General features: G+C 35.6%; 3 protein-coding genes across 6 annotated transcripts in view; 2 read left to right on the top strand and 1 right to left on the bottom strand.

Moving 5' to 3' along the window:
* The first annotated feature begins 7,856 nt into the window (after positions 1–7,856).
* On the top strand, positions 7,857–9,215 carry LOC136032408 (uncharacterized). Its single transcript, XM_065712717.1, has one exon. The coding sequence runs from the start codon at positions 7,857–7,859 to the stop codon at positions 9,213–9,215; it is 1,359 nt and encodes a 452-aa protein (XP_065568789.1).
* Positions 9,216–30,920: 21,705 nt separating this feature from the next.
* Positions 30,921–90,424, bottom strand: LOC136031870 (signal transducing adapter molecule 1-like). 4 transcript variants are annotated; one of them, XM_065711804.1, is made up of 9 exons: positions 90,328–90,424; positions 70,532–70,762; positions 65,236–65,415; positions 60,016–60,137; positions 50,456–50,659; positions 42,697–42,981; positions 36,145–36,362; positions 33,986–34,133; positions 30,921–31,851 (listed from the first exon to the last, which is right to left on the bottom strand). In XM_065711804.1, exons 5-9 carry the CDS (start codon positions 50,568–50,570, stop codon positions 31,733–31,735), a joined length of 885 nt encoding a protein of 294 aa, XP_065567876.1. In that variant the 5' UTR covers positions 50,571–50,659; positions 60,016–60,137; positions 65,236–65,415; positions 70,532–70,762; positions 90,328–90,424; the 3' UTR covers positions 30,921–31,732. The 4 variants fall into 4 exon arrangements, with proteins under 4 accessions (XP_065567876.1, XP_065567877.1, XP_065567878.1 ...); XM_065711805.1 differs by having other exon boundaries at positions 90,311–90,390; XM_065711806.1 differs by lacking the exon at positions 90,328–90,424 and adding an exon at positions 90,232–90,247.
* A 52,995-nt stretch (positions 90,425–143,419) lies between these two features.
* The window catches only part of LOC136032406 (uncharacterized), a 1,203-nt gene continuing 443 nt past the window's right edge, over positions 143,420–144,179 (top strand). Inside the window, exon 1 of the mRNA XM_065712716.1 lies at positions 143,420–144,179. This exon is cut by the window's right edge and continues 443 nt beyond it. Coding sequence (XP_065568788.1) covers positions 143,420–144,179 — 760 coding nt within the window.

Here is a 144,179-nt window from a genome sequence, read left to right as displayed (position 1 = left end):
TTTTCGAGGGTAATGGCTAGGTCTGTTGAAAAAATGAAGATATTAGACTATTTTATGATATCAAATGGTAAAGAATGTGATTAAAGGCTCTTTTCCTATGTCAAAAGTTTTAGTTTTCGAGGGTAATAGCTACGTATGTTGAGAAAATGAAGATATTAGACTATTTTATGATTGCAAATGGTAAAGAATGTGACTAAAGGCTCTTTTCCTATTTCAAAAGATTTAGTTTTCGAGGGTAATAACTAGGTCTGTGGAAAAAATGAAGATATTAGACTATTTTATGATTTCAAATGGTAAAGAATGTGAATAAAGGCTCTTTTTCTATTTCAAAAGTTTTAGTTTTCGAGGGTAATAGCTACGTATGTTGAAAAAATAAAGATATTAGACAATTTTATGATTTTACATGGTAAAGAATGTGATTAAAGGCTCTTTTCCTATTTCAAAAGTTTTAGTTTTCGAGGGTAATAGCTACGTATGTTGAAAAATGAAGATATTAGACTATTTTATGATTGCAATGGTAAAGAATGTGATTAAAGGCTCTTTTCTTATGTCAAAAGTTTTAGTTTTCGAGGGTAATAGCTACGTATGTTGAAAAAATGAAGATATTAGACTATTTTATGATTGTACATGGTAAAGAATGTGATTAAAGGCTCTTTTCCTATTTCAAAAATTTTAGTTTTCGAGGGTAATAGCTACGTATGTTGAAAAAATGAAGATATTAGACTATTTTATGATTGTAAATGGTAAAGAATGTGATTAAAGGCTCTTTTCCTATTTCAAAAGTTTTAGTTTTCGAGGGTAATAGCTACGTATGTTGAAAAAATGAAGATATTAGACTATTTTATGATTGCAAATGGTAAAGAATGTGATTAAAGGCTCTTTTCCTATTCAAAAGATTTAGTTTTCGAGGGTAATAACTAGGTCTGTGGAAAAAATGAAGATATTAGACTATTTTATGATTTCAAATGGTAAAGAATGTGATTAAAGGCTCTTTTCCTGTGTCAAAAGTTTTAGTTTTCGAGGGTTATAGCTACGTATGTTGAAAAAAATGAAGATATTAGACTATTTTATGATTGCAAATGGTAAAGAATGTGATTAAAGGCTCTTTTCCTATTTAAAAACTTTTACTTTTCGAGGGTAAGAGCTTTGTCTGTGGAAAAAAATGAAGATTTTAGACAATTTTATGATTGCACATGGTAAAGAATGTTATTAAAGGCTCTTTTCCTATTTCAAAAGTTTTAGTTTTCGAGGGTAACAGCTACGTATGTTGAAAAAATGAAGATATTAGACTATTTTATGATTGCAAATGGTAAAGAATGTGATTAAAGGCTCTTTTCCTATTTCAAAAGTTTTAGTTTTCGAGGGTAATAGCTACGTATGTTGAAAAAATGAAGATATTAGACTATTTTATGATTGCAAATGGTAAAGAATGTGATTAAAGGCTCTTTTCCTATTCAAAAGATTTAGTTTTCAAGGGTAATAACTAGGTCTGTGGAAAAAAATGAAGATATTAGACTATTTTATGATTTCAAATGGTAAAGAATGTGATTAAAGGCTCTTTTCCTATGTCAAAAGTTTTATTTTTCGAGGGTAATAGCTACGTATGTTGAAAAAATAAAGATATTAGACAATTTTATGATTATACATGGTAAAGAATGTGATTAAAGGCTCTTTTCCTATTTCAAAAGTTTTAGTTTTCGAGGGTTATAGCTACGTATGTTGAAAAAATGAAGATATTAGACTATTTTATGATTGCAAATGGTAAAGAATGTGATTAAAGGCTCTTTTCCTATGTCAAAAGTTTTAGTTTTCGAGGTTAATAGCTACGTATGTTGAAAAAATGAAGATATTAGACTATTTTATGATTGTACATGGTAAAGAATGTGATTAAAGGCTCTTTTCCTATTTCAAAAGTTTTAGTTTTCGAGGGTAATAGCTACGTATGTTGAAAAAATGAAAATATTAGACTATTTTATGATTGCACATGGTAAAGAATGTGATTAAAGGCTCTTTTCCTATCTCAAAAATTTTAGTTTTCGAGGGTAATAGCTACGTATGTTGAAAAAATGAAGATATTAGACTATTTTATGATTGCAAATGGTAAAGAATGTGATTAAAGGCTCTTTTCCTATTTCAAAAGTTTTAGTTTTCGGGGGTAAGAGCTTTGTCTGTGGAAAAAATGAAGATATTAGACAATTTTATGATTGCACATGGTAAAGAATGTGATTAAAGGCTCTTTTCCTATTTCAAAAGTTTTAGTTTTCGAGGGTAATAGCTACGTATGTTGAAAAAATGAAGATATTAGACTATTTTATGATTGCAAATGGTAAAGAATGTGATTAAAGGCTCTTTTCCTATTTCAAAAGTTTTAGTTTTCGAGGGTAATAGCTACGTATGTTGAAAAAATGAAGATATTAGACTATTTTATGATTGCAAATGGTAAAGAATGTGATTAAAGGCTCTTTTGCTATGTCAAAAGTTTTAGTTTTCGAGGGTAATAGCTACGTATGTTGAAAAAATAAAGATATTAGACTATTTTATGATTGCATTCTTTAATCACATTCTTTACCATTTGCAATCATAAAATAGTCTAATATCTTCATTTTTTCAACATACGTAGCTATTACCCTCGAAAACTAAAACTTTTGAAATAGGAAAAGAGCCTTTAATCACATTCTTTACCATCTGCAATCATAAAATTGTTTAATATCTTCATTTTTTTCCACAGACAAGGCTCTTACCCCCGAAAACTAAAACTTTTGAAATAGAAAAAGAGCCTTTGATCACATTCTTTACCATTTGCAATCATAAAATAGTCTAATATCTTCATTTTTTCAACATACGTGGCTATTACCCTCGAAAACTAAAACTTTTGACATAGGAAAAGAGCCTTTGATCACATTCTTTACCATTTGCAACCATAAAATAGTCTAATATCTTCTAGCTCTAACAAAATAAAATAATAATAAATGTCTAATAAAATAAGAGCTCTGAGTCACGATGTCCTTCGAAATATCAAGATTCATTAAGATCCGATCACCCACTCGTAAGTTATAAATACCTAATTTTTTCTAATTTTTCCTCTCCCTTTAGCCTCTCAGATGGTCGAATCTGGGAAAACGACTTTATCAGGTCAAATTGTGCAGCTCCCTGACATGCCTATCAATTTTCATCGTCCTAGGACGTCCAGAAGCAGCAAATTCACCAAATCACTGAACCCCTCCCCCCAGCTCCCCCAAAACGAGCGAATCCAGTACGATTCTGTCAATCACGTATCAAGGACATTTGTTTATTCTATCCACCAAGCTTCATCTCGATTCCTACACTGCAAGTGTTTTTCCAAGATTTCCCCCTCCAACTCCCCTCAATGTCAAACGATCTGGTCGGGATGTAAAATAAAAGCTCTGAGACATGAATTATTTCTAAAAAAAAATTTCATTAAGATCCGATCATCCATTCGTAAGATAAAAATACCCCAATTTTCACGTTTTCCAAGAATTCCGGTTTCTCCCTCCAACTCCCCCCAACGTTACAGGATCTGGTCAAAATTTATAATAAGAACTTCAAAGCACATGATCCTTCTAAATATCAAATTTCATTAATATTTGGTCACCCTTTCGTAAGTTACAAATACCTCAATTTTCAAAATTACCCCCACCCTCCAATTCCACGAAAGAGAGCAGATCCGGTCTGGTTATGTCAGTCAAGTATCTTAGACAGGTTTTTATTCTTCCCATCCAGTTTCATCCTGATCTCACTGCTTTAAGTATTTTCTAAGATTTCCGCCCCCCTCCCCAACTGCCCCACCCCCCAATTACGCTAAATCTGGTTGAGATTTAAAATAAGAGACCTGAGTTACGAGATCTCTCTTAAATATGAAGTTTCATTAAGATCCAATCACTCCTTTGTAAGTTAAAAATACGTCATTTTTTCTTATTTTTCAGAATTAATTCCCCCCCAATAGATCGGATCCGTTCCAATTATGTAAATCACGTATGTAAGACTTCTGCTTATTTTTCCCACTAAGTTTCATCCCGGTACCTCCAATCTAACCGTTTTCCATGATTTTAGGTTCCCCCACCCCAAACTTCCCCCAACGTCACCAGATCCCGCAGGATTTGAAATAAGAGCTTTGAGACACGATATCCTTCTAAATATCAAATTTCATTGAGATCCGATAACCCGTTCGTAAGTTAAAAATACCTTATTTTTTCTAATTTTTCAGAATTAACTCCTTCCCCAAGTACCCCAAAGAGAGCAGATCTGTTCCAGTTATGTCAATCATGTATCTAGGACTCATGATTATTTTTTCTACCAAGTTTCATCCCGATTCCTCCACTCTAAGTGTTTTTCAAGCTTTAGGTTCCCCCTCCCAACTCCCTCCTCCCAATGTCACCAAATCTGGTCGGGCTTAAAATAAGAGCTCTGAGCCACGATATCCTTCTAAATATCAAATTTCATTGAGATCCGATCCCCTGTTCGAAAGTTAAAAATACCTAATTTTTTCTAATTTTTCAGAAATACCCCCCCCCCCCAACTCCCACAAAGAGAGCGGATCCGTTCTGTTTATGTCAATCATGTATCTAGCACTTGTGTTTATTTTTCCCACCAAGTTTCATCCCGATCCCTCCACTCTAAGTGTTTTCCAAGTTTTGGGTTTAACCCTCCCAACCCCCCCCCCCCAATGTCACCAGATCCGGTCGAAACTTAAAATAAGAGCTCTAAGACACGATATCTTTCTAAAATTTAAATATCATTGAGATCCGATCACCCGTTCGTAAGTTAAAAATACCTCATTTTTTCTAATTTTTCAGAATTTTATGTCAATCATGTATCTGGGACTTGTGCTTATTTTTCCCATCAACTTTCATCCCGATTCCTTCACTCTAAGTGTTTTCCAAGATTTTAGGTTCCCCCCTCCAACTCCCCCCAATGTCATCAGATCCGGTCGAGATTCAAAATAAGAGCTTTGAGACACAATATCATTCCAAACATCAAATTTTATTAAGATCCCGTCACCCATTCATAAGTTAAAAATAATTCATTTTTTCTAATTTTTCAAAATTAACCGACCATCCACTCCCCCCAAATGGTCAAATTGGGAAAACAACTATTTCTAATATAAGCTGGACCCGTCCCTGATACGCCCGGCAAATTTCATCGTCGTAGCTTACCTGGAAGTGCCTAAAGTAGCAAACCGGGACCGACAGACAGACCAAAAGACCGACAGAATTGGCGATTTCTTTATGTCACTTGGTTAAAACCAAGTGCCATAAAAACAATATATGCCACCAGGGCATAGTAAAATGGCTCATATCAAATTAAGGCTATGTTTTATATAAAAACCTTACATGCCCTGAGGGTATAACTTACAACCTTTGTCGTGAGGGCAGTGGGGAGGGATTTCATCCTCAAGGACATAATTTCTAGAGCTTTCAACTACTTTAAACACAAATGCTATAACAAAATGTTGATAGGAAGTGCTTGGGGAAATTATGGACGTGGGGAGGGGGGAGGTTGGCCCCTCTGATCTCCTTCAAGTATTTTTAAGGGAACTAGCCCTCTCAGTCTCCAATCAAATGAGCCTTTTTGAAGTTTTAATAAGGACCTTATATACCCTAGGGCATAACTCACAGCCCTTGCCCTGAGGGTTGGGGGGGGTCCTCATCCTCATAGACACAATTCCCAGATTTTTCAACTATGTTGAACAAAGTGGCTACCTCAAAGTTTTGATTTATGTGTTTTTTGGAAAATACTGGGTGTAGGAGGGGGGTTAGTTGCCCTCCAATCACTTTTGTCTATTAAAAAGGGCACTAGCTATTTCAATTTTCAATGGAATGAGCTGTTTTTGAAATTTTTACGTCAACTCATTCGATACGAAGAGCTGGTCTAAACAATAAAAAGAAATGCTTCATTGTGCCAACATTGTTCTTTAAATAGGTAGCACTGGAACAAATTTCTTAGTTTTATAGATTTTAATAAATTTTTGGTTAGTAAGAAAATATAGATTAAAAAATCACTTAATTAGTAATTATCAATTTGAATTAATTTCTAGGGTGGAAGCTCCTCATTTCATTTTATTCATTTTTTATTTGGTTATTTTGAATTAATTGAGAGTTCTATTTTTTGTTACGATACGGGGAATTGAAGAGCAATTTTTTATTCCAGTATTTAAAGATAGTATTATTTATTTATTGTTTAGTGTATAAATCCATGCACATACCATACGGGGAGTTGAAGAGCAATCTTTTTATTCCATTATTTGGAGATAGTATTATATATTTATTGTTTAGTGTATAAGCCCATGCATGTTTCCATACGGAGAGTTGAAGAGCAATCTTTTTATTCTAGTATTTGGAGATAGTATTATTTATCTATTGTTTAGTGTATAAACCCACGCGCGAGTTGTTCTCACGGTAGGTCATTAATTTGATAGTTAGAAATGGTAATATTTCTTATTGATTAATAAAGAGCTTGAACTTGAAGTAAACAACAGTGACAGCGTTGCAAAGAAAACACTTGGAATCAACGACCAAGTCAGAAAAAACGTTGTATCCTTGTCCACAACTAGAAGAAGTGGCAAATGTTTTACTGAACTAAGCTCTCTGTATAAATGATAACTTTTTCTTTATTGGGTCTTTTCCAGCCTTGGTTCATGTATATAGGCTATAGCTTATTTAGTTTTGGTTTATTTATTATAGTTTTAATTAAATAGCTGATGTTCAAGCAAACAGTTCAATTAATAGGTAAGTAGTTACGTGGACTTTTGCGTGACCGCAAACCCTCATAGGTTTCTTTTAAACCGTGATAAAGCATAGCATTTAAGTTAGTATGAAAAGGGGATAAAATCAATTTACTGTAATTATCATTGGATATTTGCCTCATAATATCTTGTGAATTAAGGTTAGAGGAAGGACTAGGGATTAGCATGGATGCCTTTGCTGCTAGAGAATCAGCCATTTCATCATACTTGATGCCTTTATGACTTGGACCATGCTGGAAATAAATCTGATTGTCTTTGGTCTTAAGATTAAGAATTTGTCTTGTAATATTATATAAATCCTTGTCATTGGCAATTCTATTAATATTTCGGGGCAATAGTAATGCTGATCTTGAGTCAGAGAGACAGAGTATGTTTTCAAATTCTATGTTATAATTTATAAAAGCATCCACAGTCAGGTGAATGGCACATAATTCAGCAGACAAACTGAAGATCCCAACGGGAGAGGAGAAAAGATGTTCAAATTCAGAGATAGGATACATGCTCTTGCTCCAGCTCTGTCCCTCTGAACAGATCCATTTTTATATATTTTTCCGTTATTAGGGTAGGCATTTTTAGATCTGTTCAGCAAAAATAGTCTGGATCTCATAATAAGGAATCATAATAAAATAATAATTAAGATAAGTTCTACTCAATAACTATCTTTTTAAATGCTACTTTCTTTTAATGAGGCTCATTAGAGAACGTTTGACATATTAAATCTATATTTTTCTTCTGCATACATTATGGCAGTTACCTAAAGTACCGTCATGATGTGTCACAGTATCCTAGTAGCGTAATTACAGAAAAATGATATTTTCTCATGACATCACAGATGGGCAAAAAGCAAGAAGTCAAATTCATAATATTAGTTGCGATTGGGGGCACATAAACCATTTAATAAGAAGTAGCGAATATGTTAAGTCTGAAAAAAATATTTATTGGAACTGCAGTTGTGGGTGTCACAGTATCCGTTTGTGTTGTGGGTATTAGAAGATTTATTAATAAGAGAAGAATAATGACCTAAAAACAGCCAACCAGGCTATGGAACGCACAGCAGAGACAAAAGTATTTCAGTCAAAGCTATTTGTTGATAATGGAAAAATTTGAGAAGAAGACGAAAGAAGGAAACGAAGAAATCAGACAAGAATATCTTGTCAATAACAAGGAGTCACAGAAAGAATCAGAGGAGGTAACAAGGCAATCTAACGCAAAAGAGGCTGCTGACCCTGCTGTAGAAACGCGAGCTGCCAAAAGCAAGAAGAGGCAAGAGGCAACTGCAGTAGAACAAGATGCTCAACGAATAACAGGACTGGGGATGGATGTAAAGAAAGAAGAAAATCTCTCTGAAAAATACGTCAAAGCAAAATTAACGAAAAGTGCTAAAAGAGCTGCTGCAAAGTCAGGTACTTCTAAAAAAGGGAAACAAGTGGAAGAGACACCAATAGCTGAAGATTGTAATAAGGAAGGATTCGGTGAAGATTGTCAAAAAATTGGGCCTAAGAAATTGGACATCAACCTACCGAAGCTATCGCGCAAGGATAAAAAGAAATTAAAAAAACAAAAGGAAAATGATCGAAAGAAAAGTGCAGCATCTAAAATGGAAGGTACAGGCCCTAGTACATTTGAAGAGACGTTTTCACCCATAAGCATGAAGGGGCAGGAGGCAGCTGCACTAGGTGCCGGCCCTATTGCATGTGAAGAAACCTTTTCATTGTCTCTAGAAAAACATTATGCTAATACCCGAGGTGCACTTGAATGCGTCGTTAATATTAAGGTTGAGATTTGCTCAAATAAAGCAAAGGAAAAAGTTGGCAAAAATAAGATGAAAGAAGGGAACGAAGAAATCAGGAAAGAATTCCTTGTCAATAACAGAGAGTTGCAGAAAATATCAGAGGATATGAAAACTCAATCTAAAGCAAAGGAGGTTGCCGAACCCGCAGTAGAAACCTTAGCTGCCAAAACCATGAAGAGGCAGGAGAGAACTGCAGTAGAAGAAGATGCCCAAAGAATAGAAGAACTGGGGATAGATGCAAAGAAAGAAGCAAATCTCCCTGAAAAATACGTCAAAGCAAAATCAAAGAAAAGTGCTAAAAGAGCTGCTGCAAAGTCAGGCACTTCCCAAAACGGGAAAAAAGTGGAAGAGAAACCAATTGCCGAAGATTGTAATAAAGAAGGATTCCGTGAAGATTTTCAAGAAGTTGGGCCTAAAAAATTGGACGCCACCCTTCCAAAGCTCTCGCGCATGGATAAAAAGAAATTAAAAAAACAGAAGGAAAACGATCAAACCAAAAGTGCAGCATCTAAAACGGAAGGTGCCGGACCTAGTACATGTGAAAATACCTTTTCCCTGTCTCTAGAACAACAATCTGCTAAAGGCCAAGGTGCACTTGAAAGTGCCGTTGATATAAAGGTTGAGAATTGCTCAAATGAAGCAAGTAAGATTTTGCGTTAATATTCTCAAACAAGAGACAATCCAGTCAACGAAAGTAGAAACGTCAGTCAAAGCTACTGGTTAATGATGGAAAAAATTAACAAAAATAAGACGAAAGAAGGGAACAAAGAATTCAGACAAGAATTCTTTGTCAATAGCAAGGAGTCGCAAAAAGAATCAGCGGAAATGACAATTCAATCTAACGCAAAGGAGCTTGCTGAACCTGCTGTAGAAACCCTAGCTGCCAAAACCATGAAGAGGCAGGAGGCAACTGCAGTAGAAGAAGATGCCCAAATAATAACAGGACTTGAGATAGATGCAAAGAAAGAAGAAAATCTCCCTGAAAAATACGTCAAAGCAAAATCAAAGAAAAGTGCTAAAAGAGCTGCTGCAAAGTCAGGTACTTCCCAAAAAGGGAAACAAGTGGAAGAGAAACCAATTGCCGAGGATTGTAATAAAGAAGGATTCCGTGAAGATTTTCAAAAAGTTGGGCCTAAAAAATTGGACGCCACCCTTCCGAAGCTCTCGCGCAAGGATAAAAAGAAATTAAAAAAACAAAAGGAAAACGATCAAACCAAAAGTGCACCATCTAAAACGGATGGTGCTGGACCTAGTACATGTGAAGATACCTTTTCACTGTCTCTAGAACAACAATCTGCTAAAGGCCAAGGTGCACTTGAAAGTGCCGTTAATGTAAAGGTTGATAATTGCTCAAATGAATTAGGTAAGATTTTGCGTGAATATTCTCAAACAAGAGAAGATCCATTCAATGAAAGTAGAAACGTCAGTCAAAGTTACTGGTTAATGATGGAAAAAATTGGCAAAAATAAGACGAAAGAATGGAACGAAGAAATCAGACAAAAATTCTTTCTCAATAGCAAGGAGTCGCAGAAAGAATTAACGGAAATTACAAGTCAATCAAACGCGAAGGAGCTTTCTTAACCTGCTGTACAAACCCTAGCTGCCAAAACCATGAAGAGGCAGGAGGCAACTGCAGTAGAAGAAGATGCCCAAAGAATAACGGGACTTGAGATAGATGCAAAGAAAGAAGAAAATCTCACATAAAATACGTAAAAGCTAAACCAACTAAAATTGCAAAAAGAGCTGCTGCAAAATCAGGTACTACTAAAAAAGGGAAACAAGTGGAAGTGGAAGAGACATCAATTGCCGAAGATTGTAATGACGAAGGACTCGGTGAAGATTGTCAAAAAATTGGGCCTAAGAAATTGGACGCCAACCTACCAAAGCTCTCGTGCAAGGATAAAAGGAAATCACAAAACAAAAGGAAAGTGATCCAAACAAAAGTGCAGCATCTAAAATAGAAGGTACCGGCCCTAGTGCTTGTGAAGAGACCTTTTCACTGTCTCTAAGACAACATTCTGCTAAAAACCAAGGGCACTTGAAAATGCCGTTGATATCAAGGTTGAAAATTGTTCAAATAAAGCAGGTGAGATTTTGTGTAAATGTTCTTGCAAAAGAGAAGATCCTCTCAGCAAAAATAGAAATGTCAGTCAAAGCTGCTGGTTAATGTTGGAAAAAGTTGGTAAAAATAAAACGAAAGAAGGGAAAGAAGAAATAAGACAAGAATTTCTTGTCAATAACAATGAGTCGCAGAAAGAATCAGAGGAAATGACAAGTTAATCTATCACGACGGAGGTTGCTGAACCTGCTCTAGAAACCCTAGCTGCCAAAAGTATGAAGAGGTAGGAGGCAACTGCAGCAGAAGAACATGCCTAAGGAAAAACAGGATTTGGGATAGATGCAAAGAAAGAAGAAAATATTCCTGAAAAATACATCAAAGCAAAATCAAAGGAAAGTGCTAAAAGAGCTGCTGCAAAGTCAGGTTCTTCTAAAAAAGGGAAACAAGAGGAAGATATAGGGAGAATTCAGTGAAGATTTTCAAAAAGTTGGGTCTAAGAGACCGGACACCAGCCTACCAAAACTCTCGCGCAAGGATAAAAAGAACTTGAAAAAAAAGGGAAAACAATCAAAACAAAGTGCAGCATCTAAAATGGAAGGTGCAGGCCCTAGTGCACGTGAAGAGACCTTTTCACTAACTCTAGAACAACATTCCACTAAAGGCCTAAATACACTTGAAAATGCCGTTGATATAAAGGTTGAGAATTGCTCAAATGAAGCAGGTGAGATTTTGTGTGAATAGTCTCACACAAGATAAGATCCAGTCAATGGAAGAAGAAATGTCAGTCAAACCTACTGGTAAATGATGGAGAAAGTTGGCAAAAATAAGACGAAAGAAGAGAACGAAGAAATCAGACAATAATTTCTTGTCAATAACAAGGAGTTCGCAGAAAGAATCAGAGGAAATGACAAGTCAATCTAAGCCAAAAAAGGTTGCTGAACCTGCTATTGAAACCCAAGCTGCCAAAAGCATGAAGAGGCAGGAGGCAACTGCAGTAAAATAAGATGTCCACAGAGTAACAGGACTAAGGATAGATGCAAAGAAAGAAGAAAATCCCGCTGAAAAATACATTAAAGCAAAATGAAAGAAAAGTGCTAAAAGAGCTGCTGCTTAGTTAGGTACTTCTAAAAAAGAGAAATAAGTTGAAGAGACACCAATTACCGAAGATTATAATAAGGAAGGGTTCGATGAAGATTTTCAAAAAGTTAGGCCTAGGAAATTGGTCCTAGACTGTGGCGAGAGAGCTCATTCTAGAGAAAATTTCAAAGTTCTAGTTCACTTTTTAAGTGGAAACTTGGAGGAGCCTGTGCCCCCTTCTACGCTCGTTAATTTCCCAAAGTCAACGAATAAAAATTTTGAGATAGCAACTTTGTTTAGCATAGTCGAAAAACATACAACCATGTTTTTAGGATGACTTACTTCCCCACAGTCTTTGAGGGGGCTCCAAGTTACAAACTTTGATTAGTGTTTATATGCATTAATGGTTATTTGGAAGTGTACGGACATTTTCCAAGGGATTTTTTTCGTTTGAGGTGGGGGGGTTTAGGAGAGGGAGCTACGTAGTAGAATCTTTCCTTGAAGGAATTTGTCATGGGGAAAGAAAAATTCCATGAAGGGGGCCAAGAACTTTCTAAAATTATTTAAAAAATAAAAAAAATAACATGAAATAGTTTTTCAACTGAAAGTAAGGAGCTTTATTAAAAGTTAAAAAGAACAGAAATTATTACACATATGACGATTTCATCTCCTTCTAGATACCCCGCTCTTTATGCTGAAGTACTTTTAGTAATTTCAGCTATTTCTGACGAACGGGAGACGAGCCTTGGTAACGAGTGGCCCGGCTCAATGGTAACCAAAACTCTAAAAAGCAGAGTTTTGATACTAATCGTTACAACTAAAGAATTATATTTTTATGCTGATTTTAGATATGTAATTTCCATCAAGTTTAGTCTCACGTATCAAAAGTTAAGAGCCTGAGAAAATTTGCCTTATTTTAGAAAATAGGGGGGAACATCTCCTAAAAGTACTAGAATCATAAACAATCGTACCATCAGATTCAACGCATCAAAAAACCCTACTGTAGAAGTTTCAAGCTCTCATTTACAAAAATGTGGAATTTTGTGGTTTTTGCTAGAAGACAAATCACGGATGCGTGTTTTTTTTAGGACCCAATGGTCCTAGAACGTCGCGAGAGCGTGGAGGAATAAGGTTATAACAGAGTGGAGACTCCAAACCATCCCACAGTACTGGAACAGCTCCAGCATAACCTCGTCAGGGTAAATGCTTTAGCTAAAAAATAAATATCTCAGATAAAACAAATCGTTATTCAAGAACAACATTACGCAAACATAGCCTGTAATTAATTAACGCTTTATAAAGATTCGAATCTCCTGACCATTGTTGCGACTTTTGTTTTTGCAAGGGGTTTGAATTAATTTATAGTACATTACTGACAGGATATGATTGTGCTTTTCTGTTCATTGCACCAGGAAAGGTTTCTTACCAGGCTATTTAATAACCTGGAATAATTAAAATTTCCAGCTTCACCTCCTCGGTAACATTGGCATTAGTATGGTGAAGTTTGACAAGTTGGGCTACTTAGCTGTTAATTCTAATACCAGTAGAGCAAAAGATCGATTCCACTAGCAGTAATAATAATGCAACCATTTTTGCCATTTAACTTTCTAGTGTGTTTCTATGGCTCCTTTGCATTATGTGGTACCAATTCAGATATTCATTCTACGAGTTTAAATAATGTAAGAGCGGGACTGCTGAATAATTTTCTGTTAGGCGCACCTCAACCTTCGATGCACTGACTTCCCATAATCATGGGAATCATGGTTTAATTGTTCGGGACTTCTTTTGGCTCGAACGTAGTAGCTCATTGTAAGCCCCTTAACTAGTAGACGGTCTGTTAGCTAAATGATATTCATGGTGTTTTTTTATTGATCGTAGTTAACCGAGTGTAACGAATTCTGTCTTTAGTTATTCAAGCGAAGTAAAGTCTTGAAGTTGAGTGACGTTATAGAAATCAAAAGTAATTCCCTAAACGTTGTTCCTAGTTGCTCCTATAAAAGTAAAGAAGCCTAAAGAGAAATTAAAAATACACCTTAACTGTATTTGCATTGTACGTAAAGCAAAAAAGGAGATTTTCTTCCACTATAAGAAAGTATACCATATAAAAGCATTCGTAAAGGGTAGTAGTTGTTTAGTTGAGTGATGCTAGTCATAATCTCGAGCATCACACATATTTCCCGAAACGCACTTTCGGTTGCTCCTGTGAAATTGAAGAGGCCTCATAAACAGTTACAAATTCAATTAAGCCAACCCAAAAAATGGTTTTCATAATAGAAAATTCTTTGTTTTTACCATATGCAAAGTATTTGCGAAGTCTAGTTTTTCAGTCGGGTGAGGCTAGTGTAATTTCGATTGAGTAAAGAATTTCCTTAAATCTAATGACATGAAACACATTCTATAAAATCGAAGGACTTTCATAAAAAATAAATACAATTAAATTTATTTACAATAAAACAGTTGTCACCAAAGAAAAAGTAGTAGCTACAGTTTTAAGTTATAATTCTTTGTTCTTTTCGGAAAACTCCGTTCTCGATTCATAGTTTCCAAGATCATCTAATCCTGCTTGCATGTTAATAGCTGTACCTGGTTTTGCATTTCTCGAAGCTTCTGATCCTGCATTTATTCCATGTTACATCCAGCTCGGAAGTTTGACATCAGTTGTCGGCCTCTCTTCAGCCTGAAAGTTTAATCGTTCATTTTCCAAGCAGAAATGCAATTTCAGGGAAAGTTCTACTCTACCCCTTATGAATAAAACAATTATATCAGAAAAAAGTTTCCTTTTGAAAAAGTTAACAGGTTTTTTTTTCACAATAGCAGTCTCCAAAGAAAATTTTAAGTATTTGCTGCCTTTGAACAAAAACAATGTGGTGAACGGGGTCCACAGGTCTTATTTGCATGTGACCCAATGATCACTATTTGTGACCAGTGCGCTCGTGTGCTATCAATGTGTATCCGAATGTATTGCTGGTAATATAAACTGTACCACAAACGTAGAATTCGAACCAAAAGGATCGTAAATTTTTTTCTTTTACTCGACAAAGAGTGATATCAATCGGTTGTCAGTAAGGGTTTGACTATAGAAGTAAAATACAACATTGTCTTTCAATAACTGAACGTCAGTGGAAAAGGCCTAAAATTAGATGAAAGTGATGCCATTTCAGGATGCTTCTAGTTCGAACTTGGCACTTCTAGTACAGCTTCTAATACCCACCGTACATGCACATGCGCACCTAACACTATACACGCGGATTGATCCAAAATAGTGATACTTGACTGCAAGGTCCTGTTGGGAGGGGTGGGGGTCGGGATAGTTATTTTGAGCCCCCACACCTGAAATGTTTGTCCGACTTGTAAAAACGGAACAAAAATGCATATAAACAAATTTTTGGTGCATTAAAAAAAATTGTAAATTGTAACCCTCCCCCCCTGAAGAAAAATACTGGATACGGATCTAATTGAGAGATGTATTTTTAAAAGGATCGTGATAATTATGGACAATGTTCGTCACCCTGAAAAAAAAATCTGGAATGATGTTTTCATTTCGCGGTCATTTATATGCTTAAATTAAATGAAAAAAAAAAGCGACATTACTGAATGTCGACTTACTGAAAGTAAGAAGCGACATTAAAACTTAAAACGAACAGAAATTACTCCGTATATGAAAGGGGCAGTTCCCTCCTCAACGCCCCGCTCTTTGCGCTAAAGTTTGACCCTTTCTCTCAAATTTACTTTTTAAAACAGTTCTCAGGCTCGTAACTTTTGATAAGTAAGACTAAATTTGAAGAAACTTATATATTTTATATCAGCATAAAAATCCGATTCTTTTGATGTATCTATTAGTATCAAAATCATATTTTTTAAAGTTTCGTTTACTATTGAGCCGGATTGTTCCCTACTACAGATCGTTACCACGAACTGTTTGATCAGTGCCGGATTATATTAAATAATTGAATAACAACCATCCCAAAAATTGTTGTTCTTAATTGAGGGGTAAAATAGGGGTTGGGCCAACGGTGCCAGAAAAGTTTTTCTCTATATTAGTAGTAACTCCAAAATCTCAACTGCAAAATCATTTGGGGTAACTAACTGTAAGTAAAGAGCAACTCGTTCTAACAGTAAAAGCAACTGTAAAAAGGAATTTTTATGATAGTTAATTGCTTTTTTCTTCGTTTTCAAACATGTAAATTTTAAAGTTTCCTACAAGCAATCATGAGCCTGAGAAAAATCACACCATTGTAAATATACAAAGTTCATTAATTTCAAGCGTGCGCATAAAAACTTCAGGCTGAAAACATTTGTAAAAATTTTGTGAAAGAAGTGACAAAACCTTTAACAGGGGGGGGGGGGATTCGGGGAAAATTACACGACTAAATTCAAAAATGTGACTGTGAATGAAACTATTATATACCAAAATATGAAATTGGAGTTTTTCTGAGATGAATTATGACACGTGGGTTCTTTTTTCTTTTTATAAGGGGCTATTGTATCGAAATTGTGATCCTAGATTATCGAAAGAGGGCTCATTGAAAAAAGATCTGAAGTTATCTCTATCTCTCTTTTTTCTCTATATCTCTGTTTTTTCAATAACACAAGAAATCAAGCTGCAGCAGTTTTATGCCGATTTCTTGTATTTTTTCTTGTGAACCAACTATTTTAGCCTGAGTATGGCCAAAATGATATAAAATACATATTATGAGATTTCCTATTGGCTTGGAGCTATTGAAAAAAAAAATTTACCTTCCAGTTTCAGGGGCTATGTTGGCGCACGGTATATCAATGTAATTGCAAACCAATTTGAAATTATTGAAATTACCTTTGAAATTACCTGAATTATTGAACTTACCTGAAATTAATTATTGATATTGAAATTATTGGAATTAATAATTTCATTAATGAAATTTTTGAAATTATTGAATTATTGAAATAGATTGAAATTACCAACTGGCTCTATTTACTGCACCAAAACTGGCTACTAGTGGAACCAAAAATGCTGATTAGGCCAGGTATGAAACAAAACTGATGTATGATAAATAATAGTAAAACAAAATGTGAACGTTTGTGTTTTATGATAAAAGCATTTCCAAATTATTCGTAAATTGCGTATTATTTCCGCAAATCTTGTAATTGCTGTAGATTTCGGTTTTGAAAACAGAGCAATAATAATTCTACAAAGGGTTTTTTTTACCTAGAGATGAGGTAAACCATCCGAATACCCTCGTTCACCAAGTCTACTATAACAGACCTTATTTAAGATACTAATCGGAAACCCTCGTATGGTTGTAGCTGGCCGCTATCAGGGGTTTGAATTTTTCTTGTACCTAGAAAACAAAGTTCCCCCTTGAAAAATCTTCAAGACCTATTATAAAGCTGTTTCACAAAAGCCAATGAAACTTGCCCTCACTAGCTTGGTGATTGCCTCTTTCCGAAGAGAAGTCACTGACTGCACCAATACACCCCTGTACGAAGAGGAAATGGCAGCTTAGCAAATATTACAACATTTTTCGCACTCATCAAATTGACTTTTGTTGGAATAAATTTAAAAAAAATCAATGAGAAGTGGGTATATTGTTATTCACTGTTTTAGTTTCTTTTAGTTGAAGTGGGCAATAAACGATTTATCTTATAGATATATGACAAAAACTCGTCTATTCTATTCTTAATGATGAGAACTTCAATCAAGGAAATCCCCAGAAACTTCACAAAACAATTTTTCGGAATTTAATTAAAGCTCTCACGATTACTTGCATTTCTTTTGTTTTCTTCACACTGCACATGTATTTTGCAATGCTCACATTTTTGCACTGGCAAAATAAAGCTTGTTAATTCTTGGTTATTCATCAAATAATTCCTTCCAAAGTTTCTGATGAATGGCTGTAATTGCAGTGCACATCTTAAGAAGCTGTATTAATGAAAGTATCTCACAAAATTGTTCCAGAAGACATTTTTAGCAGAATAGAATCGGACTAAAAACAAAATTATAAATTAATAAAATAAAGAGGTCGGCTGCTACTGAAGACGAAAGTCACAGGGTGGGAAAAAAATTAGACTTAGTTACTCAAAAAGTAACCTGTCTGTATGAACATAGGCCCAACAAATTAGCTGGAGGCCAGGGGTGCTAATTGGGAGAGGGACCATTACCTCCTTCATTTGAAAATGGTCTCTTTTGGTATTTTCATTGAAAGGGGAACCAAAAAACAAAAAATTCCCTCGCTAGATTTTGAAAAATATTTTTTGAGCCGTGTCTTCATTTTTTTTGTAAAAAAAAAATTATTGTCACGTCCCCTAAATTTCCGTGTATTGGCGCCACTGGTGGGGGCGTATATGGAAGAGATGGTCGTAAAAGAGTCGGAGAGGAAATCTTTTGATAATAAAACTGGAAGTTCTGGTGCTCTTTTCAAGATTCAAAGGCGATTAGAAGACAACCAGCTCCCCTCTTACCCCCTCCCCCTGTTTAGACGCCATTCCCCCAAGCAAACCCAATAAAAACTTTTAAAGAGCTATTTATTTTAAATAGTCGATGGTAAATAATTATGCCCCCTAGGATGAGCTGACCCAATACAGACGTTGTGGCAAGGGTTGTAAATTATGCAAGTTGCTTAGTGTATACTCATAAGATCTGGGAAAAGGGGGTTTGTTTGATCGTGGCTCTCCAAAAAAAAGCTTAGGATACTATGGTGAAGCTTTGAGCAAATGTTAAGGTGGACGCCAAACAAAATCAAAACCCACTGTGTGCAATCCCAAAGACGTTAAAAAATTAAAATAAATAAAAATGTACAAATAGATTTTACACAATATTTTACTCTATACGTTCTGACTATATTTTGGAATCTAGGTACAATACTCCAAAACTTCTTTTTTCATTATTTTTGTCGGTCATACTTAGTTTTGGCTGCTCAACTTTGTATATGGGGAGGGTTTTCCAAAAGAATAATTTTGCAGAGGATTTTTCTGGGGACTAACAACGTTTGTTTTAATTATTTTTAGAATAATCAAACGAAACAGAGATAAAATTGCCGGCATAAAAGGACTGGAAGTGATGGGTGTGCCCCACTCTCCAGTGCCCGTTCCCACGTTGATCTGGATAAGCTCCCTAGAAAAATCTAACAAGTTCGACCCATGTACCTACTTTCGTAGTAGTTTACTTGTACCTCCCCAGTCTTGTAGTTTTTTTTTCACCACCCGTTAAAAAGTTATATACATATATAATTCGCTTTCGTTTTTGAATTAATACATGTTTTGATTTTAACCCGTTCGTAAGTTAAAAATACCTCATTTTTTCTAATTTTTCAGAATTAACCCCTTCCCCAACTACCCCAAAGAGAGCAGATCCGTTCCAGTTATGTCAATCATGTATTTAGGACTCATGATTATTTTTTCCACGAAGTTTCATCCCGATCCCTCCACTCTAAGTGTTTTTCAAGTTTTAGGTTTCCCCCTCCCAACTCCCCCTCCCAATTTCACCAAATCTGGTCGGCTTAAAATAAAAGCTCTGAGCCACGATATCCTTCTAAATATCAAATTTCATTGAGATCCGATCACTTGTTCGTAAGTTAAAAATACCTCACTTTTTCTAATTTTTCAGAAATATCCCCCCCCCCAACTATCACAAAGAGAGCGGATCCTTTCCGTTTATGTCAATCATGTATCTAGCACTTGTGTTTATTTTTCCCACCAAGTTTCATCCCGATCCCTCCACTCCAAGTGTTTTCCAAGTTTTTGGTTTAACCCACCCAATCCCCCCCCAATGTCCCCAGATCCGGTCGAAATTTAAAATAAGAGCTCTAAGACACGATATCATTCTAAAAGTCAAATTTCATTGAGATCCGATCACCCGTTCGTAAGTTAAAAATACCTCATTTTTTCTAATTTTTCAGAATTAGCCCCACCCCAACTACCCCAAAGAGAGCGGATCCGTTCTGATTATGTCAATCATGTATCTGGGACTTGTGCTTATTTTTCCCATCAAGTTTCATCCCGATTCCTCCACTCTAAGTGATTTCCAAAATTTTAGGTTCCCCCCTCCAACTCCCCCCAATGTCATCAGGCCCGGTCGGAATTTAAAATAAGAGCTCTGAGACACAGTATCATTCCAAACATCAAATTTCATTAAGATCCCGTCACCCATTCATAAGTTAAAAATATTTCATTTTTTCTAATTTTTCAAAATTAACCGACCCTCCACTCCCCCCAAATGATCAAATTGGGAAAAGAGCTATTTCTAATTTAGGCTGGTCCCGTCCCTGATACGCCCGGCGATATTCATCGTCCTAGCTTACCTGGAAGTGCCTAAAGTAGCAAAACCGGGACTGACAGACAGACAGACAGACCAACAGACCGAAGGAAGTTGCGATTGCTATATGTCACTTGGTTAATACCAAGTGCCATAAAAACCTTATATGCCACCAGGGCATAGCAACATGGCTCATTTCAAATTATGGCTATGCTTTATATAAAAACCTTACATGCCATAAGGGTATAACCTACAACCTTGAGGTTGTCGTGAGGGCAGTGGGGAGGGATTTTATCCTCAAGGACATAATTTCTAGAGCTTTCAACTACTTTAAACACAAATGCTATAACAAAATGTAGATAGGAAGTGCTTGGGGAAATGATGGACGTGGGGAGGGGGGAGGTTGGCCCTCTGATCTCCTTCGACTATTTTTAAGGGCACTAACCCTCTCAGTCTCCAATCAAATGAGCCCTTTTTGAAGTTTCTATAAGAACCTTATATACCCTAGGGCATAACTCACAGCCCTTGCCCTGAGGGTTGGGGGGGGGGGGTCCTCGTTGACAAAATTCCCAGATTTTCCAACTGTAAATTGGACGCCACCCTTCCAAAGCTCTCGCACAAGTATAAAAAGAAACTAAAAAACAAAAGGAAAACGATCAAACCAAAAGTGCAGCATCTAAAACAGAAGGTGCTGGACCTAGTACATGTGAAGATACTTTTTCGCTGTCTCTAGAACAACAATCTGCTAAAGGCCAAGGTGCACTTGAAAGTGCCGTTGATATAAAGGTCGAGAATTGCTCAAATGAATTAGATAAGATTTTGCGTGAATATTCTCAAACAAGAGAAGATCCAGTCAACGAAAGTAGAAACAACAGTCAAAGTTACTGGTTAATGATGGAAAAAATTGGCAAAAATAAGACGAAAGAAGGGAACGCAGAAATCAGACAAGAATTCTTTGTCAATAGCAAGGAGTCACAGAAAGAATCAGGGGAAATGACAAGTCAATCTAACGCGAAGGAGCTTGCTGAACCTGCTGTAGAAACCCTAGCTGCCACAACCATGAAGAGGCAGGAGGCAACTGCAGTAGAAGAAGATGCCCAAAGAATAACAGGACTTGAGATAGATGCAAAGAAAGAAGAAAATCTCCCGTAAAAATACGTAAAAGCAAAACCAAAAAAAATTGCTAAAAGAGCTGCTGCAAAATCAGGTATTTCTAAAAAAGGGAAACAAGTGGAAGAGACACCAATTCCCGAGGATTGTAATAAGGAAGGACTCGGTGAAGATTGTCAAAAAGTTGGGCCTAAGAAATTGGACACCAACCTACCGAAGATCTCGCGCAAGTATAAAAAAAAATTAAAAAAAAAAAAACAAAAGTAAAACGATCAAAACAAAAGTGCAGCATTTAAAATGGAAGGTACAGGCCGTAGTACATGTGAAGAGACCTTTTCACTGTCCCTTGAACAACAATCTGCTAAAAGCCGAGGTGCACTTGAAAGTGCCGTTGGTATAAAGTTTGAGAATTGCTCAAATAAAGCAGATGAGATTTTGTGTGAATATTCTCACACAAGAGAAGATCCAATCAACGAAAGTAGAAATTTCAGTCAAAGCTACTAGCTAACGATGGATAAAGTTGGAAAGACAAAAGAAATTAACGAAGGAATCAGAAAAGAATTCATTTTCAAAAGCAATGAGTCGCAGAAAGAATCAGAGGAAATGACAAGTCAATCTAAAGTGGAACAGGTTGCTGAACCTACTATTGGAACCCTAGCTGGCAAAAGCCTAAAGGGGCAGGAGGTAACTGCAGTAAAAGAAGATTCCAAAGAGCATAAGGACTGGGTATAGATTCAAAGAAAAAAGAAAATCTCACTGGAAAATACTTCAAAGCAAAATCAACAAAAAGTCCTAAAAGAGTTGCAGCAAAGTCAGGTACTTCAAAAAAAGAGAAACAATTAGAAGGGTCAGTAATTGCCGAGGATTGTAATAAGGAAGGATTCGGCGAAGATTTTCAAAGAGTTGGGGCTAGGAAATTGGAAACCAACCTACCAAAGCTCTCGCGCAAGGATAAAAAGAAATTGAAAAAACAAAAGGAAAACGATCAAAACAAAAGTGCAGCATCTAAAATTGAAGGTTCTGGCCCTAGTGCATTTGAAGAGACCTTTTCACTGTCTCTAGAACAATATTCTGCTAAAACCTGAGGTGCACGTGAAAGACCCGTTGATATTAAGGTTGAGAATTGCTAAAATAAAGCAGGTGAGATTTTGTGAAAATATTCAAATACAAGAGAAGATCCAGTAAACGAAAAAGGAAATATCAGTCAAAGCTACTGGAATGAAAGAAAAGTCGGAAAAATAAGGCAAAACATGGCAATGAGGCAATCAGACAAGAAAGGCTTGACAATAACAAGGATTTGCAGAAAGAATCAGAGGAAATAACAAGTCAATCTAACACGATGAATGTTGCTGAACTTGCTCTAGAAACCCTAGCTGTCAAAAACATGAAGAGGCTAGAGACAACTGCAGTAGAACAAGATGCCCAAAGACTAAAAGGACTAGGGATAGACTCAAAGAAAGAAGAAAATCTCCCTTAAAAATATGTCAAAGCAAAATCAACGAAAAGTAGTAAAAGAGCTGATACAAAGTCAGGCACTTCTAAAAAAAGGGAATCAAGTGGAAGAGACGCCAATTTCCGAAGATTGTAATAAGGAAGGATTCCGTGAAGATTTTCAAAAAGTTGGGCCTTACAAAATTGGACGCCGCCCTTCCAAAGCAACCGGTCCCACCTCTTCCCTTCAAGGTTTCAAGGCTCCCTTGAAGGAGTTTCAAGGTTTTATAGACTGTGAAACCTTCTAAGAGAGGGTTAATAAAATGCTCCCTCCCCTTGTACATAGCTGACAGAGATCATAGTGGCCCCTGTGAAACTTTTGGCTTACTGACTTTTATGACGTGAAAAAAACGATTTAGATTGTTCATGAATTTTAGAAAACTTTTCTCTGCCTCCAAGCGACCTTAATATATTTTGTTATTTCTTTATGGTATTAGAGAACCAAAACTCGGGCAGAAAATACCAAACTTGAGTTGGATAGTCGGACAAGGGCAAGTGAGTATTAATCCCGTCGATACTATTCTTGAAGGCTCCAACATGAGTTAATTTTGGACTGTCTTTTTGCGCAGTCAAAGCTACTGGTTAACGATCGAAAAAGTTTGCAAGACGAAAGAAGGGTAAGAAGGAATCAGAAAAGAATTCCCTGTCAATAACAACGAGTCGCAGAAAGAATCGGAGGAAATGACAAGTCAATCTAAAGCAAAAGAGGTTGCTGAATCTGCTATTAAAACCCTAGCTACCAAAAACAAGAAGAGGCAGGAGGCAATTGCAGTAGAAGAAGATGCCCAAAAAATAAAAGGACTTGGGATGGATGTAAAGAAATAAGAAAATGTCCCTGAAAAATGCGTAAAAGCAAAACCAACAAAAAGTGCTAAGAGAGCTGCTGCAAAATCAGGTACTTCTAAAAAAGGGACACAAGTGGAAGATACACCAATTGCAGAAGATTGTAATAACGAAGGACTCGGTGAAGATTGTCAAAAAATTGGGCCTAAGAAATATGACGCCAACCTACCAAAGCTCTCGAACAAGGATAAAAGGAAATCAAAAAACAAAAGGAAAATTATCCAAGCAAAAGTGCAGCATCTAAAATGGAAGGTACCGGCCCTAGTGCTTGTGAAGAGACCTTTTCACTGTCTCTAAGACAACATTCTGCTAAAAACCAAGGTGCACTTGAAAATGCGGTTGATATCAAGGTTAAGAATTGTTCAAGCAGGTGAGATGTTGTGTAAATATTCTTGCAAAAGAGAAGATCCTCTCAGCGAAAGTAGAAATGTCAGTCAAAGCTACTGGTTAATGGTGGAAAAAGTTGGTAAAAATAAGACGAAAGAAGGGAAAGAAGAAATAAAACAGGAATTCCTTGTCAATAACAATGAGTCGCAGAAAGAAGCAGAGGAAATGACAAGTGAATCTAACACGAAGGAGGTTGCTGAACCTGCTTTAGAAACCCTATCTGCCAAAAGTATGAAGAGGCAGGAGGCAAATGCAGCAGAAGAACATGCCTAAGGAATAACAGGATTGGGGATAGATGCAAAGAAAGAAGAAAATATTCCTGAAAAGTACGTCAAATCAAAATCAACGGAAATTGCTAAAAGAGCTGCTGCAATGTCAGGTTCTTCTAAAAAAGGGAAACAAGAGGAAGATATAGGGAGAATTCGGTGAAGATTTTCAAAAAGTTGGGTCTAAGAAATCGGACACCAACCTACCAAAACTCTTGCGCAAGGATAAAAACAAATTGCTAATAATTGCTAATAAATAAAAAAAAAAGTGCTAAGAGAGCTGCTGCAAAATCAGGTATTTCTAAAAAAAGGGAATCAAGTTGAAGAGACACCAATTGTCGAAGATTGTAATAATGAAGGACTCGTTGAAGATTGTCAAAAAATTGGGCCTAAGAAATTGGACACCAACCTACCAAAGTTCTCGTGCAAGGATAAAAGGAAATCAAAAAACAAAAGGAAAATGATCCAAACAAAGTGCAGCATCCAAAATGGAAGGTGCAAGCCCTAGTGCATGTGAAGAGACCTTTTCACTAACTCTAGAATAACATTCTGCTAAAGGCCAAAATACACTTGAAAATGCCGTTGAGATAAAGGTTGAGAATTGCTCAAATGAAGCAGGTGATATTTTGTGTGAATAGTCTCACACAAGATAAGATCCAGTCAACGGAAGTAGAAATGTTAGTCAAACCTACTGGTGTATTTTTCGAAATAGTTCTTATAAGCAACATTATTTAGCTCGGCAAATTTTTTCTGAATAAAAGAAATGGGGTTAAGTTCTTTGGTCCACTTTGAGAAGTCAGTCTTTATTATGGGGGTTGACCAACTCCAAGGGGGGGTTTGGGGGAATGTGGGTGCAATAGATTTTACTGGCACTGGGAACTTCTTCTGGATATTTGCATATTCATTTGAAACGCCTCTAAACACAGATGAATTTCTTAACCAGTTATGCAGGGTATGAGAATCATTGGCTTGAATTTTTGTAAGGTAATTAATTAGTAGAGATCTTCTTCTTTCGTTTATTGGTGATTGTCCACTCTCAGTAAGCAGAAACTTACTTTTTGTTGGTTTCCTAAGACCAAATATAAGACGAATTATATCATTTTGCGTCGTTTCGATTTTTTGCATGTGGGTCTTAGCACAAGCACCATAAACTATGAGGCATAATCAATATTGGGTCTTATATATGATTTATAAAATTAGAGTAGTGTTTTCTCATTAAAGCCCCAAGGTGTGGCTAGTAGCCTTTTAATTATTCTTATTTCACTCCAGATACGCTGGTTTCATATGCTATTGCACTGTTGTTAAGCCGATGGTAAATCATTTCGTCAGTTTCTTCCTAAAATGTTACAGTTTCTTGTTACGGCTAGCTCATACGGTATGAGTTTTTTTGACGTTCATTTGGAGAGATTCCACATCCAAACAAAAGCTGTTGGCTAGCATATATATCCAGCAATTATATTTCCTCCGTCCAAACAAAAACTAATAGAAAACACTGTTAGAAAATTGTTTTAGTAAATTGAATGGTTTTTGGAGAATCTGAAGTATAACGTTCAAATACTAAATAACGCTACCAATGAAACGTCTAAGAAGAAGCAGGATGGTTACTTTTTATAATTGTAACGGTAATTAGAGAGTAGAAAGCTACTAATATTTCTTATCTTTAGCATATTCTTAGCGCAGATTTTCCCTGTTTTAAAGTTCACTTTGCCCAAGGGTAATATTAACAATCCTAAACTCTCTATTAATGTTATAAGCATAAAAGCTAACCATCCTTCTTCTTTTTAGACGTTGCGTTGGTTGCGCTATTTAATTTTTGATTGTTGCCCTTGGAATTCTTGAGCAATGTTTCGACTTGTTAGACCAATTCTCTAATAATTTCTTTTAACAATTTTTGCTTGGATTGGAAAAGAAAGCTTCATATCTCTCTGAGAAGGAACACATAGCTATACCTTGAATCCCATTTTAGGTACCGAAATTTTTTTGGCGGGGGGAACTTAAAATGGTTTTTGGCACCTAAATAGGAGGATTAGTCGGAAAATGGCTTGTTTCCCCCCAATGTTTACAAATGAACAAAATTATTTAGGGTACACTCTTCCCAAAATAGATTCCTTGCCTAAAATCCTGTTAGTAAATTGATTTTGTTTATAGAAAATTGTACTTCTATTTCTATGTACTGATTTGTTTCTCAGAAAATTTTCAATAAAAATGAAACTACTTAGCAAGGTCTTGGTACGAATATTGAAAAATGAAAAGTGGGGGGGGATGCTAGCTCACCTACTCATGAAGTACCTTGATTTTATGTGTTTTTTTTATAATATCAAATATTGCCTATAAAATTTATCCATTATCTTCCCTTTTTTACTTTTACCTCCTGGAAAATGGATTCTTAATATGTTCTTGGTATGCTTGGATTTTTGATGATACTCTAAAATGTTCGTCTCTACAATATCACTTTGTATTGCTCACTTCATGGTCCTTCATATAACAATTTCTTTATAATGAAAACAACAACTTCAAATAGGATAATCCAATGTTCCTATTCGCTAAGACTGGAAATAAGCAAAGGTGAAGAGGTGATAGTGGGTAACAAGAATACGGTTATAGTGGACAGCTTAAGTTAAGGAAAAATTAATATTAGTAAAGACTGTGGGTGCAGCGAAGATATTAACAGCCAAGGCTTAGGGTGTGTTTCCACAGTTTGAAAAAAAAATCTGGAGGAACAACAGGATGTCTGCAAAACAAGATGAGAGTATTGGAAGCTGCAGTTATGACAGTGGTAAGATATAGCTGTGAACCGTGGGTCTTCTAAAAACGAAGGAGGATTTGCTAGATATTTTCTATAGAAACGTCTACGGATTGTTTGGGTACCCGTCCAACTGAATGTATTTCAAACAGTAAACTGTACTGAGAAAAAGATAGAGATGACTAGGACCCATTCTACAGATAACAGATTGGCAAAGATTGTTTTTGTCAGCTAATCATCTAGGGCCAAACAAAAACAGGTCGTCCATGAATGGGATGTGAGGATGTTGCAAGGAAAAATTTAAGCGAAATTTGAACTTCTTAGGAGGGTGTAAAGAGGGAGGATTTGGATATATTGAAGGGAAGAGGAGTGTGCGTAGCTGTATTGGCCTCAGGCGGCTTAGTGCTGTATTGAGTTGCTAGCAGTAGTAGTATAGCACTAATAAATTGAATACACTCATGTGATATGTAGTACAAGGATAGGAACTTTACTAACGCTATTCTATCAGCCAAATCAAAATGGTTGTTCATGATGCATAAAACTGAGAACTAAAAGGGTATGATAATTCAAATGTATCCCTACCATTGACCTATTTGGTCAACATACCCTCTTCCCTTCTCAATACTACCCTTTTTTCTAAAATATTGTATCTACTAAAATTTTTCTCTAAAAATTATATTTTAGTCTGACAAGTAATACTGTGCTAACAACTTTGTTTCTTACAGAGGTCAAGGCAATGCCTCTGTAATTGCCAAACTCCCTTTACTCCAAACTCCCAAGTCCCTTTTCCCCAAACTCCAAACTCCCAAACACCTTTACTGTAAAGTGGTTTAAATCATTAGGTACTTACCCTTTATCAAAACTCAGATTGGCAAAGATCGATTTTGTCAGCCAATCATCTAAGGCCAAACAAACAGCAGGTCGTCCATGGAAGGGATGTCAGGATGTTGCAGGGAAAAATTTAATCGAAATTCTTGGGAACTTCTTGGGAGGGTGTAAAGAGGAAGGATTTGGATATGTTGAAAGGGAGGAGGAGTTTGCATAGTTGTATTAACCTCAGGCAGCTTAGTGCTGCGGTGAGTTGTTAGCAGTAGTAGTATAGCACTTATAACTTAAATACGCTCATGTGATATACAGTACAAGGATAGGAACTTTACTAGCGCTATTCCATCAGCCAAATCAAATGGTTGTTCATCATGTATAAAACTGAGAACTAAAAGAGTATGATAATTCAAATGCTTCCCTATCATTAACCTATTTGGTCGACATACCCTCTTCCTTTCTCAATACTAAGCTTTTTTTCTAAAATACTATATCTACTAAAATTTATCTCTAAAAATTATATTTTAGTCTGATAAGTAACACTCTGCTAAGCACGTTGTTTCTTACAGAGGTCAAGGCAATGCCTCTGTAATTACCAAACTCCCTTTACTCCAAACTCCCAAGTCCCCTTTCCCCAAACACCTTCACTGTAAAGTGGTCTAATTCATTAGGTACCTACCCTTTAACAAAACCCAGATTCAGAATCTTCAGTAATTTAGCTTCAACTTTGCAAACACCACATTTTTGAAACTTATGTACCACGCTATTAATAAATGAGAAATTAAAAGTTTTCAGTGCTTTAGTCCTGTTTCTAATTCGTTTTCCTGAAACAAATCTTCCTTGACTTCCAAAAAGAAGAAAAGTTTTCATTTCTTCTTTATCATTTCCTACAGCTTTATCACGGATTGAAACAGCTTTCTAAGTGTTCCGTCACTCTCTAACACTTATTTTATCACTAATTGATGCACCGTTCTTATATTTTCCTAGGTCAAGTCCAGACTATCAACTTCCTCTCAGTTTCTTAACTTGCTAATATAATATCGGCTGCAATCTGGCTGCATCTTCTAGATCTTTGTCAATTTTATCCACGGTCTCCATTCGAAATCTCCTTAGTTTGTATTTGTATTTCTCCTCTACTTCCCTTTTATTCTGATTAAACCTATCACTGAGAAACGAGTACGAAGCACTTCTCTCTTCTCGATCTACTAATTGAGGCACCGTCCATATATTTTACAAGGTCAAGTCCAGACTGTCAACTTCCTCTATTTCTTAACATGCTAATATAATATGTTACTATAGTGCCCTTTGGCTGCATCTTCTAAATCTTTGTCAATTTTATCCACGGTCTCCATTCGAAATCCCCTTAATTTGTGCTTGTATCTCTCCTCTACTTCCCTTTTATTCTGATAAAACCTATCATTAAGAAACGAGTACGAAGTGCTTCAATATTCTACCAAGTTTAAAGCTTTTCTGCTAAGATCCCCGGCTACATTTTAAAATGCCCTCCCTAAGACATCTTTTGGTCTTAAACTAATTTTCTAATATCATTTCGTCCAGTTTCTATATTGTCAAATTCTAAAATCTCCAGCTTCATATCCAGCTGTTCTTAAAAACTTCCTCTCAAATTCTCATCGTGGAGTACATCAATTTCATAGCTACCTGAAAAGTAGTTATCGTTCCTAAGGTTTAACTTCAAATTAGCTCTCGACACTACTAGAACGTGATTTTTATTTTTAACAAAATAAAAGTACTCCATTCAACCCTAGTGTCCTGTTTCGACCCTTCCAGTCTGTCATACCATTATGTAAGTACAATTTCAACTTTTGGTCTATTTTATGTTGACAGTTTTCTGTGCCATCAATATGCAAATTAAGTACAGGAAAGATACTTTATTTGAAGCCATCTTACTTTTTCGAACTTGGTGACTTTTAATTCTCTGACGAAGCCACCAGATGCTGCTACCGTCCCTTTTTTTAGATATCAGCACTGTTCACAGTAGCCGCCTCCCATCCTAAGACCTGTTACTTTCAACGCTCGTCGTGGCCTTCGTAACTTCCTTGTTTGCAACACTAGATCGCTGTGCAACTAAACAGAAGATTTTGAAGCTGTTATTCGCCACTGTTATTTTCTTCTTTTTTTTTTTGTGTTAGTTTGTTATTTAGCATAGTGAAGCAACGCAAATTAGCTGTTAGCTACGATGTTGTTTAAATAAACCTATCTCTCTCTCTCTAACCAAAATGTAAAGCAGCCTCTTATTCATACCTAGTTGCCTTTATTTACTTAAGTGTTTTCACTTATTTCTAAAATACTCCTTTTGAGAAAAAACAGCAAAAAAACTCCCAGTTTTAAGTGCGTAGATATGGAGACTATTTAGCACCGTATACTAATATTAGGAAATACTTTGTGCATGTATTAGCACCCTACATTTGGTGCTATTAGGAGACTAACAGCACTAAAGGTTTCTACAACTACAAACTATTCTAGTTCAAGCGTCTAAATTCGTCATGCAAAATCAAGCTTATCCCCTCATTTGAGGACTTTCTTTTTTTCGCTACTTGCAAAAAAGAGCAGCATTTGGTAGCCTAATGTCTATTTGTAATGCGTCCTAATCATCTTTAGTGTCTCATTCTTCATGGACTTATACACAGCGATTAAATCACATTTAGTAGGATCGATAAATTTACAGATAATCCGTGATTTCTTTTTCCGTAGTGATGCACGACAACTGATATATCAGACGAGACATCCATATATGTGATACCGAGTGATAGAAGATTTCTTTACACAGAATATAATGTCAAGAAATGAGGAGTTCCAATTCAGATAGTGAAAGCAAAACCAACATATACGCCTGACCTGATTATGTAACCAAGAGAAAGAAGCAAATTAAAACGATAGCAATAACTCATAATTAAAAACAGGACTCAAATTAAAGGAACATTCATACAGTTACTCAAAGCATTATCTGATCTTCCTTGGAGTTAAGAAACTATGATTCTTACATCTTAATTCCCATTTTTCTTCGTTATTTCTACCGTTTTTATTCTTTGGAGGAGACAGCCATTGGCTATATAGCCTAAACATTCATGTAGCCTATATTAGTTTGCTTTTCTTAAAAAGCAAACTAAGTCTTTGTTTAAAAAACACCTCTTGTTTCGGAATTGATTGGCTCTTGCAAAATGGCAGGGTGGTATTCCTAATCAATTTTTTGACACAACACTGTTGTGTGACAGTGACAGTTTCTATTACAAGGAATAAAAGAAAAAAACAAAGAAAAAAGAAAGAATAAAAGTAGATAGTATACTATCAAATTTTTGAATTAAAAACATGTGAACTATTTAAAACAGATACGGATTTATTCAGCAAACAAAACAAAAAAATTGATCTCATGCACTATTATATACTCACACGAACACTACGAAAAACAAATGCTCAATAATGAGGAATAAATGGAAATGGAATAAGGGCACATAAAAATAGCGAATTGCAATTGTATTATTCTCGTAAAAAGAGAAGTTTTGAAGTCAAATGAACCAAAATCCTTTCGTCTGAAGTCCTGTAAACATTAAGGTAAAGTTTCACAACAACGAAATATGTGTGTAAACCACGCCACAGTATGCATACTCGTAGATTTAAGCCTCAAAAGCTGGGGAGAATAGCTGAATTCATCAAAGAGGGAAGTAATATATACAGAAAAAGTACATTTTTAACCTATAGGTTTCCGATTATTTTTCCTGGGGTTGGGGTAAGGGCTGTTTTTAAGGAATTGGGTTGATCCCCCTTTCACCAAGCGACATTTTCTCTGCGTGCAAGTATCAGACGATGATTTTTTTTTTATACCCGTACCCATTAAAAAAGGGAGACAAAACGATCTCTAAATATATACAAAACTACTTCGCCACTTCATATAATTTTTCCGTTTCAAATGAAAGCTAATGGCTGTGAAATGGAGAAAGAACATTGTTATGGTTTGAACAAACCAACTTATCAAACAAAACAAACACGGCTTAACTCGGGTATCTTAAGCGACTAAAACCCCTAAATAAAAAATAAATGAAAGAAGGAAACAGCTCGACAAAGGAAATATATAATAATAAACAGTCAGCTAGAGCGCCATCTCCTTAAAACGAATCAAAAACGGGCACAAAATTAACTCCAATCAATGAAAAACAACAAAAATCTATTGAGGCTGAGGGAATGATGCTTGAGGCCATTGGTGAGGTGGCAGCATGGGTCCTTCAATGCTCCTTGGCATGCCAGCATGGTGTCTACAACAAAAGAAAATAGATCAGGTCCGCTTGACAATATAAGTAGAAAGAGTGAGAAATATTGATTTGAAAATTAATAATACTTTTATTCGTTTTTTAACAGTAAGATTAACTGACGTTCAGTTGAGCACATCACTTCCCATACATGTCAAATTCATAAAATATTGATACAGAGAATTGTGGATCAAGGTACATTTTGAGAGAGCCGTTGCTTTGAGTGTTATTATAAATTTGTATGCCCTTTTTAATTAGTGTGATTACTCAACGATCAAATGAGCTATTCACTTACTATATTAGTCATCTCTACAAATAAATCAGCAGCGAACATTGAGAATTGACGTACTTTGTTCGATTGATTATACTGCAACACTAATCTGCTGAATAAGAAAGGGTTACACAGCTAAGTGTAGTTCTACGTCATTATTTTTCCATTTTTCAAGGAAAAGGTAAAGAATACGGCATTAGACTTTACAGTCCCTACCGGCGGTACTGATCACCGTTTCTTGGCCCTTCAGCCAGGAAGTGTACCCATTCTAGGTACCCATTTTAAGCTGGGTTGATTCTGGCTGAGCTTACTGAGTCACGCTACTGAACCCCGTCCCGAACTAAATAATTGGGTATACTAGGATTCGAACCCTTGCCATCTCAGACAAAGGATCCTGAATCCAGCTCACAAATCCACTCGGCCAGGACGGCTCATAAAGATATCTACTAAAATTCTTCAAGGAAAGACATCTACCAAACTTTGCCTTTTTTTTTCTCTAGCACAAATAAACTCATAGCAGCTTTTGCTGAAGAATAGAAGACATGTTGGTTTTTAAACAGTTATTTGATTTTCCTAAATTTCTGGGATGACTTAATTGGAGACAATGGACCTTTTTGGCCTGAGCCTCGACTCAGTTTGGTTAGCCCTCAAACATATTTCATTCTATTTCATATTTCTTATCAAGGTGATTGATAACTAAGGCACTTCTCAATTATTCACCTAAGAGTGAAAATTTGATCGACACGTCCACAACCCTTCCTTAAACCGCACTGCTCTTCTCTTAAAGCTTTATTTACGACATGTCTAAGTTTAAAGAATATCATCATACTAAGTAAGTTGCTATTTATAGAAACCAGGCTATTGCCATTATAATTATCACACTCACTCCTATCACCTTTCCGTTACAGGGGTATATTTAGGGTTTTCTTAAAATCGCTACATACTTCCCCTTTAAAAAAAAAAAAAAAAAAAAACAATTATAATCTTCAGTAACTTGTTTCTAACCTCATCAGGTGATATATCTTTGGAAATGTTATTCCAATTATTACATCGATTTCCCTTCTTCATAGAAATTAGGGTTCCCCTTTAATAAAATCTCGATAGAGTTTTTCTTTTTTATTCCCTCTAGGTTAATGAATTAGACATAGATTTTCATATTTTCGGTGTTTTCTCTTTTCGAATTCTCAGTGCCTATGTGTCTTTGTTCCTCCACACGATCCTGGCTTCTGGAGCATCATGCCCTGGATCTCTCCTGTGTTTGTACATGTTGAGCAGATAACTAAAAATCAGGGGTCTTTTCTTCGAAATGACCATAATTTTTTTTCGCAATAAACGTTTACTTTTAAGACGAACCGAAATAAAAGTTACCATTCCTGAATCAGTGTCTGATGGCGATTTTTTTGAACAACGTATTTTTTTCTAAGCACGTTTTTTAACTTTTAATTGCTATGGGTTTTGATTCGCTCTTTACTAGGTTGCGGTTACCGCTGCAACCATGATGTCCTAGAGCAGTAAAAAGTGGCGGCAATTCACGAAAATATAGACAAGAGGGGGACAAAATTTATTTATTTAAAATCCAAGGGTGGCGGTGGTAATTTTTTTTTCTTAATTTTTCAACAAAATATCATAATTGGCTTATTAAGTGAAAATACCGAATAAGCGTATTTTCAAAACCAGAAGGGGGGGGGGGAGTCTAGAGCCAGGGTGTTTGGGTTGTTCTTTGGGATTTTCTTAGTAAATTTACAACTGTGACAATTTTGTGTGTTTTTTATATTGAATGTTACAATCTGCAAATTATAGGAAATTATATCCAAAAAAGTAAGAAACATAACGAAAGCTGTGTTGATGAAAGCCTGAACCAATACTTACGGATAGGGGTTTCATTCCCCATAGAATGCATCCCATACGCTGGGTGAGACATCTCAGAACCAGGTGGGAAAGCAGTGCCTAATAAAGCGGGCCCGTATCCCGGATGGTGATGGTTACCATATGTGACTCCTGGTGGTGGCAAGGTTGGCTAGAATAGTAGTTGCTTTAAAATTTGACGATTGAAAGATGATACTAACTACGTTCAAACAGTTCATTCTGCACATTTCCTGTAGTTTAACTTTATTTTACAACCCTGGTATAAAGCAGTAAAATATAATGCTTAAGTTTTATTCTCCCAATACATCAGGCCTTGTTATACAAGCACCTGACCATGTTTCCTAATCCAGAGTCATTTGTTTCGGTGCATACTAGGTTTTGTAAAGTAGCAGATATACCAAATCCTTAAGATTTTGAAAGTTTCATTGACCTAGTTCAACTACATACTTAATTTTAGCCCACGCGCTCAAACTGTATTTAAAGTTTTTTCGATTCCTTTTACAATTTTTTAAAAATTCCTTCTTTATTACCATTTTATGTTTGATCCAACCCTTCGCCTCAAAACAAATTCATGCGTATGAGCCCGGTCTAAGCACCCCTTTTTATGGGCGTGTCAGACCAAGGTTTTATTCTTAAAACCTTCAAATTTTAATTATTTAAATTTAGACAAATCCACAAATTTTTAGTAGCTTCATTTAGAAAATAAGAATAGAATACATTTAAGACAAGATAGCAGAAGATATTTTTTCTAATTATAAATAATGTCCCAAACTAGAAAATCGTGCAACATAAAGTACTTTCCTAATACCTAGAACACCTAATACTTTTCTAGAGCACTTAGATGTAACATTATTTTCAATCCTTGTTGTTACATTTTTTAGATTGCATTTTTAATAATAATAATAAAAAAAAAAATAATACATAAAAGAGCACTTGTTCATAAATTTTCTGAAATCTGGCGTATTATCTCAAACCATAGTAAGCTTAGGCCAATTTTTTTTTTTTTTTTTATGAAACATCTTTTGTGCTTTAGACCCACAACAATTACATATTTTATGCTCTAACCTTAACCCCAGTTTCGGCAATTGACAAAAATCCAAGCCATTTTTAAAAGAGAATATAGTCTCTTTTTTCAGTAAAAACAAAATCTTTTCTTTAAACTGTACTGTATCTTTGACGGTATTAAGACATAGAAGTGATTCACAAGTCAAGAAGAAGCCCAAAATGATGTCTGTTATAAATAGACCCGAATTTTTATGCAATACTTTATGAGATATTCTGAGTCAACATGAGATTTGTAGTAAACCGACCTCACCCAGGGTTGCCAACTTGCGACGTCTAAAAAGAGTGCAAGTCAAAATATTTACGCGTATCCCCTTCTGACCTAAAAAACTGCATTTCACAATAAAAGAGCGCAAGTTGACAACCCTGTATCCTTCGGTTAATTGCCCTTATGACGAAGTTGCCAACTACGGACGTTTAAAACGAATGAAAACTAACACCCGAAAAGAGTGATTTTCCTGATATTTACTTAGAAAAGGTCCGCAGTTTTGATTGATTGATTTATTATTATTGTCTCAGCTATCAGTTTATTGCTGAGTCGTTTTCCAGAAATCGAATAGTCGATATTTTGTTTATGCGATTTTTTTGTTTTTTGTGTTATTTTAGATGTGTTATACATTTACGTTTTTGGTTGTTGCTTAGCTGATTATTCATTAAAAACAAATAAGAAATTAATTTCATTGAAAACTTGAATGTAGTATGCTATAGAGCTGGGTACATTTAGATCAAAATAGAATAAGTTTATTCACCTCAATGGCAGCTATGTGCCAACAAGAAGACTTCCGTCAGTAAAATAACAACAAATGATAATAAAAAACAAAGTAGTGACTGCTACTTACTTTATTTTACCTTCTTACTGCTACTTATTTTATATGTGTTATATATTTACTTTTTTTTTGTTGCTTAGCTGATTATTTGCTAAAAACGGAAGTAACTCCGTACGTAAGTAACTGTTTTTTTTTATCTTATCTTTTTTTGGGGTGGCTATTAGTAGTTTAGTTGCCATGTTTTCCTGTTTTTACTTAAACTACGTAAGTTATATTTCATAAAAACTAGATGGACGAGAATCAAATAATGAAAAGAAATAGAACACACAGTACCTGTTCCGGAGGATAATAGGACGGCTGAAGTGATCCCACAGACCCAATCGGCTTCTGGTAAGGAGAATATTTTGAATTAAAAGGAGATTCTCTCATTAAGTTATGGTACATATTTAATGATTCGACTAGCTCGCTGTTTAATTTGGTCAAAGCAAAGTGTTTTCTGTCGATTCGATCCAATTCTGCGTCTATTAAAGGAGCCATACTGTTCACTTGAACTAAAACATAAAAGAGAAATTAATTACTGAATCCTGCAAAATAAAAAAAGCATATTTCATGAACGCGAATTTTAAGTCAATGAAGCTAAAACTAGACAAATGTAAAAACTGGATTTCAGCTACATAATGACCATCTTGAGAGCAGGTTAAAAAAAAAAAAGAAAGCCTTGGGTCATTTTTACAAGTCTTTCTTTTGACTCCTTGCGTCTAATCAAGGTTCATATTAAGAAATCGCCCTGTTGAAATTTAAACATATTGACGCAAAAATACAATTTGACTGGTTTTGATGCTGTTTGTTTATATGTTTCTTTTTTATTATGTGTATTATGTGCATAATGATCATCTTGTGCATTATATGTATTATATGTGTTTAGTATTATATGTATTTTGCATTATAGTGCATTATATGTATTATGTGCACAATGACCATCTTGAGAACATGTTTAAAAAAAAAGCCTTAGGTCATTTTTATTAGTCTTTCTTTTGACTCCTTACGACTAATCAAGGCTCATATTAAGAAATCGCCCAGTTGAAATTTACACATATTGACGCAAAAATACAGAATTTTGACTGGTTTTGATGCTGTTTGTTTATATATATTTTTTTTATTATATTTTCTTTTTTATTATATGTATTATTATATGTATATGTTTCTAAGACTAAATGATACTTCATGCGACATAAAAAAAAGACAGGCAAATTTGCTCTCCAAAGGAAACTAGAACAAAATATCCCCGAAATTGACGACGAAACTTCAAATATCATCACAATTACACGCTTATTTACATTTGCTCATTATTACATTATTATTGTTTGCTCATTATTACGATATTATTTGGTCACTATTATTATTTTTATTATTTGCTCATTATTATATAATTACATTTGTTCATTATTACATTATTATTTGCTCACTATTATTACCTTTTAATCATTATTACCTTATTATTTGCTCGATATTATTATTGTTATTACCATTTGCTCATTATTACATTATTCTTCAAATTTTGAAACTAATTTTGGACTAAAACTATGTTTCTCGCAATGTTTATCAGTCGTCAGGCTTTTCGGCTACTTCTTCTTTGGATTTCATCGACATTCCACCTTTGAATACCTACTCTTTGATGAATCTGATCTGAGGACCTTTTTAGATATTGTTATTTACGCTGGGGTGACGTTACTGAAAGAATTCTTAACTTATTTGAATACTCCTGATTCTGATCTCCAATTCGCTTTAGAACTAGAAGGTAATCCTAAGTGACATTTTTCGGATAAGTCCAAGCTTGGCGGTTTTTTTCTTTATAGTAAACACACCCCCAATGACACAAACTCGTATTTTTCCTCATACTGTCCTCCTTTGTTAAAAAGAAGAGCGGTAATCACTCCAATTGGCCGAGTCCAGCTGGCTGGTTGGCCAGTTGCAAGTTGCCCGGGTCCTACGAGTAAGCTCGGAAGATTATGCAGCTGAAAATAATTATGAAAACTGAACTATCTTAACGATATTTTGTTCTCCAATGGTTATTCCATCGCACTGATTAACGATATTACAGGATAGACGGAAAAAGGTGCTTCATCATCTCAGTCTTCACCTGCTACTATATGGAAGAAAAAGAAATTTTTCACCATCTTACCTTACATTCTGAAACTGAAAGAACAAATTATGGATAACTTTAACAATGACAGTGAAAATTACATTGAATTGATTTAATTGTTAAATAGAAACTTACAAGAAAAATGGAGAATAAAATTTTTCCTGAAAAAACCCTTCGTATGTATCTATGAGGTTTCTGATAGCAGCAGGCGACAAATTAAAAAAAGAAACGTCAATGAAACGTCAACAAAAGAATAAGCCAAAATCGTATGGCACCAAACAACTTGAGAATTGATAATGTTTGAATTTTAATCGAAAAGTATTATCAATTTTAACCAATTACTTTTGCTTATTCATTTTCACGGTCGAATGTCGCAACGTGCCTATTGCTGCTAGAAAAGGTGCCTATTGTAACAGAGCAAAAATTATTTTGAAAAAAAACTCATAATTATGGCAATACATGCCTGAGTTTGGCATAAATTCTCTTAGACATGTGCAATCCGAAGAAGGGAGGTTAGTGAGGGCAAACAAACTTGTAAGATTTCTCACCAGAAGACAAATTCCAAATTAGGCCCAAAAACACTTTCCCTAGCAAAAATCAAACAAAATGCTTATACTTTTTTCAAAGAAGGGACAGACCTAAAACGAGAAGAGTAGTATCCCTTTCAATAGCCACTGTCTGCAGGTAAGCACCCTAAAATCTCCAAAGGAATTTCGAAAGAGCTTGAAATCCCTCAAAATGTTTTCGAATCAAAATTGAAAATATATCACTGGAATCGTCATGGGTAAAAACTTTCTTAAGAAAATCTTTTCACTTTCAAAAATCAGCTATGATTAGAAGTGTGACATATACCAGTTTTGTAACTTTTCAGAAAGCCGAAAAATTAGGAAAATGTTTGTCGGCTGTATAAGCTCTGAAGGATGAAGCTAGCGGAGATAAAGAATTGTTAAGACTTAGCAAAATAGAATAGAATGACGACATAACTGAGGAAAGATATGTGGAATGTAGTTGAATTTTTTCAAATCAAGTCCTCTTGGAGGGAAAAAAATCTATTGGCATGACGAGGGGAATGAAAAAAAATCTGGGCTTGCAATAAACATGTGAAATGCAACTGTTACAATCATTTCATAAATTTCCTAAGCGTCAAAATAAGTTGCCCAATGTGACCTGAAATATTGTTTGTGCTTATGAAGAAGGTATTGCCTCTGATTCCAAAGCTTACCCTAAGGAGTTATTCATGTGTCCCTAAGAAAAAATGGAACTTGTATGATATACTCACTACCAAATTTTCTCATTCTAAGTAGAGCCTGTTTCTTTGACACTCAATCCCAATGAAATATACCTAGGTACGATAAAAACATAATACTTAAAGTGGCTCTGGATACCTAATGTGTTAGGTACAATTATTCTGCACATTTTGTAGTAAAAACTGTTTTCTAACTTCACATTGTCCAAATACTTTACCCCCCCCCCCCTCTCCAACCCAAATTATATATTGAAAATCATTTCTATCACTTCCCTTTGTCTTTTCTTACGCATACTGTCTTGTCTCAACATATTCTAAACCAATTTTTTATGTTCTTTTCAGCGTTATAAATTCAATTTAAATACTCCGAGTGAATCCAGAATTATTCTTTTTATAGCATATATCTCCCTTTTACTATGGATAAGATAATCCTCTTCTGTCAAATGTATTTTGAATGAATTCAAAATTATTCAATTTTTTGGCATATGTCTCCTTTTCCTTGACAAAAAAGGAGACAAATGTCAGATCACATGTTACGGCACTTGCCCCAAGGCAAGTGCGACATGCCATTTTTGTAACTTTTCAGGAGAGTCAAAATACGGGAAAACTTTATCGACTGTGGTCGCTCTGAAGGATGAGGCTAATGGGGATAAAGGGAACATATATTAATCCAGCTTTTTATTATCTTTTCATTGGTATGAACTAAATTCAAGTATTCCGAGCGAATTTTATGGCGTATGTCTTCTTTTTCCTTGACAAAAAAGGACACAAATGCCAGGTCCCCATGTTATAGCTTGATAAGATAATTCTCTTTTTTCACAACTGGCGTATATCTCTTTTTTATCTTCGTAAGGGTACAGCATAGTGGCTGTGATAATCAAAAGTGTCACATCCGCCATTTTTGTAACTTTTCAGGAGAGCCAAGATAAGGAAAAACTTTATCGACTGTGGTCACTCTGAAGGATGAGGCTAATGGGGATAAAGGGAACATATATTAATCCAGCTTTTTATGATCTTTTCATTGGTATGAACTAAATTCAAGTATTCCGAGCGAATTTTATGGCGTATGTCTTCTTCTTCCTTGACAATTTTAAAAATGTAAAAATGTTAATGTTACTTTTAATTGTTTTAAAAAGTAGAATTGTGGCAAAGAGTCAAACTTTAGCGTAAAGAGCGAGGGATTGCGGAGGAGACAACCCATTTCATATACGGAGTAATTTCTGTTTGTTGTAAGTTTTTTGTCGCTCCTTACTTTCAGCTAAAAAAATTAGTTTTTTTTATTTAATTTCTGAACGTTTTTGAATTAATGCATGTTTGGTTTTGGCTCTCCGCACATAAATTATTAAAATGAAATTTGAATATTAATTCTTTTTTTGGCTAAATGGCTTTATCTTAGTTTTGATCAGACTATTTTGAGAAATAAGGGGTGGAGAAGGAGGCCTAGTTGCCCTCCAATTTTTCGGTTATTAAAAAAGCAACTAGAACTTTTAATTTTTAACGAACGTTTTTATTAGTAAAAAATATACGTAACTTAAGAATTAAATTACTTAACAAACTTTCATAACCTTATATTTTTATTATGTATACGAGGGGGTTTGAACCCTCGTTAATACCTCGCTCTTTACACTAAATCGTAAGATTTGTCCCAATTCTTTAAGAATGACCCCTGATCAGAAAGGCCGTAGAATAAATAGTTGAAATTACTAAAAATACTTTAGCATAAAGAGCAAGGTATTTATCTCCTCCTAAATACCTCGCTCTTTATGCTAAAGTATTTTTAGAACCCATCATATGCGTAATAATCTCTGTTCGTTTTAAGTTTCAATGCTACTTCTTCCTTCCATTTGAAATAACATTTTCATGTTTATTTTTCATTGTTTTCTTATAGTAATGCTAGAGAATCCTGCGCCCTTTTCATTGAATTTTTCTTCCCCCATGACAGATTCCTCCAAGGAAAGAGCCTGCAACATAGCCCCCTCTCGTCAGCCCAACCCCCAAACAAAATAAAATACCCTTGAAAACGTCTGTACACTTCCCAATAACCATTACTATATGTAAACACTGGTCAAAGTTTGTAACTTGCAGCCCCTCCCCCAGGGATTGTGGGGGAGTAAGTCATCCCCAAAGACATAGTTGTTACGGTTTTCGACTATGCTGAACAAAATGGCTATCTCAAAATTTTGATCCGTTGACTTTGGGGAAAAAATGAGCGTGGGAGGGGGCCTAGATGCCCTCCAATTTTTTTGGTCACTTAAAAAGGGCACTAGAACTTTTCGTTTCCGTTAGAATGAGCCCTCTTGCGACATTCTAGGACCACTTGGTCAATACGATGACCCGTGGGAAAAAACAACAAATAAACACGCACCCGTGATTTGTCTTCTGGCAAAAAATACAAAATTCCATATTTTTGTAGATAAGAGCTTGAAACTTCTACAGTAGGGTTCTCTGATACGCTGAATCTGATGGTGTCATTTTCGTTAAGATCCTACGACTTTTAGGGGGTGTATCCCCCTATTTTCCTAAATGAGGCAAATTTTCTCAGGCTCGTAACTTTTGATGGGTACGACTAAACTTGACGAAACTTATATATTTAAAATCAGCATTAAGATGCGATTCTTTTGATGTAGCTATTGATATCAAAATTCAATTTTTTAGAGTTCTGGTTACTATTGAGACGGGTCGCTCCTTACTACAGTTCGTTACCACGAACTGTTTGAAAAAAAAAAACAAACAAATGACCGTGGATTGTCAGTTAAATTGACATATAATGACATTTCTTCGTTAAGGTTTTGATAATTTTTCATTTATGAAAGTAAGGAGGGTGAAAGCATTTCAAACATATTTTGTTTTTGTATTGGATGTGTTTGGAAAAAATTATGGGTGTGGAACGGAGGGGGGGCGTTAGTTGCCCCCCAATCACTCGACTATTAAAGAGGGCACTAGCCCTTTCAATTTCCAATTCCTTCGGTGCGAATTCTCCTTCAATACGAAGTCCCCTGGTCTAAAACCAAAAAGCCAAACAACCAAAAAAAAAAAAAAAAATCCATTGTGCCCACATAGCTCTTTTCTTAGGCAGCATTATTGCGCTGCCTATGATAGGTACATCACCTAGGCAGGATTATTTAATGATTAAATCGAAACAGTTTTGAGCAATAAAACGATATTGAGCAGTCAGGAGAATAATTCCTCCATAAGGGGATTTGAAAATAGAAAATTTCTGCATTATTTACATTATTAATACAGATATAACAAGCTGACCAACAGACGTTAATTCCCAAAAACTTCAACAAAAACACATGAAGACCTAGACTCCTAAAAAAAATAGGATATTTTTTTGGGAAATATCCTAAAGAAAAGAAGAAAACAAAGAAATACAAAAAATAACTCAAATAATAATAAACACGTTACAAAAAATGTAATAAAAATAATAATAAATACAAATAATATATATAAACATTCCATAACACAAAAAAACAACAACAAAGAAACATAATACCTTCAAGATTAGGAAGTTGAGGAGGATCTGGCACTTCTCCTTGAGGATCAGCATCGTGTAACAGCCTAAGAAGCGTATCTGTCTTTTCTTCGTCAATGCCCACAGGCTGAATTTCCTCTTGAGTCAGTTGAACTTCCCCTTGCTCAACAGATGTAGTGCCAACTGTCGGTGTCTCTTCTTGTTCTTCATCAAGATTAGTTGTAACAAAATTAGCAGGGAACAAACCTTCACCGCGATGATTCGTACCTTTCCACCAGTTTGGATCACTGTCGTCAATTATGTTTACTGAAATATAACAGCAAAATAGGCTTAAAATATACAGGCCAGTGACGTTATACTACTATTTAATTTTTAAAGCCATTCTTGAAGAAAATAGGGTAAACTTTTTTTCCCTAGAAAAAAAAGGAGAAGGAAAACTTAAAAGTTGTGATGTGTTTTTAATATTTGAAAAGAAGCAGAGCAAACTTCATAAATAATAGATAAAGATAAATAAAGCTGAGTAATAGATAAAGATAAATAAAGCTGAATAACAAATAAATATAAATAATAGATAAAGCGGTAGATAGGTAAAGCTGGATCTCATCTATCAAATGATATTAGAATTGAATATTAAAGCTATAGGACTGCAGAAAAATATCACACACAGATGGTATGTAAGCCTAAATACACAATCGACAGAAGTAGGCATTTACGAAGAGTGGGATGGATCTTCACCCCATGTCTAAAGTTTGTCATTATAACTCACATCTTGCTTTCTATTTGACATATCACGCAAAAGTTTCCTGTGTTTTCAGATTTACCCCCCCCCAGAAATAAATTTCTTCATAAGTGACTTTACAGCAGATTAGAAATCCCATTGGGAACCGTTAGCAAGGGTTGGCCAAAACGTTCATGAAGCTTACTTGCTAAAATCTTCACTTTTAATTCCCACCTATGTAGTTCCAAATTCCTACATACAGAAAGACACAGTATTTGTCCTTCAGACGATTAGATTTATTTATATAACATTTTCTTCTATTTTTAAGCTGTTTCGGCACGGTGATCTTTAATAAATCAGCAAATTTACAAGAATTTTTTTCCAGTTAAATAAAATTTCATAGATTTATTGCAACTAGATAAAAAGTTAGGGTTATTTCAGAAGCAAAATGGAGTGTAATATACACGAAAATTTACTTACCCCTCATTTCCATCTTTCCGGGGCTAAACGAACCTTTCTAGGGAAGTCCTCGAGTGGCATAGAAAGAGGATATCAGAAAAATGTAAAAGAGACTGGAACTATATGGGAAGGAATAAGAAGTGAACCCTTCAATAGATTAGGATGGGACATAGGCATGTGCAGCTAGGTTGGCCCTAGGCAGTTTGGGGTCGCTATGAGTCCTTTGCACTTACTTTGATAAAAATACTTTTCCCTTTTAGATACTTGAATAAAGTTCTGAAGTGTCAATGTCATTTATTTTTTGTCTTGGTGAATATTTCTTTAGAATTTTAGAATAAAAATAATAAAATCACCTATTAGGGACATACACATAGCCCGAAATATAGCGAAAACGTACTGTCGCGTCTCAGTTATCAGAAGGGAACATAATTACCACTCATAAAAACTACTTTATATAGGAACTACTCACTTGGTACGCTATACACAACACAACTCGACCACAAAAGTTTTGTTTTACAAGCATATACAGACGTTCAAATCTTGGCATATCAGTGGTTGGTAAGGAAATCCCTCTGATGTTACTGACGCAACAAGCTGAAGAGTTGTCTAACCCTGCAGACATTTTCCAAGGATGTCTCCTCTTACCAACTCTGTTTTGACTATTCCTGAATGCTATGCCAGCACTTATCCTTAATGATACAAGTAGTTTTAATTCCCCAGACCGTTTCCACCCGTTTGAAAACACTGATGATGATATCAACTGTCTAAATGATAAAATAGAAAGGCCCCAGGGCAAGAATTATCGGCAAAACGGCTAGCACCTTTGAAATGAAGATAAACGGCAGCGACAACGGAAAACGGTCATGGATAAGGTCAACGGTCATGAATTAGTGCGCAGTGTCAAGCCACTAAACGACAAATGGTATTTAAACATTGAGAAATCAGCTAGTGAGGATTTTTGCGCTTCTCTGCATGAAAATATGACTGGTACTGCTAATAAAGTGCTTTCTAAGCGTTTTATGGAATAATAAGAGGTGTACCAACCGGAGTGGACACTGATATACTCTCTATTCAAATCGCATAAAAAATGCAAAGAGACTTGGCTCATCTCTGTCCGTAAAACTCGAGTCCGAAGACTCTTATTCTCACCCAACTTTTTTAAAGGAAGGAGTGAAGCTTGGCTACGAATCCTTTCGGGGTCTACCAATACAAAGAACTGCCAAAATGCTGTTTTAAATGTTGCTTCCCCGACCACTTTCAACACGCTTGTCCGGTTGATAGTCCCAAATGTGGCCGTTGTGCTGGAACACACATTTCTACGAACCATTAATCATGCATTGCACCCCAAGATGTGCTAATTGCGATAAAAATCACCCATCTAACAGCTTAGTTTCTCTTGTTACGCAAGAGAGTCAAAAAAAGGACCCTAATCCACATCAATGACTTTTCAGTTTTTGTGATATCCTACAATATTAATGGAACTATGGACAAAGACTTTTTCATTCATGAATTATGCAGCCAATACGATCTAGTTTGTTCGCAAGAGCATTTTTTCACTTCGGCTAGCCTTAATTTTCAGCATCGAAGTCGAAATCACATAGCATTTTCGACCTCCACTAGGGTAACTGGTGGTCGTCCATCAGTGGGTCTGGCATGCATCGTTAAGCGTTATACACATTTTCCCACCCCTATCCTTTATCATGATGATGAATTCTTCTTAGCAGTCCGTGTTGGATCAACTATTCTGATCTACTCATATTTTCCGCATGATAATAGATCTAATCGCTCAATTACAATTTTTGCGAAGGCTTTTGGTTCTCTGAGAAAATCAATTAAAGGCTTAGTCTCTCAATCTCTAAATTACATAGTGATCGGTGATCTGAATACAAATATCTATACTGACTGTATTGGAAAGGATTATGTTCTTGATTGTCTCCCGCTATACCGCATTATTCTTAAATCTCTACCTTTCACCTATATCCATCACTCTGGAAGTACTACTGACGTTGACGATGTTGTGTGCTCTTCATCTATTTATTCTTCAATTGTAACTGTCCATGATGATGATCATGATATTGACCACCTACCACTATCTGTGATTTTTTCGCTTCACTGTGTTCCAACAGTTTTGAAGTTCAAACAGAAATCAAAATGGTTTTCAAAGTATAATTGAAAAAAAAAAAAAAAAAAAACAACAAACAAACAAACAGATATCTCGTTATATATATCAACGCTTACATCCCTTCTATCTCTTATACGTATACCTTATCATTTATTGCAGTTTAAATATGTCGGGTCTGACATAGTTTCTGAGTTAAATTTATATTATAAAGAAATAGAATCTTGTTTGAAAGAAACTGAGTGTATAGCTGTTCCGTTAGAACGCATCCGTATTGGTACTCAAAAATCAATCTGGTCAGCAGATCCCAATTTAAAGACTGTGAAAAATAAAGCTGAATTCTGGCATCAAGTTTGGAACGATTGTGGCAGCCCACGATCAGGGTGTGCGGATTTAAAACAAACAAGAGCTAAGAGCTCATATGGCACTTGTGACGAGGCAAGAACAGCTAGGAGCCAAGAGCTCATATAGTATGAGCTCTGACAAAATTCTAAGAATCAATTGATTGATTTAAAAGGAAAATCAGAGGCTTAATGCCGGTCAGGATTTAAAATAAGAGCTCTGAGTCACGATGTCCTTCTAAATATCAAAATTCATTGAGATCCGATCACCCACTCGTAAGTTATAAATACCTAATTTTTCATCTCCCTTTAGCCCCCCCCCCAGATGGCCGAATCTCGGAAAACGACTTTATCAAGTCAATTTGTGCAGCTCCCTGACACGCCAACCAGTTTTCATCGTCCTAGCATATCCAGAAGGATCAAACTCGCCAAATCACTGAACCCCTCCCCCCAACTCCCCCAAAGAGAGCGAATCCGGTACGGTTAAGTCAATCACGTATCAAGGACATTTGCTTATTCTATTCACCAAGCTTCATCCCGACTCCACCACTCCAAGTGTTTTCCAAGATCCGATCACCTATTCGTAAGATAAAAATACCCCAATTTTCACGTTTTCCAAGAATTCCAGTTTACCCCTCCAACTCCCCCCAATGTCAAAGGATCTGGTCGGAATTTAAAATTAGAGCTTTAAAGCACAAGATCCTTGTAAATATCAAATTTCATTAAGATCTGGTCACCCTTTCGTAAGTTACAAATACCTCATTTTTCCAAATTACCCCCCCCCCCAAACTCCACCAAAGAGAGCAGATCCGGTCCGGTTATATCAATTACGTATCTTAGACCGGTTTTTATTCTTCCCATCCAGTTTCATCCTGATCTCTCCGCTTTAAGTATTTTCTAAGATTTCCGGTCCCCCCCAACTACTCCCCCCAAAAAAAAGACGCTGGATCCGGTTGAGATTTAAACTAAGAGATCTAAGTTACGAGGTCCTTCTAAATATGAAGTTTCATGAAGATCCGACCACCCCACCGTACGTTAATTATACGTCATTTTTTCTAATTTTTCAGAATTAACCCCCCCCCCCTAGTGCGGATCCGTTCCAATTATGTAAATTACGTATCTAAGACTTCTGCTTATTTTTTCCACCAAGTTTCATCCCGATCCCTCCAATCTAAGCGTTTTCCATGATTTTAGGTACCCCCACCCCAAACTCCCCCCAATGTCACCAGATCCGGTCAGGATTTAAAACAAGAGCTTTGAGACACGATATCCTTCTAAATATCAAATTTCATTGAGATCCGATCACCCGTTCGTAAGTTAAAAATACCTCATTTTTTTCTAATTTTTCAGAATTGCCACCCCCCCCCAACTACCCCAAAGAGAGTGGATCCGTTCAGGTTATGTCAATCATGTATCTAAGACTTGTGCTTATTTTTCCCACTAAGTTTCATCCCGATCCCTCTACAATAAGTTTTTTCTAAGATTTTAGGTTTCCCCCTCCCAACTCCCCCCTAATGTCACCGGATCCGGTCGGGATTTGAAATAACAGCTCTGAGACACGATATTCTTCCAAACATCAAATTTCATTAAGATCTGATCAACCGTTCGTAAGTTAAAAATACTTCATTTTTTCTATTGTTTCCGAATTAACGGGCCCCAACACCCCCCCCCCCCCCCCGATGGTCAAATCGGGAAAACGACTATTTCTTATTTAATCTGGTCCGGTCCCTGATCGTCCTAGCTTGCCTGGAAGTGCTTAAAGTAGCAAAACCGGGACCGACAAACAGACCGACAGAATTTGCGATTGCTATATGTCACTTGGTTAATACCAAGTGCCATAAAAACTAAAGCGGTTTACAAGAGGTATCTTAGGTCGGTAAGGTACCGTAATATGGATTTCCCCGTGAATCACCGTGAATGGCGTAGTGTTTAATTCTGAAAGGCTTGAAAATGATTATTCTTGCAGTGATGCCGTACCACACTCTATCTGGCAAAGGCATTATTCTTCAATTTTTGGCAAAATATCTAGCAAAGTCTATGCCGTGTATTCTCGTCTCATTGCACCTTTTTTTCTATCCGTATTTTACAGCGAGAATTCCCATTACATGCTCTGCTGCATATAGTGGTATTAAGAATTTAAAATATGATTCTAGCCACATAGATGGGATATCTAAAGTTCATCTTTCGCAAAGTTGCCCTGCAATTCCTTGCATTTACAGTTACTTTTTCAGATGTGTATATGCACATCCAGTGCTGCAGAGAGCTTCCTGTGTGGCATTAAAAGTTCAATATTAAAACAGGGAAAATCTCCTACTGATAGTTCTTCATACCGGCACATTGCTGTTTCTTTTAATATAAGTAAATTACTTAAATATATAATTCTTCCCCATCTAATTAATAGGACTAATGAAGGAGAGAACCACGTTGTTGGCCTGGAGTGGGTTGTCAGCATCCTTATCGTATTTTAGCATCTCTTCTTCTGGATAATAATTCTAAGAGTAAAGGAATTTCTATTTGTGCCTTAGATCTTTCCAAAGCATTTGACAGTGTAACCCATTCCCAGCTTTTTGTATTCCCTTCATATTCCGGGTGTTAATTTTTCAGTTGTTCTGCTTCTGCAGTCTTGGTATTCTAACTCTTTCCTTAGTTTGAAATCTTCTCCAACTACTACTATTAAAGTTAAAAGAGGCGTAAGACAAAGTGGCGTTTTGTTACCTACACTTTTAAAAATTTGTATTTCTGGCGAGCTTGCAAAAACATCCTCTACGTATTTATCTGATTTCTCAGATATTTCTTATCTGGCTTATGCTGATGATTTGCTCCTAAGTAGTCGGACTAGGACTGGTCTCTCCAAAATGGTATCTTTTGTTTCCAATGCTTTTTCTGGGATTGACCTTTCGTTAAATAAAGAGAAGTGTAATTTTTTATCTTTCGCTTCAACTTCTTCATCTCCTCTTAATTGTGACACTTTCTCTATTCCGTCTGTTGATTCTTTGCGGCGGTTGGGCATAAGCCTTACTATTAATCTTTCCAGTTTTCGTCAGCGTACTGTTTACGACATTTTTAAAAGCATGCAATTTGGATATGGGGAAATTGTTCCAAATCAAGGGAAATATAATAGATGGGCATTGGCAAAACTCTACTCTACATACAGCAATCAATCGGTCCTGTATGCGGCAGGGATTTACACCATCCTGAACGATTGATTTAAAAAGGAACCGGAGTAGTTATTTCAGGTACTGTAAGTTTCTCCTAGTCATTCCTCCTTGGACGCATAACCGGATTCTAATTGGTAAATATGGTGTACCTGATATAGCACTAAAGTTGAAAAAGCTACATAGGAAGCTCCAGGCACTGCTCTTGATGGGCTTTCTCCAGATAATCATCTTGTAAAAAATTTTCTATAGTTATCATTCGTTGGTTGAGTTTTTCTTTTTTAGTGAATTTCATTTCTTGTTTGTATTTAATCTTGTTTTTTTCTCTATAATTCGTTTTTTTGTGTGTGTGTTTATTTTAATGTAAAAAAAAACCTATAGTAATTATTTTTTGTTTTGTATGTTTTGCATTTTTGCGTGTATTTCAGTATTTTTACTCTACATTTTAATTCTTTTAAAGTGTTTTTGTAGGTAAGAAACAAATTATTATTATTATTGAAACCAATATAATGAAAATAGCTCAGTACGTAGAAAGGGGTCCGCGTCAAAGTAAAATATATATACAGGTTAAGGGAATCGAGTGGGTCGATCAGTTCGTTGGCTTAGGAAGAGAGCTGACTCCCACAAATGATTCTTCAGAAGATATCTAATACACCTGACTCTTGATTCTGCAAGTTTGAAGCAACTTCAACTTCATTTGGAAAAACCAACCATCATCAATTAATTTGAAGATACTACTTATCATTCTTTAGTAATTCTGGTATCTAGAAGGAAGAATTGATACATTTCACCCAAAAGAACAACGAACTGAAAGGAAAACAACTTCCGACCACCCCCTCGCAGCACTGTTAAGAACTGCGAGAAACAGGGATACATTCCCTAATTACTGTCATGATGACGCCCCAGGAGAAGCCCAGACTCAGCCAACCAAACCAGTTGGGAGCAAGGAGAAGAGAGTTCCGTTAACTTCAAAAAAAAAAAAAAATACCAATTTCACCAGCCAAAAAAGTAAGCTCGTTGTCTTCAGCCGCTTCAAAGTCGTACAAAGCTCTGGCTTGTTTTTTCACAATTGGCTGAGCCGCCTGGGTCTCAGAGGACAACATACTAGTCAAAGGGTATAGTGATGAACTGGTGGTTGAAATACCCCGCGTGCTTGAAGACTTTTGGGACTCTTTCAATGATAGCTCAATAGCTAAAATATAAAATAGATGTCTGGCTTAAAATTGAGCTAGCAACGTAACAAATAATACCAACACAAACTTACAAAACACAAACAAAGAAACATAAAATAACAAAGTAACATAAAATTAACAGTAAAATAAGTAATTAACAGTAACATTAACAAAGAAACATAAAAAATAACAAAAAAACAAACATAAAATTAAAAAAACACTAACAAAGAATCATAAAAAATATTAGTACATCGTTTTTTTACATATCAAAGCCCAGGCAAGCAAAAATAGACAGTATAATCTAGTTAAAGCACCAAGGCCGGTGAAAGTAAAATCTAATTGTTCGAATTAGTTCCAAGAAAATTTACACAACCAAATGTAGCTTAAAAAATAAGGACCAGAATCTTCTATTGGGATCCATAGTCTTGTTAAATTAAGAACCAAGTGATGATCTTATTAAAATGTTAAAGCAAAAGGTCGGTGAAAATGAAATCTAATTGTTCGAATTAGATCAAAAGAAACTTATACAACTAAATATAGTTTGAAAATTAGGGTCAGAACCTTCTGCTGGGACGATGAAAGAAGTTCTAGAAACTAAAACGCCCCTTTCGTTTTTTTAGTAACAATTTTAGACGGTTCTAGCAACAATTTAAAACAATTCCAAAAAAATTCTTCCAAGAAATAGCTATTCCTTTCTATGGAGGTAAACATACGAGTGTAATCTTCCATTTAAGATTTTAAAAATGGATTTTTACACTACCTAAAAAGTAGCACAAAAAAAGACAGGAGATTACTATTAACAATGTTGTGCCTCAAGAACTTTTGATCTTTTTACTTGCTTAAAATAAAAAAGGACGTCAAAATAAAAAACTGCCTATTCCCCTCGCTCCATCTTAGACTCATACCAGAAAACCGCGATTTGTCTTTTGGTTGTTTAAATATGAAGATTACGTATATAGAGCATATAGGAATAAGTTAAATTTGATTGTTAGATATGCACAGAGAACATATTATAAAGATAAGTTAATTTTAGAAACAATGTAGAATTTAAACGGTTTCTCGTTGATTTCCCGAGACTTTCAGGATTGAATATCACTATATATAATATGAAAAAAAACTTCGTTTTCTTAAAGAGTTAAAGGCTGCGTCCCAAAGTCGAACCTTAAAACATACAGGAATTAGGAGAGGCAGTTGGGGGGCTGCCGCCCCCAAAAAACCCCCCGCTTTTAAAGACTCTTTTGTACAGGTTTTTGTTGTGGGGGGACTTCCTCTTGTCCTCTTGTGTTTAACATTTTTCGAAGTTATTCCATTATTCATTCAATTCAATTTTTTGTTAATTAAAAGAGGGCCTTTCCGAAGCCAAGAGTGGGGGCGGCAGCCGCCCACAACAAAAAGCTGTACAAAAGAGTCTTTAAAAGCGGGGGGTTTGGGGGGAGGCAGCCCCCCAACTGCCTCTCCTAATTCCTGTACGTTTTAAGGTTCAACTTTGGGACGCAGCCTCTTTAACTCTTTAAGAAAACGAAGTTTTTTTCATATTATTTCTGTACGTTTTTCTACAATCCATGGTGGATGTAATTTAATAATAATTTTCCATGTTTATTTTCTCGCTATCTGTATCGGTTTAGTAAAATATTTTGTTACATAATTTTTAATTAAATTTGAGTATAAAGAATTTAGTGAGTATTCCCCTAAGTCCCTGTTCAAAGAAATATTATTATTTATTTTGTGATTAATTTCGATTGATTCTCGAACCACCTGTTTTATTCCCAAATCATTACTGATGAGTGAAGAGTTTTCAAAAAGTATCATATGGGACGGATTATTCAATATATGCCAACCTAAAGCAGAATCAAAGGAGTTGTTGGAACTATTTGAAATTAAGGCCTTGTCTATGTCATTTTTATACTGTTGTAACCGTTTGTCTAGATTCTGATGGGTCCTGCCGACATAGTATTTTCCGTAATCACAAGGTATTTGATAGACCCCTCTTTGGCGAGTAACTGGGGTCTTATCTTTACCCGAATTTAAGAAATTGATGATTTTAAAATTATTAGTAAAAACTACGTACAGATTATTTTTTGTGCAAATATTTTTTTAATTTTGTTGTGATCTTTGGGATATACGGAAGATAGACAATATTTGAGGGCGTATCAGTAGCCTCACATTGTGAAGTATCTTCTTCGATTTTACAAGAATGTCTTTATTCTACGGTTAATTATTTTATTGACAAAATGGGGTATTCATTACCAAAAAGAATATCTCTGATAAAGTTTATTTCTGCATTTATATATGAATTGGAGCAAATATTCAGGGCACGATCAATGAGGGAAGTTACAACTGCTCTTTTAACTTGTGGGGGGGGGGTGATTTGAATTAAAGTGAAGTTATCTATTGTTTTGTGTTGGCTTTCGATATAAAGTAAAATCCAGTTTATCAGCATTACGAATAATTAATACATCTAAAAACGGTAGTTTATTTTCAATTTCAACTTCTAGGGTGAACTGCAAATTTCGGTTATAAGTGTTAAGATGATCTAAGAAGCCCCGAAGCTGAGCTTCCCCATAATTCCAAAGTGTATTTATAATAGTACTGAACCAACTACAAAAAGGCCTTTGAGACAGGCTGCTAAACAAGCAAGATTAGCTTTAAGAAATTGCATCTAATCATTTTATTCTCCTTAGTTTGAATGAGCTTATATTCTCATTTCGTTCTTTTCGCCAGTCCTGGTTGAACTTCGTTGAAGTAAGGATGGTAGGGCTATTTATTTTTTATTTTAAAAAAGTGTTTTTAATTATTCAGTTTTAATCCTCACAATTTGATGCAAGTTCATATATATATATATATATATATATATATATATATATATATATATATATATATATATATATATATATATATATATATATAGTTTCTCTCTTATTCTTGTATTGTGCTGAAGACGGCCCTTGGACATAGGGCCGAAATATCTACAGAAATAATTTCCACTGTCTTGAAAAAATTTTCCCTATTGTCTGTACTTTGTATTTGTTTATTATGGAAAGGCAGTGTGATCTTCGTCGCTATTTTCGTCTAGCTTATGGGGAGCAGTTGACCTATGATATCTTTTATTTTATTAGTCTAGGTTAAAAAACATGCTAATATTATCATTCAACGAAAATTTTTAGAATCCTGTAGAAATGAAAACCTTATTCCCAAGTCTTTAAGATGTAAATTACATTTAAATACCTGGAAAGAAGCGCAATTTGCCCATACACTACAGTTAAAAACCTTAGTCCATATTATTAAGGAAAAAAACAGAAACGACATATTATTTCTTCAGAGAGAAAATCATTGGAAACTTTTTTGCTGGAAAACCTGTCCACCATTGATTTTGCTCAAGTTGTTAGATTAGAAAGGAATTCGTTTAACCCCTATTTTCGCTTGTCCAAGGAACGCCTCTATAAAAAATTGGAAGGCTTACGAAATGAATCTTCGATGAGAAACCGTATTTATTCTCCAAGATTCACTCCTGGACCTGCTATCGTTAACCTCTCTTCTAAAACATTGGAACCCCAGGAAATCGAAACACTAGAAAAAGGTCCAAAATTCTCTTTTCTACCGAAACAGGCTCCTGTGGCAGATATAGTTTCCTCTCTAGAGTCCGCTTTGCATAAACACTATCCTTCTGTCTCTAACCCGGATGAAGTTAGATCTGGTCTTATAAATATCCTCTATAACAGCCAAAAAAAGTTAAAGCCTCCTACCAATTCCACGCCAGAAAATTTGCATGACATAAAAATACTTTATAATCTCCGAAAAGATCCTTCTATTATAATAACTAAAGCAGACAAAAGCAATTCACTTGTTGTCATGAATACGACAGACTATGACAATAAAATTCTTTCGCATTTAAATGACACAATTACATATAAAACAATAACTCATGATCCTACTGATCAGTTCACTAATAATATTATAAATGAATTAAAGCAGCTAAAACAAAATGGTAAAATCACCCCACAACTATAAAATAAATTTTTTCGCCGTGGTAGTTCCTGTCCTAAACTCTACGGTTTACCAAAAATACATAAACAGGTGATTTTTTATAATTGCACAATAATTATAGCTTACACATTTTACATGCAGTCTTGCTCTACTTTAACCCCAACCCTCCTAATATAGAAATATGTTGCTGAAGTTACATGTTTCCCATTGATTCTGTCAATCTATCCCTCAACCTTAATTCCCTGTTAATAGAAGCAACTGTGACAAAGCAAGAATGGGAAAAAGGTAACAGGTGACAGAACAAATTGGAACTATATAATTTGGGCTATTTATTTGCACATTAGACAGGTTGGAGGTAACTTATAGTATAGAGATGCATGCTTTTCCCTTTGGTATGTAGGCTAAGTAGAAGGTCACTTGTACCTGATGCTGTCCCTGTTGTTTTTAGTTGGATGGGAACAATGCAAAGAAAGTTCCCTTTGAAAATTAAAGGTGAGATTGCCCAAAAGTGAGATTGAATTTGTCAAAGCTTGGAGGTTTGCCCCTTCAGTCTGTTTATAGGAAACAGATTCATAATTGAAGCTTTGTTCATTTCAATCTTAAGAGTGACCTATATTTGTGACAATTCATTAAATGGTTGTAAAGGGATACTTTTGTTTATTCATTTGTCTTGTTTGTTTTCTACAAGACTTTTTTTAATCTTTAAACTGATATACATTCCTTACAAATTATTGATTCATATCAGAGGTCCATTTGCAAGTTCTTCACCTACTTTGTAATCCCTGTTCTCACAATTGCATTTAAAACTAATAAAGTTAGGAAACATAGTACTCCTATCTATATAAAGAAAATCGATGGATATAAGTAGGTTTTATTGCATCAAGCCCTAGGGCCATGGCAATTAAAAACAAAATAAAGGAGATTAACTTTAAAATACTAGGATATTTTTATTATTATTATATATATATATATATATATATATATATATATATATATATATATATATATATATATATATATATATATATATATATATATATATATATATATATATATATATATATATATATATATATATATATATATATATATATATATATATATATATATATATATATATATATATATATATATATATATATATATATATATATATATATATATATATATATATATATATATATATATATATATATATATATATATATATATATATATATATATATATATGCATTAGGAACATAACTAAATATCCCAAAATTTTATAGCCAAGTGTTTTCTTGTTTTGGCTAGGATTTAAATGAAATCTCTCAAGGAGATAAATAGTTTAGTGTACTAAAAAAAAATTTATACCAAAAAAAAAAATTTAATCTGTTGACAAAACAAAACAACGCTAACATGTCGGAAATCAAACCCTTATGACTCAATATAATACCCTCAGCCCATCTTGTGCCATAAGTTTTGGCATAGCTACAATTATTTCCCAAAGTGCATACCTAGAAAGCTGTGAAAAGAATTTTCATCCTTGAGATATAGTTACTAGACCTTATAACCTTATTATTTAATAACAATCCCTCCGTTATAAAACGTTAACATTTTAAGCTTTAGACTATATTAAGCCATCTATAGTTGGATTTTAACTAAATTCCAATTTGAACCATAAAATAAAATTTTGATAATAAAATAGGCTAATAAATTTCAGCTGGCAGGAACACCAATGACAGTTTAATGGTTAACCCTTCTCTTACTCCTCCATAATAAATTAGTAATTTTGAGCTTTAGGCCATAATAAACAAATAATTTATTTCACACTTTTATCTGATATTTTTAGAAAAAAAAACTAAAAAAAATTGCTACTTTTAACTAAAATACAAAATTATTAAGTAGTATACCACTAATGGCAATTACCAATGTTCTACCTCATATTTTTTTTATTTATTATTTCATTGAACAGTTAAATAATTTTCTTTAAACAATTGCTAATGCCTATTCAGCTCGCCCTAAGCCCTCTTGTATTAGCGAGGAATGAACGTCTTTTGAGCGTTTTATTAGCGAGGAATAGGTCTTGAATTAACCCCATACCAGGCCTAAAACAAAAAATTTCAAGAAAGTCACTAATAAATTATTAGTAAGTCTCAAGCTGGTTCTTTAATTTGTTGACAGTATACCTATTAAGATATCGAATGCTACACCTTTAAAATATTATTGTTTTGTTTTCTAATTTTTTCTTGATTTTTCGAAAAGACGGTCACATCCTTTCTCAGCTTTAATTGATATTTGTAAATTAACTATTTTTAAACTATAAGGTTATTAGCCCTTTAGATTAATCTATAATGAGCAGGCCTATCATAGGGCTCATTATTCACGTAAATCATAATCTGTGTTCACAGCTTTTACACGTAAGATCGCATTAAAACATGTACTTATGCTCGGCAATTCAAATGGTATTTAATCAATCTCATTGTTACGTAATTCATTTTTTACCATATTTATCCAAAGTTATATATAAGAAATGATGATCTTAACATTTTTACGACCATGTGTATACATGCCTATACACAAGACGTCGTAAAATATGGAATAATATTCAAACATGAAAATTGAATTCTAACTAGTCACAACGCATGGAAAATATTTATGAAGCTCGACTCTAAACCATTCGAAACGTTGTTCCCACAAGTTATATGACTGGAGAAAAATACATACGACCTGAAAGAATCAATTTTCCAATTCCTAAGATCGGACAAGGGGGTACAAGCAAGCGAAAGCTCCCATAAGGAAAAAAAGATACACCATCCCTTGCTTATCCCAAATTCAAAACGAAGAGAATAGTTGATGATTTCGATGCAAAAATGGCCGAAATTGATAAAGCTATAGGACTCGGAAAAGCCATAGAAAAAAGAAAAAAGATCAATTAATGAAAACCAAGATACCAATAAACAGACCCAAGATATAATTAAACCAATTAAGACCCAACTTAGATAAAGAAAACTTTATGATGGACAATATGCATTATTAAACGAATTGCCCACAGTGTGGAATTTCTTCAAAGAACAATGGAATAAGCCAAAATCAGCTAACACGGCTGAGAAGAAACCAATACAAGAAAAGATAAATTTCTCTGAAATAAAGACAACAGAAGTTGAAACGAAAGATGTAAAAGACATTCCCCTAAGCAAACAAGAAACCGCTCCAACTGAAACCCAAACAACTAAAATTGTATCTGACCTTGTAACACGAACAAATAAAATACCAGAAACAATAAGGGGTATAGAAAACATAGAAGTAACATCAAATTCTACTAATGGTACTAGCAAACCGAAATACAAGTTCAAGTGTCAATACTTCTGTAAAATAATAAACGTCACAACAGAAACAACAAAACCCAACACAACCTCCCGTATTCCATATCTTGTTACTAAAAATATTATCGAGGCAACTACTAACAAAGTACTGGAAGCCTCAAAATGTAATATGAAACAACAACCGTCCGGCAATCCAATACTCAAAACGAAGAAACAACGGCCGAAACTGAATATACCCCAATTACAGAAGTGTAAGAAACCTTCCCCACGTCGATCCCCACGACTACTGACCCACAACCAATAGAATTAGACACCTCAATATCAGAAATTACTACAGAAACTATCCCTAGCGTATTGATACCAAATAACAACGATGAAATTTTAATAACAGTAAGGCAACCATACAGATCCACTAGTTGGATATGGACTTCTACAAAGAGAGGAAGAATACAAGTTAGATGGCAAATCTCTTTTGTCGACACCAACTACGGTAGAACTCAATGTATGGATGGAGACAAATATGCCACGCCGATAATCACTGGAGGGAATGTTGGACTATAGACGGTAAAAAAACTTGCGCACGACTGGCCATGGTTGACGAACCAACTAAGAATGAATTAGAACCCCTCCCAGAATTAACAATTGAAAATGCTCTTAAAATATCAACTCATCAGGTATTCCTTATATTATATAGACAAATGTTGGAAGCGTTATTTGAACTATTCAATACAGAAATACAAAAGCTTAAACAAAGCACAACGCGTATATTTGAAGTATTTTTCCAAAGAAGTAAGTATAAAAGATCGACAAGTTTAATCCCAATAGTTGGGGAACTTCCTTCTCGCCAGTTCGGTTTGTCCACTGAAGAAGATTTAAATATCTTAAGAGATAATGTTAAGAGGCTAAACACAGCCATGAATAAAACACTACATGTACAAAAAATACAAGCAAGTATCGACAACTATCAAAAAGATAAAATTGAGGCCATATCCAAAAAAATCTCAAGAACGGTCAACACAATGAATTATTTAAAAAATGAAGTAGATAGAGTAATCTCTGATTCCAGCCTAACAATGGTATCACTCGACATTGTTATTATCTCATTGTTGAACTTAGCTACTAATGTCAGTAAATTTGAATTCGCATTATTTGAATTAACAGGAGGATCCCTTTCTTACGACTTAGTAGATCCCTCGGACCTAAAGAACATTCTAAACGAGATAAAAAACTCACTTAACACTTGGTGTCCATTTGTCAGTAGAACCAGAAGAAGCTAACTTGTTTTTATATTATACCAAACTAAAGGTGCATATCACCGAAATTAATGAACAGCTCTTTGCAGTAGTCACAATTCCATTAATTAATCAACAATCCATATATGACCTATACAAAATATCTACTTTCCCCATTCACATAAAAGAGACAAACTCCTTCATGAGCATCATCCCAGAAGCAGAATATATGTTAATAGATCAAGACAGGAGAAAATACGCACTAGCAAATTCCCAAGAATTAAAGGAATGTGTGTCATTTAAAAATTTGGTCTGCCAACTAACATTACCTATATATAACGTAAAAATAGGATCACGCATGCTAGATCTGTTCCTGAAGGAATCACAGCAACAAAATATTCCCGACTCTTGTGAAGCCCCAATAGGAAGCACCAAAGAGAAACTTTCATTACTTTACGTAAAGATTTATGGTTATTTACAGTACCTAAAAAGACGGTAGAAAACCCTATCCTGCTACAACAATACAGAAAAAATTGACCTCAGTTATCGAACCGAAATATTGTTATAGGACGTTGGAACTATTACAATCAAACAAGGTTGCAGACTTGTAACTAAAGAAACAACTGTGCAAACACCTCTAATCACAACCAGCACTAACGTCATGAGCCCAAAAATAATAAACTTTCAAGGAATAAACTTGTCTTTCACAATTTTAAACATAAACAACAAGGAATCTAAAACATCCATATGGCCAAAAATAGAAAAGATTAAAGGTACTAAAAGAACTAAAAGACTAAAGAAACTAAAAGAATAAAGTTTAAGTTGAAACACAAGGAATACTATGAGTCTGCATACCTGAAGCAGTTCTGCCAAGGCATGAAGTCCTCCCAAATGAGCAATGGCACTTCGATGCTCCTCTTCGAAGTTGAATTTCAACAAAGAAGCAGCTACTCCTCCAGGATGATTCTGCATATCAGCTATAAAAACAAGCTCGTTACAGTGTGATACATGCACGATATCACGCATTTTCGGACATCTATTAGTTAACGATTCAAACAGTGCATTCAGATAATATAAAAGTAGCAGAATTAACTGGAATATCAAAAGAACTCTAAAGTTATTTCACATTATTATTTTATGGCATAGCAAGACAAGTCACACCCAAATACAAGGCCTTTGACTGCCTGATCGCCCTGTCCCTCTTGCAGCAAAAGGAGTAGGCAACTTCATAATTATATCATCGAAATCAGTTTCAGCAGAATCAGGCCATTCTGGGAAGATGAACTTTTCACTTGATTTGCGGAGGTAGCTTATTTTAGCTAATCTGCCACTCACTTCTTCAATCTCACTAACATAGTGTTGCAATCTTTGATGTTTAAAATTTGATGTTTTTGATGTTTTGATGTTCAAAAATTTGATGTTTATCAGAGTTTTTTTTCGCCATAAGCCTCACAAGCACAAATTTCCAGGAGAAAATTCTTCGTCAGTCTGAAGTTCACTAACACTTCCAATGTCTCCCTGATGGCATGTTTGAATGGTGCATAAACCGAAACATCAAGGGGGTGAATGCGATGAGAGCAATGGAGAGGAAAGGTCAGAAGATCAATGCCATTATCTTATGCTCAAGGAAACTACTTCAATTGAAATATATCTTTCATGATTGTCGAACAAGAGCAAAACAGGATTCTCTTTGCTAGGTTTAACTTCTTTCTGGAAGTGCTACAATGAACAAACGAAATTTTCCGAGGTCATCCATCCACTGTGATGGGCTAAGCCAATGCATCCTGGTGGTCCATCTTGATACATTCTCTCAGGAGCCTTGACTCTTGGAAAAACAAACACTGATGGAATAGTCTGACCACTTACAGACACAAAGCACAGCATTGTGGTATTTTCCCCTCTTTCTGCCGACACGGTCTGTGCCACCTGTTTTGCCCCCTTTTTAGCAATCACCTTTGGAGCCTGAAAAACTGTGGGTACTCCTGTTTCATCGCAGTTCCAAATCCTACCAGGACGAAATTGTAACTTGCTATACAGTCCTTGAAGATTACAAAAGAAGGCACCAATTACAGTGGCATTGAAGCCGGCAGCACAAGCCTGGCTTGTATTTTCTGGTTTTCTAATGGACAAAGTGGCATTACGCTTCATAAATACTTTAAACCAGTCAAATCCTGCTCCTTCATTCAGCTCCCAGCTTGGTGGGAATTTGAGCTTCAGAGTTGTTGCCCATTGGTAGGCTAACTTTCTCGTTGCATTTGGATTTAGTCCGTGTTTCAATATTGAGCAGTTTTCGAGGTATATTGCAAGATCTCTCTCTTGTTTGGGAGTAAAAACGAACTTGGAACTCTCCCGAACACTATCATTATCATTGTTTGCACTTGGGCTACCCTTCTCAAGATCTTGTATTCTACTCTTGTAGCGTTTCACGGCATCCACAAGGGTAGACTTCTTCAAAGAAAATTCTTCCCTGGCTGATCAGAAAGATGAATTCTCATTTAAGACTTGTCTCACAGCACGCTTCAATAATTCTGGATCTGGGGGGCCACCCCCTTTTCGAATATAGGTGCTAACCATCTGTAAAATCAAATTCTAAAATGTCAAGCACGGAGAGAGAAATGTCCCAAAGTTTTGTGAGCTGATTTTCTTTGAGAAAACATACTTCAAAAATAGTTCTTTGCCTGGGTGTCTGGATTGATGAATAATAGATTTTAATATATATTTTGTTGTGGGATTCTCGTGCTGGGGTGACCTCCTCTGCTAACTTGTATCTTGTATGTTTTTTTATGACAAGATGTTGTGTTTTTTCTATGCATTTATACTGTCCCAGCCTTACGAGCTCTACTCTCTGTTGGGGCATAATATTGTTTTTGTTTTTTGAAAGTTGAATTTAATAAGTTCTTATTCCTAGTCTATAATAAAATTGAAATATTTGGTAGTTTCCTAGCCCTAGCTACTTCAATTCCAGACTCGGAGATACTTCCATCAGCAAAGGGTGAAACCGGACACCACGAAATGTGTCCGGAGTCGCCCCCAAAAAACTGTCCGGAGTCACCCCTTATTGACGCCATTTTGAAAATTTACCTTTTTTTGGAAACCGCCAGACATTTCTTGATGAAAATTACGAGGAAAATACCGGAAATATACCTCTTATGATCCATCTAACTTACGAACCACTAGCTAAAATAGCTTGGAAAATATTTGACGAGGACTATGGTGTCAAAATTTCCAGAGAGTATATAAAAACTTCTTTACCTCTTATCTCAGTTGTCTTTGGCATCAAATATTCAAAACTTCTGCCTAATGTGCGCTACGTGAATGGCATCTAGCAGCGATTTTCTGAATGTATTAGTTCAAAGACTTTGGACGGGAGGTCCAACGGACGGTTTCGCCCCCGTACGGTTTCGCCCCCCTCTCCCCTACCCTAAAAATGAGGAAAAGTCAGAAATTCACACTTTCATACAAAAGAATAATAGCTCCATATGCAGTTGGACATTTTTTATGGCACTTGATATTTAAAAGTGACATATAGCGATCGCAAATTTTGTCAGTCTGTCTGTCCCGGTTTTGCTAGTTTAGGCATTTCCAGATAAGCTAGGGCGATAAAATTTGGCAGGCGTATCAGGGACCAGACCAGATTAAATTAGAAATAGTCGTTTCTTCAATTCGACCATCTGGGGCGAGTGGGGGAACGGATAATTCGGCAAAATTAGAAAAAATTAGGTATTTTTAACTTACGAACAGGTGATCGGATCTTAACGACATTTGATATTTAGAAGGATATCGTGTCTCAGAGCTCTTATTTTAAATCCCAACCAAAGTCGGTGAAATTGGGGGGAGTTGGAGGGGGAAACCTAAAATCTTGGAAAACGCTTAAGAGTGGAGGGATCTGGATGAAATTTGGTGGGAAAAATAAGCACAAGTCCTAGATAAGCGATAAACATAACCGGAACGGATCCGCTCTCTTTGGGGGAGTTGGTAGGGAGGGTTAATTCTGAACAATTAGAAAAAATGAGGTATTTTTAACTTACAAAGGAGTGATCGGATCTAAATAAAATTCCATGTTTAAAAGAATCTCGTAACTCAGATCTCTTATTTTGAATCCCGACAGTATCCAGTGTCATTGGGTTTTTTTTTGAGGGGGGGACGGGAAATCTTGGAAAACACTTAGAGTGGCCAGATTGGGATGAAACTTGGTGGGAAGGATAAACACAAGTCCTAGATACGTGATTCACATAACCGGACTGAATTCGCTCTCTGTGGGGGAGTTAAGGGGGTCCAGTGCTTTGGCGAGTTCTATGCTACCGTACGCGCTAGGACGATGGAAATTGCTAGGCGTGTCATGGATCTGCAGAAATTGATTTGATAAAGTCGTTTTCCCCGATTCGACCATCTGGGGGACTGGAGGGAGAGGAAAAATTAGAAAAAATGAGGCATTTTATCTTACGAGTGGGTGATCGGATCTTTATGAATTCTGATATTTAGAAGGACCTCGTGTCTCATAGCTCTTATTTTAAATCCCCACCGGCATTAAACCTCTGATGTTCCTTTTAAATCAATCTATTGATTCTTAGAATTTAGCCAAAGCTCATACAATATGAGATCTTGGCTTTTCCGACCTCGTCACAAGTGCCATATGAGCTCTTAGCTCTTGTTGGTAGTAGCAGGCGCCGAAAAAAGACAAATAAATATGAATGGATGAAAAAATCACCGAAGAATAAGCCTTTTAAATCGAGTTTGGGGGGAGGCGTTAATTAGGGAAAACTTAAAAAAATTGAGGTATTTTTAACTCAAGAACGGGGGAGCGGATCTAAATGAAATTTGATATTTAGAAAGAACTCATGTCTCACAGGTCTTGTTTTAAATCCTTACCAGATCTGGTGACTTAGCGGAAAGTTGGAGGGCGAAACCGGAAATCTTGGAAAACGCTTAGAGTGGAGAGATCGGGATGAAACTTGGTGGGTAGAATAAGCAAATGTCGTAGATATGTGATTGACGTAACTGGACTGGATCCGCTCTCTTTGGAGGAGTTAGGGGGGTCCAGTGCTTTGGCGAGTTCGGTGCTGCCAGACGCGCTAGGACGATGAAAATTGGTAGGCGTGTCAGGGACCTGCAGAAATTGACTTGATAAAGTCGTTTGTCAAATAAAATTTAAAAAAAAATAAAAAATGAGGTATTTTTAACTTACGAGTGGGTAATCGGATCTAACTGAATTCTGATATTTAGAAGAACCACGTGTCTCAGAGCTCTTATTTTAAATCCCGACCGGCATTAGGCCTCTGATGTTCCTTTTAAATCAATCTATTGATTCTTAGAATTTTTCTAGAGCTCATACCATATGAGCTCTTGGCTCTTCCGACCACGTCGTAAGTGCCATATGAGCTCTTACTTCTTGTTGGTAGTAGAAGGCGCCAAAAAAAAGAAAAATATATATGAATGGATGAAAAAATCAGCAAAGAATAAGCTAAAAACACATGGGACCGGCTTAAGAAGGTGTAGCTTGCCGTTGAAGCTGTACTTTTGGTTGTCTTTGGGAACCAATAGATCCATTAATTTTTTAATTTTCATGGCCGAAAAGCATTACAAAATTTAAGACATTAATTTTGCTTATTTATTTTCACTATTCAGCATGGCAACGCTGACGAAAATGTAATAAAGCCCTAAAAAGTTTATAATTTAGAAACAACCAAAAGAAAAATCCTTAGCTATCACTATTATCAAGTATAAATAAACTTGAGGTAGGCCCAAGGGGTTAAAAAATGGGGTTTTGACTTCATTGGTACTTCAAGCAACGAACAAGAAAATCCATCACTAAATCAGCAAACTTGAAAACAGCATTAAAAGAGAGCATAATATATTTGCCACAGGTAATATCTTCAAATCCAATTCGGTCGGAAAACGAAGTCATATTCTTCTACAATAGTTTACAGCAGGGTTTTTCAAACCAGAGCACAGAACCATGAAAGAAACCTATGAATAATTTATCATTTAATATCTTCCTTTGAGACGAAATCAAAGAAATTAAAAATATAGTTGAGTAAATAAGCGTCTAAAGATAAATTCGGTAGTAAAACTTACATGCAAGCCTACTCTGTCATCTGTTATATTGTTACTGGACATACTAGCCCATAAACCGTTGGCTTCAAGCCAGTTTGGATCAAGTAGATAAGGGAAACTCATCTTTTCTTCGGGCGGGGCAAACTGTGGATGTGCAGCAATGGCATCTGGCACTCCTTTGTCCGGAATGTCTTCAAGAAACTAAAAACACAAGGATTTACTATTTCCATATCTCTCTCTCCCTGTAGAAAGAAGGGAAACATAGTATTTTAGGGAGGGCGGGGGATTGGTAAATACCAAAAAATTTATGTAGTTTAAAACTTTCAAAATTGTATCATGGGCGCATTTCGTGCCGATCTTAGGGAAAGGTAATTTCCCTTTTCTTATGGGGGAGTTTCTTTGTTAGGGGATGAAAAATACCTGGTACACCTGAAAATTAATGCGCTGTAAAACCTTCCTAAATTGCGCCGCGGGTGTCTTTAGCGCTGAACTTTGGGAGAGCTGAAAGTCCACTATTCTTCTACATTATTTGCAGTAATAACTAGGTTAGTCCGTTAGCTGTACAGATACAATAAAACATGTTTTAAATTAAATACAGTAGTGGCTTATTCCAATATTGCAGCTCAACTCCACTTTTAATCCCGTTTCAGTCCGATTCTTGTTAGACTGGTTTTGCTTCTGTCTTTAAATGAGTCAAGCTGTAAAATAATAACAATAAAGAGAGAAAAATATGCATGATCAAATTATTTGTGATGCACGTAAATTCTGTCTACTAATCTTAAAATTCACATTATTTTTCACAACCTTCATAATAAATTTACTGAGAGAATAATTATCATTTAAGAATAAACGACGCTTCTTGACTACTATGGTCCCTGCGTCGGCCCTGCAGTGCATTCCTGCAGCGTGATTCGATCTCTGGGTCCCGTATTACCAAGCTAAGGTCAAATCCACTACAGCGCCACAACAGGAAACTGAGAGAATAATAACATCTGTCATTCTCACATTCAAAAAGCTAATTAATGCTTTCATAAAATCTTATTTATATTAATAGCGTCTAAAGATATCTAACTGAGGCGATTAAATAAATCAATGCTGCAGATTCATGATTGCTGCAACAGTGAAATAGCTTTTTTCACATTAAACTGTCAAAAGCTTACCGTAATGGTACTTAAATGTAAGCAAGCTTGATTTAAGTCTGTAGTTTTTCTTTTTCTTTTCAATTACAATCTTTTTCAATTTCTTTTGGGAAACTAAAAATTTCTTTTTCCTGATATCTGACAATTTTTTTTGCAGTCCTTGGAGTGGCAATCCTTCGGCTGGATATCCGGGAACCGATGGCTCAAAATTCATTAATTAAAAAAAAATTGGTTTAGATTCACAGATTCACACCATATATCAATATGACTTCATATTGATTTCAATAAAATTGAAGAAGCTGTATAATCAAAATTACAATTTACAGAAACACAAATATTATGGAAGTATTAATAAGGATCTTATGACCGTGGAGGTCTAAATGGCATCGCGCCAAACGTGACAAACTAAAATGAGTAAAAAAAAAATAAACTAAAACTCCCACGGTGTCTTGTGAGTTTAAAATTTGTTGTAAAAAAGCAGAACATAAAGAACAAAGTTCAAATGATACTGCTGCACTTATATACGGTTGAGGATTAGAGGCGTGTTTTAGCTTCGTTTGATACTTTGCGACGCTTGAACTTTAATTTGATTTAAATTTTTGAGTGAAGAGGCATAAAATGAAGTGGAAAGCTAGACTTCCAGATACATCGTGAAATTAGAAAGAGGGAAACAATATTAAAAGAGTACCAATTTGCATTTAACAAAAATATTTTACACATAAAACGTTAAACAAGCAGATAGTTCCCACAAATTTAAGGTTTGGCTGTAGAACCGTGATTCCCAACGAGGTGCGCAGGCCCCACCGGTGGAGCATGCAATATTTCAATGGGTTATAAGGAAGACGCACACCCTTCGGCAGACTATACTTTAACGTCCTAATTCTGAAAAAAAAAATGTTCATGTGACTCACGTCACGTTCATTTGCACTTATAGAGCAAACAAGATACATAACAGTATTACAATGACGACATGCCTTGCCTAAAAGGTACTGTATTCAGACAATATTTTTCATTAGCATAAACGTTCATCTGCATTTATAGAGCAAACAAGATACGTAACAGCATTGCAATGACGACATGCCTTGCCTAAAATTTATTGTATTCAGACAATATTTTTCATTAGCATAAACGTTCATTTGTATTTATAGAGGAAACAAGATACATAACAGTATTGCAATGACGACATGCCTTGCCTAAAAGGTATTATATTCAGACAATATCTGTCATTAGCATAAAATATGTCTAGAAGTAAAAACCCCCTAAAAGCATACCAAGCTAATGGCCTTTTAAGCTTCCTTCAGATGAAAAAACATGAAATTTTGTAAAATAAAATTTAAATAAGGATTTCTGAAATTCCAAAGTATGGCGTTTCCCAAAATTGGATGGGAGCCACTGCTCTATAAGCAGTAAGCCTATAAACATAAAACCTAAGTTAAAAATAAAAAAATAAATACGTAGTTCCTTCTGGATCATTTGTGGTGCATACAGTATCCATATATGTTTCGTGGGAATATATCCATCAGACGGGTTCCCTTCCACGTCAGCCCTGTGGCAACTGGGATCAAACCCCAGGCCCTGTATTGCCAAGGAAAGATCAATCCCCTGCACTACCACACATTCAAGTTGAGATACTGACTCATAAATGCGCAAAGGCTTAAATAGGGAGAGAGAGGGGTCTAGAGAGGAACCCTCATCAAGATAGATTTAAAAACCCTTTCGGAAAGGTCTAGCTTATATAAATAATCACAAAGGCCTATTTTAAAAACAAAGTTTATTTTTTGTTGGAATAAAGTTATTAAAACTTCGCCGGTTGAACTCGCTTCGCCGTTTATGCAACATATTATCCCCAAAAATAGCTCAAATAAACAAATTTGTGGTGATTCACTTTATTTGTAGAGTTCTGAAAAAACTAGCACTTTACTGAAAACACAAAACCGGCAAAAAAAAACAGGATTTTCTCTTAGGAGTAGAAAAGCCTTCAAGTAGCCAGTAGAAAATAAAAACTAATTTATCAGACTCTCAATCTTTCATCAGCCATAATAATGACAACTATTAGCATACAACAAAAATCCTATTTTAAAAAACCCGAACAAACTCAGTCTTCAGTAAAGTGCTAGTTTTTTAGAATTCTACAAAAACACTGAATCATCACGAGTTAGTTTCTTCGAGATATTTTTGGAGATAAAATGTTGCACAAACTACGAAACAATGTTTTGGCTCGCTTTAAGTTTCAATTTTGCTGTTACTTTCATCAGAAGAACTTTGTTTTGTTCATTTTTACTAGTTTTTAGTTCTTGTTTTTGAATATGTCGATAGATCTTATAAAAAGATATTTGTATAAATTAGGCGATTAAATTAAAGAAGTCAGCATAATTTTTTATTAAAATAGGGCATTAAATACAGGTCTTACTTCCTACCTCAAGTAAAATTTCCCATAAAAATATACAAGTTTATCACTGGTATTTTTGACAAGTTGCGGATAAAAAATATCAATTATTTGTTCACTACAATCCTATATGAAATATGCTAAGATTTTAGAAAACTGAAAGGATTTTAGATGTATTGTCAAATATAATTTTAAAGAAATTCGTTGTATAATTATTTCAATTTTTCAGCCGCAATGCTGAAAGAATGCTTCTCATAAGAAAGCATACTATCATTATTTTGCTTCTTGGACCTTCAAAATTCTTGGACATTTTAGAAGAACTGACCATTAAAATTATACTATTACGGAGAATTAAATGTTAAAACAAGAAAACCATCCGAACTCAGGTCTTCCCTTGCCCCTAAATGGCGGGCCTGTATGTGGTGTCAAAACCAGTTATCAATTCACGTGGGCCTTGACGAAGCGGCTGAAGCATAAAACTAGTCGCCAAAACTTCACTTGGCTACCCATTTCAACGCCCCTACGATGTTCCAGAGCCCTCCTATTGTTGGGATAAAAAAAAGAAAAAAGAGACACGTCAGAGTTTCAAAGCCTTTTCAAAATCCCTAAGAATGAATTCTCGCAATTGACGTTTACTATTACGATAAAGATAGCGTTTATCATTACTAAACAAGTTTTGAAAGCGAAAACATTTTTTCATTCAGCAGTTTTTTTTAACTCATTTCCACTTACTAAGGAGACTGGGAGGGGTGCGTTCAAGAGGGGGACTAAAAGCCCCCAATTGGGGATTTCGGACTATGCAGACATCATTAGAACAATGCTTATGCTTCCAAGCCTATTCAGTCCAGAAATGACACAAAAATTCACATTTTTGGTGTCACTTACAACATTAAAATATCGTTTTCAAGACGAATTTATAAAAAGCAGGAATATCTAAGCATTGGCTTTCAAATGAGCTCTTAAACAGCTATCTATGTCATTTCAGTCTTCTGCTAGTGCTGGAGAAAAAAAAAAGACAAAAAAGGCAAATCAGTGTTTGAAGTTCTTTTTCAAACTTCCCGAAAAAACTGTTCTCGCAACTAATCTATTCTGTTAAGATAACCACAAATAACTTTAGTTATTCTTGAATCAATTTTGAATTTTTTTTTGCTCATTAGGCAGTTTTTTCAAAAAGTTTTTTTGAAGTTTCTAATTGCTAAGGGGGCTGGATTGGGGCTCAGGTAGGGGGATAGTAAACTACCAGTTATGGGTTTGTGTATCCTTGTTTTGCTTCCCAACCTTTCAACTATAGATATGACACCAAAAATTACATTTTCGGTGCCATAACCCTTTACGATGGCGTAACCAAGACGAATCTTTAAAAAAGTGTGTAAGTAAGAACTGTTAACTGAGCCATTAAACATCTTTCTACGATCTAGCGGTAGCCTGCTAGCCCTCACGGAAAAAATTATTACTCATGAAAAAAGAGGCTATATTTCTCGCTTTTTGAGATGAAGGGGGGGGGCATAGAATCTTCGGATAAGGTTTAACCATGGTGATTCCAATTCCTGGATCACCTTTAAATTGAAAATGCTTCTCATCGGTGTATTTTTTTTCAAGACGCGCTTTTAAACTTTCGTTTACTGTGGGCTGCGGTTGGCTCTTTACCATGTTTCAGGTATTGCAGCAATGACTTACAAGAATTCAGCCCTTTACACGGTTTAGCTAAGGCCCATTTACACTTTACACGGTTAGCTATGATATCCTGACAGATATATAAAATGAACCGTATCTATTAGAAAATAAAACAGACCTCTGCCTGCTCTCTTGATACTGCCAGTTCGCCCTCTTCTTCCCTTTGACGCTCTGTGAAGAGACTTCTGACGGCAAATATTTTCTGATCTAAATTTCTAAGAGACAATATCCTTGCTTCTCTTCTTTTCAAAACCTCGCCTGCTGGGCCTAGGGTTTTCAGTATTGCATCTTGAAGGCGTTGAGCTTCTTGTTCAAGACGACGTCTTTCAAGTTCGCATTCTAATGATGGCTACAAAGTGAAAAAAAAAACTAAATTTTATACCTATAATAGAACTAATTAAATGTCTAATTAAGAGGCTTTTAGATGAGGAGCAACAACCCAAAATTATGGCCAAGGAAGACGGTTTTAGACAACTATGTCCAATCCATCATTGCTTTTAAAGCTTTAAGAATTGTGTGAATATAGATTTGATTAGAATAGGCTCCTCCTTGAGAAGGAATAAATCGAATTCTAGGCACAACTAGATTTTTTTTGGATTGAATACAAATTTCAGTAGAATATTTCACCCTCATCCCCCCCCCCACAAGTAGGCAAAGAGCTGAGGTAGGAGCCTGGAAACACATTCCTAGAATCTAATTTGAACACTAAATCCATTCCTGAAAGTTTTACTTACATTGCAAAATTTTTTTCTGACCTCAAAAAATGTCAGTGCCCTATAAGGCGGAAGGGGTGAAGGAACAGGAACACATTCAAGGGCTTTGATTTAAGCTGTTGGGTAATCCTAAGCGTAATGCGATAATAAAACAGTTTAGCAATCTAGGACTTATAATGAGATCAGACAATAGAAACTGGTATAACTATCAGTTACGACAGTGCACTTTGAGAAACAACTATAAAATAAAAAAAAATAAAAATGTACGAACACTAATGAATGTCAAATATTTCGGCTTCCCATCCATAAGCCTTTATCAGCGGGAAAAAGAAGAGGACTAGACTAAACTAATAAAAAAAAACAACTACAAAATAGCATAAAAAAATGAGAAAACACCCACGACAGCGAATCCCAATTTTCATCTTTTTATATTATTTTCTAGCCTGCGTTAATTTGATTAATCTAGTAATTATTTCCCCCTTTTTTATTTTGATAAAGGATTTAAGATTCGAAGGCGGAATTTTCAGAGATTTATTAGTATATACGTTGCTGTGAATATCAGAAATCTGGTTAATGTCGATATCCACCTGTGACTGCCCGGAATTCCCTTTTCTCTGCTTGGATTCAATTTGCTTTGCGAATCAGCATTATAGCCTTATGCAAGCTTTGATGGTAAAGGTTAAAGTTAGGTTATATTAAGTTATAAAATTCAAAATGGGTTAAATGGGTTAAATTTTCGACATTGAACTTTTTAAATCCATGCGTTAATTTGAGTAGAAAATCTGATCTGAAATATCAATATCGACATATCAAATATCGAAAGTAAAAATATCGATATACTGATATCTCGGCTAATCAGATTACCACCCAACACTATTTTACGTAATTTTGACCGGTGCAAGTAGTCAAGATGCTGAAAAGTTGATCCCTATTTTCATTCTGTATTTCTTGAAAACTGAAGGAGTGCAGTTGAAATTGGTGAAATTGGACTCTTTGGAGAAAAGAGCCCAACAAACCATTTTTTTTTCTTTCCGCATAATTACATTAAAGAACTTAAATATTTAACTGGAAAAATTCAATCGCGTACTGATAATGCTAACATATCCTAACACGAGAGAGGCAGGGGCACCAAAATTCATTTAAAATTGAAATCGAAGCTCTCGGAAGATATTGGAGACATTGGGTGTCCTTCTCACATCCTAAAATATACAGCATCAACTTATAGTTGATGTGGAGTCAGTGGTACACAAGATTTACAAATATTTTTTCGATATTTACAGCACGCAATGAACGTCTTAAATCTTTTGTGAGGCAGCAGGAGGTAATCCCACTCAAGAAATGAGTGGCTCTCATCGCTGCCGACACTTGAGCGTATTCTGAAACCGTTGGAATCATTGAGATATTTTTTCTTTGCTGAAATAAGACCACCCAAAGCGACAGTCAATTTCTTAACTACTTGTCACAAGTTTGTTTTTGTTTTTTACATACCAATTGTTTTTTTTTAGAAATAATTAAAGAAAAACATGAATCAAACATAATCGTTTTGGAGCTAAAGGATTCATACATGGCCTTGAAAAAAAAACATTGTCAGAACGTACTGCAGCAAGATTTTTGGGGGATTCAAACTGAAACTGAATAAGAAATTATTAATTATTACAGAACGTCTCTGGAATATTTACAACAATTACAAAGAACAAAAATATAAAATAATACTATAGAATATTCTAACCCATATATTCTACCTGCATTTTGGAACATATATAGAATATTCCAAAACTCACTTTAGAAAAAAAACCTCGATATCTTTAGAACCTCGTAGGAGAGTGGGAAATGGACGGAATCAATCGACAAAATTTGCTTATTTTGAGGGGCTAAGCAGTATATATGAATTACTAAAAAAGTCCCAAAGAGACTTTTCAACTACCTCAGCAAATTTGATTCAGCCCTGTTGTGGTTCCAACCCGGTTTCTTTTCTTTTTCATATAAATGACCTGTTTTCGTTTCCGTGATTACATTTACTTAGATTTGCCGATAGTATAATTTTCAATGATAAGTTAAAGTCTCGTTGCTAAGCTATAGTTGTTTTGCAAGTAAGTAAGCTTTCATGCTAAATTCAATTGTTGTCTTCCTGATCTGGGCCATTGAAAAATAATATTATTCAAAAGAAGCCAGGGATTTGAACTTTAATTTAGTGGATTGGCCAGGGCCAATCTAAGGTCCACCCCCTACAGAAAGTGTTTGGTACACAAGCGGTGTGTTTGTTTTTAGTCTGTTTCCAGAGTTGATATTCGTAACTACGGTTTAAGTGACCTTTGGGAGAAATACAAGTGAATTATTTTCTACAACCGTGTTACATTATTTTTCCAGGAACCCAGGCGGGGTAGGAAAAGAGTTCGCAAGAAATACCGTCATTAGTATATCGACGGGGAAACCCGTTTACCCTCCAATGAGATAGATAGAGATATTAGTGGAACCCAGATTGTGGCACCCTTGGCCGAGAGTTTGGCCCTTGTGATCGTTCGATCACGTTACCATACCCTGGAACAGGGTATACCGTAACAGGGTATTACCATACCCTATATTTACATTACGGTAGTGGTGGCTGCGAGGTTTTCCCCGCCATTAAGCCATTCAATGTTCCAATCATAACGCGGAATAATATCCAAGAATAGGTTTAAGCACAAAGAATGAACTTTCAAGAAAAGGTTTCGAAAAAAAAATTACCTAGAATTCGATGCCACGACTTGTTTTAATATTAAACACTATTTTTGCAGAATGTACCTTTGCACGTAGAAGTAGTCAATTAAAAGCTTTGGCACTGAAATATCAAGAAATGTCAATGATCAATTGACAAGTTGGACTACCCGAATGACTCAAATTTTGTAGCTGAAAAAATAATGACTTTTAAAATATCAAACAGTTCGTGGTAACGAACTGTAGTAAGGAGCGACCCGGCTCAATAGTAATCAAAACTCTAAAAAATGGAATTTTAATATCAATAGCTACATCTAAAGAATTGCATTTTAATGCTGATTTTAAATATATACGTTTCACTAAGTTTAGTCTTAACCATCAAAAGTTACGAGCCTGAGAAAATTTGCGTTATTTTCGAAAATAGGGGGAAACACCCCCTAAAAGTCAAAGAATCTTAACGAAAATCACACCATCAGATTCAGCTCCTATCTACAAAAATGTGGAATTTTGTATTTTTTGCCAGAAGGCAGATCACGGATGCGTGTTTATTTGTTGTTTTTTTTTTTGTTTTCTTTTCCCTGGGGTGATCGTATCGACCCAGTTGTCCAAGAATGTTGCAAGAGGGCTCATTCTAACGGAAATGAAAAGTTCTAGTGCCCTTTTTAAGTGACCAAAAAAATTGGAGGACACCTAGGCACCCTCCCACGCTAATTATTTTCCCAAAGTCAACGGATCAAAATTCTGAGATATCCATTTTATTCAGCGTAGTCCAAAAGCCTTATAACTGTGTCTTTGGGGATGACTTACTCCCCCACAGTCCCCGTGGGAGGGGCTACAAGTTACAAACTTTGACCAGTGCTTACATATAGTAATGGTTATTGGGAAGTGTGCAGGCGTTTTCAGTAGGATTTTTTGGTTGGGGGAGGGGTTGAGAATAGGGGGATATGCTGGGGGAGCTTTTCCATCGAGGTCATGGTGGAAGAAAATTTCCATGAAGGGAGCGCAGGATTTATTAGCGTTATTTAAAAAAAAGGAAAAATGAAAAAGATTTTTTCAGCTGGAAGTAAAGAGCAGCATTAAAACTTAAAACGAACAGAAATTATTACCCATATGAGGGGCTCACCTCCTCCTATTACCCCACTCTTTACGCTAAAGTATTTTTAGTAGTTTCAACTATTTATTTTACGACTTTGGTGATTCACGGGTCATTCTTAATGAATTGGGACAAAATTTAAGCTATAGTGTAAAGAGCGAGTTACTGACGAGGGGGAGAACCCCCTCATATATGTAATAAAAACATGAGAATACAAAACTTCTTTACGTAGGCTAATTTATGAGTTACGCATATCTTTTACTAAAAAAAAGATTCGTAAAAAATTAAAAGTTCTAGTTGCCTTTATCTTAATCAACCAAAAAATCGGAGGGCAACTAGGCTTCCTCCCCCGCTCTTTTTTCTCAAAATCATTCGATCAAAATAATGAGAAAGCCATTTAGCAAAAAAAAAATATGCAAATTTCGTTTCAATTATTCCTCTGTGGAGAGCCAAAATCAAAACATGCATTGATTGAAAAACGTTCAGAAATTAAATAAAAAAAAACAAGTTTTTTTTTAACTGAAAGTAAGGAGCAAAATTAAAACTTAAAACGAACAGAAATTACTTCATATATGAAAGGGGCTGCTTCCTCACCAACGCCCCGCTCTTCACGCTTAAGTTTTTTACCGTTTTAAAAAGAAGAGTTGAGAGAAAGAGTCAAACTTCAGCGTCAAGAGTGGGGCGTTGGTGAGGAAGCAGCCTCTTTCATATACGAAGTAATTTCTGTTCGTTTTAAGTTTTAATTTTGCTCCTTACTTTCAGTTAAAAAAAATTGTTTTTTTATTGTTTTTCCCCCAGGGGGAGGGGTGGTAAACTCCAGCTATCGAATCACTCGTATAAGCGGGCATATAATACAAACCTTCTTAACTCCTGATTCAATATGAAACCAGCTACTAACCTCAGTTCTCACCATATTGAATGATAAGGATTCAGTTCAGTAAACCAATCAATACTGTGAATTTAGTCCAGTTCTAAGGAGGTTGCACACAAAATCATTCACAGGTTTGCTGACACTTGGCTTTAGAGAGTTAAGAAGCGCAAGCTTTGATAGAAAAACTTTATTGAATTCGTTGGAGAGGCCAAGAGAGTAGTCCATGAATTCAAAGTATCGTTCTGTTTTGTGCTGTCAACTTGCTTTGTAATACCAAAAAGATATGGTCATCTGTTACAGGTTGGTCCTAGTGCCGTTATGGGTGCGTCCCAGAATGTTTTACAGGAATTTTTCGGGATAGATCTAATATTCATGGTCACAGAACTCGAAAAAGTGGGGATATTGAGATTCCTCGCCTAGTTTCACAGTAGGACTGCTTTTTCAGTTATTTATAGAGGAGCTAAGCTGTGGATTAAGCTTGTTCCAAGTACCAAATATTTGCCCATGAATCAATTTAAAACCGTGCTGCGTGTAGGGTTGCTTGGTAGGTATACCTTTGAAATAGATTGAGATTGATGTATTTAATATTGGATATAATTGTTTATTGTTTTTTTTTGTTTTCTTTTTTTTGCTTCGGGATCCTGATAGTATGTTGTTTGACTGTGTATGAATTATTTATGTAAGTTTTTTTCTCGGTACACGGTTTTACCTTTCTGCTCATTGTTTTTTTTTTCTCTCTCTCTCTCTTTTATTTTTTGTTCTTTTTTGTTAGCAACACACCCTCGCAAGCAACGCTTTTGGTGTGATACCGATTGATTTTGTCTGTGTGATTTCCTTTGGTTAATAAATTAATACTACTGCTGCTACTAAACAATACAATCAGTGGTTTTGTCAATTATCACAGAGAAAAAAGATCTACGCTGCATGGAAACGTGAGGCGTTGCGGCAACCTTTGTTCGGCTTCGCCGAATAAAGTGTTGCGAGAGCAACACTTTAGTTTTGTTTCCTCGCTTCGACTAAACACTGAAGATGTTAATCTGTAAGGATCTCAAAATAAATACTAGGTACACCAACTCATAAAAGTTGCAAAACCCCTCATCGCTGAAGTTGATTGTAGCCTAACAGCCGATTATTACTTACAAGACCCCTATATATCTTACCACTGGAACCAAATTGGCCTTACCATCAAATACACCAGAAACAAATAATAGGTACTCCAACTAGCAAAAGTTGGGAACCCCTCATTGCCGAAGATGATTATGTGCTAACAGCTGACTGTTGGTTAAAAATCTCCTATATGTCTCACAATTGGTATCGGCTTATTTTTGGTTTCAGTATGCACCTTACTACTGAAGTTGTCAACCCCTTTAAACTTTCAAACTGATATATCTCATGAAGGAATTTTTCTACCAGAAAAAAGGGTGACATAAACTTTGATCGGCTCATTAAGAGCTATCGACTGCCGTCGAACAAAAATCTATCTGTCTTAGTTCTAAAGTTGGCTTTTTGCCGTAGGCCAAGTTTCTAACGTCATCACTTAGAAAGGAGCAAAGGGTAAACTCTAACTCCTTTAGCAATAAGAGAACTTTAAAGTTTAAGAGCCACATCTGATACCATTTCTCTACTGCAATCCCAAGTGCAAAAAACCGAATGATACTCAGCTGAAATCACGAACAGAAATGGGTAGAGACAATAGATTTTAGGCCCCAGGCAAGAGTTCTACAAAGCTTTCCAAAATCCAAAGTCATATTCATCAATCCGGCCTAAGGTCCATACTTTCCGTAAAAACCACAGAGGTTAGACCCTTACTACTTTCAAGGAATAAGCTGAGATAGGGGTGACTAAAAAAAAAAAAAAACAAACACACAGCAAAACTAAAGTGTTGCTTTCGCAACACAAAAATGAGTTTTGAGCAGGTTGACTAGCTGGTTCTGTTGCACCAAAAAAAATTCTGTTGCAAGATGTTTGTTGCTTTCTGTTTACCCAAAGTCACCTATGTTGCCTAAGATATGCAGATATGCTGCTCAATTTCTTTTGAATGAATGCCAAGAGTCAAAAGTTTTTAATACTGCCATTGCCAGACTTTTTCTCAATTCCATTGCGTAGTTTCCTATGTTTGCTTGGTCAGAACACCCTTGATTGACTCTGATTTCACATAATACACACACTTCAAACAGAACTTACAGTATGGCAGAAAGTCTTTTTATACTTGTTTGATACTCTTTTCTTGATCCATTTTTTAACATTGGTAGTTGAAGCCGGGATTCGAAACCACGTCCTCTCAGACAAAGGATGTTAAGAGTCCTCTCAGACTCGATGTTAAGAGTACAAATTATATACAATTTTTTTTTTATTTTAAACAAATTGTAAGAAACATGGTATTTGATAAGGCCTACCACAGGCCACAGAAAAACAAGGAAAAAAAATCAGCCTTATATCAAGTTGTCACTTCCCACCAAGATTTTTAGGTGTGGAGGGGATAATCCCTAGCAGAATGAGCTTCACACTGTGGTTCAACCCCTTCTGTAATATTGATCTTGCATTTTAAAAAGATTAACATAGGTCGTTCTTACTTTTTGGCTACATTTATGTCAGAATATGTTTAATCAGTTTGTTTTGAAATTTTTCACTCTACCAAATCCAAACACAGAACCAACCAACTTTTTAGAAAAAGCTCATGTAACACATTCACCAGTGACCCTACTCAAGTCACCAGAGAACACATGAGCTTTTTTTTACAGAGGGAGCTGGTGCTGTATTTAAGTAGTCCCTTGTGGGTTTGTAGATGATCCTGGTAAAAAGAAGCCACCCGTAGATTGAAAGAACCCCAAGCGCACATACATAGGCCACATGCTCCTATTCTACAATTACTGCATAGACTAACCAATATTCTCTTATGTTGGAAATTTACACCAATCAAAGGCATTTCTTAAAAATAAACAGAATGGGAGGCCATCTTAATTAGTAGGCTAAATACCAAGTGAATGATTGTGATGGTTGATTAGCTTGTTCTTCTTTGGAAAAAACAGCACTTGGAGTCTAAAAATAGTCTCCTATTAGCTTCATGCGAAATATGTTTGCTCGTTTATTTACTTCATATATTGTTTTTTTTGCCTACCAATTACAGTTGTAATTAGCCAAACTGAAGCAGGTATAAGTGTCAGATCAACCATGCTAAACTATATCATTGCACCTTAATAAACAAATAATCTCCCAAAATAATATTTTTTGTTCATTTCCTGGCAGCTTGATATGAAGCTCACTAGTGTCAATTTTTTTTCAGTCCTGAAAAAAATATTTCTTGTTTTGTTTGCTGACTTTGCATTACTATTAGAGCTAAAGTTGAGGTGTTGTGAAGTCTTAATAGCTGAAGAACAAATTGTACAATTTGGGTCCCCTCTTCATTCCAATTGTGTTCTTCTTTAAAATTCAAAAGTACAAGACAATTTTCTTCATGTGATAGGAAAATGAATACGTGCTGAGGTGGTTTCTTGTTGGTAATTCTTCTCTGAATTGTGTTGTGTAGAATTTTTATTAACCACTCACACTTCAGCATTTTTGATATTCCGTGCTGATCTTTGCAACATAAACTAGTGCTGTAGCATAAAATTTTTGAAGAAGACTGAGTATATACAACCTGAAAATTTGTTTAGCCCTTTGTTTAAGAAATCACGTTTTCCTGAATATCCCTGGAAACCTTTACTTTACCCTAGATTCTCCTACATCCCTAATAACAAAGTAAGTGTCCCTTAAAGAAGTGGTTTTCCCCTAGAAATAGGGGTGATTTTCTAGAAGTGGAAGCCTAGAAATGGAACCTTGGTTAGCCAGTTCCCAGCATACACACAAATATCTTATTGGTGTTCAACCAACATAGATGCCTATTTTCTATTTATCCAACTTCATTCTTTGTTGAAATTAAATAAAAAAACAAGTTTTTTAACTGAAAGTAAGGAGCGACATTAAATCTTAAAACGAACAGAAATTACTCCGTATATGAAAGGTGCTTTTCCTTCTCAACGCCCCGCTCTTTACGCTAAAGTTTGACTCTTTTTCTTAACTCTACATTTTAAAACAGTAAAAAACTTTAGCGAAAAGAGCGGGGCGTTGAGAAGGAAAAGCCCCTTTCATATACGGAGTAATTTCTGTTCGTTTTAAGTTTTAATGTCGCTCCTTACTTTCATTTAAAAAACTTGTTTTTTTTATTTAATTTCTCAACGTTTTTGAATCAATGCATGTTTTGATTTGGATCTCCGCAGAGGAATAATTAAAACGAAATTTGTATATTTTTTGGCTAAATGGCTTTCTCATAATTTTGATCGAATGATTTTGACAAAAAACGAGCGGGGGAGGAAGCCTAGTTGCCCTCCGATTTTCGGTTAATTAAAAAGGCAACTAGAACTTTTAATTTTTTACGAATCTTTTTATAAGTAAAAGATATACGTAACTTATAAATTAGCTTACGTAAAGAACTTTTGTATTCTCATGTTTTTATTACATATATGAGGGGGTTCGCCCCCTCGTCAGTACCTTGCTCTTTACACTAAAGCTTAGATTTTGTCCCAATTCGTTAAGAATAACCCCTGAATCACAAAAGCCGCAGAATAAATAGTTGAAATTACTAAAAATACTTTAGCGTAAAGAGCGAGGTATTAGGAGGTAAGCCCCGCATATGGGTAATAATTTCTGTTCGTTTTACGTTTTAATGCTCCTGCTTACTTCCAGCTGAAAAAAAAAACTTTTTCATATTTCTTTTTTCATTGTTTTTTTTTTTAGGTAATGCTAGTAAATCCTGCGCTCCCTTCATGGAAATCTTCTTCCCCCATGACAAATTCCACGATGGAACGTTCCCCCAGCATATCCCCCTCTTCTCAAGCCCTGCCTCCAACCAAAAATCCTCCAGAAAACGTCTGTACACTTCCCAATAACCATTATTATATGTAAGCACTGGTCAAAGTTTTGAACTTGTAACCCCTCCCATGGGGACTGTGGGGGAGTAAGTCGTCCCCAAAGACATAGTTATAAGGTTTTTCGACTACGCTGAATAAAATGGCTATCTCAAAATTTGATCCGTTGACTTTGAGAAAATAATTAGCGTGGGAGGGGGCCTAGGTGCCCTCCAATTTTTTTGGTCACTTAAAAAGGGCACAAGAACTTTTCATTTCCGTTAGAATAAGCCCTCTCGCAACATTATAGGACAACTGGGTCGAAACGATCACCCCTGGAAAAAAAAATAATAATAAATAAACACGCATCCGTAATCTGCCTTCTGGCAAAAAATATAAAATTCCACATTTTTGTAGATAGGAGCTTGAAACTTCTACAGTAGGGTTCTCTGCTACGCTGAATCTGATGGTGTGATTTTTGTTAAGATTCTATGACTTTTAGGGGGCTTTTCTCCCTATTTTCTAAAATAACGCAAATTTTCTCAGGCTCATAACTTTTGATGGGTAAGACTAAACTTGATGAAACTTATATATTTAAAATCAGCATTATAATGCGATTCTTTTGATGCAGCTATTGGTGACAAAATTCCATTTTTTAGAGTTTTGGTTACTATTGAGCCGGGTCACTCCTTACTACCAGTTCATTACCACAAACTGTTTGATTATTAGTTAGTACCCAATACTTTCAAAATTTAACAACGTTTTTTTTTTTTTTTTATAAAGCAGTAGCAGTTCTAAATAGCCTCTATTATAAAAAAAATACTGAGATGCTAGCATCTCTAAATACAAAGTTTGTGTCCCTAAAAGAAATGGTTTTCCCCTATAATAGGGAGAAACTTCTAGAAGTGGAAGCCTACACTTGGTTAGCCAGTTCTCAGTACATACACCAATGCCTTATCGGTGTTCTACCAGCCTAGGTGCCACTTTTCTATTTATCCAACTTACTTCTTTGTTGAAATTATTAGTTAGTACCCAATACTTTCAAAAATTAACAACTTTTTTTTCATAAAGCAGTAGCAGTTCTAAATAGCATCAATTATAAACAAAATACTGAGATGCTACCTGGCCACATGCAAAACTGCCAATAATCAATTGCATGCATTATGGATACTATTTGTGCTGGTCACTTAATTGGCCATTAAATACAGATACTTACATGATGAAATGACCTTGCAATTAACCTCAGTAACTAAATCGAGGTATTAAATTGTAGCAAAGGATTGCTCATTGTCAGCACCAAATGTACATTGTTTATAATATCGAAGTTTTGATAACAATTTTCATGGACTTTAGCACAAACAAAGATACCTACAGTGCAATCTCTTTACCCAGGCTCATATGCAAAGAATACAAGAAAATCAAGCTCATATATCATTTTTTTTTGTTTCCTTTTTATTGGCTATACATATACTGTCTGTCTTATTTGTCCTCCCCCTATCCCAATTAGGCTACAAAAATAAATGAAATGAGGCCAAAATCAAGAAAACAGCTGGCATTTCTATATTCCTCTTTTTGGTCCCAATAACGCTTCACTAAATGAATACTAGCTTTACACTAAATTTAGAGGTAACCAGCCCCCAAAAGTACCTCTTTGGGGCTTGGGGCGTATTTCAATACGCCCCAAGTGTATTTCTTGAATTTATAAGGTTTTAAAGATATGGAAATACTTTTCCTAAATTTTGAGAAAAAACACTGATATGGCTTAAAAATCTACTGAAATAACAGGAATTGAACTTTCAGAACTAAGCCAGAGAAAAAGAACATGACAACTGAAAATAAGGTAAAATGTTGTTTTGTCAAAATTTCATTGGGTATAGTGTAGACAAATTTGTCATGTCATATAGACAAAATTCAGGGCCCTCTAAAGGGAGAAGGAGTTAGGTAGGTACTTCAAAATACCTTCCTGAGACATACTTTAGCCTATACACCCATCCCTGAAGGTTTCATTTTCATAGCATAACCCCTTTCCCAGATAGCTGAAAGTAGTTAAAGGATATAAAACAGCTATTGAGGAAGAAAAGATGAACTGAAATAAACCAAGTATATTCTAAATTGCTATTTCCAAAGTAAGGATAGCTCTGTGTCATAGTTTATTGATTAAATCACAAGGGGCTCTGCCCTTTGGGTCCCTGATGCCTGTAGACTCGTTCTGTTGTGCATTTTTGGCCTTTGGCTTGCCTTGACTGTTATTGTACTTGATGCATAGTTTCCCAGATTCCTGCATGTTGCAACTAACAAATTGCTTGAGAGTGTTTATCAACCCTTTGTTTTTTTACTCTGCTTTGAAAATTAGTGCTGTGCCTGCTTTTGGACCAGATGGCTTCATTATCATAATAGGTGCAAACCAATCAGTAGCTACTGCTATGCTTTCTGTTTCAGATATAGCAGTAAATGGCTATAAGGTAAAGTTTGTGCTTGGTTCTAGCTCCAACCCTATTTTAATCAGAAATAGAAAAGGCATTTTTTTTTATCCCATCTGAGGAGGTCATCCATCTGGATGATTTTGTCAAGGAGGTCCAAGTTGACAATAGAATAAAACAAGTGACATTGGCCTTTAAAAACCTCAGCCCATCAGTTATCCCTTTGGTTTGCACCTACAATCTGGATTTTCAGTTCCCTCTGACAATCTCTAATTAGGGTGCAATTTATTCAGTTAAGCAATTTATCCCCTGGGCAATACAGTGCTTCAATTGCCAAGGTTTTCGCCACAGGGCTTCAAATTGCCACGGAGGCAGAAGGTTCCTACTGTCTAGTGGAAAACACACCCATAATGAACTTCCCAGTCCAAAACAGTAAAGCAAGATCAGGTACTCAAGTGCCCAAACTACAGTGGCAACCATAATGCTGATGCTGGGGAGTGCCCAGTATTTGTGGAGAAGGAAGCAATTGTAACTTATTTTGTATCCAACAACGTCCCCATGAGGACTGCTGCTGAGGCCTTGAAGAAGGGACTTCCAACACAAACAAAACATGTCCCTAGGGTCCATAAAGACTCCTTCCCTCCTTTGAAACCAAGCCACCCTCAAGTTGAGGATCTGAACAAGTAGTATATGGCTGTATTTGAAGGTGTTGCAAGGCAGATCTCTGACCTGACCCAGATAATAACATCACTTTACAAACTAGTCTCAAAGATATTGCCAGTTGGTCTTGAAAATGCAGCCCTAAGCCTGAGCAACATCACTAAAAACCTAAACAAAGTAAAATCTAGCCCTACAGCCAGTAATGACCCACCACAAACCAGCAGCCCTGGCAAGATTGAAAGAAAATGTAAAGGAAGGGAGGATATACCTAGCCCAAAAGGTAATAGTAATAAGCTACTGAGACCCAGGTTAGCCCCCTAATACACCAATGAATAGCTCCTTTTCAGTGTTTCAATTAAATATCCAGGAATTCAACCAAGCCAAAAGAAAAGAACTTCAAAATGTTTCAGTCAGGGATGCTCCTAATATTTTTCTACTTCAAGAGACTTTCTTAAAACAGGAAAATACTTTCCATGATTTCAAGGGGTACAATATTGCCTATTGGGACAGATTCTTCAAAACAGGTGATGGCCTACTGTCACTTCTGACAAATGACCTAGCTTTTAAAATACATGACCCCAGTCCACAAGGGGAAATGAAGGTTGGTAAAATTGACATTAAACTACTTGGAAGTGATGAGTGGATTGGTACTGATAACTGTTATGCTCCAAGAACAAATAAATTTTCCATGAAACAATTTATACTGATCATGAATGCATGTGGCCATGTGAAAATAATTAGTGGTGATTTCAACCTACATCACAGAATGTGGGACACTGTATCACCAGAAGATTCAATTCCAACTTCTCTCACCATTTACATCCAGGTATCCAAAAATAAGTTACCCCTTGTCACCCCAAAAGACCTAAATACATGGCTGAACTCACAGACAGACAAGTAATCAATCATTGACCTTACTTCTACATCAACATATATTGTAAATAGCAAAGAAACCCTTTGACTCTGACCAAGAGATTCTATAATTGACACTAGAGATTAACCCAGTAAGGTCAGGGTACCAACCAGTCAAATTCTAGAAATACCAAGACAAACTTGGGAACTCCTGGAAACACAACTTAAACCAAAAAGCTTCATAAATTAAGACAAGTGATGAGTCAGTGGAATCAGTATCTAATAAGATTACTCCAGCTGTCATAGCTTCTTCAGAAAGAATATTAGGTTACAAACAACCTCATCCCAAGAGACAAAATTCTACTCCTGGATGGAACAGTAAATGCCAGAAAGCCTACCCAAAGAAGAAAAACGCAAAATAACTTCTCTAAATACCCATCAATTGAAAATAAAATAGTTTTTAGGCAATAGACCACATAATTCAAAAACACACTGAAGACTGAGACACAAGATGGATGGAGAATACCCATTGGAGACAAATTTGGCTGAATCACTCCTGCTTGAGAGCTACAGAGAAACTTATAGATTTTTTCAGGGAAAAAAGAATAAATCCTATTACTGCAGAAATATAGATGGGAAGGACAGTAGAATCTTCAACCAATGAGAGACTTAATGTCTTATTAGAGAAGTTTCTGAATGTAGATACACCATTACAGTACACAACCCATTAACTCAGTCTCAACAAGGGTACTGTTCACTTTTCCCATTTCAGCTTTCAGGAACTTAAAGACACCCTTAAAGCTCCAGCCTGGTGCAACTGGCCTTGATGGAATTCACAACTTGAAGTTGAAAATTTGCCAGATACATTTTTTCAGCTACTGACAGAGTTATTCAACAGATCTATCATAGAGTCATCAATACCATCTGAATTCAACAAGGCAAAAATGATCCTGCTTCTCAAGGCAGAAAAAGACCCCAAACTGGCTGATTCATACCCATATCACTCACTTCTTGTGTTGCAAAACTAATCAAGAGGGTAATAAAACAAAGAATTTTAGCCCCATTAACAGACCATATCCAAATTGAACAGCTTGGCTTTCTCCCTGGAAGGAGCACCACAGATGCCCTAGAGCATCTAACAAAACAAAGCTTTGAAAAAGGAAAAGCAGTCCATGCAATATTTTTACATATGGACTCAGCATTTGATATAGTTGATATGGGGCAACTAATCCGAAAGCTATCTCTACTGGGTTTACCAGACCTACTGGTAAATTGGATCCACCAATTCTTGATGGGTAGGGAACTCCAATCCTCCTTAGGGCGCTTCTACTTAGAGTTTAAGAGAATAGCTTATGACATTGGACTTCCTCAAGGGGCTTTTCTAAGTCTATTTCTCTTCTCAGTTTATTGTCATGATATAAGCCTGGAAAATGTCCTTGGAGCAGAGCTTTTCCAGTAGCCTGATGATATTTTGCTGTTGCAGTGTGGGAGAGACCCTTTATGCTTACAGTCAGCCTCCCGAAGAGCTGTAAATATGCTACAAATTTGGGCAAACAATAGTAATACAGTTTTCTCAAGCCATAAATCAGTTAGTGTATTTTTCCACAAAATGCATAACCTGGATGCTTTCAAACAGCATGTGAAACTAAATGGACAAGAGATTGTAGGTGCAGAACATGCATGCTTTCTGGGAGTTGTATTTCACCAAAAGAAGACATGGAAACCCCATCTGGATGAGCTGATTGGGAGTCTCAAACAAAGCCAACAGTTCATTAATGCTCTCTGCCTAATAAGAGCCCCCACAGCCTTTCCTTCAATTATTGTCAAGTCAATGGTGATATCAAAGATAGACCATGAATCATTCACATCTGAATCTGCTAAGGAATGTCTCCTGAATAAACTTGACACTACCCTCTATGCAATCTTACAAAGAGCCCTTGGTAGCCTAGAATCTACTCATATTGCAGCTATGTACTACAAGTGGGGATTGAGTTTCTTCACTCCAGCCACTATAACCCTGATGTCCACTTTAAACCAACAGACATGCCCTCTTTCCAGAGATTTCTTTGCCTTCATGGCATGGAACAGTTCATGGAGAATGGCAGGCTGACTGTTAATTCGGATGATGATTCTCCTAGCACCTCCAAAGGAATTGGGAATTGATTATCCCAAGGATCAGCATCGGAAAAAAGGAGGGCGTTCCCCAAGCACTGATGAAAATCATATTGCTGGGAGAGTTGGCAGAATATCAGGACTACATCCAAGTTCACACAGATGGCTCAAGGACAGAAACAAAATGCAGTTGTGCAGTAGTTATAACATCCCAGAGTCTGTCTCTTTCCTACGATTTACCCAACAATTTTCTCTGCAGAGCTTATGGCAGTTAAGTTTTCTCTTCAAGCCATATCAAGGTAATCAGAGATCAAACATTGCAAGTATATTGTCTGTACTGATTCACTGTCATCTCTGGATTACCTCTCACACCAGCAACAGTAAGCAAGAAATGTTGCCATTGAGATTGAAAATTTGGTTACACAAATTACAAGAAAGGGTATATCAGTTCTTTTTATACAGGTTCTAGCACACTGTGGTGTAACAGGAAATGAATTAGAAGACCAGGTTGCAAAACAAGCCTCCCAACTGGGTCTGATCACTCAAATCCCAATAAATGGTCCTGAATTCCTGTCTTCAATCAGTACAAAACTTTTGGAGGAAGCAGAAACTTGGCTCCATTCTTCCCATATCCAGCTCCTGAATCTCTATTATTATAAGCAGACATCAAAAGAAATGTACCTCACATCTTGTATCCTTTCAACTTGCCTCTTTTGTCTTAGATGTGGCCATGCAAAGACAAAATCAACAGTGTTCTATTGGAAAATGGCCCTATCCCTCAACTGCAACACATGTGGAGTGCATGAAGACATGTCGTATCATCTTCAACTGTAGAAAATATGAGAATGAGAGAGAAATAGTAAGGAATTGCTGTGAGATTACATTTTGTTCTTGGACAATGCACATCTTCTCCTTGGGCTAGATGACTAAACACAAACATTTTAGGTTTATTTGTCAAGATTACTGGTATGGTTCATTCCCTATAAGTTTTTTTTCTCTATATTAGTTGATTTTAAAGTTATTCTGTTTACTATTTTATTGATTTTATTATCTTTATTTTATCTGGTTGATTTTTATGTCTGGAAGTGTGACAGGTAAAAAATGTATTATTCATTATAATTTTATTGCATGTGTATTTTAATTGCTGTATAATAATGTATCATTGCATTATTTTGATTCCTGTTTTTGAATGCAGGCAGTTGATGCAGGTAAATAACCCCAACCAAGAGCAAGTTAAGTGATACATGACCTGGTTCAGTGAATATTGACTGAAGTGACACCCAAGAAAGCTAGTGATTACAGAAGCCACATAATAATCAAGTGATGCAAACACATATGATTTATTAGTCAAATGGATCAAATCCCAAACATCAAAAACAACAAGTAGCTAAAGTAGAATTTTATCCAAAAACATAGGCTAAGACAACTTCCCAGCACATTTTAAGTCCTGGAAAGTAGGCAGAATTACCAATTTGGGCCCTAACACATCTGAACTAGCCTATTTTGTGGATGTGATATGGTATAGGAAAGTGCATACAATTACCCATGAATTGGTCTTACAGAACCATTGTTCTATATATCATATTCCACAACAGACATAGGCTTAGGGACAAGGACAGTAGTTTCAAATCTACTAGTCAATTCACTTTCAAATACACCACCTTTGCACTTGATGGTCCCATACATAGCCCTTATGACATATTTTTGGTAAAATTCTAGTTTAGTGACTTCTTGCTATCTTGGAAAGGGATTAGGTTAGAAAAACGAAACTTTCAGGGATGGGTCTAAAGGCTTAAGTATAGGTAAATTTAATTCAACCATATAACTGGCTTTTGTGTAAAGTGAATATATCTCTTGATGCCTTTTTTATGCTCTTAACAAATATAATTATTGCTTCTACACAAATTCAGATTTAGCACTTTTAATTCAGATTTAGCAAATTCAATTTTAGCACTGAGAAAATTTAGTATTATTTTGTTAAAAATGGCATGGAGAAATTTTGTCAGAAACAACAGATAGCTTGTAGTTTAATTGAAAATTCATCATTTTTAAGAGCTTAAAAAGTGCTTAAATTTAAATTTGTGGTAGAAGCAATTATTATATTCATAGAGAACATAAAAAAAGGCATCAAGTGGTATGTTTGCTCTATTGGTAAGTCAGTTATATGAACTGTCATAATTTTTAGAAAATTTTTCATTTTTAAGAACTAAAAGTGCTTAAATCTGAATTTGCAGTAGTGATGGTAAAATTCTAGTTAATTGACTTCTTGCTATCTAAGAACCACTTTAGGTTAGGAAAATGAAACTTTCAGGGATGAATCTACAGACTAAAGTATGTCCCAGGAAGGTATTTTGAAGCAACTACATCCACTCTTTCTCCTTCTCAAGGGCCCTGACCTTTGATGACCTTTTAAAATATGTGTGTTATAAAAGTGAAACTTTGCAAAATAGATCTTCTGCTTAGTTGAAGTACAACAAAATTGTTTTCAGCTTCATAACTTTGCTCAATCCCATTTTATAAGGTTTTAAAGATATACATATACATTTCCTATATTTTGAAAAAAAAAACATTGATATGGCTCAAAATTCTACTCAAATAACAGGAATCGCATTTTCAGAACTAAAAGCAGAGAAAAAGCAACTAGTAACTGAAAATTAAGGTAAAATGTTGTTTTGTTGAAATTTCAATAGGTATAGACCTACCATGTAGGCAAATTTGAGGGCCCCTTAGAGGGAGAAGGAGTGGAGGTGGGTACTTTAAAATACCTTCCTGGGACATACTTTAGCCTGTAGACCCATCCCTGAAAGTTTCATTTTCCTAACCTAGACCCTTTCTGAGATAGCAAGAAGGCAATTAACTAGAATTTTACTGAAGTGATTGTTATATTTATAAAGAGCATAACAAAAAGGCATTGAGCATTATATTCACTTTCTACAAAAGCCAGTTATATGGTTTGCTATAAATTAACCAAAGTAGCCTATATCCCGGGAAGGTATTTTAAAGTACCCATCTCTACTCTTTCTCCCTCTAGAGGGCCCTGAAATTCCCCTGCATGACAGGTCACTACCTATTGAAGTTATTGAGAAAACAACATTTTACCTTAATTTTCAGTTATCAGTTGCGTTTTCTCTGCTTTTAGTTCTGAAAATGCAATTCCTGTTATTTGTGTAGAATTCTGAGCCATATCAAAGTATTTTTTTCAAAATCTAGGAAATGTATTTGCATATCTCTAAAACCTAATAAAATGGGATTGAGTGAAGTTGTGAAGCTGAGAACAATTTTGTTGTACTACATTTAAGTAGAAGATGTATTTTGCAAGGTTTCGCTTTTATAAAACACATACTTTTAAATGTCATCAAAGCTCAGAACCCTTTAGAGGGAGATGGAGTGGGGGTAAGTACTTCAAAATAACCTACCTTCCCAGGACATAATTTAGCCTGTAGACCCATCCCTGAAAGTTTTGTTTTCCTAACCTAACCCCTTTCCGAGATAGCAAGAAGTCACTAAACTAGAATTGTACCTCTTTTTATTTTTTGTTGAGTCTAGTATTCACATTCAGGTAGTTGCCCTGTACTTGCCATTAAAGTAATGCTATTTACTTTCCTAAGCCACCGACCTCTGGGTTATGGGTCCAGCGCGCCTCCGCTGCGCCAAGCTGCTGTATTTCCTAAGCCGAATTTATCTTTAGCTTCTTCGAAAAAAGTAATTATTTGTGATGTGCTCTGGTGCCGTGCAAGGTTCTCGGCAGAACATATAACCTGAACCAACGTAATCACTAAGCCAAAAATATCCCAGAATAGTCCAAAAATAGTGAATGCCATTATAGCTTATTATGCCCTATTATAGCGCTGTTATGGGTATAACTACGAAGATATACACTCAGTAATATCAGATAACCTAGATATAGGTCACGTATAGGTATAGGTCACATATAGGTCAAAAGCAAAATAGAGCTCTCAGAAAGGACAAAATACCAACTCCTTCCACATATGCAGTGGTTAAATTGATATGTACTTCACTGAAATAAAATATTACGTAAAATAAAGAAGACAAATTGTCATCCCTAAAGCATGGTTCCTGGATCATTCGACTATGCTAAACAAAATGGCTATTTCAAAATTTTAATTGAACAATCTTCGAAAAAAGGGTGGTTGCCCTTCATGCTTTTGGTCACTTAAGAATAACAATAAAACTTTCGATTCCCGTTCGAATAAACTCTCCCCCGATCTCCTAAGACCATTGGTCTGATACAATTACCCAAGGGAAGACAATAAAGAAACAAAATGTGCCTACGATCTTAGAGCAAAAGAAATATGTTGCTGATTTCGAGGCAGGACCCTGGCACTCGGCAAGAAGTAGGCTTGCATCGATTCTCGTTGTAAGTAGTAGCCTCAAAATGAGTCAGATTTTTTCGGGTACTAGGGGAAGTGGATGGCTCTCCTAAGAACGCATAGAACTTTGAATGGTTTTATCGTCTAACGGCATAATTGTTTGTTTTTCCCTCGATTATTTTACACGTTCTAATGGTCACTTTCCAACAGATGCTAGTAATCATCATTGCCACTTAACCCTTAACAGCACATTCCCTTGTTCTCCTGTGGCATTTCTTTTAGCCGCATATTTCTTTGATCGTCACTTTTGTTTTCGAGTAGTTTTAATACTTGCTTGCGCTTATTTTTTAACTGTATGTTTCTTTGTTCTTTACTTTTATTTTTGACTCAATGTGGCTGTTGCTGACGGAAGTATTTTGACTATATATATTTGTTCTTCTCTGTCGTTTATTATTGCTTTACACATTTTTTAAACGCCTTTTACCTTCGCTGCATGGATTGGTCTCGTCCCGTTTAATGGTAAACACCTCTATTGGATACCCGCTGGATATAATCTCATTATACAGTAAGACTGAATTGTGATTCCCTATGGACTTCTTAATCAACCTTGAACTTCAAATTATTTGAACTTAGATTATTTAGTTATTTGACTTCCCTATGGAATTTTATTGAAAATACTTCAAGAATCAGAATTTGAATTATTTGACAACTAATTATTATTGATTTTGGACTGTTAATTATTTGTATTACCAGTAAAATAGTACATTGAATATGACACGAGCCAGAGCTAATTATATATGCCCTGAATGTTAGAGGCCATGTGGAAAAGGTGTGACGAATCAGGGCTCGAAGTGCCTTTAATGGTTCTATCTCCTGTGTGCTGGAATCACACCAGTATTACACGAAGAAAATCCCAACTGGGAATGCAGCTCCTGTTGGTGATGCTCCTACATACTCTGTCTTTAACCTCATTAATATGTTTTCCCCACCTTGGAAAACCCACCCCTTCAAAATTGTCAAAGGAGTTCCCTTTCAAAAGACGATTTCATCCCAAAACTTGAAAAAAAAATCCATAAAATGAAAATAAATTTTTAATCTTAAGCCCGATCCCTGTCGATGAAACGGACCGAAATCGAATTTCTGAATTTACATCTATTCAAAAAACATTGTGACGATGTCGCGAAATTTTTGAAGGACTAGGGATTACCGGAAGACGTGAATCTAAGAATAAGTGTTTCTTTTTTGTATCGACTGGTGCATGCAAACTTGGTGAACAATGTCCAGTTATTAAAGCAAAAATGTTACTGATAAGAATAAACGACCATATCAACAAGAAAATATCCGTGTAAACAAAATGTGCAAGTGTTTCAAAGGAGGATCCTGCTACAAAAAAGAGTACTGTAATTTTCTGCACATATGCCGAGAATACAAACTGAAAAAGTGCAAAGTTGCAATTTTGATCATGTCGATCTTTTTCCCATGTTGGCTTGTGTCAACAAATTGTGCAGTTTTGCTCATAGTGATTTTAAATGTCACATTAATTGTTCAGTGTCTTTTAAGTATTTTGACCGTCTGTCTCATTTAAAGCGTGATCCAGTATTCGATTATAAAATGCGAGGCCATAGTCAGGTTGCTTATGGGGGCAATGCTTCAAGCAATAATACTAGACTTGAGCCCAGTTCCAAAAAACTTGTAGAGGCAATGGAGCCGAGAGCTGCGTCAAAGAAACCCGCTTTTTCGGTTTCCCTTCCCCCAATCTCGCCCATGACAAACCTTTTCAATACCAACATCACCTTACTGGATCCCTTCTTCACGGTTACCACGGGTCAGTCGAGCTAATCATATCTCTCCAATTCCCTTTGGTGTTCTCCCCCTTCCTCCTTCCCTACCGATCCTCCGCCAATCCCAATATATATCCTTCCTAAGATATTATCCTCCCGCATGTCAACTATAAGCCATGCAATCCCACTTAGTGATAGGTTTTCGCTATTAGAAGAAACTGATATTGCAGAATCGTTTGGACACCAGGAAACTTTTACCCCAGGCTCTCTCTTTTTACTCTCCACTTTTAAAACTAAACCTCTTCCTCCCTATCCCCTTCAAAATCGGTTTAGTAGTCACCCTACTACTAGGAAAATTGATCTTGAGCCTACCCATAGCACCTCCATCCCTACAAAATATGGTAATCTCCAGAGTGTCTTTATAAATCTTCTCACTTTCGAATTGCTTTTTCAAATCGTTTGCCAGATAAACGTGTGTTTTTAGTACTCATAATAGTAAACATAAGATTAATAAACATCGTTACCATTTCCCTAGGTTGCTATTAAGTATTGTGGAAAGCCTTAATTTTGCAAAAACTTTTTGAGCTTGAAATTACTTCCAATAAGCTAGCATCAGATTTAATTTGTATAGCCGAGGTTCAGTCCCAAAACTTGGATACTCTGAGGATGGCTTATTTCAATGAGTTTATAAAACACCGCCCACATTATCAATACCTTGATATAAAGGGTGGAAGGGTAATGATTTTTTGTCGTGATAATTTGTCGCTAAGGGAAGTTAATGTTCCGGGAATAAATGAGCATGATGAAATAATTTGGATTAAAGTTAAACCGAAAGTTCTACCACACCCATTAACTAAAATCATTGTTGGTGGTTTCTATTATTCACCCGACCAGAAATCAGAGCAGTGTAGAGACTTCTTGGAAATGGATCGCTTGATCACCTCCAGTCTAAACAACCAAACGCTGGGATCCTACTTACTAGTGACGCAAATGAACAAAATACAAGTTATCTTTGTCTGGAGGTTAATTTAAAAGAAATTCATAATATTCCAACCACAAAAGTTGGTACTTCCCTTGGCATTATTTGTCTAAACATGCATGAATCCTATCAAAGACCCAATTCCCTGCCTCTACTTGGTGGCAGTTAACATCTTACGCTTTCGCTAAATCCGAAACAAGATCATATCCGCAAGCACAAATTTGATGTATTTAAGTATCGACAATACATACTCAATTTTAGTACATGGCTTTCAGAAGAACAATGGGAATATGTATTTGCTGCCGACGAATCAAAAAAAGATAAAAAAGTGTTCTAATGATAAGCCATATATAAATGATGCAATAAAAAGTTTAATCCGACAAAAAGTAAGACTTTTCTGATAAAGAAAAGTTGAAGAAGCTAACCTACTAAGAAAATGTATAAAGAAGCAGATTCGGAAATCTTCGGCCCAGTCCAGTATTACCATAATAAAGTAAGTGAACTCTTTAAAGCACGGCCAAAGCAGTGGTATATTATAGCCAAGATAATCAGTGGTGAAACATTCAAAACGTTGACTTTAATCTTGATGTTTCCCCCGAAAATACAGCTAGCTCATTAAATAAACACCTTGCCGTTATTGCACAAACCCTTCCCGCTCTTTCATATCGTATTCCCCCACCCCAGCAACAGACCGGGATATCCCTGTAGTACCACCTGTTAATGTTGAGGCAAAAATACGTAAACTAAAGAAAAATTTAATATGCCCCCTTGACACTCCAATTGATTTAATAAAAGCATTTCCTGATAAGCTATCAAAACATATATTCAATATTTTTAATACAATAACTAGAAGTGGTTCATTTCCATTTGCTGGAAAAAAGGTACATCACACCCATACAGAAGAAAGGGGTTAGATTAGACTTTTATGGAGTTCGACCAATTACCTTCACACCAATATTCTCTAAACTGTATGAGAGCTTACGAGCAGATTGGCTTAAAAACACGATTCTTGTACTTATTGATGAATAACAATTTGGAAACATGAAAGGTTTATCAACGACACATTACCTGGTCAGTCTCCTCGATACTATATATAAATTACTTGACGAGCCAGATAGCTGGCTCATTTATTCTGTTAATTGACCAATAAAAGGTGTTTGATCTAGTTAGTCATAATGTTTTAGTTAAAAAATTAAGTAATTATTATTTGTTCTAGTCAGTATTATTGCATCTTTTCTCTCAAATAGGAGTCATGCTGTTAAGTGTAAAAATGTTTATTCTGATTCACTCCCTATTTCTTGCAAAGTTCCATATGACCCACTTTTAGATCCTTTGCTATTTTTGGTAATGATTAACAATCTTGCTAATGAATCAGCCAATCGATGGAAGTTTGTAGATGACATGTAATTGCTCGAAAACTGCAGAAGAAACATTAAGAGCAGTACAATGGGAATTCTCGAAGACATTGCAAGTGAAGCAGCCAAGTCAAAAATGAAAGTGGACTCCCATAAATCTCATATTATGACCTTTAGTTTTCTTAAATCAAAGCCATCATTTATAACCCCAATACCTAATGAAATAATTATAAAGAAAACCAAACTCTTAGGGGTCACACTGACTAGCGATTTGTAATGGGGTGCTCATATTTGCTCTATTATTAAACAGACTAGTACATCTCTGTCTCTTTAAGCTATTTACTAAATTTTCGTGCCCAAGAGTGCATTTCCTCCGCTGCTATACATCTTTTCTCCGTCCACAGCTTGAGTTTGCCAAAAAGCACATATCTTCCGCCGTTATACATCTTTTCTCCGTCCGCAGCTTGAGTATGCTTGTCCAGTGTGGCATTTTGGTCTTACGGTGGATCAGTCAAATAAACTGGAAATTATCCAGAAGAAAGCCCTGGAAACTATTTACTGTCGGGGCGAAGTGCCTTACATTCTCCTCCTCAAGGAATTCCACCTCCCTACCTTTGCAGCCCGACGTTTTACTCTTTTTACCAATTTTTGAAACATACTGCATTGTAACCCATGCTTTTGATGAATACTCCCAGCCCATTATTTCCCTCCAAAGCCCAATTTACCTCGATCAAAGGTGCAAAAAATAACAGTTTTAAATCCTATTAATGCATGAACTGAGCGCTACAGAAAGAGTTTTGTGGAAGAATTTGTTGAAATCTTAAATAAATGAAATTTGTAATGCAACACGTTATATGTTATTTATATTGTTAATGTGTTAATTCCGTTGTTTCATTTTTATCTGACAGGCCAGTTGGATTCATTGGTGTATGTTTTTTATAATGTACTTATGTTTTTACCTATACCCCCATTTTTTCTTTTCTTTTATTGTATTCACTGTATTTGACAGGCTAGTTTAATTGACAGATCATCGCTGTATGCAATCTTTTACTGTTTCACTTATGTGCTTATGTAGGCTAGCTGACTGAAGGCAACAAGTTCTGCAGTTTTATTTTGTGAAAGTTTGCTTGATAAAAGATTACTTCTACTCTATTCTGCTCTATATCAGGGCATGGTTTTACTTTTTAAACAACTTTTGTAAATAGACTAATTAGACTTGGTATTTCATACTTAGTTATATTCCTTTTGTAATGTCACATGCGTCGTAGATATATAAACAGTGTGTTCACTCTTGGAGAGGGGAAAGAATGAAGAAAATAATTTTTTAAATGTACTCATAAATGTGACGTCAATGTTATAATTTTTCATTAAAGACATTGAAACAATAACAAAAGACATAGACATTAAAAACAATAAAATCACTAGTGATGCGACCATGATTTTTTGCTTTGTAAGAAAAATTTAATTTTGTAAGAAAATTTTGTGATTGCTTAGGATGTATCTGTTTTGTAAGAATTATTTTTTTGTAAGAAGCATTTTTGTTTTGTAATAAATATTTGTGATTTCTTAGAAAGCATTTTTGTTGTGTAAGTATTATTTTGATGTTTTGCCAGAAGCATTTTTTATTACTTTTAGAAGAATTTGCGATCTCTTGGGATGTATTTTGGCTTTGTAAGATCTGTTTTTCGTTTTGTAAGAAGTATTTTTCGTTTTTAATGAGTATTGAGTGTTTTGTAAGAAAAGTGTTATTTTTTAGAATGTATTTTCGTTTCGTAAGAATTATTTTTGGTTTCGTAAGAAGTATTTTGCAACAAACATTTATGATTTCCATGAATGTTTTTTATTGTGCAAGAATTTTTTCTTGCTCTGTAAGAAAAATCATTTTTTGTTTTGTAACAAGTATTTTGTGTTTTGTTTTTATTTTTATTTTGTAAGAAGTATTTTTTGTTTTGTACTAAGAATGTGTGATTTCATAGCATGTATTTTGCTTTTTAAGAGTTACTTCTGTATCGTAGTAAATATTTTGTATTTTGTAAAAAGAATTTGTGATTTCTTAAGATATATTGTTATTAGTCCTTAAAATTCTAACTTCAACAAATTTGATTCCAAAAACTTCGATGATTCAAAACAATCGAAAAAAGATGTTTATTTTTGTATTTTTTGCCAGAAAAAAGATTACAGGTACATCTAATCCAAAAATTTTCTTGCAAAATACAAAATACTTCTTACGAAACAAAAAATAGTTCTTGCAAAACAAAAATATATCCCAAAAAATTCCAAAAAACATTCGAAGTCCAAAACGGGGAGGGTGGAATTTGGGGGAGGGGTACTGGGGTCTCTTGAAGGTAAGACATCGATGGCCACAAGTTCTATTTAAATAAATGCCATAGCAATTGATTCATTGTGAACATAATTTGGCCTGTTTACCTTACTCAAGCGCGTGTCATGAGAAAAAAGGGGCAGCAGACTTGTCACTTTTTGAAAGTCCGGTTCATATTATAAAATGTACCCGATATACTTTACTCAAGCGCGTGTTAAAAGACAATAAGGGTAGCTGATTTGTCACTTTTTGATTAATTAAAATTTGATTCGTATTTTAAAATGTGTCCGACTTATTTTACTCAAATGCGTGTTATATGATCAGTTTCATTTAACCAAAATAAAAATTTATTCATATAATTGTTATTGTTTATTGTTATTGTTTATGGTATGTGCAATAAGGTTAAGGCATAATCATTTGAGCTTCAGGCTGTAAGTGCTGTGTAAATTAACCCGCAACTACTTATTTCGCAATTAGAGAATCAAATATATACAAGCCTGTCACCTGCCGAATGCCGGAGGCCAGTTTTCCCGGCATATATATATATATATATATATATATATATATATATATATATATATATATATATATGTTTATACGCCGAAAAAATCCAAACAAATAAAAATGAAAAACTTTGGTTTTCAAACAATAGGAATAAAATCAGATTATTGTAACCTTTTTTAACATATAACCTTCTTCCACCTTCTTACAACCTTCTTTATAAACTTCTCTTTTTAAACATATAACATTCAGTTCTCATTCAGCAGTCAGTGAGTGAACTTGTTTGACTGCATTTAACCTAACGCAGCGAATGCTATGTAATGTTTTTACTCTGTGAATACTCGTGATAGCATGAAACAACTTTAATTGATAATTGGATAAGAAGGAGTTTCCCGCGTCCTGTAATTCTTGGCCAGCGATTTCTGTTTTAAGAAAGTTATTTTGGATGTAAGACGTGCCCTTTTAAGGCATATGTTCATTGCACGCTGGGTACTAGTGCGGTTAAATATAATTCATATAAAGGTAGGTGAATAGTCCTTTCTTCATACTATTACAATGGGAAAGAAAGGCAGCGGTAAAGGTAACCGAATTGAAGCGGACTTATTGGACCCTGTGATGAATCCAACAATTAATTCTGATGGTAGCATTCTCACTGACTGTCAGAGATCAAATACTGAGAGTATTACTAAAATTCTTAAAATGGTCTAGTCCATAAATACAAACAATGAGGCACTCCAACATAATGTCTTGGAGATAAAATCTGATACAAGTAGATTAACCAATCGTGTTTCATCGATAGAAAATAAAACTAATGTGCTTGAGAATGAACTTGCAAAAGTTAAATCAGAACTTTTGGTTTTGAAGAATATTGTGGAGGGCCAATCGGAGATAGATAATAAATGTAATGAGGAAATAAATTCTCTAGTCAGCCAATCTTTTATTGATCATTAAATAAAAAAACAAGTTTTTTTGTAAATGAAAGTAAGGAGCAACATTAAAACTTAAAACGAACAGAAATTACTCCGTATATGAAAGGGGCTTTTCCTCCTCAACACCTTGCTCTTTGCCCTAAAGTTTGGCTCTTTTTCTTAACTCTATTTTTGAAACAGTAAGAAATTTTAGCGTAAAGAGCGGGGCGTTGAGGAGGAAAAGCCCCTTTCATATACGGAGTAATTTCTGTTCGTTTTAAGTTTTAATGTTGCCCCTTACTTTCATTTAAAAAAACTTGTTTTTTTTTAATTTCAGGACGTTTTTGAATTAATGCATGTTTTGATCTTGGCTCTCCGCACATAAATAATTAAAATGAAATTTGTATATTTATTAATTGCAATTAATCGGAAGATTTTGAGAAAAAAGGAGCGAAGGAGGAGGCCTAGTTGCCCTCCAAGTTTTTGATTTCTTAAAAAAGAAACTAGAACTTTTAATTTTTTACAAACATTTTCATTGGTAAAAAATATACGTAACTTACGAATTAGCTTACGTAACAAACTTCTATATTCGTATGTTTTTATTGCGTATATGAGGGGATTCAAGCTTCGTCGCTCTTCACACTAAAGCTTAGATTTTGTCCCAATTCCTTAAGAATGACCTCTGAATCACAAAGGCCGTGGAATAAATAGTTGAAATTACTAAAAGTACTTTAGTGTAAAGAGTGAGGTATAACGAGGAGGTAAACCCCTCATATGCGTAATAATTTTTGTTCGTTTTAAGTTTTAAATTCTGCTCCTTACTTTCAGTACAAAAACTTTTCATATTTATTTTTTATTGTTTTTTCAAATAATGCTAGAAAATCCTGCGCCCCTTCATTGAAATTATTTTCCACCATGAGAGGTTTCTTCATGGAAATATCCTCCCACGTAACCCCCCCCCCTAAACTCTCCCCCCTAAACCAAACAAAATCCCCCTGAAAATGTCTGTACACTTCCTAGTAGCCATTACTATATGTAAACACAGGTCAAAGTTTGCAACTTGCAGCCCCTCTTACGGGGACTGTGGGAGAGTAAGTTGTCCCCAAAGACATAGTTATCAGGTTTTTCGACTATGATGAATAAAATGCCTATCTCAGAATTTTGATCCGCTGACTTTTGGGAAAAAATGAACGTGGAAGGAGGCCTAGGTGCCCTCCAATTATTTGGTCACTTAAAGAGGGCACTAGAACTTTTAATATCCGCTAGAATGAGCCCTCTCGCGACATTCTAGGACTACTCAGTCGATACGATCACTCCTGGAAAAAAAAACAACAAAAAAACAAATAGCACGCATCCGTGATCTCGGCTGTCCTCCGACAAAACCTAGTATCTACACAACAAATCAAATTTGAGTTAGGAGTGGAATCCACCTGATCAGACCACGAGGAATCTAATGGTGAACTTGGAATATTTATCCAAGGCTTAGTTTCATAGATCTCGCCTAGTATCTACACAAGGTCTCAGCTTTATTTTCGGGCTTTACCTAGTATGTACATACTATAAATATGCTTTTTCTCCAAAACCTAGTGTCTGACAAACTGCGATCCACCAGCAACAAAATCATCTGCGTTATCACTTTTATTGTTTACAAATCTACAATACATGCGTTTTTTGCTAATTTCTCTGTCATCCAGTTATTCCAGTTAAATGACCTATTTGCACTAGATCTGGATGGAGAGAGGAAAATTACCGGTAGCTCTCGCTAGAAAGAGAGCAAAGGAACAGGATGAGCTGGAAGTTAAAAGGTGCGACTTTTTTTTAAGGTCATGGCTACTATCATATGAGTCAGTAGGTACAGCTTTGGCACTGGCTGGTTATACCGGGTTGTTTTTGTAAACAGTGGACACACAATTAGAAATAAACCAGTAGGCTGAAGATTGGCTGTCAAATCGATTTTTAGTTTTGCTGTTTCCCAAAAAAAATAAACAAAAACTATGATAGTAGGAGTTTCAGTAACTTCTGCAATAGTACCGCCTTCCATATTACCACCTTCCATTTATTTTTATTTTATTTGTTTGTACTAATTGGTTCCAACAGGATTAGTGCTTGAATCATATCTAAACTTACTTTATAGGAATTGCAACCTTAAGATACTATTCTCTTGCGTTCTGTTCTACCTGTACGATGGCTGGTGTAAATCCAATAAATACCAAGGAAGCAAAGCTGAAAGAGGATTTAAAAAAGAAGAGTTAGATAATGTTTCATCTATTAAAGTTTATTTGTATAATAGAGACAGAAAAAAAGGACCAGTAACTTCAAACTGAGTGTACAGCCTCATCACATGTGATGGAAGAAGTGGAAGACACACTGGAAGTTCACGAAACGGAATTCTCTCAAGTACAACTAGAAACTTGTGTTAGCGATAGCACAGATGACTTCCATTTGATGCAGCCCCTTGTTCTGGACGAGATAGATGTGGAGGTATTTAACGAGATAACTCCAGCTATGGTAATAACAAACCAAGATACAAAACCAGCTGACTTGCTAACCGCACTTGCTGAAATGCCCGTAATTGAAGCTACAGAACGACAGGCTAGGAAGTCTTCCTAATGTTAGTGACAACAGTGGAGCAGCAGCTGTCACACCGATGGTCCCTTGCCTTGCGTCCCATCCTGGACAAAAAAGAGCAAAAGCGAAGAAGAATAGGTGACGCGAGACAAGCGGAAACATCCGTTTATCGATTCAAACCCCTGTGAACAGTTTTGTAGGAAGCACTGCAAAAAGCTTACCAGAGAAAATCGTTTTACCATATGGAATAGCTTTTGGGAAGAGCAGTATGAGTCGAGGCTTAAGTGGCTTGCAAGTTGTGTAAGGTTGGCCCCCGTCAACCGCCAAACAGTTGAATTCACCGAACAGAAATTCAAAAAAAATGAATCGAGGCTGTATTTTCTTCCAAAGGTTGTGGAACATCTCACAACAAAAATCCCAGTGTGCAAAAAATATTTATGATCACTCTTGGCTCGGAAACTGATGGGCTTATCATTGAATTGTGCAAAAAGATAATAAGTGGCATAGTTAGTCAGAATGTTTTTGAAAAGCGTGAAAAAAGAGCACCTCAGCACAAGATTTTGGTGGAAATCAGAGAAAAAATAACTTCACATATCAACAGTTTTAAGCCCTGTAACCCCCACTACTGACAATTCTGACACTTCTTTACTGACAATCCAGTTTATGTTTGATGACTTCGTGAAAAAGAATCCAGACGTTACTATCTAAGTCAAATCGTACGAGTGAATTTTGAAAACCAAAAACATATCCTTGAGAATGCCGGTGTCTGATGCCTGGCCCACATATGAGAGATATTCAGAGAGAAATAATGATGATGCCGTAAATGATGAAGAGCCTGGTCAGGAACTAGACAGCTCATGGAGAGACGAATTGTTACTGCACATAGCAATGGCTAGGAAAGCTGCTCACAAGTATCAGGAAGATGCAAGTGAAAACGACAGTCCTGATAAAAGTGTATGCATTTGACCTTCAAAAGGTGATCTTGCTTCCCGAGTTCCCGGGAATAAAAACTCAATTTTCTTGAGTCGTTTGATAGTCTTTAACGAGACATTTGCAAAGGTACACCCGAAAGATCCAGGATCTGTTGGGTCATAAAACTCATTCTGTGTGCTACGGCAAGAAGTGTTGCGAGGCAGAGGAGTGGAGAGCATTGTGGATTCTCTCTTCTCAGTGATCAGTGCAACAAGTGAAAGAGAAGTCGTCATTCATATTCTGGATGGACAATTATTCGGGCCAGAACAAGAACTAGATTTTATACACAGCCCTTGTACAAATAGTGAACCAAGTTTTTGGGCCGGAGCGTATTATTCTAAGATACCTCACAAAGGGACATACCGATAACGCAACAGACGGAATTCACGGGAAAATTGACGTGAAAATGAAAAAATGGGCAAAATACATTACTCTGGCGATCTTGTAACTTGTGTTAATAGATCTAGGAAAGGAGTTAATTCCATCACTATAGACAATTCTTCCAAGAATTGAACTTCAAAGAAGGAGCATGCACAAAAAAGGTGAAGTTGCCTCATCTGAATGCTACTGCTGAAGCTGAATTCTGGAAAGGATCAAAAAATATTTTTTACGGCACCAGCTTTGACAGTGATGAAGTGCTGCTTTCAGACTTTCTGCAAAAGTCATTCAACCATACGAAAATTCAAGACTCTGACTCGATACCAAGGGATATTTCTAAAGAAAAAAAGGAAGCCATAGTGAAAAAGCTACGCCCCATGATGCCATGTAACAGACGTCAATTTTGGCTCAACCTACCGGTCACAGCTGTTCCTGAGTTGACCATCGATGAAGATGACCCATACAAAGAAGAATAGATTTTCAGATTTAGGGCTGTTCAGTCGTTCTTAGTTCCAAGTGATTTGATAATGTTACTTAAGGCTAGAAGTTTATATACCGATTTTTTAAGACTCCAAATAGTGTAGATACTAGATTTTGTCGGTGTAAATTCAAGTTGATCTCACCGGAAAAAACGACAAAACCTAGTATCTTTCTTCTCGCTTGTTTTAAAAAAGGCTACGGCCTTGTAATTAGTATAGTTGAAATCAGTGAATTATTTGCTATTTTTCTATAACTATAAAGTTCTAAAAATCATACGAATAAAGAAGCAGCTTTAAAAAACAACGTTTTCGCATTTTGACGGAGGTTTTGACGGATACTAGGTTTTGACGGAGGACTGTCTTCTGGCAAACCTGTCTGTTCTGTTCTGGCCACCTGTCTTCTGGCAAAAAATACAAAATTCCACATTTTTGTAGATAGGAGCTTGAAACTTCTACAATTTGGTTCTCTGATACACTAAATCTGATGGTGTGATTTTTGTTAAGATTGTATGACTTTTACGGGGTGTTTCTCCCTATTTTCTAAAATGAGGCAAACTTTCTCAGGCTTTTAACTTTTGATGAGTGTAACTGATCTTGATGAAACTTATATATTTAAAATCAGCATTAAAATTCGATTCTTTTGATGTAAATATTGGTATCAAAATTCCATTTTTTAGAGTTTTGGTTACTATTGATTGGGGTCGCTCATTACTACAGTTCGTTACCACGAACTGTTTAAAAATCGCAATATAATGTGCAACTTATTATTTTTGGGCTTAAACAGGTCCTTATGAAGGACCTGTCGAGGATGCCGAGTCTCTGATTTCGGAGGTGTTGGTGCATGGATTGTCATTAGATAGCGGAAATTCGCCGTCCTTTAGTATTGTTCAGTATTCTAAAAAGTTTGTTAAAATTAAAGTGGACAATACGCAGGTTCGATTTTCTCTTTTGAAAAATGCGAAAACACTTAAAGGGCAACAGTTCAACATTTATAAGAATGTTTTTATTGGTGATGATGCTACGCCTCGTGTCCGTATAATCCGTAAGGAACTCCTGGGTATCCGTAAATGTCTAGTAAATGAAGAAGTGGAATGCTGGGTACCCCCTACCTTACCCCCTGTTATTTGTGTAAAAAAAATAACACTGTAGCTAGAGTGCTTTGGTACAATACAAAGGGTCTGTTGATACCGTAATTTGTGTATTTCGGTCGATTAAATCTTACTGAAGTTTTGTTAAGTTAGTTTTTAAGTGATCTAATGATGTTGGGGTATGTGTTTATTGCTTAGTTGTGAGCAATTGCGTTAAGATCTTGAGATTTATACACAAATGGGTTACAGGCAAAATTTTCATGGCCTGTTCTTTTTCTTATTAGTGTTTTGAATTGGATTATTTTTGTTTTTCAATTTGTTTTTCTTTTTTGTGTCTGTTTTTTATTTTTATTTTTATTATAACCATGTAGCAAGGTTTTTTTTGAATTTAATGACAATGGATAATTATGATCGTGATTCCCGGAGCATTAGCTGTCTTAATACTCGGGAAGCTTCCAATTTAGATTTTGGGGGTGTATTTACGGAGCAGCTGCATCGGAGTTATGGCATTGGGGTATCAGGGCATTATAAATCTATTAGTTCCAAATATTTGTTTAAAGATGGAATCAATCTGAGCGTGGTGATGCGAGAGGCCTCAATGTTTTCCATCTTAATTGCCAAGGACTAAGTTCTTCGTTTAATTTTCAAAATGAAATACGTGATCTTTCGGTTTTTCAGTTTATAGATTTTACCAAAACGTGGCTGAATGACCACAGTCTCAGCTCTTTTAAATATTCCAGGATATAAATTTTACAATGGGAATCGACAGTTTAGACAACATGGAGGAAATGGTGCATATATTCGAAGCGATATTGAGGTTTTGGTAAAAAAATGACATAGTAGTATATCAGGAAATGGTTTTAGAAGCATTTATTCTTCAGTTTAGGTTGAAACCTAAAGATGCATTTGTTATTATATTGTATAGGCCACCATCTGGCTCCATACCAATCTTTATGGATTTTCTGGATAAGCAGCTGGAGAAACTAGCAAATGGTTCATATCCATTTATGATGCTCGGGGATTTTAATATTGAACTTCATGAGCTTGATACAAGCGTTTCTATGAAATCTTTGCAGCTTTGTATGTCTTATGGTTTATTTCCAACTATAAATATATACACACGAGCAACCACCTCATCGTCGAAGCTTATTGATAATATTTTTTAAAATTTGTTTTTTTCAGCTCCAAGAGTTATTATTACTGATGTATCACATCATTTTGGGATTTCATCAAGATTTGATCTCTGTATTCCCCAAAAGCCAACACCAATAATTCCTAAGAGTCCAATGCATGTGTTTAGCCAGAGTAAACTTCTAAAATTTAAGCAGGCAATTGCAGAAGTTGATTGGAAGAATTTGGTCAATCTTACGTATGACATAGACACTAGTTTTCAAAGATTTTATTATAAACTGATTTTATTAGTGACAAAACATGCATAATGGTTCATTCGCCATCAAGGAAAAATAATCCTAAGAAACCATGGATGTCGCCTAACTTGTTGCGTTGTATTAATAAAATAGATCAACTTTATAAGAATTCCTTAAATAATGGAAATGATCTGATTTGTTTAAGAAAATATAAAAATTATAGGAATGCCCTGAATAAATTACTGAGAAATTAAAAAAAAATATTTCATAAATAAATTCACTGAGACTTCTGATAACCCTGCAAAAACATGGAAAATAATCAAAAGTGTGATATAGATAGATAACTCTATTATTTCCGATGAAGTAGTAATGCAGAATGGCCTGCCGACGAAGAAATCAGACGATATTTGTGATGCTGTTTCTAAACATTTTGCTAATATCAGCGTAGATTTATCTTCCCGTATTGTATCTTCTGGTGATGATCCTCCCTTGGAGTTTTTTTTTATGAAGATTCCAATTAATATTTCTATGTATATGAAATCCTTCTCTCGTGATGAAGTAGAGAAAATTATCTCTGGGATGACAAATACATCGGCAGGTAGTGATTTACTCAATCTTCTAGTTTTAAAAATAGCGTTTACTTATGTTGCTGATGTTTTTACTTCCCTCGTTAATCTGTGCTTGAAACGGGGAACGTTTCATGATTGCTTGAAAATTGATAAGATTACCCCTGTTTTTAAAAGCGGTATTTAGAATGATATTAGAAATTATCGGCCTATCTTGGTCTTGCCTGTTGTTTCTGGTGTGCTAGAAATGTGTATTAACACTAGAGTTTATGATCATGGAACTGCATAAGCTGTTAAATCCAATTCAATTCGGCTTCAGGAAGGAGAGAACCGCAGAGATGGCACCGTTATATATAACTTCGGTAATCAACGGAGCTCTTGACAATAAGCTTAGAGTAGCCGGTCTGTATCTTGAATTGATTAAGACATTTGACACTAATTACCACCAATTATTACTTCGACAATGTGAATTTTATGGACTAAGAGAGGCTACTTTGGCTTTGCTTTGTGATTACCTCCAAAATAGAAATCAGTATGCTCACATTAATGGATTTTCTTCAAGTAAAATCTTTGTTAAATTTGGTATCCCCCAGGACTCTGTGTTAGGTCCTACGCCTTTTTTTAATTTTTATTAATGATCTGCCAAATGCTGTTGGAAATAGTTCTAGAATCAAGGATCTAGTGGATCCTGCACCTTCGAGATCCAAGATCACTACACCCTTATTTGCTGATGATGCGACATTGATGTATGTTGTTTCAACTGAACAACAACTTACCTCAACAATCAATGCAGCAATGACTATGACATATCTTTGATTGAAGATAAACCAGCTTGATCTAAATATAAATAAGTAAAAATTTGTAATCTTTTCACGATCTCCAAATTATTAATCTTGGATTACGGAAATAGCTTCACCGAAGGGAATTGTTAAGAGGTCAAGTTCCGTTAAATACCTTGGGATTATTATTGACGAAAATTTATCATTTAAGTACCATATAAAAGCTATAGGTGGAATACTATCGCAGAAATTTAGGGATTATCCGTAAATTATAACACTTTTTTCCTTCACAGGTTCTACGGTTATTATATTTTTCTCTGATATATCCGTATATTTTGTATTGTTCGTCTTTATGACTTGGGACATTCCCCTCAATACTTCGCCCAATCCGCATACTGCAGAATAATGCCATTAGATCATTTTGTGGAATAGGGAACTGGGATTTGGTCAGGTCAATGTACAGTATGATTAATATAATGCCTGCAGCCGGATTGCCTGATTTTATATACTGTTTTTTTTTATGTATAAACACTATTATGAGTGCGTTCCAGAATGTTTTATAGGAATTTTTGGGAAAGATCTAATGTTCATGGTCACAGAACTCAAACAAGCGGAGATATTGAGGTTCCTCGCCTAGTTTCAAGTACGACTGCTTGTTCAGTTATTTTCAGAGGGATTAAGCTGTGGAATAAGCTTGTACCAAGTACAAAGAATTGCCCATTAATCAGTTCAACACTGAGCTGCGTGTGGGGTTTCTTGGTAGGTATACCTTTGAAATAGATTGAGATTGATGGAATTAATATTGGCAATCATTCTTTATTGTTTGTTTTTTTTTCGCTTCGGGATCATGATATTATATTGTTTTATTGTATATGAAGTATTTATGAAAGTTTTTTTCTCGGTACTCGGTTTCACTCTTCTACTTATTATAGATTAACTTGTTGTTTTGTTTTTGTTTTTTGTCCTTTGTTTGATAAATTTTTTTTCTCTTCTATTTTTTGTTCTTTTTTGTTAGCAGCACACCCTCGCAAGCGACGCTTTTGGTGCGCAACCGATTGATTTTGTCTTTGTTATTTCTTTTGGATAATAAATTAATGCTACTGCTACTACTTCGGATAAATTTATTTTTGAAAATATGTCCATTCATCGGACATGTTCTTTTTATTACCTTCCGTCATGGGAATGGAAATTATTCATTTTACTTAATCAAGTTCGCACTTTCTAGGAGATTTTGTTTCATTAAATAAAATTGGTTGCGCTGTTCTAAAAAGCAGTTTAACAAGGTAATAAATACTTTGAAGCTGTAAGGAATACAAATATTAATAATCGCTCAAAACATAATTTAGCTCTTGATTATGTTTTAATCTGTCTACGTATCCGTATAATATTCCAATTTATTCATATTTTAGAATGTTATGGTGACATATATTTCTGCGGTTCATACTCGATCAACTCCTCCTATCGATCCGCTATTTTTGTTTACCTCATAAATAGCAAAGGGGTTAACATGGTTAACTTGAATTAGCTAGTTACACCTTAGGAGGAGGTACTCAATGATCTTTTTGAGAGAGATACAAATCTAGGACATGATGTCCTCAATTTTTCCATGAGAAGATCTCCCAGACTAATCCGTTTGAATTCCACTTATTTTTCCTTAGTGCCAAAATATATTTAGCATATTCCAGGAGAAGGGGGTCCCAGAATGAATCTAAATCATCATTATTTCTGGGCCTGTGACATCTCGTGGTAATTACGCTTCCATCTTTTCACATGTCAAAGATTTAATAATGTGCAATCACTTTAGAAAAAAGAACTAACAGCAATTGCGATGATTTTGCAGTAAGCAACATTAGAAGAAAGAATATTAAACTTAGACGCGAATAATAATTAGCACATGGGCTTCCTTTTATTTATGCTTTTCTTGGGTAAACATTTATCAAATTTCCCATCATGTCTGGACTTCAACAAAAACTAAAAATCCTAATTACGTGTGCAGAATTTTAAACCATAGAATGTGACTGGTAAATGATATCACCAACACCAACATTGCACTTCATTTAACAAGAGTTTTAGCAAACAGGTTAAGGAAAACAAGGCAACCAAAACTTTCTAGGAGGCACTAGACACCCTCCGCACTCCAAAGAAGAAAGTACCTGAGCACTTTTTATATCTTGCTCAAGAGTTTGCACAGGTAGCCAAATTTGCCAGATCCGTTTTTGTATATTTAACCCCAAATGAACCAGCTGTGTTTTGATTAAAGTAGCCTACGGATGATGATTTTATTTCTAAAATGTAAAGCCAGCATAAAAATTATATCTCTAGTCATGGGCCCTTTGGATATTTCGAGATAGAAAATAGATTGAAATGAATATTTTGATATGACATAGCCATTATTTTTTTTGTCCAAGTGTGTATTTTAAGCTAAAACTGTATTTCTTAAAGACATATTTTCTAGCTTATAGTACCAGAAAAATATATTTTTCAGTACCTAGTCAGGCCTTATACCTTCGTAAATAAAAAACTCGGGTCCGTGGTCCTCGCATGCTAAAATGTCAAAAACTGTAAGCAAGAAGCTAAAGCTATTAAGAAACATTCTAAAATTATGCAATATATTTTACGGTCTTTCCGAAAGTATTTTAGTGCCTCCTGTGTAGCTCTGGACTCCAGTTTGATTACTGCTCTTTTAGAATTTTGGACAACTTGGTAAAAGGTGCTCCAAAAATTGCCAGGAATCGGGATTTTTCTGTAAATATCATCTTAGGTCAGGCTTATGTTCTATTGCCTGGCAGTTACACATTTAGGTACTTTTGTATTATTCAGAACACACTCAATAAGTGAAGTTAGGTTCTTTCGTGAAACAAACTACAATGCAGGTAAATTTTAATTAAATATTTGGTACTTGTTCATTATTCAAATCACAGTCAAGAATTTTTTTGACAAAATCCGGTTTCATAGCCACAAAGACAACACTCAATTCAGTTTGCTATGTACAGTGATAGAAGATAGTATCTGAATATGGATTTTGAAATGAAGACTTGGGATTTGCCAAAGACTGAAAAAGAGGCAATTATATTTTTCCAAGATAAGGGGTTGTTGCCCACGCAAAACAGTGTCTCAATGGACACAACATGACTTTATACTCTTATAAGAAGGAACATTTTTGGAAGTGTAACAATAGGCCATTTTCGAAAAAAGTCAATTTACATGCAAATACGTGGTTTGCTTAAAGTAGAATATCACTTATATGGTAATTTTACAATTTCACTATAAAGTATTATAGTTTCATCATATTACGTTTCATTTCATTAGCTTTATCAAAAGTTTGGGCTATATATTTGCAAATTAGGGGGGTGGGGTGCATTATATCAAATACCTAACTTAACCTAACCTAACCACCTCTATATATAAACTTAACCTAACCTAACCCCCTCTATATATAATATATTTAATAAAAATGTTCCTGCATTGTAGTTTGTTTCACAAAAGAACCCAACTTCACTTAAAGAGTTTGTTCTGAATAATACACAAGTACCCACATTTACTCTGACATCACTAGAAAATAGAAACAAGAAAAAAAAACTGACAATTTCGGAAACATTCGATGCTGCGGAAACCCTATTTATTTCTTACAAAACCTTACTCATGTTAAAATTTATTAGGAGCCTTCTGTCCATGTTTGTGAAAGATACGTTTTAATCAAACTATTTGTTCGAGATCAGGCACTGCCCGAGTGCTGGGAGTATTACCCTTACCACTAAAAATGCATACCATACTTGGTATCGTTATGCACAAAGTAATGGGGAGGGAGTGCCAGGAAGAGATATACCCAAGACTTTGATTAAGGAGGGGATGTTAAAGCTATTTTAGGCAGACAGAATCAGGAAAAGACATCTTTGAATCCCCTTTCCCAGTTTATTCCTAAAAGCTAAATATTTCTACGTAACTTTCAACTTCCTTGGGAGTGTGGGAGAAGGTCTAATCTTGGAATATTTAGAAGCAAGCCTTTCAGGGCTTCAGAACTCTTTGCTCCGAAAATTCCATGATTTTTATGTTTTATCTCACGATATCCTATATTTTTTTATTGGAATTGTGTTATTCACTAAGCTGTATCGCAGTTTATAAACAAGGACATTTTTACATAACAATGCCTGTACCTATTTTTTGACCCCCCTCCCTCTCTTCCGTGCCACCTCTTCAAAACAAAATCTTGGATGTATACCTTTTCCAGATAGTAAAATTCTGTAATATATTTGGATGACATAATTCAAAACTTAGTGTCTGATGATCAAGCCACCTGTTAATCCAATCTTTTAAAGTTATCGGGAAATGTCATTGTTGTACAATGGGAATTGTAGTTTATGAATAACCACTTGCTTCGCCGCATAGCAATGATGCTGAATTTTTTTTATATACTTTGCATTAGTCGAATGACCATTAACCAGCACTACACAGCATGTCTGCTCTCTTATCAAGCGAATTTTAGACAAAATAAAACTTTGTAAATACATGAAAAAATTAGAAGAGCCTTTATTTTTGTTTGCTGTTTAGATTTTTGCTATTTTACTTTTGCTACATGAAACAATTTTAGGAGAAACAAAAATTCAAAAGGCAACAAAGTTGACCATTTGTTTTTTTTCCTACGTTATTTAATTGCCTATTATGTGGATCTAGCAACATCAAAAGTGCCCTACACAGTTTAGTTAATCTTTCAGGATTTATTTCTAGATTAACACAGAATGAACAAATCTTACTCGCCATTTTCTCAATGACAGCCAGTTTCGTGCTTACGTCATGGTGTTCCAATTCCAATTTTATGTCAATAACTATTTTATTCTTTTCTTAGAAGATATGAGTCAGCGTCAGTAACTTAATGGCGCCTTACAAATGTTGGTAGCTACCAAACTAAAATCTGTTTGGGTAGTTACCCCATTCAGCAAGTTTCCTAATCATCTCGTCTTATTAGTATAGGTCTGAGTTTCTTTTCCTGGGGTTTCAGTAGTTTAATTAATTATTTTTATGCTGTTCATAACCATAAAAAGCCATCCTAACACTTTATAATTTTAAGTAATATAGTGTCAAACAGTTCGTGGTACAAAAACTGTATGTAAGGAGCGACTCTGCCCAATAGTAACCGGAACTCTAAAAAAAAGTTGATAGCAATAGATACAACAAAACAAGAGCTAAGAGCTCATATGACACTTGTGACAAGGTCGGAAGAGCTAAGAGCCAAGAGGTCATATGGAATGAGCTCTAGCAAAATCCTAATAATCAATATATTGATTTAAAAGTAAAATCAGAGGCTAATGCCGGTCAGGATTTCGAATAAGAGCTCTGAGACACGAGGTCCTTCTAAATATCAAAATTTAGTAAGATCCGATCACCCACTCGTAAGTTAAAAAGGCCTCATTTTTTTTAATTTTTCCTCTCCTTTCAGCCCCGCAGATGGTCGAATCGGAGAAAACGACTTTATCAAGTCAATTTGTTCAAGTCCCTGACACACCTACCAATTTTCATCGTCCTAGCACGTCTAGAAGCACCGAACTCGCCAAAGCACTGGATATCCCCCCAACTCCCCCAAAGAAAGTGGACCCGTTCTAATTATGTCAATCACGTATTTATAATTTGTGCTTATTCTTCCCATCAAGTTTCATCCCGATCTCTCTACTCTAAGCGTTTTCCACGATTTTTACGGTTTCCAACATTTCTATTTCCCCCTCCAGCCCCTTTGTCTTCGGATTGTTTTGGGTTTCATTTATTCATTCGTGGTAAACTGTGTTAGCATTGATTTTCAACTATTATTTGAATCTATTTTTCCTCGTATTAGGTTTTAGTATAGCTCTTTACTTTCCTTTAAAAGTAAAATCTTTCGGAAAAGCTCTTTTAATCAATTTTAGAAAGTATCAATTTGGGGGGGGGGGATAATTTTCTAGGAATCACCGTGTTTTGTGAAACCTTTAGCCCCATGCTGGTTTCCACAATGAGGCCCTAATAATATCATATCCAAAAGACTTGACTAGACCTCTGGCGTCCGTAAACCATTACACCTAATTATCAGAAACCATTAAAAGTATCGGTTTCTGATAATTAAGACATCTTTATGCTAATATTAGCCAAAAAGTTGCCAGTCGGTAATGTTGTCAAGGCTCAAAATCATGTTGCACGTCAACCCTTTGGGAACCCCAAGTATTTAACGTCAACAAAACAGAGTGTGTTACCCGGGTCAATAGTTTTAAAATGCATGCTTATTAGCTGAATCATCGGATGATGACTAAGTGGTGAAATAAACTGCCGCTATGAATCACTATACTAAAATTTCCTAGATTATCTTATGTTTGACCATTTACATATCTTAATGAATTTGAAAGAATCTGGAATAAAGACAGGTTGTAGACGCGTTCCAGAAAATGTTCATGCTAGCAAAAAAATAAAACCATGGTATTTCTCAGAAGTAAGAGAATATCAGAACAAAAAACTTAACACGATTCCAGTTTCAATTTTTAGAGAAGAGACGGGAAAATCCTATATCAGAAATACTTTTCTTGGCCCTTTCAAATCCCCCCCCCAAAAAAAGAACGTGGCAACGTAACACTAAGTTTCACTCATTTTTATAGACCAGTGGATTGATCTCTACTTGGTAATAGGTGGCCCAGAGTTGAATTTCAGGTGTCGTACGGTTGGGCGACAATTGAGGTGTGCAAACCTTCTCAAATACAAGCACAAGTAAATGTAACATCAAATTTCACGCTAAGCCATTCCCGATGTATAAAGCATTTTCAAAAAAAAGAAGGAAAAAGCGTACTTTTAACATATATTATTACAGCTTTCATGGCTTCTTCAAGACTGGCCTATCACCCCGTCCCAAAACAAGGTACATGATATTGTCTCTGATCAAAGTTCCAATGGAGTTTACTGAGCTTGTCAAGAAAAAGTATACAGATTCACAGTCACTCAATTGAGGCATTTTCATATTTTTTAAAGGATTTATGGCCGATAAGGAAATGGCAACGAGTATGAAACAGATCAGGCGTTTACTCATCTCCTCACAACAAAAAGTGTACACGTCCACAATGTTTTAAAAAGATGATGGTTTTTATGTTTAAACAAAACACAAACTTTTCAAAGTTTTGCTCCCAGGCAGGATTTGTATTGAACGAGCAAAGACAATTGGCTCGTATCGAGCCAATTGTCCTAGATGATCCGGAGAGGGCATATTTGAACGGAAATTAAAAGCTATAGTGCCTTTTTTAAGTGACTAAAAAGACTGGAGGGTAGCTAGCCCCCCTCCAATGCTGATTTTCCCCCAAAGATGACCCATCAAATTTTGAGACAGCCATTTGGTTCAGCATAGTTAAAAGGTGAATAGCTACACCTCTTGAGATGGCATGACCACCCCACATAGTCCCTGGCGAAAGGGCTCTAAGCAATGAAATTGGCCCATTGTTTGCATATAGTATCTTTTACTGTGAAATATAAGGATTTTTCTGGGTGGGGAAGATTTTCCATATGAGAAGTTTTCTTTGGAGAGGAAAGTTCCCGGGGGAATTTTTCAGGGACAAATTTACATGGGGAAGGAGATTTCCTAGTATGACTTTAAAAACAATCAAAAATGAAATAAAAAATAATACTTTCATCTGAAAGTAATGAGCAACATTAAAACTTAAAAGGAACAGAAATTATTCCGTATATGAGGGGGGCTGCATCTTCCTCATCCCTCATTCTTTACGCTAAGGTTTGTAGTTGGATCGTCGAAATTGAATCAGAAGTATTTTCAAACACCTGTAATCTGTTGTGTAAAGAGCAGCCCTTCTTATATACAGAATAAGGTCTGTTCGTGTTGAGTTTTGATGTTGCTCCTTACTCCCACTTGAAGGAAATTGTTCTTTCATTTAATTGTATAATTAGTGATAAACTGCTGAAACTTAAAATAAGATGCAGATGTTTGTCACTGATTCCCTAGACTATAAAGATGGATGAACAGGGGATGGCAGGGAAAGGGGTTAGTGACTGTCCTCAGGTCCCATAACGGAGGCTCTTTTTTTTTACCCTAGACTATCCCTGGCTTGGTTAAAATACCCTTTTTATACGTCACCCCAAAATACACTATTTAAGAATTACTTTTATCATTACCTATGTTTAACATTTCGGAGTATTTGAGGCCCATACACAAACTACAAGCAATAAATAAAACACGATTTCGACCCTAAGGGCTTGGGCTATAGCTTTTACCATCTAAAACGTTTATACGTTAAAATCTCGGTTACTTTGGAGTGTTGTACGAATTATATAGCCCTTTTAGCGATTTTTTTTTCGCCCAGTCCAGTTTTGGATAACTCTGTGGCGGTTTAGAAATAGCTTTTTTCTTTCAATGGTGGTACAGGTTGGAAACTTTGACCAATAAAAATCGCCATTTTAAATTGTTGACGAATTAATCTACAATAATCGATATAAAAGTAATGAAAATCTCTGCTAGGGAATCTTGAAGATGAAATTTATCATCTGTTAAACTTTTTGTTTCTATTCTTCTTGGCTAATCACCAGGACGTGTATATTGTTGGGACATATAACAAGGCAAAGTCGTAGTTTAGATAGATCTAGTGTGATTCAGCAAAATCAGTCGATTATGGTGGTCTTGGCGGGGTCTTTTTAACACAGAGACCCGAGGAACACAAGCCCTGGGGTCCAACCAGTACATGAGGCCACCCCATATACAGATGAACACATATACAGATGAACATGCTAAAATAGTATTTTTTTTTAAGCGAACTAGAGAATCTCTATATAAGCCCACTGGGTTAAACCCAGGGAGAACGCTTAGTTTGACGAAGACTCCCCTCCGATATTAGGACCAGAAAAGTATTTTCAGGGACGGAAGCCATCGCTCTCTATTACTATCTACGAAATAGTTGGAAAGCCTCAGAAAAGAGGGTCTAAACTATGTAATTTTGGTCTATAACACATACCATGCACATGTAAACGTACACTTAATTCATAGAGGGGGAAAAGAAAAGAAAAACATACCAAAAATATATCAAAATTTGAAAAGAATAAAAATTAAGGAGAAATTGGTAAGGTCTTGATATTTCGTGGACGGGCACACTTGAAAGCTCCTTTCCAAGATGAATAGCCATCGAAGTCTTTCTTGTCTACAATATTTTTCAAAGTACATTTAACATCGCTTTGGCCTAAAATTAATGCTTAGCTTAGTGGTTTTTTTTTTTTGCATGAGTAGGGCAGGTCTATTACTTGTAACAATTTCCAAGGAAAACACATATAGCCAAAACTCCGGAACACTTCAATACAATTTTTTTTCTTAATGCGGTCATTTAAATTACATCTCTAATTGTTTGGTTTTATTTGATTCAAAAGCAACTTTTTTTTACTAGGAATCTTGTACTGATTTTTCCTACGGCATAGAAAATCAAGCAGGACCCATTGTCAAAACTTTTGAGAAAATCAAGAAAGTTAAGGCCATAATAAACAAAACATGTTAAAAAAATGTTTTAGAAACAAAGTTAATTCTCTTCCCCTATCCAAAGTAACCCAACCAATCTGAGAAGGTCAGTTCCCATCTAGGGCTTGTTTGAATCACGTCTTAAGATTTATACACTTCTTAACAAACTGAAAGGAATGGAAGACGATTTTCTCTTTTTGGAAGGAGGGTAGCAGGGACTTCTTTATAAAGGAGACGTAATCGTTCATACAACCTTTTCCCATTTTAATCTCGACGTCGATTCTCCCTAGTAGTCCTTAAAACGGTCACAACGACATTTCTCTAAAAAGGGAAAAGTTACAAAAGACATTCTAATCAACATTCGAAGAAAAAAATCCTATAAGAAAGATCGTTATTATCAAAAATCAAAGCATTAAACGCGATTCATTTGTCTCAGCCCACGGCTGGCCTGAGAAGAATTTCGTTTTTTTTCCAGGGGAAACATGATTTGCCGTCTTTTCTCATGGGAAGTATGCAAGCAAGTGTCATTCGATAGGTTTGGCTGTTGTATCTGGCAAAGTTCAAACATCTCGGGAACCGGCCACTGTATTTTTAGCCAGTTCTGGCTTTATTCCCAGTCTCTAATCTGTCCAAAAGATTATCCAACAGATAACCAGCTACTAAAAAAAAATATAATATAAATACTGAAAAATAAAAAAAAATTAGCTTAATAGATCCAACGAGAAAACAAAATATAAGCTATGAAAATATACAAAAGGAGAATATGCCAATTTTCCAATTTTTTGGTCACTTAAAAAGCGAACTAGAACTTTTCATTTCTGTTAGAATGAGCCCTCTTGCGACATTCTAGGACCACTTGGTCGATACGATGACCCCTGGGAAAAAAAAAATAAAAAAATAAACACGCACCCGTGATTTGTCTTCTGGCAAAAAATACAAAATTCCACATTTTTGTAGATAGGAGCTTGAAACTTCTCCAGTAGAGTTCTCTGATACGCTGAATCTGATGGTGTCATTTTCGTTAAGAACTTATGACTTTTAAGGGGTGTTTCCCCCTATTTTCCTAAATAAGGCAAATTTTCCCAGGCTCGTAACTTTTGATGGGTAAGACTAAACTTGATGAAACTTATATATTTAAAATCAGCATTAAAATGCAATTCTTTTGATGTAGCTATTGATATCAAAATCTAATTTTTTAGAGTTTTGGTTACTATTGAGCCGGGTCGCTCCTTACTACAGTTCGTTACCACAAACTGTTAGATAACTAACAAGTTTGACGTTTTAAATTGGGAATTCAATAGAACTCAACTCTTTTGTTATTATAGTGTTTATTTTGGAAGAGGCCACACACTAGAGTGGTAGCAACAGTTGGTTCATATTGACAACAAAGTCAATTTGAAAAAAAAAAAATCAGGGAACTTTTGTGTGTAGCCTAGGGTTACATCTGACCCTATTAGGGGAACTAGGAGATAATTGTCACGGTAGTGACAGCGACCATTACATTTGAACAGTGTTGAAAAGAAAATCAAATTCTATTGTTATTCAGATCTTGGCACACAATTACCACGAGCGTCATGTTAGAGGTGGTATGCAAATACTCATCCTCCCCCAGGAAAAATACTAGCGACGTCCATACCCCTGTCTCTATCCCGTGCAAATTGTAGGCTAAGGTGAGGAATATATGCTGTTTAAATTTTGATATTACCTTTTGCAAGGTAATTGGGACTGAAAAATCTTTTCCTCCTCGTATCCTAAATCCCCATGGCTGATTATCAAACTTGGACAACTTGATAAGCACCTGTGCCATAATTCAGATCAGCACACACTCTATATGTCAATATAAGATAACAATTGAGATGCTTCCATCAACGCACACTCTATTTGTCAATATAAGATAACAATTGAGATGCTTCCAGTTTGTAGGTTCGGAGCCAACTGACAGATTTCTACTGATAGTGTAGACAGCGCTTCCACTTCGAAATTTTAAAAACATATCATCATAGCCAAAAAACATGAGAAAACATGAGAACGTTGAAACTTGAAAAACATGAGATTTCGCATGAGAATTTTCTTACGTTTATATTTTGAATTCAGAAATCCAAATTTGGCAGCAGATCACTATATCACTCGTTTCTACTTAAACTGAGCTTTCAACTAATTGGCACGTATTCTGCGCTCCTACTAGTGTCTGTTTTTACTCACTGGGGTTTGGTGCTAGTTTGGTGTTGCATCTACAAGGGAGATACTTGGTCCCATCTATTTACCACATCCCACTTACTTCTTACTAGAACCTGACTCCCGAACAAGTTTTGGGGAGTCTACAATGATGAGGAAAAACTAGCCACTGAGCCCAAAAATGGGCTAATGTCACCAGCGAAAAAAAACATATATAGGAAAAAAACAGAGTATCATCAGTTAGTTCGCTCGTTACTAAGGAACACAGATAATATCAACTTCCAACTAAGATAATAAAAATAAATCATCGGACTAGGGTTTCATAATAGACATTCCCCTATATTCTTCAGAAGTTGCACTGGCTTTTACGATTTTAAGTCTCTTCCGCAAATGAGGATTATCCACCACTGATGGTCCAACCCTCTTGAAGCCACTCTACTCTGAGATTGCAAACCTGCACCTAAGGATTCAGATGACAGAGAGTTTTTATTGTCTGTCTTGATGTTTTTTAGAGATATGAACAACCTTTCCACCACAACATTTGAAAACGGAAGCGAAAGAAGATACATCACTACCTTTTGAAGGTGCTTAAATCTCAGTGACCCACAAGGCGTTTTCATTGACAAAATTTTCCGCCAGAAAAGCAAAGGACTTTATAGTAGATTAAACGGAATTTCTGGTGTACTGATGTTCTTCCACTCACTCTCTATTCTCAACTTGTCCCAGTCTGGACTGCTGTAAAATTGGAAGAACTGTAGTAGCGTAGGTGGTTCAATGTTTGCGGCCTTACATGGTTCAAGCATGACCAGGTGCTTAAATATAGGTGCTGAAAAATCGAATCTAATCTGCATTTGATTAATAAACTCCTGGTAGAACTCCCTTGCTGTTCTGAGAACAATTTTGACATTAGCGTTCTCGTATGTGAGGTTCCTTTCTTCGACATACTCTCGAAGAACTGTAGCTGCCTCACAGCCAATATGGATATACTTAATTGGCAAGTATCCAATTTCACTGCTTACATCCAAAGACATTATATCAGATCCCTTGATATGATTGGATAACATGAAAGAAGAAGCGAAAGTACGAAGCAACCCTTCCGTTTCCATTTTGAGTTTGAATATAAGAGACTCTTCGGTCTGGAAGGTCTTATTATATTTTGTTGTGATTTTTGGAATATACAGAAGATAGATGATATTTGAGGGCTTATCAGTAGTTTCGCATTGTGACATATCTTTGATTTTACGGGAATGTCTTTTTTGTCTACGGCTAATTATATTATTGACAAAAGGAATGGGGTATCCATTACCAAAAAGAATATACCTGATAAAATTTATTTTTGCATTTATATATTAATCGGAGCAAATGTTCAGGACACGATCAATGAAAGAGGTTACAACTGCTCTTTTAACTTGTGGGGGTTGATTTGAATTAAAATTAAGATATCTGTTGTTTTGTTTTGGCTTTCGATAGATAGTAGAATCCAGTTTATCAGTATCATGAGTAATTAGCAAATCTAAAAACGGAAGTTTATTTTCGATTTTCAATTTCAACTTCTAATACTTATTTAATTCACTTAATTAATTTTCTTTTCAGCAAGGTAGGGGCTTCGTTCATACAAACTCCACAAACCATGTCCCACGAAATAAGTTTATCTTTGAAGAAGTCATCCTCAAGTTTTTCCACATTAGCTGCCTTAGTTGTCAAACAGTTCGTGATAACGAACGGCTCAATAGTATGGAGTGACCTGGCTCAAAAGCAACCAAAAATCTAAAAAACGGAATTTTAATACCAATAGTTACATCAAAAGAATGAAATTTTAATGCTGAATTTAAATATGTAAGTTTCATCAAGTTTATTCTTACCCCTCAAAAGTTAAGAGCCTGAAAAAAATGCCTTATTTTAGAAAATAGGGGGAAACATCCCCTAAAAATCATAGAATCTTAGAAAAAATCCCACCATTAGATTCAAAGTATCCGACAATCCCACTGCAGAAATATCAATCTCCTATCTACAAAAATGTGGAATTTCGTATTTTTTTTGCCAGCAGACAGATCAGGTATGGGTGTTTATTTGTTTTTTGTTTTTTCCCCCAGGGGTGACCGATCGACCCAGTGGCTCTAGGATGTCGCGAAAGGGCTCATTCTAACGGAAATTAAAAGTTTTAGTGCCATTTCTAAGTGACCAAAATATTGGAGGGCACCTAGGCCCCCTCCCTCGCCCATTTTTTCACAAAGTCACCGGATAGAAATTCTGAGATAGCCATTCTGTTCAGCGTAGTTGAAAACCTATTAACTATGTCTTTGAGGATGACTTGATCTCCCACAGTCCCCAGGGGAGGGGCTGAAAGTTATAAACTTTGACCATTGTTTACATATAGTAATGGCTATCGGGAAGTGTACAGACGTTTTTAGGGGAAACTTTTCGAGTTGGGGTTGGGATGGGTTGGGGTGGGGGGTTACATTGGAAGATCTTTTCATGAAGAAATTTATCATGAGTGAAGAGAATTTCCATGAAGGGGGCGCAGGATTTTCTAGTATTATTTAAAATAAAAATGAGAAAATAAATAAAAAAAGTTTTTTTCAGCTGGAAGTAAGGAGCAGCATTAAAAATTAAAACGAACAAAAAATATTATGCATATAAGGGGGCTCGTCACCTCTACAAAGCCTTGCTCTTTACGCCAAAGTATTTTTAATGATTTCAACTATTTATTCTACCGCCTTTGTGATTCAGGGGTAATATTTAGAGAATTGGGATAGATTTCAAGTTTTAATGTAAAGAGCAATATATTGACAGGGGGGGGGGGGGGGTAACGCCCTCATATAAGTAATAAAAATATATGAATATAGAAGTTCGTTACGTTAGTTAATTCGTATGTTACGTATATTTATTACTAATAAAAACGTTCGTAAAAAAAAAAAGTTCTAGTTGTATTTTTAAGGAACCGAAAATCCGAGGGCAACTAGGCCTCCTCCCCCACCCCCTTGCCTTCAAAATCGTCCGATTAAAACTATGAGAAAGCCATTTAGCAAAAAGAAAAATATTAATATGCAAATTTCGTTTTAAATATTCATGTACGGTGAGCCAAAATCAAAACATGTATTAATTCAAAAACGAAAGCTAATTATATATGTATATAACTTTTTAACGGGGAGGTGAAAAAAAACCACAAGACTGGGGAGGTACAAGTAAACTACTACGAAAGTAGGTACATGGGCCGAACTTGTTAGATTTTTCTAGGGAGCTTATCCAGATCAACGTGGGAACGGGCACTGGAGAATGGGGCACACCCATCACTTCCAGTCCTTTTATCCTGGCAATTTTCTCTCTTTTTCGTTTGATTAATCTAAGAATCATTAAAACAAATGTTCTTAGTCCCCAGTAAAATCCCCTGAAAAATTATTCTTTTTGGAAAACCCTCCCCACATACAAAATTGAGAAGCCAAAACTAAGTATGACAGACAAAAATAATGAAAAAAGAAGTTTTGGAATATTGTACCTAGATTCCAAAATATAGTCAGAACGTATAGTGTAAAATATTGTGTAAAATCTATTTGTACATTTTTATTTATTTTAATTTTTTTAACGTCTTTGGGGTTGCACACAGTGGGTTTTGATTTTGTTTGGCGTCCACCTTAACATTTTCTCAAAGCTTGACCATAGTATCCTAAGCTTTTTTTGGAGAGCCACGATCAAACAAACCCCCTTTTCTCAAATCTTATGAGTATACACTAAGCAACTTGCATAATTTACAACCCTTGCCACAACGTCTGTATTGGGTCAGCTCATCCCAGGGGGCATAATTATTTACCTTCGACTATTTCAAATAAATGGCTATTTCAAAGTTTTAATCGGGTTTGCTTGGGATGATGTTGGCTAAAAAGGGGGAGGGGGTAAGAGGGGAGTTGGTTGTCTTCTAATCGCATTTGAATCTTGAAAATGACACAAGAACTTCCAGTTTGTTTTTTTTTTCAAAAGATATCCTCTCCGAAGCTTTTATGACCATCTCTTCCATATACGCCCCCACCAGTGGCGCCAATACACGGAAATTTAGGGGATGCGACAATAATTTTTTTTTTTTTTTAAAAATGAAGACACGGCTCAAAAAATATTTTTCAAAATCTAACGAGGGGAATTTTTGTTTTTTGTTTCCCCTTTCGATGAAAATACCAAAAGAGACCATTTTCAAAAGAAGGAGGTAATGGTCCCTCCCCCAATTAGCATCCCTGGCCTCCAGCTAATTTGCTGGGCCTATGTTCATACAGACAGGTTACATTTTGGGTAGCAGTGTGAAGAAACAAAAGAAATGCAAGTAATCGTGAGAGCTTTAATTAAATTCTAAAAAATTGTTTTGTGAAGCTTCTGGGGATTTCCTTGATTGAAGTTCTCATCATTAAGAATAGAATAGACGAGTTTTTGTCATATATCTATAAGATAAATCGTTTATTGCCCACTTCAACTAAAAGAAACTAAAACAGTGAATCTCAATGTACTCATTTCTCATTGATTTTTTTTTTTTAATTTATTCCAACAAAAGACAATTTGATGAGTGCGAAAAATGTTGTAATATTTGCTAAACTACCATTTCCTCTTCGTACAGGGGTGTATTGGTGCAGTCAGTGATTTCTCTTGGGAAAGAGGCAATCACCAAGCTAGGGAGGGCAAGTTTCATGGGCTTTTGTGAAACAGCTTTATAATAGGTCTTGAAGATTTTTCAAGGGGGAACTTTGTTTTCTAGGTACAAGAAAAATTCAAACCCCTGTTACCGGCCAGCTACAACCATACGAGGGTTTCCGATTAGTAGCTTAAATAAGGTCTGTTATGGTAGACTTGGTGGAAGAGGGTATTCGGATGGTTTACCTCATCTCTAGGTAAAAAACACCCTCTGTAGAATTAGGATTGTTTTGTTTTCCTAACCGAAATTTACAGCAATTACAAGATTTGCGGAAATAATAGGCAATTTACGAATAATGTGGAAATCCTTTCATCATAAAACACGTACGTTCATATTTTGTTTTACTATTATTTATCATACATCAGTTTTGTTTCATACCTGGCCTATTCAGCATTTTTGGTTCCACTAGTAGCCATTTTTGGTGCAGTAAATAGAGCCAGTTGGTAATTTCAATCTATTTCAATAATTTCATTAATAAAATTATTAATTCCAATAATTTCAATATCAAAAATTAATTCAGGTAAGTTCAATAATTCAGGTAATTTCAAAGGTAATTTCAATAATTTCAAATTGGTTTGCAATTGCATCGTTATACCGTGCGCCAGCATGGCCCCTGAAACTGGAAGGTAAAAATTTTTTTTCAATAGCTCAAAGCTATTAGGAAATCTCATAATGTTTTTTTTTTATCATTTTGGCCATGCTCAGGCTAAAAGAGCTGGTTTGCAAAAAAAAAAAAAAAAAAAAAAAAAACACGAGAAATCGGCATAAAACTGCTGCATCTTGATTTTTTGTGTTATTGAAAAACAGAGATATAGAGAAAAAAAGAGAGATAGAGATAACTTCAGATTTTTTTCCAATGAGCCCTCTTTCGATAATCTAGGATCAAAATTTCAATACAATAGCCCCTTATAAAAAGAAAAAAGAACCCACGTGTCACAATTCATCCCGGAAAAACTCCAATTTCATATTTTTGTATATAGTAGCTTCATTCACAGTCATATTTTTGAATTTAGTGGTATAATCCCCCCCCCCTGTCAAGGGTTTTGTCACTTCTTTCACAAAATTTTTACAAATGTTTTCAGCCTGAGGTTTTGATGCGCAAGCTTGAAATTAATGAACTTTGTATATCTAGAATGGTGTGATTTTTCTCAGGTTCATAATTGGTTGTAGGCAACTTTAAAATTTACATGTTTGAAAACAAAGAAAAAACCACTATTATAAAAATTCCTTTTTACAGTTGCTTTTACTGTTAGAACGAGTTGCTCTTTACTTACAGTTAGTTACCCCAAATGATTTTGCAGTTGAGATTTTGGAGTTACTATTAATATAGAGAAAAACTTTTCTGGCACCGTTGGCCCAACCTCTATTTTACCCCTCAATTAAGAACAGCAATTTTTGGGATGGTTGTTATTCAATTAGTTAATATTATCTGGCACTGATCAAACAGTTCGTGGTAACGATCTGCAGTAGGGAGCAATCCGGCTCAATAATAAACGAAACTTTAAAAAATGGGATTTTGATACTAATAGATACATCAAAAGAATCGGATTTTTATGCTGATATAAAATATATAAGTTTCATCAAAATTAGTCTTACTTATCAAAAGTTACGAGCCTGAGGACTGTTTTAAAAAGTAAATTTGAGAGAAAGGGTCAAACTTTAGCGCAAAGAGCGGGGCGTTGAGGAGGAAACTGCCCCTTTCATATACGGAGTAATTTCTTTTCGTTTTAAGTTTTAACGTCGCTTCTTACTTTCAGTTAAAAAGACATTGTTTTTTTTTTATTTAATTTAAGCATATAAATGACCGCGAAATGAAAACATCATTCCAGATTTTTTTTTCAGGGTGACGAACGTTGTCCATAATTATCACGATCCTTTTAAAAATACATCTCTCAATTAGATCCGTATCCAGTATTTTTCTTCAGGGGGGGAGGATTACATTTTTTTTTAATGCACCAAAAATTTGTTTATATGCATTTTTGTTCCGTTTTTACAAGTCGGACAAACATTTCAGGTGTGGGGGGCTCAAAATACCTATACCACCCCCCCCCCCCAAAAGGACCTTGCAGTCAAGTATCACTATTTTGGATCAATCCGCTTGTATAGTGTTAGGTGCGCATATGCATGTACGGTGGGTATTAGAAGCTGTACCAGAAGTGCCAAGTTCGAACTAGAAGCATCCTGAAATGGCATCACTTTCATCTAATCTTAGGCCTTTTCCACTGACGTTCAGTTATTGAAAGACAATGTTGTATTTTACTCCTATAGTCAAACCCACACTGACAACCGATTGATATCAATCTTTGTCGAGTAAAAGCAAAAATTTTACGATCCTTTTGGTTCGAATTCTACGTTTGTGGTACAGTTTATATTACCTGCAATACATTTGGATACACATTGATAGCACAAAAGCGCACTGGTCACAAATAGTGATAATTGGGTCACATGCAAATGAGACCTGTGGACCCCTTTCATCACACTGTTTTTGTTCAAATGCAGCAAGTACCTAAAATTTTCTTTGGAGACTGCTATTGTGAAAAAAAACCTGTTAACTTTTTCAAAAGGAAACTTTTTTCTGATAGAATTGTTTTATTCATAAGGGGCAGAGTAGAACTTTCCCTGAAATTGCATTTCTGCTTGGAAAATGAATGATTAAACTTTCAGGCTGAAGAGAGGCCGACAACTGATGTCAAACTTCCGAGTTGGATGTAACATGGAATAAATGCAGGATCAGAAGCTTCGAGAAATGCAAAACCAGGTACAGCTATTTACATGCAAGCAGGATTAGATGATCTTGGAAACTATGAATCGAGAACGGAGTTTTCCGAAAAGAACCAAGAATTATAACTTAAAACTGTAGCTACTACTTTTTCTTTGGTGACATCTGTTTTATTGTAAATAAATCTAATTGTATTTATTTTTTATGAAAATCCTTCGATTTTATAGAATGTATTTCATGTCATTAGATTTAATGAAATTCTTTGCTCAATCGAAATTACACTAGCCTCACCCGACTGAAAAACTAGACTTCGCAAATGCTTTTCATATGGTAAAAACAAAGAATTTTCTATTATGAAAACCAATTTTTGGGTTGGCTTAATTGAATTTGTAACTGAATAGTAGGATAATCCTACTTGAATAGTAGGATAATCTAATTTTTGGCTACTATGAGCCATTATTCGTCCTTTACTAGATTGAAGCTACTGCTGAAGCCATAACTAAGTACAAAATTTGAAAGTTTTGTGAAAGGAGGGAAAAACCACCAAGAATGGATCAAACTTGAATAACATGTTTGCCATTAAATTCACTGTAGTTTCTGACCTCACGCCCAGAAACAGCAGCCTTATCCCCCCTTGGACACCCAAGCTCCTAAAAAGATGTAAAAATAAAATAAATTTATTTTAAGTGTCTTTACAGCATACCATAATCAACATCCAGTACCCTCCCTCTCACCGCTAAAGGAAAAATTAAATTTTCCCACCCTAGATACAACCTATGCTATCTGCTCTTATTGACAAATTGAATGAATACGTTGAATACTGCAATAAATTTGCGCAAGTTAATCAGTTTAATAGTTTTCCAAGCTGGAGCTAGCTACCCAACAATAATGTCAAAACTCACAGGATCTAGAGGAAATTTTGAAGAAACAGTAAAAAAAAGGTTAGAGGCAATAATTGGAGATACAAAGTTGGGAAATGTAGCGTTAATAATTTGTGGTAATTAGAAGAGCATATCGCAAGATCCTTCTTTGTAGAATAGATTTGTAATTAATATCCTGTCAGGCTGAACAATCTTTTATTTGGCGGCTAGTATTCTAGATAAAGGCCTCCTCAAAGGAAAACTTCTTGACATAATAATAGTTGTACCATTAGGTTCCTTTTTTCATTCCCTCTTCAAGTACCATATTCACATTTCTGACAGTGCATCCAAATTATCATATGTTGATTTTATTTAGCTGAAAACAATTTTGTAGTACTTCGTTCAAGTAGAAGATTTATTTTGCAAGGTTTCACTCTTATAACACACATATTTTTAAAGGTCATCAAAGGTCAGGGCCCTCTAGAGGGAGAAGTAGTGGAGGTGGGTATTTCAAAATACCTTCTCGGGACATACTTTGGTTAGTTCTAAAACTGGTGGCACTGGCGCCATTTTTTTATTTTAATGGGGCCTAAGGGCAATACTAACGTGTTGGACGAAAGAGAATGGTGCACCACACCCGCCACTCTGATTAAACTGAAGCTATTCATTAATTTGTAGATGGTTGAGTGGATTCTGTTACCATACGAATGAGATAAACAGGGAAAATTGCGAAATTCTTTATCGGTGGTTCTTGACTATGTCGGAGGTACTAACCCCCACCCATTTTCATATTCGTGCTCTTCAAACCTCTCCTAATTATGATAATTGTAGATAAGGTACTTATTTTTTTAGCCATCACATCCAAGAAGTGAAGTTAGATCAATCTTAATGGAACAAGTCTTACTTCATAATATGCAGAATAATCTTAGCTAGCAATTTTTGCATCCAGATCCACTATATTTTACCCTCTCCCATTTCATATGCAAATATATAGCTCAAATTATATATTTTCTATCTATTCTTTTAATGCGTCTCGTTTGTTTCAACTCGTTTACTTGTAAACTGAATCAATTGTGACGAAACTAAAACTGAAAAAACAGGTTAAAGAAAATGCATTGACAATATAAATTTTGGACTAGTTGCACATAAGGGGGGCGGGGTTGAAAGTATAGTGGGTCTGTATGCAAAATATGTTAGCTACAATTATTCTGTACATTATGAAGAAAGAATTGTTCCATTAGAATTAAACTAACTTCACTTCTTTAGTGGTGGCTATAAGACATAAGAACCCAATTTTCAAAAATTTAAAACATATATATATATATATATATATATATATATATATATATATATAAATATATATATATATATATATATATATATATATATATATATATATATATATATATATATATATAAAGTGCAAAGCATACAAATTTTTACATAGAAACACAAGCCATTTTATTACATGACTGAAGATGCGGTGGTTCAGAGCTTTTTTTTCCCATATAGTTTGCGCACTCCACTACAATTCTTAATACTCTTTTCTAGTTTTTGAGGCAAGATTTTGCTGCCAACGCATGCCTGTGCAGAACACAATGGGTAAAATAATGTGCAGTGCATTGGCTTTCACTAGAGCAGCAAAACTAGATTTTCTTTTCAGCAAGGTAGGGGCTTCGTCCATACAAACTCCAAAAACCTTGTCCGAGGAAATAAGCTTATCTTTGAAGAAGTCATCCTCAAGTTTTTCCACATTAGCTGCCTTAGTTGTCAAACAGTTCGTGATAACGAACGGCTCAATAGTATGGAGTGACCTGGCTCAAAAGCAACCAAAAATCTAAGAAACGGAATTTTAATACCAATAGTTACATCAAAAGAATGAAATTTTAATGCTGAAATTAAAATATGTAAGTTTCATCAAGTTTATTCTTACCCATCAAAAGTTAAGAGCCTGAAAAAAATTGCCTTATTTTAGAAAATAGGGGGAAACATCCCCTAAAAATCATAGAATCTTAAAGAAAATCCTACCATTAGATTCAACGCATCCGACAATCCCACTGCAGAAATTTCAATCTCCTATCTACAAAAATGTGGAATTTCGTATTTTTTGCCAGAAGACAGATCACATATGGGTGTTTATTTGTTTTTGTTTTTTCCCACAGGGGTGATCGATCGACCCAGTGGCTCTAGGATGTCGCGAAAGGGCTCATTCTAACGGAAATTAAAAGTTTTAGTGCCATTTCTAAGTGAACAAAATATTGGAGGGCACCTAGAACCCCTCCCTCGCCCATTTTTTCACAAAGTCACCGGATCGAAATTCTGAGATAGCCATTCTGTTCAGCGTAGTTGAAAACCTAGTAATTATGTCTTTGGGGATGACTTGATCTCCCACAGTCCCCAGGGGAGGGGCTGAAAGTTATAAACTTTGACCATTGTTTACATATAGTAATGGCTATCGGGAAGTGTACAGACGTTTTTAGGGGAAACTTTTCGAGTTGGGGCTTGGATGGGTTGGGGTGGGGGGTTACATTGGAAGATCTTTTAATGGAGAAATTTATCATGAGTGAAGAGAATTTCCATGAAGGGGGCGCAGGATTTTCTAGTATTATTTAAAAAAAAGAGAAAATAAATAAAAAAAAAATTTTTCAGCTTGAAGTAAGGAGCAGCATTAAAAAATAAAACGAACAAAAAATATTATGCATATAAGGGGTTTCGTCACCTCTTCAATGCCTTGCTCTTTACGCCAAAGTATTTTTACTGATTTCAACTATTTATTCTACCGCCTTTGTGATTCAAGGGTCATATTTAGAGAATTGGGATAGAATTCAAGTTTTAATGTAAAGAGCAATATATTGACGGGGGAGAGGGGGGGGGGAACGCCCTCATATAAGCAATAAAAATATATAAATATAGAAGTTCGTTACATTAGTTAATTCGTATGTTACGTATATTTATTACTAATAAAAACGTTCGTAAAAAAAAACAAAAAGTTCTAGTTGTATTTTTAGGGAACCAAAAATCGGAGGGCAACTAGGTTTCCTCCCCCACCCCCTTGCCTTCAAAATCGTCCGATTAAAACTCTGAGAAAGCCATTTAGCAAAAAGATAAATATTAATATGCAAATTTCGTTTTAAATATTCATGTACGGTGAGGCAAAATCAAAACATGTATTAATTCAAAAACGAAAGCTAATTATATATGTATATAACTTTTTAACGGGGAGGTGAAAAAAAAACTACAAGACTGGGGAGGTACAAGTAAACTACTAAGAAAGTAGGTACATGGGCCGAACTTGTTAGATTTTTCTAGGGAGCTTATCCAGATCAACGTGGGAACGGCCACTGGAAAGTGGGGCACTCCCATCACTTCCAGTCCTTTTATCCTGGAAATTTTCTCTCTTTTTCGTTTGATTAATCTAAGAATCATTAAAAGAAACGTTGTTAGTCCCCAGAGAAATCCCCTGGAAAATTATTCTTTTGGAAAACCCTCCCCACATACAAAATTGAGAAGCCAAAACTAAGTATGACGGGACAAAAATAATGAAAAAAGAAGTTTTCGAACATTGTACCTAGATTCCAGAATATAGTCAGAACGTATAGAGTAAAATATTGTGTAAAATCTATTTGTACCTTTTTATTTATTTTAATTTTTTTAACGTCTTTGGGATTGCACACAGTGGGTTTTGATTTTGTTTGGCGTCCACCTTAACATTTGCTCAAAGCTTCACCATAGTATCCTAAGCTTTTTTTGGAGAGCCACGATCAAAAAACCCCCTTTTCCCAGATCTTATGAGTATACACTAAGCAACTTGCATAATTTACAACCCTTGCCACAACGTCTGTATTGGGTCAGCTCATCCCAGGGGGCATAATTATTTACCATTGACTATTTCAAATAAATGGCTATTTCAAAGTTTTAATCGGGTTTGCTTGGGGGGATGGTGGCTAAAAAGGGGGAGGGGGTAAGAGGGGAGTTGGTTGTCTTCTAATCGCCTTTGAATCTTGAAAATGGCACCAGAACTTCCAGTTTTCTTTTCAAAAGATTTCCTCTCCGAAACTTTTACGACTATCTCTTCCATATACGCCCCCACCAGTGGCGCCAATACACGGAAATTTAGGGGATGTGACAATAATTTTTTTTTTACAAAAAAATGAAGACACGGCTCAAAAAATATTTTTCAAAATCTAACGAGGGGAGTTTTTGTTTTTCCCCCTTTCGATGAAAATACCAAAAGAGACCATTTTCAAAAGAAGGAGGTAATGGTCTCTCCCCCAATTAGCACCCCTGCCTCAAGCTAATTTGCTGGGCCTATGTTCATACAGACAGGTTACTTTTTGGGTAGCAGTGTGAAGAAACAAAAGAAATGCAAGTAATCGTGAGAGCTTTAATTAAATTCCTAAAAATTGTTTTGTGAAGTTTCTGGGGATTTCCTTGATTGAAGTTCTCATCATTAAAAGTAGAATAGATGAGTTTTTGTCATATATCTATTAGATAAATCGTTTATTGCCCGCTTCAACTAAAAGAAACTAAAACAGTGAATCTCAATATACTCACTTCTCATTGATTTTTTTAAAATTTATTCCAACAAAAGACAATTTGACGAGTGCGAAAAATGTTGTAATATTTGCTAAACTACCATTTCCTCTTCGTACAGGGGTGTATTGGTGCAGTCAGTGATTCCTCTTGGGAAAGAGGCAATCACCAAGCTAGGGAGGGTAAGTTTCATGAGCTTTTGTGAAACAGCTTTATAATAGGTCTTGAAGATTTTTCAAGGGGGAACTTTGTTTTCTAGGTACAAGAAAAATTCAAACCCCTGTTAGCGGCCAGCTACAACCATACGAGGGTTTCCGATTAGTATCTGAAATAAGGTCTGTTATGGTAGACTTGGTGGAAGAGGGTATTCGGATGGTTTACCTCATCTCTAGGTAAAAAACACCCTCTGTAGAATTAGGATTGTTTTGTTTTCAAAACCGAAATTTACAGCAATTACAAGATTTGCGGAAATAATAGGCAATTTACGAATAATTTGGAAATCCTTTTATCATAAAACACATACGTTCATATTTTGTTATACTATTATTTATCATACATCAGTTTTGTTTCATACCTGGCCTAATCAGCATTTTTGGTTCCACTAGTAGCCATTTTCGGTGCAGTAAATAGAGCCATTTGGTAATTTCAATCTATTTCAATAATTCAATAATTTCAATAATTTCATTAATGACATTATTAATTCCAATAATTTCAATATTAATAATTAATTTCAAGTAAGTTCAATAATTTCAAATTGGTTTGCAATTGCATTGTTATACCGTGCGCCAGCATGGCCCCTGAAACTGGAAGGTAAAATTATTTTTCAATAGCTCCATGCCGATAGGAAATCTCATAATGTTTTTTTTTTTATCATTTTGGCCATGCTCAGGCTAAAAGAGTTGGTTCGCAAAAAAAAAACGCGAGAAATCGGCATAAAACTGCTGAATCTTGATTTTTTGTGTTATTGAAAAACAGAAATATAGAGAAAAAAAGAGAGATAGAGATAACTTCAGATTTTTTTCCAATGAGCCCTCTTTCGATAATCTAGGATCACAATTTCGATACAATAGCCCCTTATAAAAAGAAAAAAGAACCCACGTGTCACAATTCATCCCGGAAAAACTCCAATTTCATATTTTTGTATATAGTAGCTTCATTCACAGTCGCATTTTTGAATTTAGTCGTATAATTTTCCCCAACCCTCCCCCCCCTGTCAAGGGTTTTGTCACTTCTTTCACAAAATTTTTACAAATGTTTTCAGCCTGAGGTTTTGATGCGCAAGCTTGAAATTAATGAACTTTGTATATTTAGAATGGTGTAATTTTTCTCAGGTTCATAATTGCTTGTAGGCAACTTTAAAATTTACATGTTTGAAAACAAAGAAAAAACCAATTAACTATTATAAAAATTCCTTTTTACAGTTACTTTTACTGTTAGAACGAGTTGCTCTTTACTTACAGTTAGTTACCCCAAATGATTTTGCAGTTGAGATTTTGGAGTTACTATTGATATAGAGAAAAACTTTTCTGGCACCGTTGGCTCAACCCCTATTTTACCCCTCAATTTAGAACAGCAATTTTTGGGATGGTTGTTATTCAAATAGTTAATATTATTCGGCACTGATCAAACAGTTCGTGGTAACGATCTGTAGTAGGGAGCAATCCGGCTCAATAGTAAACGAAACTTTAAAAAATGGGATTTTGATACTAATAGATACATCAAAAGAATCGGATTTTTATGCTGATATAAAATATATAAGTTTCATCAAATTTAGTCTTACTTATTAAATGTTATGAGCCTGAGAACTGTTTTAAAAGGTAAATTTGAGAGAAAGGGTCAAACTTTAGCGCAAAGAGCGGGGCGTTGAGGAGGGAACTGCCCCTTTCATATACGGAGTAATTTCTGTTCGTTTTAAGTTTTAATGTCGCTTCTTACTTTCAGTTAAAAAGACATTGTTTTTTTTTCATTTAATTTAAGCATATAAATGACCGCGAAATGAAAACATCATTCCAGATTTTTTTTTCAGGGTGACGAACGTTGTCCATAATTATCACGATCCTTTTAAAAATATATCTCTCAATTAGATCCGTATCCAGTATTTTTCTTCAGGGGGGGAGGGCTACAATTTTTTTTACTGCACCAAAAATTTGTTTATATGCATTTTTGTTCCGTTTTTACAAGTCGGACAAACATTTCAGGTGTGGGGGCTCAAAATACCTATCCCAACCACCACCCCCCCCCAACAGGACCTTGCAGTCAAGTATCACTATTTTGGATCAATCCGCGTGTATAGTGTTAGGTGCGCATGTGCATGTACGGTGGGTATTAGAAGCTGTACCAGAAGTGCCAAGTTCAAACTAGAAGCATCCTGAAATGGCATCACTTTCATCTAATCTTAGGCCTTTTCCACTGACGTTCAGTTATTGAAAGACAATGTTGTATTTTACTCCTATAGTCAAACCCACACTGACAACCGATTGATATCACTCTTTGTCGAGTAAAAACAAAAATTTTACGATCCTTTTAGTTCGAATTCTACGTTTGTGGTACAGTTTATGTTACCTGCAGTACATTGGGATCCACATTAATAGCACACAAGCGCACTGGTCACAAATAGTTATAATTGGGTCACATGCAAATGAGACCTGTGGACCCTGTTCACCACACTGTTTTTGTTCAAATGCAGCAAGTACCTAAAATTTTCTTTGGAGACTGCTATTGTGAAAAAAAAACTGTTAACTTTTTCAAAAGGAAACTTTTTTCTAATAGAATTGTTTTATTCATAGGGGGTAGAGTAGAACTTTCCCTGAAATTGCATTTCTGCTTGGAAAATGAACGATTAAACTTTCAGGCTGAAGAGAGGCCGACAACTGATGTCAAACTTCCGAGTTGGATGCAACATGGAATAAATGCAGGATCAGAAGCTTCGAGAAATGCAAAACCAGTACTAATTGTATTTATTTTTTATGAGAATCCTTCGATTTTATAGAATGTATTTCATGTCATTAGATTTAAGGAAATTCTTTGCTCAATCGAAATTACACTAGCCTCACCCGACTAAAAAACTAGACTTCGCAAATGCTTTTCATATGGTAAAAACAAAGAATTTTCTATTATGAAAACCAATTTTTGGGTTGGCTTAATTGAATTTGTAACTGTTTATGAGGCCTCTTCAATTTCACACGAGCAACCAAAAGTGCATTTCGGGAAATATGTTTGATGCTCGAGGTTATGACTAGCATCACTCAATTAAACAACTACTACCCTTTACGAATTTATATGGTAGAAACGATACTTTCTTATAGTGGAAGAAAATCTTCTTTTTTTGCTTCACGTACAATGCAAATACACTAGAGGTGTATTTTTAATTTCTCTTTAGGCTTCTTCACTTTTATAGGAGCAACTAGGAACAATATTTAGGGAATTATTTTTGATTTCTATAACGTCACTCAACTTCAAGACTTCACTTCGCTTGAATAACTAAAGACAGAATTCGTTACACTCGGTTAACTACGATCAATAAAAAAATTCCCTGAATAACATTTAGCTAACAGGACGTCTACTAGTTAAGGGGCTTACAATGAGCTACTACGTTCGAGCCAAAAGAAGTCCCGAACAATTAAACTCAAACATGATTATGGGAAGTCAGTGCATCGAAGGTTGAGGTACGCCTAACAGAAAATTATTCAGCAGTCTCCCTCTTACATTATTTAAACTCGTAGAATGAATATCTGAATTGGTACCACATAATGCAAAGGAGCCATAGAAACACACTAGAAAGTTAAATGGCAAAAAATGGTTGCATTATTATTACTGCTAGTGGAATCGATCTTCTGCTATACTGGTATTAGAATTAACAGCTAAGTAGCCCAACTTGTCAAACTTCACCATACTAATGCCAATGTTACCGAGGAGGTGAAGCTGATTCCAGGTTATTAAATAGCCTGGTAAGAAACCTTTCCTGGTGCAATGAACAGAAAAGCACAATCATATCCTGTCAGTAATGTACTATAAATTAATTCTAACCCCTTGCAAAAACAAAAGTCGCAACAATGGTCAGGAGATTCGAATCTTTATAAAGCGTTAATTAATTATAGGCTATGTTTGCGTAATGTTGTTCTTGAATAACAATTTGTTTTATCTGAGATATTTATTTTTGAGCTGAAGCATTTACCCTGACGAGGTTATGCTGGAGCTGTTCCAGTACTGTGGGATGGTTTGGAGTCTCCACTCTGTTATAACCTTCTTCCTCCACGCTCTCGCGACGTTCTAGGACCATTGGGTCCTAAAAAAAAACAAGCATCCGTGATTTGTCTTCTAGCAAAAACCGCAAAATTCCATATTTTTGTAAATGAGAGCTTGAAACTTCTACAGTAGGGTTTTTTGATGCGTTGAATCTGAAGGTGCGATTTTTTTTATGATTCTATTATTTTTAGGAGATGTTCCCCCTATTTTCTAAAATAAGGCACCTTTTCTCAGGCTCTTAACTTTTGATACGTAAGACTAAACTTGATGGAAATTACATATCTAAAATCAGCATAAAAATATAATTCTTTAGTTGTAACGATTAGTATCAAAACTCTGCTTTTTAGAGTTTTGGTTACCATTGAGCCGGGCCACTCGTAACCTAGGCTCTTCTCCCGTTCGTCAGAAATAGCTGAAATTGCTAAAAGTACTTAAGCATAAAGAGTGAGATATCTAGAAGGAGATGAAATCGTCATATATGTAATAATTTCTGTTCTTTTTAACTTTTAATGAAGCTCCTTACTTTCAGTTGAAAAACTATTTCATGTTTATTTTTTATTGATTTTTTAAATAATTTTTGAAAGTTCTTCGCCCCCTTCATGGAATTTTTCTTCCCCCATGACAAATTCCTTCAAGGAAAGATCCAATTACGTAGCTCCCTCTCCTCAACCCCCCCGCCTCAAACGAAAAAAATCCCTTGGAAAATGTCCGTACACTTCCAAATAACCATTAATGTATATAAACACTAATCAAAGTTTGCAACTTGGAGCCCCCTCAGAGACTGTGGGGAAGTAATTGATCCTAAAAACATGGTTGTATGTTTTTTGACTATGCTAAACAAAGTTGCTATCTCAAAATTTTTATTCGTTGACTTTGGGAAAATAACGAGCGTAGAAGGGGGCACAGGTTTCTCCAAGTTTCCACTTAAGAAGTGAACTAGAACTTTGAAATTTTCTCTAGAATGAGCTCTCTCGCCACATTCTAGGACCAATTTCCTAGGCCTAACTTTTTGAAAATCTTCATCGAACCCTTCCTTATTACAATCTTCGGTAATTGGTGTCTCTTCAACTTGTTTCTCTTTTTTAGAAATACCTAACTAAGCAGCAGCTCTTTTAGCACTTTTCTTTCATTTTGCTTTAATGTATTTTTCAGGGGGATTTTCAAACCTTCTTTGCATCTATCCTTAGTCCTGTTACTCTGTGGACATCTTATTTTACTGCAGTTGCCTCCTGCCTCTTCATGCTTTTGGCAGCTTGGGTTTCAATAGCAGGTTCAGTACCCTTTGTTGCGTTAGATTGACTTGTCATTTTCTCTGATTCTTTCTGCGAACTCCTTGTTATTGACAAGAAATTATTGTCTGATTTCTTCGTTCTCTTCTTTCGTCTTATTTTTGCCAACTTTTTCCATCATTTACCAGTAGGCTTGACTGACATTTCTGCTTCCGTTGACTAGATCTTATCTTGTGTGAGACTATTCAAACAAAATCTCACCTGCTCAATTTCAGCAATTCTCAACCTTTATATCAACGGCATTTTCAAGTGTATTTTGGCCTTTAGCGGAATGTTGTTCTAGAGTTAGTGAAAAGGTCTCTTCACGTGCACTAGGGCCTGCACCTTCCATTTTAGATGCTGCACTTTGTTTTGATTGTTTTCCTTTTTTTTCAAATTCTTTTTATCCTTGCGCGAGAGTTTTGGTAGGTTGGTGTCCGGTCTCTTAGACCCAACTTTTTGAAAATCTTCACTGAATTCTCCTTATATCTTCCTCTTGTTTCCCTTTTTTAGAAGAACCTGACTTTGCAGCAGCTCTTTTAGCACTTTCCTTTGATTTTGCTTTGAAGTATTTTTCAGGAATATTTTCTTCTTTCTTTGCATCTATCCCCAATCCTGTTTTTCCTTAGGCATGTTCTTCTGCTGCAGTTGCCTCCTGCCTCTTCATACTTTTGGCAGCTAGGGTTTCTAGAGCAGGTTCAGCAACCTCCGTCGTGTTAGATTAACTTGTCATTTCCTCTGATTCTTTCTGCGACTCATTGTTATTGACAAGAAATTCTTGTCTTAAATCTTCATTCCCTTCTTTCATCTTATTTTTACCAACTTTTTCCACCATTAACCACAGCTTTAACTGACATATCTATTTTTGCTGTGAGGATCTTCTCTTTTGCAGGAACATTTACACAAAATCTCACCTGCTTTATTTGAACAATTCTCAACCTTGATATCAACGGCATTTTCGAGTGCCCTTGGTTTTTAGCAGAATGTTGTCTTAGAGACAGTGAAAAGGTCTCTTCACCAGCACTAGGGCCGGTACCTTCTATTTTAGATGCTGCACTTTTTTTGGATCATTTTCCTTTTGTTTTTTGATTTCCTTTTATCCTTGCACGAGAGCTTTGGTAGGTTGGCGTCCAATTTATTAGGCCCAATTTTTTGACAATCTTCACCGAGTCCTTCGTCATTACGATCTTCGGCAATCGGTGTCTCTTCCACTTGTTTCCCTGTTTTAGAAGTACCTGATTTTGCAGCAGCTCTTTTAGCAATTTTTGTTGGTTTAGCTTTTACGTATTTTACGGGAGATTTTCTTCTTTCTTTGCATCTATCTCAAGTCCTGTTATTCTTTGGGCATCTTCTTCTACTGCAGTTGCCTCCTGCCTCTTCATGGTTTTGGCAGCTTGGGTTTCTACAGCAGGTTCAGCAAGCTCCTTCGCGTTAGATTGAAATTGTCATTTCCGCTTATTCTTTCTGCGACTCCTTGCTATTGACAAAGAATTCTTGTCTGAATTCTTTGTTCCCTTCTTTCGTCTTATTTTTGTTAATTTTTTCCATCATTAACCAGTAACTTTGACTGACGTTTCTACTTTCGTTGACTGGATTGTCTCTTGTTTGAGAATATTCACGCAAAATCTTACCTGCTTCATTTGAGCAATTCTCAACCTTTATATCAACGGCACTTTCAAGTGCACCTTGGCCTTTAGCAGATTGTTGTTCTAGAGACAGGGAAAAGGTATCTTCACATGTACTAGGTCCGATGCCTTCCGTTTTAGATGATGCACTATTGGTTTGATCGTTTTCCTTTTGTTTTTTTAATTTCTTTTTATCCTTGCGCGAGAGCTTTGGAAGGGTGGCGTCCAATTTTTTAGGCCCAACTTTTTGAAAATCTTCACGGAATCCTTCTTTATTACAATCTTCGGCAATTGGTTTCTCTTCCACTTTTTTCCCATTTTGGGAAGGACCTGACTTTGCAGCAGCTCTTTTAGCACTTCTCTTTGATTTTGCTGTGACGTATTTTTCAGGGAGATTTTCTTCTTTCTTTGCTGCTATCCCCAGTTCTTTTATTCTTTGGGCATCTTCTTCTACTGCAGTTGCCTCCTGCCTCTTCATGGTTTTGGCAGCTAGGGTTTCTACAGCAGGTTCAGCAAGCTCCTTCGCGTTAGATTGAATTGTCATTTCCGCTGATTCTTTCTGCGACTCCTTGCTATTGACAAAGAATTCTTGTCTGAATTCTTTGTTCCCTTCTTTCGTCTTATTTTTGTTAATTTTTTCCATCATTAACCAGTAACTTTGACTGACGTTTCTACTTTCGTTGACTGGATTGTCTCTTGTTTGAGAATATTCACGCAAAATCTTACCTGCTTCATTTGAGCAATTATCAACCTTTATATCAACGGCACTTTCAAGTGCACCTTGGCCTTTAGCAGATTGTTGTTCTAGAGACAGGGAAAAGGTATCTTCACATGTACTAGGTCCGGTGCCTTCCGTTTTAGATGCTGCACTTTTGGTTTGATCGTTTTCCTTTTGTTTTTTTAATTTCTTTTTATCCTTGCGCGAGAGCTTTGGAAGGGTGGCGTCCAATTTTTTAGGCCCAACTTTTTGAAAATCTTTACGGAATCCTTCTTTATTACAATCTTCGGCAATTGGTTTCTCTTCCACTTTTTTCCCATTTTGGGAAGTACCTGACTTTGCAGCAGCTCTTTTAGCACTTCTCTTTGATTTTTCTTTGACGTATTTTTCAGGAAGATTTTCTTCTTTCTTTGCATCTATCCCCAGTTCTTTTATTCTTTGGGCATCTTCTTCTACTGCAGTTCTCTCCTGCCTCTTCATGGTTTTGGCAGCTAAGGTTTCTACAGCGGGTTCGGCAACCTCCTTCGCTTTAGATTGAGTTTTCATTTCCTCTGATTCTTTCTGCAACTCCTTGGTATTGACAAGGAATTCTTTCCTGATTTCTTCGTTCCCTTCTTTCATCTTATTTTTACCAACTTTTTCCTTTGCTTTATTTGAGCAAATCTCAACCTTAATATTAACGACGCATTCAAGTGCACCTCGGGTATTAGTATAATGTTTTTCTAGAGACAGTGAAAAGGTTTCTTCACATGCAATAGGGCCGGCACCTAGTGCAGCTGCCTCCTGCCCCTTCATGCTTCTGGGTGAAAACGTCTCTTCAAATGTACTAGGGCCTGTACCTTCCATTTTAGATGATGCACATTTCTTTCGATCATTTTCCTTTTGTTTTTTTAATTTCTTTTTATCCTTGCGCGAGAGCTTCGGTAGGTTGCTGTCCAATTTCTTAGGCCCAATTTCTTATTGACTGACATACTTTTGTCTCTGCTGTGCGTTCGATAGCCTGGTTGGCTGTTTTGAGGTCATTATTCTTCTCTTATTAATAAATCTTCTAATACCCACAACACAAACGGATACTGTGACACCCACAACTGCAGTTCCAATAAATATTTTTTTCAGACTTAACATATTCACTACTTCTTATTAAATGGTTTATGTATCCCCAATTGCAACTAATATTATGAATTTGACGTCATGTTTTTTGCCCATCTCTGATGACATGAGAAAATATCATTTTTCTGTAATTACGCTACTAGGATACTGTGACACATCATGACGGTACTTTAGGTAACTGCCATAATGTATGCAGAAGAAAAATATAGATTAAAGATGTCAAACGTTCTCTAATGAGCCTCATGTTTGTCTGTCGGTCCCGGTTTTGCTACTTTAGGCACTTCGAGGTAAGCTAGGACGATGAAATTTGCCGGGTGTATCAGGGACGGGTCCAGCTTAAATTAGACAGACAGACCGAAAGACCGACAGAATTGGCGATTGCTATATGTCACTTGGTTAATACCAAGTGCCATAAAAACCTTATATGCCAACAGGGCATAGTAAAATAGCTCATATCAAATTAAGGCTATGTTTTATATAAAAACCTTACATGCCCTGAGGGTATAACTTACAAGCTTTGTCGTGAGGGCAGTGGGGAGGGATTTCATCCTCAAGGACATAACTTCTAGAGCTTTCAACTACTTTAAACACAAATGCTATAACAAAATGTTGACAGGAAGTGCTTTGGGAAATTATGGACGTGGGGAGGGGGGAGGTTGGCCCTCTGATCTCCTTTGGTATTTTTAAGGGCACTAACCCTCTCAGTCTCCAATCAAATGAGCCCTTTTTGAAGTTTCTATAAGAACCTTATATACCCTAGGGCATAACTCACAGCCCTTGCCCTGAGGGTTGGGGGGGTCCTCATCCTCAGAGACACAATTCCCAGATTTTTCAACTATGTTGAACAAAGTGGCTACCTCAAAATTCTGATTTATGTGTTTTTTGGAAAATAGTGGGTGTAGGAGGGGGGTTAGTTGCCCTCCAATCACTTTGGTCTATTAAAAAGGGCACTAGCTATTTCAATTTTCAATGGAATGAGCTGTTTTTGAAATTTCTACGTCAACTCATTCGATACGAAGTGCTGGTCTAAACAATAATAAGAAATGCTTCATTGTGCCAACATTGTTCTTTAATTAGGCAGCACTGGAACAAATTTCTTAGTTTTATAGATTTTAATAAATTTTTGGTTAGTAAAAAAATATAGATTAAAAAATCACTTAATTAGTAATTATTAATTTGAATTAATTTCTAGGGTGGATGCTCCTCATTTCATTTTATTCATTTTTTATTTGGTTATTTTGAATTTATTGAGAGTTCTATTTTTTGTTACGATACGGGGAGTTGAAGAGCAATTTTTTATTCCAGTATTTAAAGATAGTATTATTTATTTATTGTTTAGTGTATAAATCTATGCACGTACCATACGGGGAGTTGAAGAGCAATCTTTTTATTCCATTATTTGGAGATAGTATTATCTATTTATTGTTTAGTGTATAAGCCCATGCATGTTTCCATACGGAGAGTTGAAGAGCAATCTTTTTATTCTAGCATTTGGAGATAGCATTATTTATCTATTGTTTAGTGTATAAACCCACGCGCGAGTTGTTCTCACGGTAGGTCATTAATTTGATAGTTAGAAATGGAAATATTTCTTATTGATTAATAAAGAGCTTGAACTTGAAGTAAACAACATTGACAGCGTTGCAAAGAAAACACTTGGAATCAACGACCAAGTCAGAAAAAACGTTGAATCCTTGTCCACAACTAGAAGAAGTGGCAAATGTTTTACTGACCTAAGCTCTTTGTATAAATGATAACTTTCTCTTTGTTGGGTCCTTTCAATCAATCAATCAATTTATTAATACTAAAGAAAACTATTACAAGAGTAAATCAATTAATAGGCCCAAGAAGCTATGCTTGTAATGGGCCACAGAGCACAAAAAAAAAAAAAAAAGAACACTTATAAAATATATAAAAAAAAAAAAAAAAAAAAAAAAAAAAAAAAAAAAAAAAAAAAAAAAAAAAAAAAAAAAAAAAAAAAAACACTGGAACAAGACAAGATTTTAAAAGAAGAGAAGTGACATACAAATTGGGATAGAATTAAAAGAGAGACAAAAATTATTTAACTGGAAAGACCCGACGAAATAATGCATTTGCAGAAAGAAAAAGAGGGACATCCAAAGGGATGGAGTTCCATAATAGAATTGACTGATATACAGGAGACCTCTGAGCTGCTGTAGAGGATCGTTTTGGTAAAATAAATCGTCGAGAAGAATTACGCAAAGAAGAAAAGTACCTACCTGAGCCTGTCCTTGAGAAAAACTGCTGCAGGGTCGGTGGAAGAGTACCTAGAAAAGCAGAATGCGCTAAATAAAGAGTATTTTTACCTATAATATGATCCAGCGGAGCTATTCCAGTATCATTATAAAGATCAGAGGAAGGGTAAAGCCGAGGGAGAAGAAAAGTAGCCTTCACTGCCCTATTTTGGGCTCTTTGAAGTGAGCAGAGAAGAGATTTATTAGTATTGCCCCAGACAGAGCAGCAATAAGAAAGGTAAGGATGAATAAAAGCATGATAAAGAGAAACCATAATATCAGGAGGAAGAAATGAATTAATCCGGTGCAACATTGAAGACTGGCGGAGTATTAAGGAACGGGTGTGAGTTATATGCGGTTTAAAAGAAAGAAAACAGTCAAGATACACACCAAGAAGTTTCACCATAGTAGCTTGTGGTATAATATCATTCCCAAAAGTCAGGGTGATTGGCTCCCGTACGTCTCTCATGCGGTAAGGGGTCCTAAAGTTGACAATGGCACTCTTTCGGCTGTTAAGAGCCATACCATTTGACCAGCACCAATCCTTTACTTTATCAAGAAGACCTTGAGCTATAGAAGTGGCAGATGGCAGGTCCACCGCAGCAATGAAAAAATTACTGTCATCAGCAAAAAGAACAGGGTGAATATGGGGATGAATACCATCAACAAGATCATTAATGTAGATTAGAAACAAAAGTGGTCTAAATGAAAACTCAATCTAAAGCGAAGGAGGTTGCCGAACCCGCTGTAGAAACCTTAGCTGCCGAAACCATGAAGAGGCAGGAGGCAACAGCAGTAGAAGAAGATGCCCAAAGAATAAAAGAACTGGGGATAGATGCAAAGAAAGAAGAAAATCTCCCTGAAAAATACGTCAAAGCAAAATCAAAGAGAAGTGCTAAAAGAGCTGCTGCAAAGTCAGGTACTTCCCAAAATGGGAAAAAAGTGGAAGAGAAACCAATTGCCGAAGATTGTAATAAAGAAGGATTCCGTGAAGATTTTCAAAAAGTTGGGCCTAAAAAATTGGACGCCACCCTTCCAAAGCTCTCGCGCAAGGATAAAAAGAAATTAAAAAAACAAAAGGAAAACGATCAAACCAAAAGTGCAGCATCTAAAACGGAAGGCACCGGACCTAGTACATGTGAAGATACCTTTTCCCTGTCTCTAGAACAACAATCTGCTAAAGGCCAAGGTGCACTTGAAAGTGCCGTTGATATAAAGGTTGATAATTGCTCAAATGAATTAGGTAAGATTTTGCGTGAATATTCTCAAACAAGAGACAATCCAGTCAACGAAAGTAGAAACGTCAGTCAAAGTTACTGGTTAATGATGGAAAAAATAAACAAAAATAAGACGAAAGAAGGGAACAAAGAATTCAGACAAGAATTCTTTGTCAATAGCAAGGAGTCGCAGAAAGAATCAGCGGAAATGACAATTCAATCTAACGCGAAGGAGCTTGCTGAACCTG

This window comes from Artemia franciscana, chromosome 10, assembly GCF_032884065.1.
Source record: "Artemia franciscana chromosome 10, ASM3288406v1, whole genome shotgun sequence".
NCBI classification, from domain to species: Eukaryota; Metazoa; Arthropoda; class Branchiopoda; order Anostraca; family Artemiidae; genus Artemia; species Artemia franciscana.
Note: the sequence above shows the minus strand (reverse complement) of the source record. Positions and strands in the feature narration are given on the sequence as shown.

Bases quoted from the DNA above. Each gene is read 5' to 3' on its own strand.
- LOC136032408 (XM_065712717.1), top strand. From the start codon at position 7,857: ATGGAAAAATTTGAGAAGAAGACGAAAGAAGGAAACGAAGAAATCAGA.
- LOC136031870 (XM_065711804.1), bottom strand. From the start codon at position 50,570: ATGTTGTCCTCTGAGACCCAGGCGGCTCAGCCAATTGTGAAAAAACAA. The intron at 42,982-50,455 runs GTATTTTTTTTT...GTTATATTTCAG, and splicing joins TTTTTTGGCTGGTGAAATTG to TAAACATAATTGACGACAGT. The intron at 36,363-42,696 runs GTATTATGTTTC...TTTATGTTTTAG, and splicing joins TCAACTTCCTAATCTTGAAG to TTCAAGTGAACAGTATGGCT.